Source organism: Ranitomeya variabilis, chromosome 2 (assembly GCF_051348905.1).
Source record: "Ranitomeya variabilis isolate aRanVar5 chromosome 2, aRanVar5.hap1, whole genome shotgun sequence".
Lineage (NCBI taxonomy): Eukaryota > Metazoa > Chordata > Amphibia > Anura > Dendrobatidae > Ranitomeya > Ranitomeya variabilis.
Genome location: NC_135233.1, coordinates 635,076,323 through 635,220,501, shown reverse-complemented (window position 1 = coordinate 635,220,501; position 144,179 = coordinate 635,076,323). Strand labels below are relative to the sequence as shown.

The window sequence follows — 144,179 nt, the reverse complement described above, 5'->3', positions numbered from 1 at the left end:
AGCTGTTTCCTGGTAGTGTCAACGTCACTCTGCCACTAATACGTTGTCCTGCCATGTTGCAGTCCGGTTAGCTGACTCTATGATGCCTGCAGTTTAGGTGCTTCCTATGTGGGCTGCGGGATCTGGAAATGAAGGCTGGTTCCGTAGTGCCAATAGGACAAGCTCCCCCTGTAGGACTGTGGGTTTTGGTAACTCCGGCCGGCTTGCGGCCTTGCAACTTTTTTTGTCATGTGTACCTTCTGCTGCCTATCTGAGTTCCAGTACAATTAGCTGGTTCTTTGGAAGTCAATCTTGAATATGTCCCCCTGGGTTCCAGTAACGTCAGCTGGTTCCAGGCAGAGCCTTTGGCTTAGGTGCCTCCTTCTCGGTATCCGAGTTCCACCAACATCTGCTTGTCCTTGGTAGTGCTTTCTGGCACAGGTACCTCCTGCTTAGTAACCGGGTTCCAGTACAATCAGCTGGTCCTCGGTAGTTCCATTGGCTCTTGTACCTTCTGCTACCCATCTGGGTTCCAGTACCGTCAGCTGGTTCTCGGCAGTGTCTTTGGTTCTTGTACCTTCTGCTACCCATCCGGGTTCCAGTACCGTCAGCTGGTTCTCGGCAGTGTCTTTGGCATGGGTACTCCCTCCTGCCTAGCCTGGTTCCAGCATGCCAGCTGTTTCCGGGTAGTGTCAACGTCACTTTGCCTCCAATACGTTGTCCTGTCATGTTGCGGTCGGGTTAGCCGACTCTATGGTGCCTGCAGTTTTGGTGCTTCCTATGTGGGCTGCGGGATCTGGCAATGAAGGCTGGTTCGGTAGTGCCAATAGGAAAAGCTCCCCCTGTAGGACTGTGGGTTTCGGTAACTCTGGCCGGCTCGCGGCCTTGCAACTTCTTTTGTAATGTGTACCTTCTGCTGCCTATCTGAGTTCCAGCACCATTAGCTGAAGTCAATCTTGACTATGTCCCCCTGGGGTCCAGTAACGTCAGCTGGTTCCAGGCAGAGCCTTTGGCTTAGGTGCCTCCTTCTCGGTTTCTAAGTTCCACCAATGTCTGCTGGTCCTTGGTAGTGCTTTCTGGCACAGGTACCTCCTGCTTAGTAACCGGGTTCCAGTACCATCAGCTGGTCCTCGGTAGTTCCATTGGCTCTTGTACGTTCTGCTACTCATCCGGGTTCCAGTACCGTCAGCTAGTTCTCAGCAGTTCCTCAGCCTTCTGGTGCCTTCTGCTACATTTCCAAGTTCAAGCTTTTTGAAATGGTTTTTGGTAATCACTCTGGATCTCCCTGACGACGACCCTGAAGACAACGACCCTGAAGACCACCCCGAAGAAGACGATGACCCCGAAGATGATGACCCTGTAGATGACGACCCTGAAGACCACCCCGAAGAAGACAATGACCACGAAGATGACGACCCTGTAGACAACGACCCTGAAGACCACCCCGAAGAAGACGACGACCTTGTAGACGACGACCCTGAAGACCACCCCGAAGAAGACGACGACCCCGAAGACGACGACCCTGAAGACCCCCCCGAAGAAGACCAAGAAGATGACCCTGAAGAAGATGACCAAGAGGACAAAGAACAAGAAGACAACCACCAAGATACAGAACAACAAGAGACAGAAGACCAAGAAGCAGAAGAACGAGAAGCTGCAGAACAAAAAGCAGAAGAACATTAAGCATAAGACTAAAAATCAGAGCAAAAGATATTATCTAAATTATAAGCAGAAGAAGACTAAGCAGTGTATGGGGCTGAGTCCGTTCCTCCTCGTGGTGCCCCTGGAAAATACCTGCTGCTGCAGGCAAAACTGAACGCGGACAAATCCTGTTGTAAATCTTTTGTGACAGGCAGAACGGAAGGTGTAATCTTCAAACTTTTATAGATAACAACTACAGGAATGACTTTCACAAATAAAAATATGATGAAGAAGAAGAATATGAAGAAGATGAAGAAGTAGAATATGAAGAAGAATAATAGTTGAATAAGAAGAATATGACGAATGTAAAAAAAAGAATAATTGGAAGAAGGTGAAGAAGAAGAACATGAATAAGGTGAAGAAGAAGTTGATGAAAAAGATGCTGCTGCTGAGGGTGATGAAGGAGAAAGTGTGGGAGAAGTAAAAAAGAAAGTGAAGAGCATGGAAGTAGTGAAACATAAATATCTGACAAAATATAAAAAAGCTTAACATAGTCAATATCTTTGTAACTCCGAACGTCTTAAAAAAAAATTAATTCCTGCTATTCCATTTGATTGGGCTAAACCTCTATGCCTTTAATGTCTCCTCCACCTCCCCCAATACATTCTACATTATTCTTAGTTGTTTTCCTTCATGTAGAATTAACCTACAAGGAAAGTAAGGGTTTATTTTCATTCCAATATTTGTGTCCCATTGACTTGCATTAGTTTCTTGTATCGGAATCGGCGATATCCGATATTTTTTGGGTATCGGTCCGATCCAATCCGATCCGATATTTCCCGATATCGGAAGGTATCACTCAATACTAGTTACTACTGACTATCCAGCCTATCTTGGTGAACGATGACATTTTGGATACGACGTTTCTTGGACATTACTATCAGCAATTCTGCATAAGAACAGGGATTTTTCAACTATTTTTTGGAGCATACTTTTCCGGGTAGTTGCTGTATTAGGTTAAATGATGCACATATTGTCTTTAATTATTTATATAGATTTTTTTTATTTTAAAAAATATTTTCACCTGGTCACTTTTCAGTGTAATAGTAAATTTTTTTTAATTATTATTATTAATTGTATTATCAATCTTATACATTGATTTTCATTCTTTTTCATTTGTATATAATTACTCAGTATATAATTTCACTTATTCACACACCTTGTTATATACCGTAACTAGTAAATTGTTTATTTGTTATATATACTTACCATACATGGTTTTGCACCCCGCATATTGATTTATATTGCCTGGATTTAGTGTCTCCGCATATTGATTCACATTGCCTTGATCTTGGTGTGCATGCGCGGCCTTTGTGACTTTGGAGCTTTGTGTGGGTGGTGCCGGGGACGCACCAGGCACGCAACATCTCTCTGACGGATGTGCGTGTGTGCGTTCCATTGCCGCTCATGTGAAGGTCCTGGGGGTTGTCATGGAGGCGGCGCATGCGCCGTCACCACAGGTTCAGTATGGTTTTTACTGCGACTGCGCTTTGCTCTCCTAATTATAGACATTTGTAATCTAACACAAGGGTGTTTAATAGCCTTTTCATTGGCCAGACTGTATATAAATAACCAGGACCCCCTCCTTAACACATGCCTCCTTAGGAAGTCTTAACGAAACGTGCGTTGGGGCGGCCGGGACAGTTTGCCACTGGCACATTGCCTTCTAACATTAGTAAGTATGCCTCATTTCCTCTTAGCATTTGGATTGTGTGTTTTAGCGATCTATTCTGGACCATATACTATACACTTTGCACTTTACATTCACGGTGTCTAAGTGCTAATTCATAGGTCTGTACTAACAGATATAGAATTACCTGTGTGATGAATATTGCACTGTTATTATAGTTTCCACTGACTAGTATTGCTGGAGGATGCATTGTAATAATTTTTAGAAAAAAGGCTGTTGATGATATGCTTTTTAGATCTAGATGGGAGGAGTCATGCAATATCTGTTCTCGGTCACTTATTGAATTATTAATTGGTTTGAATAAGAAAAGCCTTGAAACCATGGAGGGTGAAATTGATACTTTACAGAAGAAACTGACTGACTTCTTGAATCCCACCGACCTGGAGGCGCTTCACAAAGACGTGGACAAGCACTATGCAAGCTGGGAGAAAGAAATTCAAGAGGTCAAGGCAAAGAAGTTTGCTCGGGACGTACAAGATTTTAAAACAAACTCTGTGTATAGATGGTACAAATCACAGAGTAATACACGTTCGGCCTCTTTCTCCTCTATTTCATCTGTTGATGAAAGATCTGAATCTATGGACAATCAACGATCCTTCTCCACAATTCGAACGAAACGCAAAAGTGGATACCATACAAGGAAGACTAATGCTAAGAAACACACCACTGAGGCGAACCCCGGACCCTCATGACTAAAGGTACTGAATTTATCCCAGGTCAATTTAACCGAATCACAGATTGAGGTACTAGGCTTAGGCCTTTCTTTCTCTCCAATTTCATCATTTGACTTTTTCACTGCAGTGAAGGATTTACATCTGTTTGCGAGAAAATTAGTATTAAAGAAACTGCATGCAAAGAAATCGATTGATGACTTACAATGGACACCGAAGGAACAAGAAGCAATATCTATCCTTAATGAACTGTGTGATGACCTCCACTCCACTCCCGAACCTACTTTGATTATAGGTAAGTTTGAAACCTCTAAACCAAAAAGGTTTCCCCCTCTCAGCCTGTTTCCGGAGAATGAATTATTTGTTAGGATGGTCACAGAAGAATTCAGAAGGATACCTTGGCATATCCAAAATGACAACCTCGCCAGGGAACAGTGAACTGCTGTCAGGAATCTGAACATTTTTTACCTTTTGTGCATTACTGCCCTCTTCCAAGATGGCGTCTTTGGTCTCATGTGCACTGTGTCTTCCTGCTATAAAACTCCACCCCAGCCTTCAGTCTGTGCTAGAGTATTCTGCCTTGCATCCAGCTCCTGACCTCTGATTACTCCCTGGCTATACACCTGCTCCTGTGAACCTGTGTGGTGATCCTGCTACTCTGCTCTGAGTTCCTGCTGCATACACAAGTTTCCAGTAATCCTCCTTTATCTGCTGCTCGTGTTTACTTCATCTGCATTTGCTGGACATGTAAGCTGCTGTTGCTTTGCTATAACCTGAGACTATTAAACAGGCCTCCCTGGTTGAGCTAAGATATGATTTTAACTGCCTATAAGCATATATATCTGTGTCTGGACCAAGACAAGGATTTATTCGTGTCAAGTATCCTCAAGAATAACTGTGCTTCATAGACTTTCTGCGTGATTGCATTTTCTTCTGAAGTTTCCTATAGACTGCTAAGCTGCGTTTATTATTTGCACAAAGTGTTGTGGACTTGAGTTTCTCTCTGCACCTGTTTGAATCACCGTGTGATAATATAGACTTTACCACTTATAAAACTGTGTCCTGTAGTTGTCTTGTTCCATCCAAAGTCTCCTGAGTTATCCCCTATAATTATTACAACTGCATTAGCAGATTTGGGGAAACTGAAAGGGGTGGTAATAAAGCAGGCAGACAAGTGTGGTAATGTGGTGGTGTGGCCAACTAACCTCTATGAGAAGGAGGCTTTTGAACAGTTAAAAGATGTTGAAAATTACAAAAGGTTGACTTTTAATCCCACCTCTACTTTTCAGGCCGATTTGGGTGATATCCTGGAGGACGCTTTTTTGGATGGTGTTATCCCAAAAGACTGGAGGGATAATTTGATGCCTGCATTCCCAAGAACACCTTGCTTATATCTGCTACCCAAAGTTCATAAAAATCCCACATGTCCACCAGGTCGCCCTATCATCTCTGGGAATGCGGGTCTATCTGAGGAGATAGGTAAGCTATTGGATCATCATCTTAAACCTATTGTAGAGACCCTCCCCTCATTCTTGAAGGACACTGGGGATAACTTTCGAAAATCTCCAATGTCTGCCTGGAATCTGACATGTAGTTACTAACTTTGGATGTTGAATCACTTTACACCTCAATTCAGCACAATGACGGTCTTGAAGCCGTCAGGGTCTTCCTTAACACTACTGATATGGATGAGCAGCTGGTCAAATTCTTGCTGTCTCTCTTTGAGTTTGCGTTGTCCCACAACTATTTTATTTTCAAGGAGACCCTCTACCTACAGCTCCAGGGGACAGCCATGGGGGCGGCCTTTGCGCCGTCCTACGCATGTCTGTTCCTGTGGCTGTGGAGGAGGCAAATCTTTGTCACAGATCCCACATACTTTGTTTCCAAAGTTTTACTGTGGACAAGGTATATTGATGACATTTTTGCAGTATGGCAGGGCACTGAGGGTGAACTTCTCCAGTTTGTGGAACAACTGAATAGAAATGACAATAACATAAAACTTACCTCTCATTACAGCCTCAATAATGTCGACTTCCTGGACACAAGGATCTACAAAGGAAAGGATGGTTTTTTGCAAAGTGACCTCTTTCGCAAAGAAACAGCTGTGAACAGCCTATTGCACGCCTCATCGGCTCACCCTGCGCATCTCAAACGTAACATACCATATGGCCAGTTTCTTAGGGTAAAACGGATCTGCTCTGAGGAGAGTGCATATCAAAAGCAGGTTGTGGATCTGTACGGACGGTTCCAAGAACGTGGATATTCTAGACGTACCATCCGTAGGTGTCAGAGAAGAGCGTCGACTGTGAAAAGAGAGGACCTTTTGAAAACCAAGTTTATATCCCCTTCCCACCCTCAGGTGAGATTCATCTCCACTTTTTGCAACAATTAATCTGCTGTTAGAATGGCCTTGAAGAAATATTGGCCCTTGGTTAGGCAAGACCGTATTTCTCTGTCACCCTCCATTACACATCGGAGAAGTAAGAATCTAAGAGACATCCTCTGTCATAGTTACCACAAGGGTCATGAACCAGAGGGAATATTTGGTGCAAAGAACCAACTATGGGGATGTTTTCCCTGTATGAATTGCGCGGCATGTAAAAATCTGGAACGTTCCTTTTTTAAATCCAGTGATGGTTCAAAGGAATTCAAGATCACACATGACATCACTTGCTCTACTGAGAACGTGATCTACTACGCAACGTGCCCATGTAGGCTAATATATGTTGGCTTCACCTCCCGTCAACTACGGGTAAGGGTGAGGGAACATGTCCGCGACATTAATAATGCTGCTGAATGTCAGACTGATGAACAGTTAAAACCGATAGCGAGGCATTTTAAACTAATGCATGGATGCAATAGCGGGCTTTTGAAGGTTCGTGGCATCGATTGTATCTTACTTGACAAGAGAGGTGGTGACAGCAAGAAGAAGTTGGCGCAACTCGAAACCCGGTGGATCTTTAAAATCTATTGTATTTGACCTAAAGGGCTCAATGAGACTCTTAGTTTTGCTCCGTTTTTGTGATATGTGTGTTGTGTTTGTTCACTTTATTCATTTTTACATTTTTTTTCCTACTTTTAATGATTTTAACTCTCACTTTTTTTTCTTCTTACTGCAGGTCTTTTGAAATGTCTGGGTTGTTTGATGTTGGGCTTACTTTTTCGTCTATTTAATTTCATAGCTACTGAAGGGAGAGAAGAATTTGGAGCCGTTCACTTTGTGATTTTGTTATTTACCCATTCATGGCCATTGCCACTTTTCACTTATTATGTGTATTTATATAATACATATTATTTATGATATTTTTATGATTCATTTTAATATTTATATTAAGCTTTTTTTAAGTGGTTTCGCATCCCTAATGATAGCACTTTAATGTCGCTTATGGTTGTTCACTATGTAACACATATTTTATTATTTCATTATTCATTTCTTTTTAGCCCCATTCACATTTTCTTACTCTAGTATATACACTTTCTTTGCACCTGTCACCTGTGTATTTTTTATAACATAATATTCAATTTTTACTCATTCATTATTATTTTTTTTATTTTGGGTCCACATTGGCACATTGCCATCTACACACTAGTGCAGGCTCATTACCTAATGTGTCTCCTTATTTATATAATAATTTTTTGCTGTTTATGGCTAATGTACACTCTGCTGTTATTTAATACAATACATATATTTATTGTGCACAACACCTTTCCCCATGCACTATCTTATGTACATTTTATGTGCATATTTGTTCACATTTTTCTTTGCCCACACTATGGTTTTCTCTTTGTACTTATTCTATTTACTATTAGTGCGCTTTTTGTGCATTCATCAGGGCCTGCCCCAGTGCGCTTCTATTATGTTCATTGGGGTTTGCCATATGTGTTTTATTTTTTAGCATCTATACTTCTTTCTTTCTGGCACCGTTGCCAATTTGTATACACACATACTTCAAATATTGCTCACAGCAGTATATACATTCTTCTTTTTGTTCACATTCCGGCCTTTTTATGTATTTATTCTCGGTAACAGTGCGCTTTTACTATGTTCATTACGGCCTGCCTTATGTGTTCCACCTCCCAGCCTTCATACATCTAGACACGCCCCATATGGCACCGTGCGCTCCCTCTGGCTTGTGTCTGGCCGTTGCCATGGTCACTCGTCCTCATGACATCCCCAGCCCTTCGCCTGCTTGTCTGGTGCATCAGCGGCAGGCGCAGGCTGATGACGTTGGACGCTGCGGCCTTGACTTCCGGTCGGCGCTGTTGCTCTTGGAAGCGCCGCATAATGCCATACATACAAACAATTGGCTACCTGGTGCTATAAATACCTGCAGCCTTCACTTAAATACCACGCCCCCCGAGGAAGCAACATTGCGAAACGCGCGTTGGGGTCTGCTTTTTCACGTCCTGCATCCAGGTTGGTTCATTATGGGCATCTCTTCCCCTTCATTATGTCTGATGTAACTCACTGCGTGTCATTTATGGATTTATGTTTTAGTATAATCTTATTAGTATTGGCCTAATTCTATAATACGTGATCGTTGGATTTTGTTATTATTCTCCCTGCATTATTACTTTGACCTGCATGTTTACCTGTATTATACAGTTATTTTATACTCTGGGTCTCTGTATGAATTTTTTAATAGAAACTTCCAACGGTCACCACCACATGATTTAGTGGTATATATTCTATACTTGGCTATCTGCATTGGAATTATACAGTACTTGCATATTTGTATTATTTCTTTTTTTGACAACAAGCTTACCAATTGTTTTGCAGACGTGGCACCTTGATGTTATTACACCCTAATTTTCTCTGCATTTAGTTGCTTTTATGGAAATATTATTGTTTTGGTTGAATTTCATCAATAACATTTCTATATATGTTTTCAAGAATTGCTCTAAGGCCCACTCTTTCCGTTTGGTTTAATGCTTATATTTTTGTGGATGAGCTTATGATTTATGGCCCTTATTTTTGGATATAAGATGTGTCACAACCTGTCCCTGGAATAATGGTGTCCAGTAGTTCTGATTTTAATGTTTTTTGATTCTGTACTTTATTAATAAAGATTTGAATTTAAGGATTATACTCGATTTGTGGTCTCTATGCACCAATTTTTTTCTGGATGTGAATACAATGTTCTGATTTTTTTGTTCTTTATATTTTTGGGGATATTCTTTGTGTGTTAATATCGCTTTTTACAACCCCTGGCCAAAATTATGGAATCACCGGCCTTGGAGGATGTTCATTCAGTTGTTTAATTTTGTAGAAAAAAAGCAGATCACAGACATGGCACAAAACTAAAGTAATTTCAAATGGCAACTTTCTGGCTTTAAGAAACACTAAAAGAAATCAAGAACAAAAAATGTGGTATTAAGTAATGGTTACTTTTTTAACCAAGCATAGGGAAAAATTATGGAATCACTCAATTCTGATGAAAAAAATTATGGAATCATGAAAAATAAACAAACAAAAAACACTTCAACACATCACTAGTATTTTGTTGCACCACCTCTGGCTTTTATAACAGCTTGCAGTTTTGAGGCATGGACTTAATGAGTGCCAAACCGTACTCTTCATCAATCTGGCTCCAACTTTCTCTGATTGATGTTGCCAGATCAGCTTTGCAGGTTGGAGCCTTGTCATGGACCATTTTCTTCAACTTCCACCAATGATTTTCAATTGAATTGAGATCCAGACTATTTGCAGGCCACAACATTGACCTTATGTGTCTTTTTTCAAGGAATGTTTTCACAGTTTTTGCTCTATGGCAGGATGCATTATCATCTTGAAAAATGATTTCATCATCCCCAAACATCCTTTCAATTGATGGGATAAGAAAAGTGTCCAAAATATCAACCTAAACTTGTGCATTTATTTATACCCGGTGTAATAATTATAGGGGATAACTCAGGAGACTCTTTGCGTGGAACAAGACAACTACAGGACACAGTTTTATAAGTGGTAAAGTCTATATTATCACACGGTGATTCAAACAGGTGCAGAGAGATACTCAAGTCCACAACACTTGGTGTAAATATTAAACGCAGCTTAGCAGTCTATAGGGAACTTCAGAGGAAAATGCAATCACGCAGAAAGTCTATGAAGCACAATTATTCTTGAGGATACTTGACATGAATAAGTCCTTGTTTTAGTCCAAACACAGATAGATATGCTTATAAGGCAGTTCAAGCAATGTCTTATCTCAACCAGGAAGGCCTGGGTAATAGTCTCAGGTTTAAGCAGAGCAGCAACAGCTTACATGTCCAGCAAATGCAGATGGAAGTAAACACGAGCAGCAGATTAAGGAGGATTACTGGAAACTGGTGTATGCAGCAGGAACTCAGAGCAGAGTAGCAGGATCACCACACAGGTTCACAGGAGCAGGTATATAGCCAGGGAGTCCCCAGAGTCAGGAGCTGGATGCAAGGCAGAATACTCTAGCACAGACTGAAGGCTGGGGTGGAGTTTTATAGCAGGAAGACACAGTGCACATGAGACCAAAGATGCCATCTTGGAAAAGGGCAGTAATGCACAAAAGGTAATAAAAATGTTCAGAGTCCTGACACCCGGCCGCGATCGGCGGAGCTCCCACTGTGAGCGCAGCTGATCGCGTATGATGTACTATCCCGTCCATGGGACTTAAGTCCCAGGTCACATGGATGGGATAGTGCGTCCGATGGCAGAAAGGGGTTAACCTTACTTCATCTTATGGGTTGAAAGTTCAATGAAACTCTGTCATGTCAAAATTTTGGAAATTGTTCATGTGCTCAGTGAGGTAGTGACTAAAATCTTACTTATCAAAGTGGATGTACTTGCTTATGGTAAGCACTATGTACAGACATTTATATATGTACTGTATATACACTGATCAAAAAATAAAGGGACCACTAAAATACCACATGCTAGATATCACTGAAATATTGCAGTTGAAAATCTTTATTCATTAAATAGTGGAATGCGTTGACAACAATAATGGTAATTTCACACTAGGCGTTTTTTTCAGCTTTTTTTTGCAACAAAACCTGATCTGTTGGCAGGAACGGACCTGCAGAAAGAGCAGGTTTTGCTTGTTTTTTCTTGTTTTCATTGCTCCATTTTTCCTTATGTATTCATAAGGAGGAAGAATTGAAAAAAAAACCCAAAAAAAGTTCTTGTCCATAATTATTTTTCAGTCTTCGTTTTTTCTTTTCTTTTCAATTTTTCCTCCTTATGAATACACCTATAAATGAAAATATAGTGTTATAATTACCGTATATACTCGAGTATATGCCGACCCGAGTATAAGTCGAGGCACCTACTTTTGCCACGGAAAACTGCATTGTCCCCTCATTCCTGTCCTGCTATGCATAGCTCCCCCGTCCCTGTATGAATGCCTCCCCATCCCTGTACCTGTCTGCATGCCTCCCCTGTCCCTGTCATTGTATGCATGCCTCCCCCTTCCCTGTCCTGGTATGAATGCCTCCCTGTCTGCATGCCGCCCCCTTCCCTGTCCTGGTATGAATGCCTCCCCCTTCCCTGTCCTGGTATGAATGCCTGGCCCCTGTCCCTGTCTGCATGCCTCCCCCTTCCCTGCATGCGGGCCTCCCCCATTCCATCCCTATATGAATGCCTCCCCCTTCCCTGTCCAGGTATGAACGCCTCCCCTGTCCCTGTCTTTGTCTGCATGCCTCCCCTGTCCCTGTTCTCGTATGCATGTCCCCCTTCCCTGTCCTGGTATGAATGCCTCCTCGTCCCTGTCTGAATGACTGCCCCGTTCAGTCCCTGCATGCATGCCTCCCCCATTTCGTCCCTATATGAATGCCTCCTCGTCCCTGTCTGCATGCCTCCCCCGTTCAGTCCCTGCATGCATGCCTCCCCCATTCCTTCCCTATATGAATGCCTCCCCCCTCCCTATCCTGGTATGAATGCCTTCCCCATTCCATCCCTGTATGCATGCCTCCCCCATTCCGTCCCTGTATGCATGCCTTCTTATCCCCTATCCCTGTGTGCATGTTTCCTATTCAAAAACAAAACATCATACTCACCTACCTGTGCGCCCTTCGTGCTGGCACTGCATCTCGTTCCGGCCGCCGGTGCTCCACGCCTATAAGAATGGAGATGCGTCCATATTCATCATTTTAATGAGCGGTACCACGTGACCGCTGAGCACAGGAGAGGAGAGATGCTTGCGCCGGCGGCCGGAACGAGATGCAGTGCCAGCACCGAGGGCACGCAGGTAGGTGTCACGTCCTCAGGTCTGTCTTCAGATACTTACCTGTCTTTCTCCACCCGGCACGTCACCGACATGGTCCCTCGCGGCTGTCCGCTCGCCTTCTCGGGTTCACGGCGCTTCGCGCATGCGCAGTTGCGCAGTTGCGCTTCTTCCACCGCTAGGAGGTCGTGACCCAGTGGCTCCGCCTCATCATGGTGGCGCCCACCGGGTATTTCAGTCCGGCGTCCACTGCGGTAAGATGCCTGTGTATCGTTGTTGCGGTGCCTGCATTCTTGCTGGTGTCCTCTCTCGTCCCCAGGTCCCGTGTCTGTTTGTTCTTCTGGCTTTGCCCAGTCCTCCGCTCCCGTGTCTCTGCCTGTTTGGGTCTTTCTGTTCTCTGTTTGTCCTGTCCCCTACCATGCTTGTCGGTTCTGTCTGTGCCCTGTCAGCTTGTCAGCTCATTGTCTTCTGCAGTCCTTCGCTCTTGTATTTCTTGGATCTTTAGTTTTTCCTAGCCTAATCCCTTAATGGTTTCACCTTAACTATTTGATTTTTCCCTCTCTTGCAGCTCTCAGCCATTGTCTGTCCCAGACCTTCCTGGTTCCGTCTTCCTTCCTTTCCCTTTTTAGACCCGTGTTCTCTTTTCCTCGATTTACCCTGGTCGTCCCTTTGGCTCCGGCAGTTGTGGTTACATCCCCCTTGGACCTGCTCCTAACACTCCCTGTATAGGGGGTGGATCCATCTGGTCCGCTCGTCCGTGGGGGCTCTGGAGCCGTGACCCAGAGGGTCCACTTAAGGGTTTCTCCCTGAGAACCCTAATAGTATGATGTGTGCACCCGCTGTTCCGCCACCCCCCTCCCCGCCAGCTTTCTGGACTGTGACTCGTGTATAAGCCGAGGGGGGTGTTTTCAGCACAAAAAATGTGCTGAAAACCTCAGTTTATACACGAGTATATGCGGTATATTAGTTTTTCTCTATTTTAACAAAATCCTATGTGACAACCTGAACTGTCATTTGTTGTATTATGTGCCGGCTTTATGAACTTTGACACTGTTGGACATCTGATTCCCTTTGGTGCCAGATTTGAATGTGGAATTTATTTAATCAGTTTGTAGAGATATTGTACCCTTATAGCATCTCCTGAGGAAGAAGTCCTATTGAGTTCAAAGCGCATTGAAAATAAAACACCATTTCTTATCTTCTACATGCCTGATCATTATTTATACAGCAGCGTGGATGATACCCACAAATTTTCCATTGCAAAAACTATGATTGTCATCAGCTTGACCTGTGGATCTGCAGCAGTTGTCAAACTCCGAGGAGTTTCCATGCTTTAATATCAAGAAAGATCAGGTGAGTGCAAACTGATTATAAATTCTAAATAAGCGTCGGAGAAGACCCTATTGGCGCGTTTCTTTCCTGTAGTGTTTCTTTGGTTCCATCCGAGAGTGTGGCAATGCCCCATGAGCTTTATACGTCTGTCCTCAACCAATGTGGCCGGGCTACTGACTAGTAGTGATGTGTCGTTCGCGAATGATCCTACACAAAGAGCTGGCTCCCTGCTGTGAACGATGGGAGCGGGCACCCCAGTGAGATCCACTAAAATCCCTGAATGGCTCTCACTGGGTGTAAAATCCAGGACTTCGTCAGGCATAACTCCGCCCACCTGAGCAAAACTCCACCCTGTTAGGGTTAGCAGAACGCACCGAGTATATAAATATATATATGTATAAATAGGTGCGTTCGCAACCCGGGGTCCACCGTGCAGGAGAGGAACCTGCTGCTGGCAAATGGCGGCGCGATATGGTGGTATAAGCGAACTCTGTTAACTCCACAGAGTCGTTAGAAATAAGATGCTGTGCCCTGTAAGCGTCACAGGGGAACACAGCTAACTGCTGAGCTGATGGCACTCAGTGGTCACGCACCCAGAAAAGCACACAAACACTCCTGACCAGAGGTGCTGGTATTCTAGGGGCTTATTTCAGCCGGGTCCCTGAATACATACATGCAAATTCCTCACCAGAGGTGTCGGTATTCTAGGCCGTGCGGCCATGAAAACCTTTTATAGCTGCAGCAGCTTCCGGACCTTCCTAGGGAACCACTGGAAGTTGCTACAGTACCTGAAAAACTTCAGGACCTTCCTAGAGGGCCAATGATAGCTGCTGCAGTACCTGAGCATGTGACCCCTGACCTCCAATGAGAGGTCTTACCTTGGGCATGCTCAGTGTGTGCAAAGCAGGTCCCAGAAAAGCCTGCTCGCCGCTGACCAGTGCAGGCTACAACAGCAGAGCCTGGAAAGGCAGTAGTAACCCTTTGCACAGTATCAGACTGAGTGAGACACTGGGACCGACGTCTCCGCTGAGCAGGCTCCACTTCGGCTGATGTAGAATGAGAGACCGCAGCAGACATGGCTCAAGATTCCCCCTGTGCAGCGGCGGGAACGCGACTCCTAACATTACCCCCCTCCTAGGGCCCCCCTCCTTGGGCCTCGCTACGCTCAAAGGCTGCAATGAGCAGCGGACCCCGAATGTGCTCCACAGGTTCCTAGGTTCTGTCCTCTGGGCCGTGACCCTTCCAGTCCACCAGATATTTCTTGCCACGCACCACCTTGCACCCCACGATTGCATTCACCTCAAACTCATCCGTGGATGAACCCGATGTCCTGGCAGATGACTCGGAAAACCGGGACAAATAGACGGGCTTTAAGAGAGAAACGTAAAAGGTGTCGGTGATACCAAGGCACGGAGGAATAGCCAAACAGTAGACCACAGGGTTGACCTGTTCCTGAACCTTGAAAGGGCCTATGTAGCGAGGCGCAAACTTAGTGGACTCAACTCGCAGCCTGATGTTACGGGCGGAGAGCAACACTAAGTCGCCAGGGGCAAAGGTCGGAGCAGGGCACTGGTGTGCATCAGCAGAAACCCTCATTCTCTCCTTGGAGGCCCGGATGGCATCCTATGTGTGGTCCCAAATGTCATGTGCCTCCACTGCCCAGTCTGCCACCCTAGAATCGGTGGATGACACGGGCATGGGAACAGGAACATGCGGATGCTGGCCGTAATTAAGGAGAAAAGGAGTCTGCCCGGTAGAGTCGGCTACGGCGTTGTTCAAAGCAAATTCCGCCCAAGGTAGCAAAGATGCCTAGTCATCCTGCCAGGCGGAGACAAAATGTCTTAAGTATGTGACCAGCGTCTGGTTGGCCCTCTCTACCAACCAATTCATCTCGGGATGGTATGCAGAAGAGAGATTCAGCTCAATGCTGAGTAAACAACAGAGTTCTCTCCAGAACCGAGACGCAAACTAAGGACCACGGTCACTGACAATTTTGTTAGGCATGCCATGTAGACGGAAAACATGTTTGACGAACAACGCCGCTAAAGCCCGTGCAGAACGTAACCGTGGAAGCGGAACCCAGTGCACCATCTTAGAAAAATGGTCGGTGACTACCCAGATAAATGTACAGCTACGAGACTTGGGTAAGCCTACCACGAAGTCCATACCGACCATCTCCCAGGGCCTGTCTGCCACCGGCAGGGGGTAAAGTTGTCCAGCAGGCCATTGCCGAGGAGACCGATTCTTGGCGCAGGAGACATACGCCCGAATATAGTCCCCGACGTCACGGGCCATATGCGGCCACCAGTACGTCCTTGCCAAGAGCTCAGATGTCCTCTTGGTCCCAAAATGTCCACCCACCCTGGACGAGTGAGCCCAAGAGAGAACCTCCAGTCGCAAATTAGATGGAACCAAAGTCTTGCCTGGGGGCACAGACTCTAGCGAAACCGGAGCCACAGTTCTCAGGCTTTCAGAAGGGACAATAAGCCAAGGCTCCTCCTCCTCAGATGACACTATGGAGCGTGAGAGAGCATCAGCACGAGTGTTCTTCTCCCCGGAGAGAAAATGGAGACCAAAATGAAACTGGGAGAACAGGGACCATCTAGCCTGGCGAGAATTCAGCCGCTCGGCCGTCTGTAGATACACCAAGTTCTTGTGGTCAGTGAACACTTGGAAGGGAAAGCGAGCTCCCTCCAAGAGGTGTATCCACTCTGCGAAAGCCAACTTCATGGCTAGCAACTCCCTGTCCCTGATGGAATAATTCCTCTCCACCGGTGTGAAGGTCTTGGAGAAGAAGAAGCAAGGATGCTTCTGACTTTGAGCATCCTTTTGGAAAAGGACTGCTCCAGCACCAACGGATGAGGCATCCACCTCCATAATAAATGGCTTATCTATATCAGGGCGATGTAGGATGGGAGCGCTAGCAAAGTGTGACTTAATCGAGAGAAAGGCCTTGGAGACCTCCTCCGACCACAACTTGGGATTTGCTCCCTTCTTGGTGAGGGCAACCAAGGGAGCTACCAAAGTTGAGAAGTGGGGAATGAACTGGCGATATTAATTAATGAACCCCATAAAGCGCTGCACCGCTTTGAGAGAATGGGGTTCCTGCCAGTCCATCACAGCCTGTAGCTTGGCAGGATCCATAGCCAATCCCTGGGCAGAGATGATATAGCCAAGGAAAGGCAAGGACTCCTGCTCAAACACACACTTCTCCAACTTGGCATAGAGGGAGTTAGCCCGTAGGAGGTCGAAGACCTTACAAACATCTCTCCGGTGGGAGTCTATATCTGGAGAGTAGATGAGAATATCATCCAGATACACTGCGACCGAGGTGGAAAGCATATCCTGGAAGATGTCGTTTACAAAGTCTTGGAAAACGGCTGGGGCATTACAGAGCCCGAAGGGCATCACCAGATATTCATAGTGCCTATCCCTGGTGTTAAAAGCCGTCTTCCATTCATCCCCCTCACGGATGCGAATCAGGTTGTAAGCACCCCGCAGATCTAATTTAGTAAATACCCTTGCTCCCCGTAGCCTATTAAAAAGCTCAGATATCAGGGGTAGTGGGTACTTATTCTTAACGGTGATGGCGTTAAGACCCCTGTAGTCTATGCATGGACGCATTTCTCCACTCTTCTTCTGTACGAAGAAGAACCCAGCCCCTGCAGGTGACACTGACTTCCTAATGAATCGTCTTGCCAGATTCTCTGATATACTGTGACATTGCCTGCGTCTCCGGGAGAGACAACGGATAGACTCGACCCCGGGGAGGCTGAGCACCAGGCAAGAGGTCAATAGGACAGTCATAGGGGCAGTGAGGCGGAAGGGTCTCCGCAGCCCTTTTGGAGAACACGTCCGCATAGGGCCAATATTGCTTGGGGAGAGAGGATAAATCTGCGGGTACCTCAGTTGTAACAACCTGAACGCTTTCCCTCTGACATCTACCCCCACAAGATTCACCCCATCCTAAAATTCTGCCTGTGGACCACTCGATATGGGGAGAGTGATACCGTAGCCAAGGCATCCCCTACAGGATCTCATCAATTCCCTCAGGAGTGACGAGCAGACATATAATCTCCTGATGAGATGGCGACAAGGACAGAGTGAAAGGGATGGTCTGGTGTGTTATCTGTGAGGGCAGTGTCGACCCATTCACCACTCGTACAGTTACTGGTTAAGCTAACATTACCAGGGGAATTGCGTGACGTTGGGCGAAGGCAGAAGACATAAAATTTCCCTCCACCCTAGAATCCACGCAGAGCTCTACTGAGTGAGTGAATGAGCCTATTGTAATTGTCCCCTTAAAGGACAATTTGGAGGCAAACGTCACCGTGTCTAGTGTACCTCCACCTACTAGCACTAGACGCTGACGTTTCCTCAACCGCTGTGAAAATCTGATGGCAAGATGTCCAGACTGCTGGCAAACATGGCAGACCTTGAGTGCAGGAGCGGTCCGGGACTTAGATCCCGCTCGTGACACTTCCATGGCCTCATGTGACTCAGGGACCAGGACCGGAGATTCCAAAGGTTTGGCGAAGGTGGGTGTTATGATCCTACTGGCAAGGATCGCAAGTAGGACTAGCTAAGTAACTAAACCGACTACAAACTCTGGGGAAGTGGTAACTGAATTGACCGCAACCTGATCCTATCCGCGAACAACTATAGGCAGCCGTGGAACGTTACCTGAAAATCCTAGACGTCTCTTCACGGCCTGAGAAACTGACTATTCCTAGAGGGAACGAAAGTCCTCACTTGCCTCAGTGAAATGACCCCAAAGATATAGAATTGCCCCCCACAAATATTAACGGTGAGTTAAGGGGAAAGCACAAACGCAGAGATGAAATTAGAATTAGCAAATGAGGCCCGCTACCACTAGAAAGCAGAAAATAGAAAGGGAACTGTGCGGTCAATTAAAAACCCTATTCAAAATATCCACGCAGAGATCGCTCGAGCCCCCGCACCAACTAACGGTGCGGGGGAAGCAACTCTGTACCCCAGAGCAAACCAGCAGAAGAAATCACATATTAGCAAGCTGGACTAAACTCATCATACACAGAAATCATATTGCAGACTGATGAGCAAAAAATAATTAAACAGAACTTAGCTTCTCCTGAAGAGACTGAAACCGAAGATAATCAGGAGTAATCAGAATAGCACTGAGTACATTGACAGCCGGCAACAAGTGGAAGTGAAACAGAGCTAAATAGGAAACTCCCAAGTGAATAACGAGGCAGCTGATCAGCCACAGACCCGCAGGATAACAAACAAAGCCACCAGGGGGAGCCCAAAACAAAAGTCACACAATACCACCTGTGACCACAAGAGGGAGCCTGAAAACAGAGTTCACAACAGTACCCCCCCCTTGAGGAGGGGTCACCGAACCCTCATCAAAACCCCCAGGGCGATCAGGGTGAGCCACATGGAAGGCACGAACCAAATCGGCCGCATGAACATCAGAGAAGACAACCCAGGAATTATCCTCCTGACCATAGCCCTTCCATTTAACCAAATACTGAAGCCTCCGTCTAGAAATACGAGAATCCAAGATCTTCTCCACCACGTATTCCAATTCTCCCTCAACCAGCACAGGGGCAGGAGGCTCAACCGGAGGACCCACAGGCACCACATACCTCCGCAACAACGACCGATGAAACACATTATGAATAGCAAACGATGCTGGGAGGTCCAAACGAAATGACACAGGGTTAAGGACTTCCAAAATCTTATAAGGACCGATAAACCGAGGCTTGAACTTAGGAGAGGAGACCTTCATAGGAACAAAGCGAGAAGACAACCACACCAAGTCCCCAACGCGAAGTCGGGGACCCACACAGCGACGGCGGTTGGCAAAGCACTGAGCCTTCTCTTGTGACAGCTTCAAATTGTCCACAACATGATTCCAAATCTGATGCAACCTATCCACCACAACATCCACTCCAGGACAGTCAGAAGGCTCCACCTGACCCGAGGAAAAACGAGGATGAAACCCCGAATTACAAAAAAAAGGAGAAACCAAAGTAGCAGAACTAGCCCGATTATTAAGGCCAAACTCGGCCAACGGCAAAAAAGTCACCCAGTCGTCCTGATCAGCAGAAACAAAACATCTCAAATAGGTTTCCAAGGTCTGATTAGTTCGTTCGGTTTGGCCATTCATCTGAGGATGGAAGGCCGATGAAAAAGACAAATCAATGCCCATCTTAGAGCAAAAGGTCTGCCAAAATCTAGACACAAACTGGGATCCTCTGTCGGAAACAATATTTTCAGGGATCCCATGCAAACGAACCACATTTTGAAAAAACAGCGGAACCAACTCGGAGGAGGAAGGCAACTTAGGCAAGGGCACCAAATGGACCATCTTAGAAAAACGATCACACACCACCCAGATGACAGACATTCTCTGAGAGACAGGGAGATCTGAAATAAAATCAATGGAAATGTGCGTCCAAGGCCTCCTCGGGACAGGCAAAGGCAACAGCAAACCACTGGCACGAGAACAGCAAGGCTTAGCCCGAGCACAAATTCCACAAGACTGCACAAAGGAACGCACATCCCGCGACAAGGAAGGCCACCAAAAGGACCTGGCCACCAAATCTCTGGTACCAAATATTCCAGGATGGCCCGCCAACACCAAAGAATGAACCTCAGAAATAACTCTGCTGGTCCATCTATCCGGGACAAACAGTCTCTCCGGTGGACAACGGTCAGGTCTATCCGCCTGAAACTCCTGCAGCACTCGTCGCAAATCTGGGGAGATGGCAGACAAAATCACCCCTTCTCTGAGAATACCAGCCGGCTCTGAATCTCCAGGAGAGTCAGGCACAAAACTCCTAGAAAGAGCATCAGCCTTTACATTCTTCGAACCAGGCAGGTACGAGACCACGAAATCAAAACGAGAGAAAAACAACGACCAACGAGCCTGTCTAGGATTCAGCCGCTTGGCCGACTCGAGATAAATCAGATTCTTGTGATCAGTCAAGACCACCACACGATGCTTAGCTCCCTCGAGCCAATGTCGCCACTCCTCAAATGCCCACTTCATAGCCAACAACTCCCGATTACCGACATCATAATTCCGCTCGGCAGGCGAAAACTTTCTTGAAAAGAAAGCACATGGCTTCATCACAGAGCCATCGGCGCTTCTCTGCGACAAAACAGCCCCCGCTCCAATCTCGGAAGCATCAACCTCGACCTGGAAAGGTAGAGAGACATCTGGCTGACATAAGACCGGAGCCGAAGAAAACCGGCGCTTCAGCTCCCGAAAGGCCTCCACAGCCGCAGGAGACCAGTTAGTAACATCAGAACCTTTCTTGGTCAAATCCGTCAAAGGCTTAACAACACCAGAAAAATTAGCTATGAAGCGACTGTAAAAATTAGCAAAACCCAAGAACTTCTGAAGACTCTTAACAGATGTAGGCTGCGTCCAGTCATGAATAGCCTGAACCTTGACTGGGTCCATCTCAATAGTAGAAGGAGAAAAAATGAAACCCAAAAAAGAAACCTTCTGGACTCCAAAAAGACATTTTGAGCCCTTCACAAATAAAGCATTGGCACGCAGGACCTGAAACACCATCCTGACCTGCTTAACATGGGACTCCCAATCATCAGAAAAAAACAGAATATCATCCAGATACACAATCATAAATTTATCCAGATATTCGCGGAAGATGTCGTGCATAAAAGACTGAAAGACAGAAGGAGCGTTAGAAAGTCCAAAAGGCATCACCAAGTACTCAAAATGGCCTTCGGGCGTATTAAATGCAGTTTTCCATTCATCACCCTGCTTAATACGCACAAGGTTATACGCACCACGAAGATCTATCTTGGTGAACCAACTAGACCCCTTAATGCGAGCAAACAGATCAGATAACAATGGCAAAGGATACTGAAATTTGACCGTGATTTTATTTAGAAGGCGATAATCAATACAAGGTCTCAGAGAACCATCCTTCTTAGCCACAAAAAAGAACCCCGCACCAAGAGGGGAGGAGGAGGGGCGAATAAGTCCTTTCTCCAAAGACTCCTTTATATAACTCCGCATGGCAGCATGCTCCGGCACTGACAAATTGAAAAGTCGTCCCTTAGGAAACTTACTACCAGGAATCAAATTTATAGCACAATCACAATCCCTATGAGGAGGTAGAGAACTGAGTTTGGGCTCATCAAATACATCCTGGTAGTCTGACAAAAACGCAGGGACTTCAGAAGGAGTGGATGAAGCAATTGACACCACAGGAGCATCGCCATGAATTCCCTGACAACCCCAACTTGACACAGACATTGCTTTCCAATCCAGGACTGGATTATGAGTCTGCAACCATGGCAGACCCAACACGACAACATCATGCAAATTATGCAGCACAAGAAAGCGAATCACCTCCTGATGAACAGGAGTCATGCACATGGTCACTTGTGTCCAGTACTGAGGTTTATTCGTAGCCAATGGCGTAGCATCAATTCCCCTTAGTGGAATAGGGAATTTTAAAGGCTCCAAGACAAAACCACAGCGCCTGGCAAATGACAAGTCCATCAGACTCAGGGCAGCACCTGAATCTACAAAAGCCATAACCGGGTAAGATGACAAGGAACAAATCAGGGTAACAGACAAAATGAACTTAGGCTGTAAAGTACCAATGGTGACAGATTTATCAACCTTTTTTTTTGCGCTTAGAGCATGCTGAGATAACATGAGCTGAGTCACCACAGTAAAAGCACAACCCATTTTGCCGTCTATAATTTTGCCGTTCACTTCTGGTCAGAATTCTATCACATTGCATAGACTCAGGTGTCTGTTCAGAAGACACCGCCAAATAGTGCGCAGGTTTGTGCTCCCACAAACGCCGATCAATCTGAATGGCCAGAGTCATTGACTCATTCAGACCTGCAGGCGTAGGGAACCCCACCATGACATGCTTAATGGCCTCAGAAAGACCTTTTCTGAAATTTGCAGCCAGGGCACACTCATTCCACTGAGTAAGAACCGACCATTTCCGAAATTTCTGGCAGTACACCTCTGCTTCATCTTGCCCCTGAGAGAGGGCCAACAACGCTTTTTCAGCCTGGTTCTCAAGATTAGGTTCCTCATAGAGCAATCCAAGGGCCAGAAAAAATGCATCAACACTGAGCAATGCCGGATCCCCTGGCGCCAGTGCGAAGGCCCAATCTTGAGGGTCACCACGCAAGAAAGAAATTATAATTTTAACTTGCTGAACGGAATCACCAGAGGAACGAGGTTTCAAAGAAAGAAACAATTTACAATTGTTCTTAAAATTCAAGAACCTAGATCTATCTCCAGAAAACAACTCCGGAATAGGTATTCTAGGCTCTGACATAGGACTGTGAACAACAAAATCCTGAATACTTTGTACCCTTGCAGCAAGATGATCTACACTGGAGGCCAAACTCTGAATATCCATATCAGCAGCTGAGTTCAGAGCCACACCAAGATTAAGAGGAGGAGAGAAGCTAGACACACAGCAGCTAGACACATGGCAAAAAAAAAAAATTCTCAAGGCTTCTTTTCTCCTGCTTCTGCCATGCAATTAACACTTTACCGGCTGGCTGTACTGTTATGATCCTAGTGGCAAGGATCGCAAGTAGGACTAGCTAAGTAACTAAACCGACTACAAACTCTGGGGAAGTGGTAACTGAATTGACCGCAACCTGATCCTATCCGCGAACAACTATAGGCAGCCGTGGAACGTTACCTGAAAATCCTAGACGTCTCTTCACGGCCTGAGAAACTGACTATTCCTAGAGGGAACGAAAGTCCTCACTTGCCTCAGTGAAATGACCCCAAAGATATAGAATAGCCCCCCACAAATATTAACGGTGAGTTAAGGGGAAAGCACAAACGCAGTGATGAAATTAGATTTAGCAAATGAGGCCCGCTAACACTAGAAAGCAGAAATTAGAAAGGGAACTGTGCGGTCAATTAAAAACCCTATTCAAAATATCCACGCAGAGATCGCTCGAGCCCCCGCACCAACTAACGGTGCGGGGGAAGCAACTCTGTACCCCAGAGCAAACCAGCAGAAGAAATCACATATTAGCAAGCTGGACTAAACTCATCATACACAGAAATCATATTGCAGACTGATGAGCAAAAAATAATTAAACAGAACTTAGCTTCTCCTGAAGAGACTGAAACCGAAGATAATCAGGAGTAATCAGAATAGCACTGAGTACATTGACAGCCGGCAACAAGTGGAAGTGAAACAGAGCTAAATAGGAAACTCCCAAGTGAATAACGAGGCAGCTGATCAGCCACAGACCCGCAGGATAACAAACAAAGCCACCAGGGGGAGCCCAAAACAAAAGTCACACAATACCACCTGTGACCACAAGAGGGAGCCTGAAAACAGAGTTCACAACAGGTGGGAGCAAGCCAAAACCTCTGCCTACACTGGGCCCGCTCTAACCTCCGCTCGTGAAAACGGAGGTCAATACGGGTAGACACAGCTACGTAGCATATATTACAGCCACGTATTATATAACACAGCCCACGCAGTATATAACACAGCCCACGTAGTAAATAGCACAGTCCACGTAGTATATAGCACAATCCACGTAGTATATAGCACAGTCCACATAGTATATAGCACAGCCACGTAGTATATAGCAGCCACGTAGTAAATAGCACAGCCACAGAGTATATAACACAGCCCACGTAGTATATAGCGCAGCCCACGTAGTATATAGCAGTGTGGGCACCATATCCCTGTTAAAAAAATAATTAAAATAAAAAAATAGTTATATATACTCACCTTCTGACGGTGTTATGGTTCTCAATGGCAAGAGAACATGGCCCAGCAAACATAAGTACTAGCTCTTGGAAGGATGGAAACTAAACTGACCATGAACTAAACCTGCCGCACAACTAACAGTAGCCGGGTAGCGTTGCCTACGTTTTTTATCCCTAGACGCCCAGCGCCGGCCGGAGGACTAACTAATCCTGGCAGAGGAAAATATAGTCCTGGCTCACCTCTAGAGAAATTTCCCCGATAGGCAGACAGAGGCCCCCACATATATTGGCGGTGATTTTAGATGAAATGACAAACGTAGTATGAAAATAGGTTTAGCAAAATTGAGGTCCGCTTACTAGATAGCAGGAAGACAGAAAGGGCACTTTCATGGTCAGCTGAAAACCCTATCAAAACGCCATCCTGAAATTACTTTAAGACTCTAGTATTAACTCATAACATCAGAGTGGCAATTTCAGATCACAAGAGCTTTCCAGACACAGAAACGAAACTACAGCTGTGAACTGGAACAAAATGCAAAAACAAACGAGGACTAAAGTCCAACTTAGCTGGGAGTTGTCTAGCAGCAGGAACATGCACAGAAAGGCTTCTGATTACAATGTTGACCGGCATGGAAGTGACAGAGGAGCAAGGTTAAATAGCGACTCCCACATCCTGATGGAAACAGGTGAACAGAGGGGATGATGCACACCAGTTCAATTCCACCAGTGGCCACCGGGGGAGCCCAAAATCCAATTTCACAACAGTACCCCCCCCTCAAGGAGGGGGCACCGAACCCTCACCAGAACCACCAGGGCGATCAGGATGAGCCCTATGAAAGGCACGGACCAGATCGGAGGCATGAACATCAGAGGCAGTCACCCAAGAATTATCCTCCTGACCGTATCCCTTCCATTTGACCAGATACTGGAGTTTCCGTCTGGAAACCCGGGAGTCCAAGATTTTTTCCACAACGTACTCCAACTCGCCCTCAACCAACACCGGAGCAGGAGGCTCAACGGAAGGCACAACCAGTACCTCATACCTGCGCAACAATGACCGATGAAAAACATTATGAATAGAAAAAGATGCAGGGAGGTCCAAACGGAAGGACACAGGGTTAAGAATCTCCAATATCTTGTACGGGCCGATGAACCGAGGCTTAAACTTAGGAGAAGAAACCCTCATAGGGACAAAACGAGAAGACAACCACACCAAGTCCCCAACACAAAGCCGAGGACCAACCCGACGCCGGCGGTTGGCAAAAAGCTGAGTCTTCTCCTGGGACAACTTCAAATTGTCCACTACCTGCCCCCAAATCTGATGCAACCTCTCCACCACAGCATCCACTCCAGGACAATCCGAAGATTCCACCTGACCAGAAGAAAATCGAGGATGAAACCCCGAATTACAGAAAAAAGGAGACACCAAGGTGGCAGAGCTGGCCCGATTATTGAGGGCAAACTCCGCTAAAGGCAAAAAAGCAACCCAATCATCCTGATCTGCAGACACAAAACACCTCAAATATGTCTCCAAGGTCTGATTCATCCGCTCGGTCTGGCCATTAGTCTGAGGATGGAAAGCAGACGAGAAAGACAAATCTATGCCCATCCTAGCACAGAATGCTCGCCAAAATCTAGACACGAATTGGGTTCCTCTGTCAGAAACGATATTCTCCGGAATACCATGCAAACGGACCACATTTTGAAAAAACAGAGGAACCAACTCGGAAGAAGAAGGCAACTTAGGCAGGGGAACCAAATGGACCATCTTAGAGAAACGGTCACACACCACCCAGATGACAGACATCTTCTGAGAAACAGGAAGATCCGAAATAAAATCCATCGAGATGTGCGTCCAGGGCCTCTTCGGGATAGGCAAGGGCAACAACAATCCACTAGCCCGAGAACAACAAGGCTTGGCCCGAGCACAAACGTCACAAGACTGCACAAAGCCTCGCACATCTCGAGACAGGGAAGGCCACCAGAAGGACCTTGCCACCAAATCCCTGGTACCAAAGATTCCAGGATGACCTGTCAACGCAGAAGAATGAACCTCAGAAATGACTTTACTGGTCCAATCATCAGGAACAAACAGTCTACCAGGTGGGCAACGATCAGGTCTATCCGCCTGAAACTCCTGCAAGGCCCGCCGCAGGTCTGGAGAAACGGCAGACAATATCACTCCATCCTTAAGGATACCTGTAGGTTCAGAGTTACCAGGGGAGTCAGGCTCAAAACTCCTAGAAAGGGCATCCGCCTTAACATTCTTAGAACCCGGCAGGTAGGACACCACAAAATTAAACCGAGAGAAAAACAACGACCAGCGCGCCTGTCTAGGATTCAGGCGTCTGGCGGACTCAAGATAAATTAGATTTTTGTGGTCAGTCAATACCACCACCTGATGTCTAGCCCCCTCAAGCCAATGACGCCACTCCTCAAAAGCCCACTTCATGGCCAAAAGCTCCCGATTCCCAACATCATAATTCCGCTCGGCGGGCGAAAATTTACGCGAAAAAAAGGCACAAGGTCTCATCACGGAACAATCGGAACTTCTCTGCGACAAAACCGCCCCAGCTCCGATTTCAGAAGCGTCGACCTCAACCTGAAAAGGAAGAGCAACATCAGGCTGACGCAACACAGGGGCGGAAGAAAAGCGGCGCTTAAGCTCCCGAAAGGCCTCCACAGCAGCAGGGGACCAATCAGCAACATCAGCACCCTTCTTAGTCAAATCAGTCAATGGTTTAACAACATCAGAAAAACCAGCAATAAATCGACGATAAAAGTTAGCAAAGCCCAAAAATTTCTGAAGACTCTTAAGAGAAGAAGGTTGCGTCCAATCACAAATAGCCTGAACCTTGACAGGATCCATCTCGATGGAAGAGGGGGAAAAAATATATCCCAAAAAGGAAATCTTTTGAACCCCAAAAACGCACTTAGAACCCTTCACACACAAGGAATTAGACCGCAAAACCTGAAAAACCCTCCTGACCTGCTGGACATGAGAGTCCCAGTCATCCGAAAAAATCAAAATATCATCCAGATACACAATCATAAATTTATCCAAATAATCACGGAAAATATCATGCATAAAGGACTGAAAGACTGAAGGGGCATTTGAAAGACCAAAAGGCATCACCAAATACTCAAAGTGGCCCTCGGGCGTATTAAATGCGGTCTTCCACTCATCCCCCTGCTTAATTCGCACCAAATTATACGCCCCACGGAGATCTATCTTAGAGAACCACTTGGCCCCCTTTATGCGAGCAAACAAATCAGTCAGCAGTGGCAACGGATATTGATATTTAACCGTGATTTTATTCAAAAGCCGATAATCAATACACGGCCTCAAAGAGCCATCTTTCTTAGCCACAAAGAAAAAACCGGCTCCTAAGGGAGATGACGAAGGACGAATATGTCCCTTTTCCAAGGACTCCTTTATATATTCTCGCATAGCAGCATGTTCAGGCACAGACAGATTAAATAAACGACCCTTAGGGTATTTACTACCCGGAATCAAATCTATGGCACAATCGCACTCCCGGTGCGGAGGTAATGAACCAAGCTTAGGTTCTTCAAAAACGTCACGATATTCAGTCAAGAATTCAGGAATCTCAGAGGGAATAGATGATGAAATGGAAACCACAGGTACGTCCCCATGCGTCCCCTTACATCCCCAGCTTAACACAGACATAGCTTTCCAGTCAAGGACTGGGTTATGAGATTGCAGCCATGGCAATCCAAGCACCAACACATCATGTAGGTTATACAGCACAAGAAAGCGAATAATCTCCTGATGATCCGGATTAATCCGCATAGTTACTTGTGTCCAGTATTGTGGTTTATTACTAGCCAATGGGGTGGAGTCAATCCCCTTCAGGGGTATAGGAGTTTCAAGAGGCTCCAAATCATACCCACAGCGTTTGGCAAAGGACCAATCCATAAGACTCAAAGCGGCGCCAGAGTCGACATAGGCATCCGCGGTAATAGATGATAAAGAACAAATCAGGGTCACAGATAGAATAAACTTAGACTGTAAAGTGCCAATTGAAACAGACTTATCAAGCTTCTTAGTACGCTTAGAGCATGCTGATATAACATGAGTTGAATCACCGCAATAGAAGCACAACCCATTTTTTCGTCTTAAATTCTGCCGTTCACTTCTGGACAGAATTCTATCACATTGCATATTCTCTGGCGTCTTCTCAGTAGACACCGCCAAATGGTGCACAGGTTTGCGCTCCCGCAGACGCCTATCAATCTGGATAGCCATTGTCATGGACTCATTCAGACCCGCAGGCACAGGGAACCCCACCATAACATCCTTAATGGCATCAGAGAGACCCTCTCTGAAATTCGCCGCCAGGGCGCACTCATTCCACTGAGTAAGCACAGCCCATTTACGGAATTTCTGGCAGTATATTTCAGCTTCGTCTTGCCCCTGAGATAGGGACATCAAGGCCTTTTCCGCCTGAAGCTCTAACTGAGGTTCCTCATAAAGCAACCCCAAGGCCAGAAAAAACGCATCCACATTGAGCAACGCAGGATCCCCTGGAGCCAATGCAAAAGCCCAATCCTGAGGGTCGCCCCGGAGCAAGGAAATCACAATCCTGACCTGCTGAGCAGGATCTCCAGCAGAGCGAGATTTCAGGGACAAAAACAACTTGCAATTATTTTTGAAATTTTGAAAGCAAGATCTATTCCCCGAGAAAAATTCAGGCAAAGGAATTCTAGGTTCAGATATAGGAACATGAACAACAAAATCTTGTAAATTTTGAACTTTCGTGGTGAGATTATTCAAACCTGCAGCTAAACTCTGAATATCCATTTTAAACAGGTGAACACAGAGCCATTCCAGGATTAGAAGGAGAGAGAGAGAGAGAAAGGCTGCAGTATAGGCAGACTTGCAAGAGATTCAATTACAAGCACATTCAGAACTGAAGGGAAGGGAAAAAAAAAAAAAATCTTCAGCAGACTTCTCTTTTCTCTCCTTTCTCTGTCAATTAATTTAACCCTTTGGGGCCGGTCAAACTGTTATGGTTCTCAATGGCAAGAGAACATGGCCCAGCAAACATAAGTACTAGCTCTTGGAAGGATGGAAACTAAACTGACCATGAACTAAACCTGCCGCACAACTAACAGTAGCCGGGTAGCGTTGCCTACGTTTTTTATCCCTAGACGCCCAGCGCCGGCCGGAGGACTAACTAATCCTGGCAGAGGAAAATATAGTCCTGGCTCACCTCTAGAGAAATTTCCCCGATAGGCAGACAGAGGCCCCCACATATATTGGCGGTGATTTTAGATGAAATGACAAACGTAGTATGAAAATAGGTTTAGCAAAATTGAGGTCCGCTTACTAGATAGCAGGAAGACAGAAAGGGCACTTTCATGGTCAGCTGAAAACCCTATCAAAACGCCATCCTGAAATTACTTTAAGACTCTAGTATTAACTCATAACATCAGAGTGGCAATTTCAGATCACAAGAGCTTTCCAGACACAGAAACGAAACTACAGCTGTGAACTGGAACAAAATGCAAAAACAAACGAGGACTAAAGTCCAACTTAGCTGGGAGTTGTCTAGCAGCAGGAACATGCACAGAAAGGCTTCTGATTACAATGTTGACCGGCATGGAAGTGACAGAGGAGCAAGGTTAAATAGCGACTCCCACATCCTGATGGAAACAGGTGAACAGAGGGGATGATGCACACCAGTTCAATTCCACCAGTGGCCACCGGGGGAGCCAAAATCCAATTTCACAACAGACGGCCCCCGGATCCAGCCCAGGAGTTAGTGATGCTATCGCCAGGTCCGTTCCCAGTGATGCTTTGCGGCAATAACCTGTGATGACGTAGCGGTCTCTCGTGAGCCTACGTAATCTGGGGTCATTTCGCAAAGCATTACTGGGAACGGAGCTGCCGAGAGAATCGCGAAGATGGGGAAGGCTTCGGGGGCCGCCGGAAGGTGGGAATAGCACGATTTTTTATTATTTTTAACATATCTTTTTACTATTGATGCTGCATAGGCAGCATCAATAGTAAAGCTTGTCGCTGATTGGTCGCGGCCGGCCGCGCGCGACCAATCAGCGACACGGGATATCCGTTACAGACAAACAGATGGAAATGGACCTTAGACAATTATATTATATATAGTTCTCATCAGCCCCACATTTCCCATTTCCCCATTAAGAATAAAGAGATATTTAATAAAAAATATACATATTTGGTATCTCCACATCTGTAAAAGTCCTATGAAAATATAAAGTTAATTAACTTGATTGGTAAATGCCTTAAAGAGATGAAAATTGAAACACCAGAATTGCGTCTTTTCATCTGAAAATACTGAAAAAAATAACATAAGAGATCGAAATGTCATATCCATCCAAAAATGCTATAAATTAAAAACGTCTGCTTGGTCCTCAAAAACCAAGACCTGCTACAGCTTCTTCAACTGAAAATCTTATGGGCTCACAACCCAATGTGATTTTTTTTATTTCAGAATTTTATTTACCATTTAAATGAAAAAAAAAAAACTATGTAGTTTGGGATCGTCACAATTGCCCTGACCTAAAGAATCATAATGCTAGGTTACTTTTACCGCATTACAAATGTTGTTAAAACAAAACCCCCCAAAAATTGTGGAATTGATTTTTATTGCAATTCCACCATGTTTTCCATGCGTTATTTATTGATTTTTTAAACATCATTTTTATTGGAATTTTCAAAAAAAAATTAACAAACCAGACTGTATAAGATAATCAATTGTCAGTATGCAGACTGGACAAATAATGTCTTTCACGGATTTAGCTGGTAGTACATAAAGAACAAAAATTAACATTTAAACCTTTAGGAGGGCAGAGCAAAGTACTGCAGTGCGCAGGCACCGGGAAAGGTCAGAGAGGCCCAGCGCCTGCGCACTGCAGTACTTTGCTCTGCCCTCAACAGGGCAGACAAAGTAAGCCTGCGCCGGAGCCGCAGCATGAAGACAAGAAGAGGACATCATCTAATGAAGATAGGAGGCGCCGAACCGGACCACGACACCCATCGGACCGGGACCACAGCTAGGTGAGTATAATCTAACCTCTTTTTCTCATCTTTTAGGATACATCAGAGGCTTATCTACAGCATTCCAGAATGCTGTAGATAAGCCCCTGCTGCTGGTGGGCTTAGCTCACCTTCGATTTTGGGGGTGACAGGTTCCCTTTAAACTGGATACACTGAGGGAATGGGAGCCAGTAAAGGGATTTGCAAAGAGGGGAAGCAGGAGTGTAGCGAGGAGAGAGATTCAGGCTATGTGCACACGTTGCGGATTGGCTGCTGCGGATCTGCAGCAGTTTTCCATCAGGAAAACCAAATCTGCTGTGCCCATGCTGCGGAAAATACCGTGCGGAAACGCTGTTTTCCGCAGCATGTCAATTCTTTGCGCGGATTCCGCAGCGGTTTACACCTGCTCCTCAATAGGAATCCGCAGGTGTCAAACCGCAGGTGGAATCCGCACAAAAAACGCTGTAAGTCCGCGGTAAATCCGCAGGTAAAACAGTGCATTTTACCTGTGGATTTTGCAAAAACGGTGCGGAAAAATCAGCAAGGTGGGCACATAGCCTAATTAGTCAGGCAGCAGAATTAAGGACGGACTGGAGGTGTACGAGAGTGTTAGAAGGAAGGCCACAGAGGAGTATGCTGCAGTAGTCGAGGTGGGAGATTAGGGCATGCACAAGCATTTTGGTAGAGTGACGGTTGAGGAAAGGACGGATTCTAGAGATATTTTTGAGCTGGAGGCAACAGGAGGTGGCAAGAGCTTGGATGTGCGGTTTGAAGGACAGGGCAGAGTCAAGGGTTACTCCAAGGCAGCGGACTTCTGGGACAGTGGATAGTGTGAATTCATTTATTGTGATAGATAGATCAGGTAGGGAAGATATGCGAAATGGAGGAAAGATAATTAGTTCAGATTTGTCCACATTGAGCTTGAGGAAGCAAGAGAAGAAGGATATGGCTGATAGACTGTCACGGGGAGACTAGGTGAGCGAGAACTAATAACCCGGGCCCCTGCAATTTCCCTCAGACTAGGGAAATCCTGACTGACCCTCTACCTGGAGTTTACACTGATGGTGTGCATGTCCAGGCCTCGAACCTCACCCTGTCTCCTGTTTCAACCCTAGGCTGAAACCTCCGCCCACCACCCAGTGAAGAGGTAATACACCAATACCCACAGTTAGCACAGACAAGGATAAAGGAAAATATACACCACGCCGCAGTCACTCAGGAATACACTATAAATGCGCAGGGCAAAATAAATACAAATATAGGAAGGAGTAAATAAGACAAAGGAAAATACACCACCAGCAATGAATCTCCAACAACCAGCTCTCCACTCCAGACCGAGATAACAATGCACAAGACAGAAGCTATAATCGGTGACGCCCAATGATCAGAACTATTTAAAGGCAATGGGCATGGCCCAGCTTCCAATCCGAGGATCAGGTAAATTAACCCCGGAACAGCTAGATAAAATCTAACCGACGCCAATGAGCACATAGTGGTCAAAAGCGGAATTACCGCTGTCTGACGAATGACCTGGTCTGAACAGCGTCCGACATGACAGTACCCCGCCTTCTACGAGGGACCCCAGGGCCCTCACGGCTTATAGGACCCGGCTTGTCTGGATGGCGTCGATGAAAAAACCTGACCAGCCGATCCGCATGAATGTCCGAGGCTGGTACCCAGGACCTCTCCTCAGGCCCATAACCACGCCAGTGTACCAAGTACTGTAAAGTGCGGCGCACTACACGAGAGTCAACCACCTTGGAGACTTCAAATTCCAAATTACCATCCACCAAGACTGGAGGTAGCATAGGCGCCGCGTCCACAGAACCCACCACCTTCTTTAGAAGAGACCTGTGGAACACGTTGTGTATCTTATACACCGTAGGGAGCTCCAATCGGTACGCTACTGGGTTAATGACGGCGGTGACCTTAAATGGACCAATAAACCGTGGACCCAATTTAAGGGACGGTATTTTGAGTCTTATGTTTTTTGTGGATAACCACACCCAGTCATCCACACTCAGGTCCGGACCTGGCACACGCCTACTATCAGCCACACGTTTGTACCTAGCACCCACGCTCAACAGGCGCTGTTTAACTCTCCTCCAGACTGATGACAATTGTGCTCCTAACTGGTCCTCCTCCGGAACGCCGGAAGAGCCCCTCTGACTCAAAGTACAAAATTGAGGATGTAGCCCGTAAACACAAAAAAACGGAGACTCCCCAGACAACTCCTGGCGATGATTATTGATGGCAAACTCAGCCAAAGGAAGAATGGTAGACCACTCCTCCTGGTTATCAGAGACAAAGCAGCTTAAGTACTGTTCCAAATTTTGGTTCATACGCTCAGTCTGACCATTTGACTGAGGATGAAACGCCGAAGAATGAGACAACTTGATCCCCAGCCGTGAGCAAAATGCTTTCCAAAATTTTGCCACAAACTGAGACCCCCTATCAGATATGATGTCAGACGGAACCCCATGAAGTCTGACCACCTCCTGCACAAATACCTGAGCCAGAGTCTTAGCGTTAGGCAACGAAGGCAAAGACACAAAGTGCGACATTTTTGAAAACCGATCAACTATCACCAAGATGACCGTGTTCCCAGCTGATGAGGGCAAATCAGTGATGAAATCCATGGAGATTTCCGTCCATGGCTTACTAGGTACCTCAAGAGGAAGTAGTGTGCCAACAGGACGGGAGCGGGGCGTCTTAGCCCTAGCGCACATGGTACAAGCTGACACGTATGAGACCACGTCCTGTCGGATCTTGGGCCACCAAAACCGACGTGACACCAACTCCAAGGTACCTCTAACCCCTGGGTGGCCAGCCAGGACAGCATCATGATGCTCCGCCAAAACCTTTAGGCGGAGATGAAGTGGTACAAAAGATTTGTTGATGGGAAGCTCAGATGGTACCTCCTCCTGAGCCTCGGCAATCTCAGCCTCAACCTCGGTAGTGAGAGCCGAAACCACAACACCCTTTTGGAGGATGGGTACTGGATCCTCCCGAGGTTCTCCCCCCGGAAAACACCTGGACAGAGCATCCGCCTTAGTGTTTTTAGACCCCGGACTGTAAGTGACAACAAAATTGAACCGCGTGAAAAACAATGCCCAGCGAGCCTGCCTGGGGGACAGACACTTGGCTGACTCCAAATACAGCAGATTCTTATGATCGGTAATAACAGTAACCTGATGTACCGACCCCTCCAAGAAGTGTCGCCATTCCTCAAAGGCCAACTTAATAGCCAACAACTCCCTGTTGCCGATATCGTAGTTACGTTCGGCGGACGACAGTTTCTTGGAGAAATAGGCGCACGGACCCAAACCACTCAAAGATGAGCCTTGAGATAGTACCGCCCCCACACCAACCTCAGACGCATCGACTTCCACAACAAAGGGTTTTGATACGTCTGGCTGCACAAGAATGGGGGCTGAAACAAAACTGTTCTTAAGAAATTCAAATGCGTGCACCGCAGCCTCAGGCCAAACGGAGAAATTGGTCCCCTTTTTAGTCATGTCAGTTAGCGGTTTAGCAATGATGGAAAAATCCTTGATAAATTTCCTATAGTAGTTAGAAAACCCAAGGAACCGCTGAAGTGCTTTCAGGTTATCAGGACGTTCCCAATGCAGCACCGCTTGCACCTTAGCGACGTCCATTTTAAAACCAGAAGCAGACACAATATAACCCAAGAAAAGCAACTCTTGAGCAAAAAATACACATTTCTCAAGTTTAGCATACAGCTTATTCTCTCTGAGAAGCTGTAACACCTGCCTGACATGATCTAAATGAGCATCACGGTCGCAAGAATATATGAGGATGTCATCTAGGTACACGATAACGAATTTCCCCAAAACATGTGAGAACACATCATTGATGAAATGTGGGAACACTGCAGGTGCGTTAGTCAACCCAAATGGCATCACCAAATTTTCAAAATGACCCTCAGGGGTATTAAAAGCCGTCTTCCACTCATCACCTTGACGGACTCTTATGAGGTACGCCCCCCTGAGGTCAAGCATGGTAAACCACTTAGCACCTGCCACCTGGTTGAACAAATCTGGTATCAGTGGCATAGGGTATGGATCACGAACCGTAATCTAGTTCAACTCCCTGAAATCCAAACACGGGCGTAATCCGCCATCTTTCTTCTTCACGAAGAAGAACCCAGCTGCCACCGGCGAGGATGACGGCCTGATGTGCCCTTTGCTCAAGCTTTCAGCAATATAATCTTTTAACGCTTGTCTCTCCGGACCGGAGATGTTAAACATCCTTGCTTTAGGCAATTTGGCCCCTGGTTTAAACCTGATAGAACAGTCATAGGGACGATGTGGCGGCAACTCTGAACAACCCTTCTCAGAGAACACATCCACAAAATCCTGAAGTGACTCCGGAACGCTTGAAGTCACCGCAGCCACACATGTGGCCAGGCAATTCTCCTGGCAGAACTCGCTCCACTGAATTATGTCCTGAGTTTTCCAGTCAATTACCGGGTTGTGCATAGACAACCAAGGAAAACCCAAAACCACCTGAGTAGGAAGATTCCTGAGCACCTTACATGTAACCCGCTCGGAATGTAGAACCCCAATGTGGAGTTTCACCTCAGCCACAAATTCAGTAATCTCCCCCTGAGAGAGAGGAGCAGCATTGATGGTGACCACGCGGATAGGATGAGACAGTTTTTCAATCCTAAAACCTGCTGTGCGCGCAAACTCCTCATCAATGAGATTTGTGGCTGAACCACTATCCACAAAAACAGTAATTGGCAGCTCACTGCCAGCGATAAAAACCTTAGCAGGGAGCATGCATTGAGAAACCACCATGGAGGATATACAGGTCCTTCTCAAAAAATTAGCATATAGTGTTAAATTTCATTATTTACCATAATGTAATGATTACAATTAAACTTTCATATATTATAGATTCATTATCCACCAACTGAAATTTGTCAGGTCTTTTATTGTTTTAATACTGATGATTTTGGCATACAACTCCTGATAACCCAAAAAACCTGTCTCAATAAATTAGCATATTTCACCCGTCCAATCAAATAAAAGTGTTTTTTAATAACAAACAAAAAAACCATCAAATAATAATGTTCAGTTGTGCACTCAATACTTGGTCGGGAATCCTTTGGCAGAAATGACTGCTTCAATGCGGCGTGGCATGGAGGCAATCAGCCTGTGACACTGCTGAGATGTTATGGAGGCCCAGGATGCTTCAATAGCGGCCTTAAGCTCATCCAGAGTGTTGGGTCTTGCGTCTCTCAACTTTCTCTTCACAATACCCCACAGATTCTCTATGGGGTTCAGGTCAGGAGAGTTGGCAGGCCAATTGAGCACAGTAATACCATGGTCAGTAAACCATTTACCAGTGGTTTTGGCACTGTGAGCAGGTGCCAGGAAGCATGAAGTGCTCCAAAATCTCCTGATAGCTAGCTGCATTGACCCTGCCCTTGATGAAACACAGTGGACCAACACCAGCAGCTGACATGGCACCCCACACCACTGACTGTGGGTACTTGACACTGGACTTCAGGCATTTTGGCATTTCCTTCTCCCCAGTCTTCCTCCAGACTCTGGCACCTTGATTTCCGAATGACATGCAAAATTTGCTTTCATCAGAAAAAAGTACTTGGGACCACTTAGCAACAGTCCAGTGCTGCTTCTCTGTAGCCCAGGTCAGGCGCTTCTGCCGCTGTTTATGGTTCAAAAGTGGCTTTACCTGGGGAATGCGGCACCTGTAGCCCATTTCCTGCACACGCCTGTGCACGGTGGCTCTGGATGTTTCCACACCAGACTCAGTCCACTGCTTCCTCAGGTTCCCCAAGGTCTGGAATCGGTCCTTCTCCACAATCTTCCTCAGGGTCCGGTCACCTCTTCTCGTTGTACAGCGTTTTCTGCCACATTGTTTCCTTCCAACAGACTTACCATTGAGGTGCCTTGATACAGCACTCTGGGAACAGCCTATTTGTTGAGAAATTTCTTTCTGGGTCTTACCCTCTTGCTTGAGGGTGTCAATGATGGCCTTCTTGACATCTGTCAGGTCGCTAGTCTTACCCATGATGGGGGTTTTGAGTAATGAACCAGGCAGGGAGTTTTTAAAAGCCTCAGGTATCTTTTGCATGTGTTTAGAGTTAATTAGTTGATTCAGAAGATTAGGGTAATAGGTCGTTTAGAGAACCTTTTCTTGATATGCTAATTTATTGAGACAGGTTTTTTGGGTTATCAGGAGTTGTAGGCCAAAATCATCAGTATTAAAACAATAAAAGACCTGACAAATTTCAGTTGGTGGATAATTAATCTATAATATATGAAAGTTTAATTGTAATCATTACATTATGGTAAATAATGAAATTTAACACTATATGCTAATTTTTTGAGAAGGACCTGTACATAAGCTCAGATTGGTCTCCTCCACACCCTCTGAGATTAGAAGTTTTCCGCCGTTGCGTTTTTCTTAGACAGCAGAGGACAGATGTTAATAAAATGACCAGTTTTACCACAGTAAAAACTGCTTCCTGAGCTCAGGGGCTCGACGCTTCACATGTGACACCCCTGCGATTTGCATAGGCTCAGTGGGCTCACCTGCAGCAACCTTACGTGAACCTAAACCCTCTCCCATAGGCGGTGTCTCATGCTCCCCCTGATGCAAACGGCGATCAATGCGGACAACCAAACTCATAGCAGAATCTAGAGAAGCAGGAGTCTCGTACATCAGAAGGGCTTTTTTAACCCTTTCAGAAACCCCATGAATAAACTGACTCCGCAATGCTGGATCATTCCATTGTGTATCGATCGCCCAGCGACAAAATTCAGAACAGTAATCCTCTGCAACTCGCTCCCCTTGGCGAATAGTGCGTATCTTAGATTCTGCTAGAGCCATTCTGTCAGGTTCATCGTAGATTTTTCCAAGAGAGGAAAAAAAACACTCCACAGAGTCAAATGCAGCAGAATCAGATGGTAAAGAAAACGCCCATGCTTGGGGATCCCCACTTAACAATGACAACACCAGGCCCACACGTTGGGCCTCATTACCCGAGGAGATCGGGCGCATACGGAAATATAGTTTGCAAGCTTCCCGAAAAGAAACAAATTTACTGCGTTCCCCAGCAAATTTTTCAGGCAAAGGAAATTTAGGCTCAGCAACTCTTCCTGCCGCTCCAGCTTGCACATTAGATACTGCTAGTCTCTGTTGCTGTACTGCCCCCCTCAACTCAGTGACCTGTAGGGACAGCGCCTCCAACTGGCGGGTTATGGAAGTCATGGGATCCATGACAAAACACACACAAAAAAAGAAACCCCTTCTTTTTTGTTGTCGTTGTTGGGCCGATTATAATGTCACGGGGAGACTAGTTGAGCGAGAGCTAATAACCCGGGCCCCTGCAATTTCCCTCAGACTAGGGAAATCCTGACTGACCCTCTACCTGGAGTTTACACTGATGGTGTGCATGTCCAGGCCTCGAACCTCACCCTGTCTCCTGTTTCAACCCTAGGCTGAAACCTCTGCCCACCACCCAGTGAAGAGGTAATACACCAATACCCAGTTAGCACAGACAAGGATAAAGGAAAATATACACCACGCCACAGCCACTCAGGAATACACTATAAATGCGCAGGGCAAAATAAATACAAATATAGGAAGGAGTAAATAAGACAAAGGAAAATACACCACCAGCAACGAATCTCCAACAACCAGCTCTCCACTCCAGACCGAGATAACAACGCACAAGACAGAAGCTATAATCGGCGACGCCCAATGATCAGGAGAACTATTTAAAGGCAATGGGCATGGCCCAGCTTCCAATCCAAGGATCAGGTAAATTAACCCCGGGACAGCTAGATAAAATCTAGCCGACGCCAATGAGCACATAGTGGTCAAAAGCGGAATTACCGCTGTCTGTCGAACGACCTGGTCTGAACAGCATTCGACATGACATAGACACTCTGGGATTCTGGAGAACAGAGAGGTGACATATGGGCCAGAGAGGTAGATCTGAGTGTCATCAGCATATAGATGGTACTGGAAGCCATAGGACTTTGAGTTGTCCCAGGCCAAGGGTATAGATTGAGAAGAGTAAGGGTCCTACGACAGAGTCTTGGGGGACTCCAACAAAGGGGGCGAGATGAAGAGGTAGTATGGGAGTGGGAAACGCTAAATGTGCGGTTGGTAAGGTATTAGGGGATCCAGGCTAGGCCAAGGTCTTGGACACCCAAGGAAGACAGGATCTGTAGTAGGAGGTAGTGGTCAACTGTGTCGAAGGCAGAGGACAGGTCTAGAAGGAGGAGGATAGAGAATTGTCTGTTAGCTTTGGCTGTAAGTTTGGTCAGGGCAGGCTCAGTGGAATGGTGGGGACAGAAGCCAGATTCTAGGTTGTCGAAGAGCGAGTTAGGCTTCTTTCACACTTGCGTCGCTTGGCCTCCGTCGCAATCCGTCTTTTTGGGAAAAAAACGGATCCTGCAAATGTGCCCGCAGGATGCGTTTTTTTTCCCATAGACTTGTATTGCCGACAGATCGCGACGTATGTCGCGTCCGTCGTGCACTGGATCCGTCGTGTTTTGGTGGACCGTCGGCACGAAAAAACGTTCAATGTAACGTCTTTTCGTACGTCGCGTCCGCCATTTTCTACCGCGCATGCGCGGCTGGAGCTCCGCCCCCTCCTCCCTGGACTTTAGAATGGGCAGCGGATACTTCGAAAAACTGCATCCGCTGCCCACGTCGTGCATAATTTTCACAACATGCGTCAGTATGTCGCGCGGACACTTAGCGATGGCCCCGTAGCGACGCAAGTGTGAAAGTAGCCTTAGATGCAAGGTGAGAGGAAAGTTCAGCATGGACGTACTGCTCAAAGAGTGTGGAAGCAAATGGGAGCGAAGATATGGGGCGGTAGCTGCACATAGCGCTTTTTGAGGATAGGTGTGATTGTGGCATGTTCGAAAGCAGAGGGGAAGGTACCGGAAACTAGTGATAGGTCGAAGAGATGGGTTAGGGCTGGGATTAGTGTGGTGCTGAGGTTGGGGAGGAGGTGGGATGGGATGGGGTCAAGTGCCCAAGTGCTGAGGTGTGATTTGGAGAGATGAGCAAGCCGTCCTTCAGTGATTTCGGAGAGGGAGGTTAAATAAGCACTAAAAAGCCAGAAGAGGGGACGAGAATGGATCTGTCTGAGGAGCTGCAGGAACCAGCTCCGACCTATGCGCCCCAGTGCTGAGCTCGGTACAGCGGAGCGGTTATCTGGGGTCCTCGCTCCGGTGTAGACACGTCACTAGTGAGCGGAGGGGCTGGGGAGGAAGACCACAGACTCAGACGCCGGGAGCGCCTGTACTTCCGGCCCTGTACTTCCGGCCCTGTACCAGCCCCGCCCACTCAGAAATCCTACAATATTCTTCCGCTGTTTCTCAAGAGTTCGAAATTCCACGGTCACGTGGCTCTTGCGAGCATAATCACATGACTGTGACGTTAGCAAAGGTCCTTGTACTGGAGAGACAGGAAAAGAGGGAGTCCCATAGCGTTTAATGGTGCCGCAGGCCGGGCCCCGGGGCGGACAGGCAGCGCCTTCTGTCTGCTGATGTCAGGGGCGGCGCACTCTCTTGGCTCTCGGGCCGGGCAGTCATTGCAGGGCCGCTCGCTGACATAAAGAGCACGGCTCTGACAGGTAAACACGTGCGTGCTCTCCGCTGCCCGGGACGTCACAGCGGACTGGCTTATAGCGCGGAGAGTCCCACACGCGAGCCGGGCGGAGAGTGCTCGTCACTATGGCCGGCGGAGGCGGCCGGGGCTGCGAAGGTGGCGGCCACAGTGACCACCAGTACTGCGAGCTGTGCGGCAAGATGGAGAACTTACTGCGCTGCGGCCGCTGCCGGAGCTCGTTCTACTGCAGCAAGGAGCACCAGCGCCAGGACTGGAAGAAGCACAAGCAGGTGTGCAAGGGCACGGAGCCCCCTCCCGCACACAGCCGGCCAGCTGTGGAGCCCACTGCCACCATAAAGCCAGGGCCGTGCCTGTCATCCACGCCTCGGGACGTGGCCAGCGGAGTGTCCTTACCGTGCCCATCATCCACGCCGCGGGATGTGGCTGGCGGAGTGTCCTTACCGTGCCCATCATCCACGCTGCAGGACGTGGCCGGCGGAGCTTCCCTACAATGTGCACGATCCACGCCGCGGGAAGTGGCCGGCGGAGCTTCCCTACCGTGTGCACGATCCACGCCGCGGGAAGTGGCCGGCGGAGCTTCCCTACCGTGTGCACGATCCACGCCGCGGGAAGTGGCCGGCGGAGCTTCCCTACCGTGTGCACGATCCACGCCGCGGGAAGTGGCTGGCGGAGCTTCCCTACCGTGTGCACGATCCACACCGCGGGAAGTGGCTGGCGGAGCTTCCCTACCATGCGCACGATCCACACCGCGGGAAGTGGCTGGCGGAGCTTCCCTACCGTGTGCACGATCCACGCCGCGGGAAGTGGTCGTCGGAGGGGCCACCCTGAGTGCCATCAACGAGGAAGACTACACCCAGAAGTCGGGAGAGGCGCGAGCGGGAGGCCCGGAGCGACCCAATGGGCACAGCGCCCCCCTGCTGCAGAAGATGGCCCTGGAGTACATCGTGCCGTGCATGAACAAGCATGGCATTTGTGTGCTGGACGACTTCCTAGGTCAGGATGTTGGGGACAGCATTGTTGGCGAGGTGAAGGCGCTGCACAGCACGGGACGCTTCACTGATGGCCAGCTAGTGAGCCAAAAGAGCAGTGACTCCAAGGACATCCGTGGGGACCAGATCACCTGGGTGGAGGGCAAGGAGGCAGGATGCCGGGCGATTGGGCACCTGATGAACAGCATGGACGACCTGATCCGGCACTGCGGGAGCAAGCTGGGCAACTTCAGGATAAACGGCAGAACCAAGGTGGGAGACACAAACACATTTCGTCTCACTGCGCTCGTGGCCCTCGCCCGCGACCATTCTTGCCATGCTCGCCCGCAGGCCCCCTGCTCGCCCATGTAGTGTTAGGCAGGGTGCCACACACCGCTGTCCCGTACGAGTAGCAGGTGCGTCTTCTAGTGAAAAGCTACAACTTAAGGCACCTAGTCCAGCCTGTAGCCTAGTGAGTAATGCCTGCTGTATGGGATTAGATGGCTGCCTAAGGCCCTGTTCACACTGCGTCTATGACCTGAGGAAAATGACGTTCAGACAGAACCTTTGAGCCTTAGAGAGCAGTGACACGAGTGGACTCTGTTGTATAGTGTTTCCCCCCCCCCAACACACACACTTTTTTGCTGCCCTTAAATGATATGACCACTTCTCCCTCCATGTCATGTAAGGTCAGGCTATTCTACCTGCAGGCTGAACCGAATAGCCACAAAAGTACGGAGGACCGTGATCAACCACAAAATCTATAAACTAGCAACAAAAGTCCCCCAACACAGCGTAAAGAATCAATAATGTCTTTATCGAAAATACAAATTTTAAAATGTTTTAAGGAGATAAGAGCAAACTGAAAAACAGCATGGAAAGAAACAGACATTGGATGGCACATATGATGACAGTATCGTGGGTATAAATATACCACGTGTATTACATCCAAGATAAAGAATTTATCATCCGCTTGAGGCACAGTTCAATATTGCATATAGGTAAATACAGAGTAAAGTTCATGGTGCTCACAGCCAAAAGAGTCTCAAGACAGATATCAAATACTTAATACATCACACATGTATCTGGGAGTTCCTCTCTCCCTGATTGGCCTCAGGATGAAACATATAATAGAGTATATAGTGCATAATCCCCTAAGGGCAATCAGGGGCAGTGTCATGCATATCAAAGATCGAGGGACCTAATTAGAGCAGCAAAAGTAAAAACCGCAGATACATATAAATACCCAGAGTTCAGTTCCGTCCAACGTACCCCTTGACGCGCGTTTGATGGCGGTCTTCCTCTTTTGTGCATACCCATTCTGAGGAAGACTTTGTCATCAAACACACACATGTGGCATGGTGGGGGGTAGATGCTTGTGCCCCCCTGAATAGCCACCTCGTCTTATGTAAGAAGCAGGGCTGTGGAGTCGGTAAGCCAAACCACCGACTCCTCAATTCCCATGACACCGACTCCACGACTCCGACTCCCTCGTACATGGCTTATTTTGAAGTGATAAATTTACTGTAGTAAAATGGTAACATCAGGCTTTTAATCTTTATTATGATACAATAATCAAGCCACTTAGATAGAACATAAAATGTTTATTGGAATACAACTTTAGAACAAAAACTTTGCATATTTACAATTTATACACTCCGTACAAACGTACTGAATCACATTTGTTATAACGAAACCAGAAAACATGTTGCAAAACAAAAAGCACCAAAGGGCTAATTACCACCTAATAGTGTGAAACAGCCCGAAGCCTGCAAAGGAGGCCACCCACTCCATACTAATAATGAGAGCAAAGAGGATACAGGAGTATATTGGGTATTTAAATTTATTTAATTATACAAAAGGTAAATACACACATAAACCGCATAAATATGATGAATATATAAAATACATATAAAGTGCATAAGGAAGGGGACAAATTCTCCCCAGGTGAACGGAGCCCAACAGGATAAATCTGTCTGCAAGTCACAGCAGACTGATAAAATGTAAAGCGGCAAGATACAATTTTGGCATATAGGTGCGACCAAGTGATCAACTGTCACTACTAGTAGGCACTGCTAAGTATGCTTACCGCAGATCAAGTGGGCACACAGGACACCGGGCAGGAACCGGGATGAAGAGACCCCCGACGCGCGTTTCGCTTGAATGTGTAGCTGCTTTCTTAAGGGGATGAGTATCGAGGCCGAGAAGGACCTTAATATGGGCCGGACTCTGACCATGTGACGTCTCACATGCCGAGAGGCGGCCAATAGTAGGCGGCAACGACGGCGCATGCGCGGATCGGGCCGCAGGTCCTACAGCCAGAGACAGCGTCCAGCATCACAGCATGTGAGCGGGGAAAAGCCCCGGTCACACGTGGGAGGCAGTACAGACGCTACCCTGGCGCAGGAACCAGCGATCCGAACCCGCGCACGCGCACTGCCACCAATGTAAAAGATGAAACAGGTAATAAAATAGAATGGGAGGATACAGGAGTATAGCCACTAATATGGGACACAAAAGATCTATTGGTACATAGTACTCCCACATATAGAAAAGAGACAGTCAATTTCAGAACAGATAGTATTAGATCATATCATATAACATATGTTAAATAAAGCTGATCCCACATCTTCTTAATGATGTTCCGGAGTATATTCTGTCTCTCCTTATGGGCTAAAGTACCCGATCCGCCACCGAAAAGGCTGGGTAGAAAGGAGTTTGCAATAGAAGGAGAATCTCGGCACACCAAACATATGATAGAAACTATAGAGAAAAGTAAGAACACGTATCATGTTAATAACAAATTAGAAAACAAACAGGTTAAAAACAGAGATAAAAATAGGGTCCAGCAGGGGAGACGCGTCCGTATAGGATGGAGGTCAGGACCTGACAAGATAGTGTAACATAAACAGGGAGAGGAGCCAGGGGAAGCTATAGAATTTAGAAAAACCCTGAGCAAAATATATAACAATAGACTAATCTACGCGCATTTAAAGTTTTATAGAAACGAGGCAAAACTAAGTGATTCGTTCAAACCACAAGGAGCAACCGTATTCAGTCTAACAATCCAGCCTGCCTCACGCTGCGCCAATACCTTCTTGTAATTACCCCCACGGGAGCCCAAATGGACGCAGTCGATGCCCCTGACCCGAAGCGACCCCGCGTCACAATCATGAAATAATTTAAAGTGGCGCGGTATCGTCTTCAGGAGAGAGGCATCGACAGTAGTCCTAGCCGCCTGGATGTCACGTACGTGCTCCCTAGTGCGTATACGGAGTTCCCTTGACGTCAGGCCCACATAAATTAAAGGACAGCTGCACGTAGCATAATATACGACATTCTTCGTGCTGCAAGATATGTGGTGTCTGATGGAATAGGTCCTGGTACCGTCAGATGATGTAAAAGAGGCAGTCCGAACAATATTGGCACAAGCCATACAATGACCGCACTGGAAGCAACCAAGCGTTGGGCCCCTGGAGCCAAAAGGGTTATTGGCAGGGGGGACATAATGGCTCCGAACGAGCATATTATTGAGATTAGGTGACCTCTTTGCCGTCATGGAAGGGAAGTCCCCCAAAGCGGGGCCCAGGGATGGTTCAGTTCCCAGGATAGGCCAATGCTGGGTCAGGATCTCCCTTATATTACACCATTCATGGTTATATGTTGTAATAAATCTAATTTTTGAATCCCCCGGCCCGGCACTGGCTCTACGTCCTGTACTGTAAAGGAGATCCCTACAGGGTGTCCTCCTGGCTCTGTCATAGCCTCGCCTGACGCACCTGCGGCTATAGCCGCGTGCCTCAAAGCGGGCTTTAAGAGACACGGCTTGGGCCTGAAATTTGTCCTCTGTGGAACAAATCCGCCTCATCCTCAAGAACTGTCCGACCGGGACGGCCCTCACTGTTGCTGGATTATGTGCCGACTCCGCGTGTAGTAGAGCATTAACGGCGGTCGGCTTTCTAAAGACGTCAGTCTGGACGCGACGGGTGTTGTCGACCTCCAGACTGACATCAAGAAAGTCGACACGCCTGGCATCATATTGGTAAGTCAGCGTTATGTTGTAGGGATTCTCATTAAGATGACTCATAAAGTCCTCGAGCTGCTGCGCCGTGCCCCCCCACAAAAATAGAATATCATCTATATATCTGAGCCAGCACAGCACATGGTCGGCGGCCTGGGCCCCCCCGTTGCCAAACAAGGATCTCTCCCAGTTGCCCAGGAAGAGATTGGCATACGAAGGGGCACAGGCCGCACCCATGGCCGTGCCACGCTTCTGCAGATAATAGGAATCCTTGAATATGAAAAAATTATGTGTGAGGACAAAGCGCAGCAGCACGAGGATAAAATCGCAAAGAGGGCCGTCCAGATCGGAGGCTCCCAGGAAGAGGCGGACGGCATCCAGGCCGTGCTCATGGTCAATACAGGTGTACAATGTTTGCACATCCGCAGTAACCAGGAGCACACCAGGGTCCACAAGGACGCCGTCAACCCTGGTAAGGACGTCCGTCGTGTCCCTAACATATGACGGCAGGACCTCAACCAAAGGTTTAAGGTAAAAATCAATAAATTTACAAATCGGGTCACACAAACCGTCAATACCAGACACGATTGGACGCCCCGGGGGGTTGACGGCGTCCTTGTGGACTTTAGGTAAAAGATAAAAAGTAGGGATCTTACGGAACCTGACGAGTAATCCCTCCCACACCTTTCTATTTATGGTACCCTCCTCTAACGCATTATTAAGTATCACCTGTAACTGAGACGAGAAAGAGAGCATTGGGTTATGGGTAAGTTTAGTATATGTGACCGTATCCCTAAGTTGGCGAAACACCTCTTTTTCATACTTATCACATGGCCAGATCACGATGTTTCCCCCCTTGTCAGCTGATTTATAGACCACATTGGTATAAGATTGCAACTCTTTGATGGCAGAGCGCTGACTATGTGTCAAATTATCAAATCGACGTTTAAAGGAAAGCTTTTTTAGGTCAGCGCTTACCACCTTGGTAAATAGATCAACCGCAGGGCAAAGTGACAGGGGGGGAAACCTCGTTGATCTGGGCATGATGGCAGGTGGAAACCTACCTAGAGGTGTCGGAGATTGCTCATCTAACAGTTCCTCCAAAATCCGCAATGTTTCTCTTTCCGTCTCAGTCAAAGGATCAGTTGGATCTTGGCTCTTGTGGTGTAATTTCCGCAGGATCAATTTCCTTGCGAAAAGGTCGAGGTCCTTCAATGCTGTAAAAAAATCAAAGGGGTGGGTGGGAGAAAAGGTCAGGCCCCTACTTAACACCGCAATTTGTACAGAAGTAAATGTTCTCGTGGATAGATTTAATACCTGGAGGCCCCCCTGGGCACCCGTGCCCTGACGTCTGCCAGCTGAGGTTTTGTTCTTAACGGTCTGTCTGGTAATGACTCTATTCTGAGGAGTCATAGGTTCAAACTGGTCTTCTGGCGTCTGGGTCTGGGTCTGTTGTACATCCCGAGAAGTATTAGACGCCATAGATCGCGATCTAGACCTTGAGCTTGAATCACATTTGTGCAGTCTTTGAATTTGTTCTGAGCGATAGTATCGCCTCCATCAGATCCTCGTTTATAGGTGACCTCAAATCTGACCTAATTATTTTACGGCCAGAGAACAACCTCTCTACACTAACTTGGATGGTGGTAAAGCAGTAACCACATGGGCAACATCTCTAACAATTTCAGGGTACAAAGGAATTGCCTCGTACAGTCAGTTTTGATGAACGATTGAACTTTTACTTTTTTGAGAGCAAGTGAAAAATTTTGCTGAAATATGGACAATCTGTTTTCTATGGGAGTGGAATCTTTTTCCCTGCAGCAACGCTTTGCCTGCTCCATGTCATTCAAATACTTGTTGAAATCAAACTCCTCATCTGATGGGGATGAAGGAACGGCAGCAGGACCCGAGTCCTCTTGCTCTTGGCCGTCCTGTAGCCCACTCATCCTAACTTCTACCTCAATCAAAGCTTCTTTTCCTTTAGTGAGCTGTTGATCATCCAGCAATATACGATGACTCAGGTCCACATAAACAGCTTCCAGAAGAATTTTATTTTCTAATAGCAGTGTCTCTCTCTGTTTTCATTGACGCAGCAATGCCATCTGCGAATAAACCTCCTCTTTGCAACGGGCAAAACAACAAGTTCTTCCACTCCTTTATAAAAATGCCAGGAGTTAAATCCTCAGCTTGTAACTTTTTAGCCACTGTAAATGGGTGATGAAGCAATTCCTTCAATTCAGCCACCTGTGTCCATTAACCTTCATGTAGTGTTACCTGAGGGTTGACCATATCTACAAAGAAGGGTTTCAGCTCAAGCAGTCGCTCAATCATTAAATAGTTGCTGCCCCACCGAGTGGCTTGATCCACAATTGCCCCTTTTCCAGCACATCTCTTCAAGATGGAATCAATTTTAGGGGTTCTTCCAGCAATAGCCAATTTCCTCACTTTGCTAATCAGAGTTCCAGCATGTCCCTCTTGCAGACTATCTTATTGCCAGCTGCAGCGTGTGCACAACACAGTACATGTGATGAATAGGAAAGAGGTGTGAAGCGGCTTCAACAAGATCATCTACCGTATATACTCGAGTATAAGCCGAGAATTTCAGCCCATTTTTTTTTTTTTTTTTTTTTTTTAGGCTGAAATTGCCCCTCTCGGCTTATACTCGAGTCATTCCCAGGAGTCGGCAGGAGAGGGGGAGCGACGGTTGTCTAATCATCCTCACCTGTTCCTGGCGCGGTCCCTGCAGGTCCCTGGTTCTCCGGGCGGTGACAGCTTCTTCCTGTATTGAGCGGCCACATGGTACCGCTCACTACTGTAATGAATATGGACCCGACTCCACTCCCATAGGGGTGGAGCCGCATATTCATTACTGTAATGAGCGATACCATGTGACCTCTCAATGCAGGAAGAAGCTGTCAGCTCCCGGAGAACCAGGGACCTGCAGGGACCGCGCGAGGAGCAGGTGAGTATAACTGGGGCATATTCACCTGTCCCACGTTCCACCGTCGGCGCCGCTCAGTCTTCCGTGTCCTCTGCAGTGAGGCTCAGGTCAGAGGGCGCGATGACGCGATTAGTGTGCGTGCCGCCCTCTGCCTGAACAGTCAGTGCAGAGGACGCGGAAGACAGCGGTGCAAGGTGAGTATAGCAAGTGCAGGGGGCCTGAGCTACGAGAGGCGAGTATGTGTATTTTTTTTTTTTTTTTTTTTTTTTTTATCGCAGCAACAGCATATGGGACAAATATCTCTATAGAGCATCTTTTGGGGCCATGTGCAGCATTATATGGGGGCAAGTATCTCTATGGAGCATCTTATGGGGCCATAATCAGCATTTGTGTAGCATTATATGGGGCAAATGTGTCTATGGAGCATCTTATGGGGTCACAATCAACATTAGTGCAGCATTATATGGGGCATATTTTAATATGGAGCATCTTATGGGGCCAATCATAAACTGTATGGGGCGTATATTGTATGGAGCATTATATGGGGCTCCTGATTCAATATGGATATTCAAAAACACTTAACCTACTGATGTTTCAATTAATTTTACTTTTATTGGTACCTATTTTTATTTTTGACATTTACCGGTAGCTGCTGCATTTTGCACCCTAGGCTTATACTCGAGTCATTAAGTTTTCCCAGTTTTTTTTGTGGCAAAATTAGGGGTCTTGGCTTATACTCGGTCGGCTTATACTCGAGTGTATATACGGTAATTGTAAAGAATCATTTTGCTGTTCTTCTGTAGTAATATCTGTTTGTTCCTTCATTATGGGAACATGACTATGGCCTTCCATCTCCAACATACTGAATGTGAAATGTTCTTCTAGCTGCTGTTCACCTTCATTATTCTCATTCATCAGTTTGATTGTACTTATCAGGTTTGAAGCATTATCAGTTACAGTAGCAAGAACCTGTTCTTTTTTTGAGTTCATAATCTTGCAGAACTTTTTCCACTAAGGTCTGGAGAAACTGCCTGCTGTGATGAGCTTTAGTATCTTTTACTGCCAGTGTCTTAGTAACAATTTTTTTTGTTGTCACAAACATATCGATCGTTGATAGCAAAATAGTTCACTCTGTGATGTGTGCAGGCATCCATTTTAAGAAATACAAAGCGTATCTTGAGTCTTTTTAAGATCTTCCTTTTGGTTAAGGGCTTCTTCAATCAATAATTTTCTAATAAATCTCTTTCCAGAGAAACGCCAAGTTTGCGAGCCATTTCTCCATTAAGAGCTGTAAAAGCTGGTCATGCAAATAATAATGGTACACAGTCCTTCACAACAAGCTCGATGAGCTGTCTTTTAAACACATCTGCTGTCATTGTTACAGTAACTTTGTCACTTACAAAATATCTTGTAACACGTTTGAGATGCTATTTCCTCCTCCTTTGCCTGGTGGGAAGTGCTGGTCTCTGGTTTCTTGGTGTTGCTGTAATCTTTTTCAGTCACAGCTTCGTAAACTTCTGGGTGGCAGTGTTGTAAATGTCTTTTTAGATTGGAAGCTCTTGAAGGAGCATTTTTACCACTGCCTGAGTATGCACTGATTTTGGCATGATAGCATTTGTTTTCATCTCAGTCACTTTATACACTGACCCACAAAATGTTTATTATCTTGAGTCATTGTGAAATGCTCAAATACAGCTGTTTTCATAAGATGCTACTTAGACATTTTGTAATTATGTTAATTTAGCTTTCAAAATAATTTTGTACTGTAAAAAAAATAAAGTATATTGTAATTCTTGCAAGAATAGGGTATCATGCACTGTATAATAATTACATTTTTGCCACAAAAATTCTTAGCCCCAGATTTTACACTTTCACAATGGGAAATGTTTAAAAAGAACACCAAAATTTGCCGCACAATTTCTTCTGAATGTAGAGAACACTATATATGACTACTGCTTAGCCACATGGCGAGACTTGGAAGGGCGTGTTATTTGCCTCCTGGAGCGCAGATTTTCCTAGCATAGTTTGCGGACTCCATATACAGAGTTCCAAAGTGCTAGAAGAGCAGAATCCCCCCCTTCAAGTGACCTCATTTTGGAAATTATACCCTGCCAAACGTGAACGCTAAAGGTGGTTTATTCACACTGGGGCTCAGAAGAGAAGGGGGCATTTGGATTTGGGAGCGCAGAATTTGCTGATTTTTCTCCTGGGGGTAAAGGAGCCATTTGCTTTTCTAGAGACTTTGTTCTACCAGTAACGTGAAAGCCCCCGATATTTCTGTTAACAGATGACGAACCTCAGTGGAAACTGGCTTTTTTTTTTGTGGATTGAGTTGAAGATTTTAGTGAGAACACTTTACATAACATTATGGATCACATTTATCCTACGCTGAGCACTTACATTGGAGTTTCCATCTAAATCTGAGTCACTATAATGAGGCAGCAGCTTTACTCTGGACTGCGTCTGGCCTCTGTTCACCATTGTCCTTGGATCACATTTATCCAGTGCTCTATACTGAGCGCTTACATCGGGGTTTCCTTCTAAATCTGAGTGACTTGATTCGGATGAAGCCCCGAGGAATCCAATCGCTATTTAAAAAAAAAAAAAAAAGCAGAGTTACTTTGGACTCTATTTGGCCTCTGTCCAATGTTGTCGTTCTTTTTTAAAAGTGCACAAGACTGTAGCGGACTGTCCTTTTTTATGCACGCCTAAAAAGATGGACACCCCCGGATTACAGGTCAGACGGCGTACTCAGTGCCTCCATCTGCCTCATTATAGGGAATGTTGCGCAGGGGATTCAGTCTGAATCACGTGTTTTCCATATTTACACGGAATCCTTGGTGTATGATCTCAGTACAGAGCGCAGGATAAATGTGTGATGAGCCTTAGGCTGTAGTCACACTATCAGTATTTGGCCAGTATTTTACATCAGTATTTGTAAGCTAAAACCAGGAGTGGAACAATCAGAGGAAAAGTATAACAGAAACATATGCACCACTTCTGCATTTATCACCCACTCCTGATTTTGGCTTACAAATACTAATGTAAAATACTGACCAAATACTGCTAGTGTGACGGCAGCCTTAGGCTACTTTCACACTAGCGTCGTGTGACGGACGTCACAATGCGTCGTTTTGGAGAAAAAAATACATCCTGCAAAGTTGCCCGCAGGATGCGTTTTTTTTCTCCATAGACTTGCATTAGCGACGGATGCGTCGTGTGTTTTGGCGTCCACGACGCACAAAAAAAACGTTCAATGTAACGTTTTTTTTTGTGTCGGGTCCGCCATTTTTGACCATGCATGCGCGACCGAAACTCCGCCCCCTCCTCCCCGGAACTCACAATGGGCAGCGGATGCGTTGTAAAACTGCATCCGCTGCCCACGTTGTGCTACATGAACACACTGTCCGTCTGTTGTGAATTTGCTTTTTGCTCCCTCTAGTGGTTACTAGTTTTTTGACTCTGGTTTTTCTGTCATTCCTTTTATCCGCACCTGGGTCGTTAGTTAGGGGTGTTGCTATATAAGCTCCCTGGACCTTCAGTTCAATGCCTGGCAACGTAGTTATCAGAGCTAGTCTGCTGTGCTCTTGTCTACTGATCCTGGTTCCAGTTATATCAGCTAAGTCTGCCTTTTGCTTTTTGCTATTTGTTTTGGTTTTGTATTTTTGTCCAGCTTGTTCCAAATCTATATCCTGACCTTTGCTGAAGCTCTAGGGGGCTGGTGTTCTCCCCCCGGACCGTTAGACGGTTCGGGGGTTCTTGAATTTCCAGTGTGGATTTTGATAGGGTTTTTGTTGACCATATAAGTTACCTTTCTTTATTCTGCTATCAGTAAGCGGGCCTCTCTGTGCTAAACCTGGTTCATTTCTGTGTTTGTCATTTCCTCTTACCTCACCGTCATTATTTGTGGGGGGCTTCTATCCAGCTTTGGGGTCCCCTTCTCTGGAGGCAAGAAAGGTCTTTGTTTTCCTCTACTAGGGGTAGCTAGATTCTCCGGCTGGCGCGTGTCATCTAGAATCAACGTAGGAATGATCCCCGGCTACTTCTAGTGTTGGCGTTAGGAGTAGATATATGGTCAACCCAGTTACCACTGCCCTATGAGCTGGATTTTTGTATTCTGCAGACTTCCACGTTCCTCTGAGACCCTCGCCATTGGGGTCATAACACCGTCGGGCCGACTGCGACGGCCCGTACCGACGGACTAGTGTGAAAGTAGCCTACTGTGATCTTCGTGAGGCAGAATGAACAAAACAGCAGGTACAGAATTTGTTATTTTTTAGCTTTGTTCCTCATGCAGTATAAGTGATTAGATGACTGTATTCATCTGGTCAGTGTGATTACAGCGATAACAGATTTATATATTTTTTTTGTTTGGCTGCTGTCACATACTATAAGATGCTTTTTATTGCAAAAACTTTTGCAGCGCCATATTTTGAGAGCTACAGAGGCATCTCACAAAAATAAAATATCATCCAAAAGTTATTTCAGTTCTTCAATACAAAATGTGAAACTCAAATATTATATAGTCATTACAAACAGAGTGATCTATTTCAAGTGTTTATTTCTGTTACTGTTGATGATTATGACTTACAGCCAATAAAAACCCAAAAGTCATTATCTCAGTAAACTAGAATACTTTAAAACACCAGCAAATCTGAAATGTTGACCTACTGAAATGTATGTTCAGTAAATGCAGTCAATACTTGTTCGGGGCTGCTTTTGCAACAATGTGCATCAATGTGGCGTGGCATGGAGGCGATCAGCCTGTGGCACTGCTGAGGTGTTATGGAAGCCCAGGTTGCTTTGATAGCAGCCTTCAGCTCGTCTGCATTGTTGGGTCTGGTGTCTCATCTTCCTCTTGACAATACCCCATAGATTCTCTATGGGGTTAAGGTCAGTTGAGTTTGCTGCCAATCAAGCACAGTGATCCTGTTGTTTTTAAACCAGGTATTGGTACTTTTGGCAGTGTGGACAGGTGCCAAGTCCTGCTGGAGAATGACATTTCCATTTCCAAAAAGCTTGTCGGCAGAGGGAAGCATGAAGTGCTCTAAAATTTCCTGGTAGACGACTGTGCTGACTTTGATCTTGATAAAACACAATGGACCTACACCAGCATAAGATATGGCTCCCCAAACAATCACTGATTGTGGAAACTTCACACTAGACATCAAGCATCTTGGATTTTGTCTCTCCACTCTTCCTACAGATTCTAGGACCTTGAATTTCCAAATGAAATGCAAAATTTACTTTCCTTGTGGAGTGTGTCTGACTGTCTCCTGTCAAGTCAGCAGACTTTCCCATGATTGTGGAGCCTACTGAAACAGACTAAGGGTACCGTCACACAGTGGCATTTTCATCGCTACGACGGCACGATTCGTGACGTTCTAGCGATATAGTTACGATCTCGCAGTGTCTGACACGCAGCAGCGATCAGGGACCCTGCTGAGAATCGTACGTCGTAGCAGATCGTTTGAAACTTTCTTTCGTCGCTGGATCTCCCGCTGTCACACACAACGATCCAGCGATGACAGCGGGAGATCCAGCGACGAAAGAAAGTTTCAAACGATCTGCTACGACGTACGATTCTCGGCAGGGTCCCTGATCGCTGCTGCGTGTCAGACACTGCGAGATCGTAACTATATCGCTAGAACGTCACGAATCGTGCCGTCGTAGCGATGAAAATGCCACTGTGTGACGGTACCCTTAAGGTACCTTCACACGAAACGACATTATAACGATATCGCTAGCAATCCGTGACGTTGCAGCGTCCTCGCTAGCGATATCGTTTCGTTTGACACGCAGCAGCGATCAGGATCCTGCTGTGATGTCGCTGGTCGCTGAATAAAGTCCAGAACTTTATTTGGTCGTCCGATCGCTGTGTATCGTTGTGTTTGAAAGCAAAAGCAACGATACCAGCGATATTTTACACTGGTAACCAGGGTAAACATCGGGTTACTAAGCGCAGGGCCGCGCTTAGTTACCCGATGTTTACCCTGGTTACTAGCGTAAAATGTAAAAAAAACAAACAGCACATACTCACATTGCGTCCCCTGCAGTCTGCTTCCTCCTCTGACTCAGCGCCGCAAAGTGAAAGTGAAAGCAGCACAGCGGTGACGTCACCGCTCTGCTCTCACTGTACGGCGCTCAGTCAGTCAGGAAGTGGACGCAGGGGGACGTGAATGTAAGTATGTGCTGTTTGTTTTTTTTAGATTTTACGCTGGTAACCAGGGTAAACATCGGGTTACTAAGCGCGGCCCTGCGCTTAGTTACCCGATGTTTACCCTGGTTACCAGGGGACCTCGGCATAGTTGATCGCTGGAGAGCGGTCTGTGTGACAGCTCTCCAGCGACCAAACAGCGACGCTGCAGCGATCGACATCGTTGTCGCTATCGCTGCAGCGTCGCTTCGTGTGAAGGTACCTTTAGTCTGTTTCAGTAGGCTCCACAATCATGGGAAAGTCTGCTGACTTGACAGGAGACAGTCAGACACACTCCACAAGGAAAGTAAATTTTGCATTTCATTTGGAAATTCAAGGTCCTAGAATCTGTAGGAAGAGTGGAGAGACAAAATCCAAGATGCTTGATGTCTAGTGTGAAGTTTCCACAATCAGTGATTGTTTGGGGAGCCATATCTTATGCTGGTGTAGGTCCATTGTGTTTTATCAAGATCAAAGTCAGCACAGTCGTCTACCAGGAAATTTTAGAGCACTTCATGCTTCCCTCTGCCGACAAGCTTTTTTTTAAACCCGATGTTTACCCTGGTTACCAGCGAACCTCGGCATCGTTGGTCGCTGGAGAGCGGTCTGTGTGACAGCTCCCCAGCGACCACACAACGACTTACCAACGATCACGGCCAGGTCGTATCGCAGGTCGTGATCGTTGGTAAATCGTATAGTGAGACGGTACCCTTAGGGACCTTTCTAAACGCTTAGGAAGCCATTGCAGGTGTTTTTTTGTTAAAGGGAACCTGTCACCCCCCCCAGTCGTTTCAAACTAAAAGAGCCACCTTGTGCAGCAGTAATGCTGCATTCTGACAAGGTGGCTCTTTTAGTTCTGGGTGCTGTAACTAGAGAAATAGTCAGTTTTATAATTTGTCAGAAATACCAGGTCTTCAGTCAAGGAGGCCGGCGTTTCCCCCCTGCTTCAGACGCCACACAGCTGTCACTCACATCTTCTTGGAGCCTCCTCCTCACCGCTGTTTTGAAAATAGCCGCGCCTGCGCTCTTATCCCCTGCCTGGTGCAGGCGCAGTGAGCGCTGGCCGTCTTTCTTCATATGCAGTCCAGCTGACTGTGCCTGTGCGGCCGTCCTGCCTGTGAATCCCAGCCCCGCAATGTGAATAAATCATAAGTCACTGCGGGGCTGGGATTCACAGGCAGGACGGCCGCACAGGCACAGTCAGCTGGACTGCATATGAGGAAAGACGGCCAGCGCTCACTGCGCCTGCACCAGGCAGGGGATAAGAGCGCAGGCGCCGGCTATTTTCAAAACAGCGGTGAGGAGGAGGCGGCGCCCGGCGCCAAGAAGATGTGAGTGACAGCTGAGTGGCGTCTGAAGCAGGGGGGAAACGCCGGCATCCTTGACTGAAGACCTGGTATTTCTGACAAATTATAAAACAGATTATTTCTCTAGTTACAGCACCCAGAACTAAAAGAGCCACCTTGTCAGAATGCAGCATTACTGCTGCACAAGGTGGCTCTTTTAGTTTGAAACGACTGGGGGTGGGGTGGGGGGTTGACAGGTTCCCTTTAATTATTGTAACTTACTGAGAAAATGACTTCAGGATTTTCATTGGCTGTAAGCCATAGTCATCAACATTAACAGAAATAAACACTTGAAATCACTCTGTTTTGTAATGACTCTATATAATGAGTTTCACTTTTTGTATTGAACTGAAATAAATTAACTTTTTTGATATTCTAATTGTGAGAAGCACCTGTATAATTGTTCTATATTTTGGCCGACAGTCATGTGAGGGTTTTTTTGCAGGACTAGTTGACTTTATTTTTTTAGGTACTGTTTAGTGATGAGCGAATATACTCGTTACACGAGATTTCCCGAGTGTGCTCAGGTGTCCTCCGAGTATTTGTAAGTACTCTTAGATTTAGTTTTCTGCGCCGCAGGTGAATGATTTAGATCTGTTAGCCAGCATAAGTACATGTGGGGGTTGCCTGGTTGCTAGGGAACCCCCACATGTAGTTATGCTGGCTAACAGATGTAAATCATTCAGCTGCAGCGCAGAAAACTAAATCTCCGAGTACTTACAAATGCTCGGAGGTCACCCGAGCGTGCTCGGGAAATCTCGAGTACCGAGTATATTCGCTCATCACTAGTACTGTGTTTTGTTTTTGTTTTTTCTTTTAAATCGCTTACTATTCCGATTCTTGTAGAGGCAGAATGAACAAAAACCAGCAATTTAGGATTTTTTTTTTTTTTTTTTTTTTTAATACCGTATATACTCGAGTATAAGCCGAGATTTTCAGCCCAAATTTTTAGGCTGAAAGTGCCCCTCTCGGCTTATACTCGAATCACGGTCGGCGGGTGAGGGGGAGAGGGCGCTGAGGCATACTCACCTAGTCCCGGCGATCCTGACGCTCCCCCTGCCTGTCACACTGTCTTCGGGTGCCGCAGCTCTTCCCCTGTTCAGCGGTCACGTGGGACCGCTCATTAGATAAAATGAATATGGACTCCACTCCCATAGGGGTGGAGCCGCAAATTAATTTCTCTAATCAGCGGTGCCAGTGACCGCTGACAGAGGAAGAGCTGCGGCACCCGAAGACAGTGTGACAGGCAGGGGGAGCGTCAGGAGCGCCGGGACTAGGTGAGTATTTTATATTCACCTGTCCACGTTCCACACGCCGGGCGCCGCTCTGTCTTCCCGTCCTCTTGTTCTGACTGTTCAGGTCAGAGGGCGCGATGACGCATATAGTGTGCGCGCCGCCCTCTGCCTGATCAGTCAGTGCAGAGAGACGCCGAGACGGGATGCTGAGGAGCTGCAAGCAAGAAAGGTGAGTATGTGTTTTTTTTTTTTTTATTGCAGCAGCAGCGTTATATATGGCACAGATTTATATGGCATATCTATGGGGCAACGGTGCAGAGCATTATATATGGCACAGATTTATATGGCACATCTATGGGGCAACGGTGCAGAGCATTATATATGGCACAGATTTATATGGCACATCTATGGGACAATAATGAACAGTGCAGAGCATATATGGCACAGCTTAATAAGGAGCATCTATGGGGCAACAATGAACAGTGCAGAGCATATATGGCACAGCTTAATAAGGAGCATCTATGGGGCAACAATGAACAGTGCAGAGCATATATGGCACAGCTTAATAAGGAGCATCTATGGGGCAATAATGAACAGTGCAGAGCATATATGGCACTGCTTTATAAGGAGCATCTATGGGGCCATAATGAACAGTGCAGAGCATATAAGGCACAGCTTAATAAGGAGCATCTATGGGGCAATAATGAACAGTGTAGAGCATATATAGCACTGCTTTATATGGAGCATCTATGGGGCCATAATGAACGGTGCAGAGCATTGTATATGGGGCATCTATGGGGCCATAATGAACGGTGCAGAGCATATATGGCACAGCTTAATAAGGAGCATCTATGGGGCCATAATGAACAGTGCAGAGCATATATGGCACTGCTTTATAAGGAGCATCTATGGGGCCATAATGAACAGTGCAGAGCATATAAGGCACAGCTTAATAAGGAGCATCTATGGGGCCATAATGAACAGTGCAGAGCATATAAGGCATAGCTTAATAAGGAGCATCTATGGGGCAATAATGAACAGTGCAGAGCATATAAGGCACAGCTTAATAAGGAGCATCTATGGGGCAATAATGAACAGTGCAGAGCATATAAGGCACAGCTTAATAAGGAGCATCTATGGGGCCATAATGAACAGTGTAGAGCATATATAGCACTGCTTTATATGGAGCATCTATGGGGCCATAATGAACGGTGCAGAGCATTGTATATGGGGCATCTATGGGGCCATAATGAACGGTGCAGAGCATTGTATATGGGACATCTATGGGGCCATAATGAATGCTGCAGAGCATTATATATGGCATAGCTTTATAAGGAGCATCTATGGGGCCATAATGAACAGTGCAGAGCATATATAGCACTGCTTTATATGGAGCATCTATGGGGCCATAATGAACAGTGTAGAGCATATATAGCACTGCTTTATATGGAGCATCTATGGGGCCATAATGAACGGTGCAGAGCATTGTGTATGGGGCATCTATGGGGCCATAATGAATGGTGCAGAGCATTATATATGGCACAGCTTTATAAGGAGCATCTATGGGGCCATAATGAACAGTGCAGAGCATACACTCACCGGCCACTTTATTAGGTACACCTGTCCAACTTCTTGTTAACACTTAATTTCTAATCAGCCAATCACATGGCGGCAACTCAGTGCATTTAGGCATGTAGACATGGTCAAGACAATCTCCTGCAGTTCAAACCGAGCATCAGTATGGGGAAGAAAGGTGATTTGAGTGCCTTTGAACGTGGCATGGTTGTCGGTGCCAGAAGGGCTGGTCTGAGTATTTCAGAAACTGCTGATCTACTGGGATTTTCACGCACAACCATCTCTAGGGTTTAAATCGCCACCCGTTACAACCAAGGTAGGCCTAAGAGCATCTCTGAACGCACAGTGCGTCGAACTTTGAGGCAGATGGGCTACAGCAGCAGAAGACCACACCGGGTACCACTCCTTTCAGCTAAGAACAGGAAACTGAGGCTACAATTTGTACAAGCTCATCGAAATTGGACAGTAGAAGATTGGATAAACGTTGCTTGGTCTGATGAGTCTCGATTTCTGCTGCGACATTCGGATGGTAGGGTCAGAATTTGGCGTAAACAACATGAAAGCATGGATCCATCCTGCCTTGTATGGAGCATCTTTGGGATGTGCAGCCGACAAATCTGCGGCAACTGTGTGATGCCATCATGTCAATATGGACCAAAATCTCTGAGGAATGCTTCCAGCACCTTGTTGAATCTATGCCACGAAGAATTGAGGCAGTTCTGAAGGCAAAAGGGGGTCCAACCCGTTACTAGCATGGTGTACCTAATAAAGTGGCCGGTGAGTGTATATAGCACTGCTTTATGTGGAGCATCTATGGGGCCATAATGAACAGTGCAGAGCATATATAGCACTGCTTTATATGGAGCATCTATGGGGCCATAATGAACGGTGCAGAGCAATGTATATGGAGCATCTATGGGGCCATAATGAACGGTGCAGAGCATATATGGCACAGCTATATATGGAGCATCTATGGGGCAATAATCAACGGTATGGAGCATTATATATGGCACAGCTTTATATGGAACCTCCTTTGGGGCAATAATGAACGGTATGGAGCATCTATTTTTATTTTTGAAATTCACCGGTAGCTGCTGTATTTTCCACCCTAGGCTTATACTCGAGTCAATAAGTTTTCCCAGTTTTTTGTGGCAAAATTAGGGGGTCGGCTTATACTCGAGTATATACGGTAAGTCTTTATTGAACAATAAACAAAGGGTACATAGATTATTTAGCAGCATTAGAAAATATTTGACAAATAGTTTTACAGTACCTTGAACATTACATAGTGTTCCTGCCCAGGGCACACATCCACACCTTCATAGCACAATATCAATCTAGCCCAACAGGAATTCTGCCATCAGTTTTCTCTCTCCTGTACCAGTCTGTAAATTGGAAGCAACCATGAATCACCTGGCGTGTAGATAATGTCTGGGCATTAATAAAAGAAGACCTTGTAAAGAAAAACCGTTCAGTGTATTTTTCTTTATGCAATATGGACTCTGTCCGGTCCATCTTTAAGAGATGTGCTACCTTTGTAGTAATTAAGCTCAAAGAAGGAGTATTATCTTGTGCCCATAAATGAAGAATACTTCTGTGGGTGGCTGCTGCCCAGATGAATAGAATGCGGCGCTGCTGAACAGAAAGCCTCACCAACTGATCTTGTGGGAGAATGTTGAATATGGCCCACTCCGGAGAAATAGATACACCAAAGGTATCTGTGAGATGTTGCAAGAGTATATCTCAAACCTCCCATATTTTTGGACCGTCCCAGAAACAATGAAAAATATCAGCTGGAGAATGTAAACATTTGGGACAGGGAAAATCACCTAAGTGGGACATTATAGATTTAATCACTGGGGAGATATATGCTCTATGGAATATGAGTCATGGTTGTGTAGCTATCATACGGTAACATAGAGTTAATACGTATTGTGGTTTTCAAGACGTCTTTTACCTGACAGTCGGTTAGTTGAGATACCCACCTCCCCAGGCCAGGTGAAGGGGCTGACCACTGTATGGAAGGTTTCAGTGACTTGTATATAATACTCAGAGTAATTCCGCTCGTGGGCGTTAATGGAGATTAAGTTTTAGTGTGAGATTAGGCCACCTAAGGATTTAGTTTGTTGCAGCTTAAAAATACTAATTCTAGAGCCCCAATTTGAGCCCCAAATAAATTGACGGAAGACTTTTGTCAGAAACCTGTCATCAGATTTAGATAAAATAACCGGTAGCGTCTGTAAGGGAAAAAGTATTTTAGGGAAAGATCATTTTAATCAGATGAGCCTTGCCCGCAAGGACAGTTTAAGGGATTTCCAGGATTGTATTTCCTGTGGAATTTTTGTCCCCGTTTCCTTTGCTAATGAGGGCTTTGACTAGAATATAGAAGGAAAAAACAGCTTACCACACCGTGCAATGTGAAGTCCTGGTTTAATATGTTGCTGGAAGGTGTTAGTCCAGCCGGTGATTGCGGCAACGTAGAACAGGAGGGGAGAATGAAGCTCAGCACGAACTTCCAGTAAATAAAATTCAACGTGAAAAACATGATTGAAAACAAAACCTGTCGCGTTTCTGGCACGTCATGCCTTAGTCATAGGATACATAGTAATGCGTATATATATATATATATATATATATATATATATATATATATATATATATATATATATATATATATATATATAATATATATATCTAATATATAATTGCCTAGAATACTACTTCCTGCAATTTGTGCCAACTTCCGTGGCTTTGTCCTGAGATAATGTCCTGAGATAATGTCCTGAGATAATGTCCTGAGATAAGTGACGTCACCAGTGTCCTACACCCAGGCAGAGCACAGGGGCCCCAGGCAGCATATGGGGCCCCAGGCAGAGCACAGTGGCCCCAGGCAGAGCACAGGGGCCCCAGGCAGCATATGGGGCCCCAGGCAGAGCACAGTGGTCCCAGGCAGAGCACAGGGGCCCCAGGCAGCCTATGGGGCCCCAGGCTGAGCACAGTGGCCCCAGGCAGAGCACAGGGGCCCCAGGCAGCATATGGGGCCCCAGGCAGAGCACAGTGGCCCCAGGCAGAGCACAGGGGCCCCAGGCAGAACATGGGGCCCCAGGCAGAGCACAGGGGCCCCAGGCAGAGCACAGGGGCCCCAGGCAGAGCACAGGGGCCCCAGGCAGCATATGGGGCCCCAGGCAGAGCACAGTGGCCCCAGGCAGCATATGGGGCCCCAGGCAGAGCACAGGGGCCCCAGGCAGCATATGGGGCCCCAGGCAGAGCACAGTGGTCCCAGGCAGAGCACAGTGGTCCCAGGCAGAGCACAGGGGCCCCAGGCAGCTTATGGGGCCCCAGGCAGAGCACAGTGGCCCCAGGCAGAACATGGGGCCCCAGGCAGAGCACAGTGGCCCCAGGCAGAGCACAGGGGCCCCAGGCAGAACATGGGGCCCCAGGCAGAGCACAGGGGCCCCAGGCAGAGCACAGGGGCCCCAGGCAGCATATGGGGCCCCAGGCAGAGCACAGTGGCCCCAGGCAGAGCACACACCAAATCGGAGGCCGAGGGGCCCCGCCCACCAAATCGGAGGCCGAGGGTCCCCGCCCACCAAATCTGAGGCCGAGGGGCCCACCCAACCAAATCTGAGGCCGAGAGGCCCCGCCCACCAAATCGGAGGCCGAGGGTCCCCGCCCACCAAATCGGAGGCCGAGAGTCCCCGCCCACCAAATCGGAGGATAAGGGGCCCCGCCAACCAAATCGGAGGCCGAGGAGCCCCGCCCAACAAATCGAAGGCCGAGCGGCCCCGCCCACCAAAGCGGAGGCCGAGGGGCCCGGCCCCGCCCACCAAAGCGGAGGCCGAGGGGGCCCGACCACCACATCGGAGGCCGAGGGGCCCCGCCCACCAAATCGGAGGCCGAGGGGCCCCGCCCACCAAATCGGAGGCCGAGGGGCCCCGCCCACCAAATCGAAGGCCGAGGGGCCCCGCCCACCAAATCGGAGGCCGACGGGCCCCGCCCACCAAATCGGAGGATAAGGGGCCCCGCCCACCAAATCGGAGGCCGAGGGGCCCCACCAACCAAATCGGAGGCCGAGGAGCCCCGCCCACCAAATCGAAGGACGAGCGGCCCCGCCCACCAAAGCGGAGGCAGAGGGACCCCGCCCACCAAATCGGAGGCCGTGGGGCCCCGCCAACCAAATCGGAGGCCGAGGGTCCCCGCCCACCAAATCGGAGGCCGAGGGGCCCCGCCCACCAAATCGGAGGCCGAGGGGCCCCGCCCACCAAATCGGAGGCCGAGGGGCCCCGCCCACCAAATCGGAGGCCGAGGGTCCCCGCCCACCAAATCGGAGGCCGGTCCCCGCCCACCAAATCGGAGGCCGAGGGTCCCCACCCACCAAATCGGAGGACGAGGGGCCCCACCAACCAAATCGGAGGCTGAGGAGCCCCGCCCACCAAAAGTAAGTGCGGCCCCAAAAGTAAGTGCGCCCCCGGGTGCAAAAGTAAGTGCGCCCCCGGGTGCAAAAGTAAGTGCGCCCCCGGGTGCAAAAGTAAGTGCGCCCCCGGGTGCAAAAATAAGTGCGCCCCCGGGTGCAAAAGTAAGCGCGCCCCCGGCCCCGGGTGCAAAAGTAAGCGCGCCCCCCAGTCCCGTGTGTGAAAAGTGCTGCTGTAAAGCTGGTAGCGCTGTTCAAGCACCATGTATTTCCTTCAGGAAATGCCCATCTAATATATAATTGCCTAGAATACTACTTCCTGCAATTTGTGCCAAGAAAGAACATACCAATATACATAGTTATTGATACATATTATTTATTATTTACATTATTGTTCTTAAGCAAAGAACCGTTGTTGTGGCATTTGCCACAACACGCAAAGTTGTTGTCTGATGTCTTTCATCACTCCCCTCATAAGCATGTTCATGGATCCTGTGTAACTGTACCTTAAATAACAAGAATTGTCAAGAGCTGGTGAGTGCAGCCATTTTTTGTTCTTTCTTACTATTATTTATTAATTGTATTATTCTTACATTTGAATAAATAAAGTATATATGGATTCTAGACTCCCGATTCTTTAGAATCGGGCTGCCATCTAGTATATATATATATATATATATATATATATATATATATATATATATATATATATATATACACATACATACATATACATACATACATACATACATACATACATACATACATACATACATACATACAGTACAGACCAAAAGTTTGGACACACCTTCTCATTTAAAGATTTTTCTGTATTTTCATGACTATGAAAATTGTACATTCACACTGAAGGAATCAAAACTATGAATTAACACATGTGGAATTATATACTTCACAAAAAAGTGTGAAACAACTGCAAATATGTCTTATATTCTAGGTTCTTCAAAGTAGCCACCTTTTGCTTAGATGACTGCTTTGCAGACTCTTAGCATTCTCTTGATGAGCTTCAAGAGGTAGTCACTGGGAATGGTTTTCGCTTCACAGATGTGCCCTGTCAGGTTTAATAAGTGGGATTTCTTGCATTACAAATGGGGTTGGGACCATCAGTTGTGTTGTGCAGAAGTCTGGTGGATACACGGCTGATAGTCCTACTGAATAGACTGTTAGATGCTTTTTTCTTGCCATAATACAAATTCTAAGTGAAGAAAAATGAATGGCTATCATTACTTTAAGAAATTAAGGTCAGTCAGTCCGAAAAATTGGGCAAACTTTGAAAGTGTCCCCAAGTGCAGTGGCAAAAACCATCAAGCGCTACAAAGATACTGGCTCACATGAGGACCGTCCCAGGAAAGGAAGACCAAGAGTAACCTCTGCTTCTGAGGATAAGTTTATCCGAGTCACCAGCCTCAGAGATCGCAGGTTAACAGCAGCTCAGATTAGAGACCAGGTCAATGCCACACAGAGTTCTAGCAGCAGACACATCTCTACAACAACTGTTAAGAGGAGACTTTGTGCAGCAGGCCTTCATGGTAAAATAGCTGCTAGGAAACCACTGCTAAGGACAGGCAACAAGCAGAAGAGACTTGTTTGGGCTAAAGAACACAAGGAATGGACATTAGACCAGTGGAAATCTGTGCTTTGGTCTGATGAGTCCAAATTTGAGATCTTTGGTTCCAACCACCGTGTCTTTGTGCGACGCGGAAAAGGTGAACGGATGGACTCTACATGCCTGGTTCCCACTGTGAAGAATGGAGGAGGAGGTGTGATGGTGTGGGGGTGCTTTGCTGGTGACACTGTTGTTCAAAATTAAAGGCATATTGAACCAGCATGGCTACCACAGCATCTTGCAGCGGCATGCTATTCCATCCGGTTTGCGTTTAGTTGGACCATCATTTATTTTTCAACAGGACAATGACCCTAAACACACCTTCAGGCTGTGTAAGGGCTATTTGACCAAGAAGGAGATTGATGGGGTGCTACGCCAGATGACCTGGCCTCTCCAGTCACCAGACCTGTACCCAATCGAGATGGTTTGGGGTGAGCTGGACCGCAGAGTGAAGGCAAAAGGTAGACCATTCCCGGTGACTACCTCTTGAAGCTCATCAAGAGAATGCCAAGAGTGTGCAAAGCAGTCATCAAAGCAAAAGGTGGCTACTTTGAAGAACCTAGAATATAAGACATATTTTCAGTTGTTTCACACTTTTTTGTGAAGTACATAATTACACATGTGTTAATTCATAGTTTTGATGCCTTCAGTGTGAATGTACAATTTTCATAGTCATGAAAACACAGAAAAATCTTTAAATGAGGTGTGTCCAAACTTTTGGTCTGTACAGTGTGTGTATATGTATGTGTGTGTATATATATATATATATATATATATATATATATATATATATATATATATATATATATATATATATATATATATATATATATATATATATATATATATACAGTTAGGTCCATATATATTTGGACAGAGACAACATTTTTCTAATTTTGGTTATAGACATTACCACAATGAATTTTAAACAAAACAATTCAGATGCAGTTGAAGTTCAGACTTTCAGCTTTCATTTGAGGGTATCCACATTAAAATTGGATGAAGGGTTTAGGAGTTTCAGCTCCTTAACATGTGCCACCCTGTTTTTAAAGGGACCAAAAGTAATTGGACAGATTCAATAATTTTAAATAAAATGTTCATTTTTAGTACTTGGTTGAAACCCCTTTGTTGGCAATGACGGCCTGAAGTCTTGAACTCATGGACATCACCAGACGCTGTGTTTCCTCCTTTTTGATGCTCTGCCAGGCCTTCACTGCGGTGGTCTTCAGTTGCTGTTTGTGGGCCTTTCTGTCTGAAGTTTAGTCTTTAACAAGTGAAATGCATGCTCAATTGGGTTGAGATCAGGTGACTGACTTGGCCATTCAAGAATATTCCACTTCTTTGCTTTAATAAACTCCTGGGCTGCTTTGGCTTTATGTTTTGGGTCATTGTCCATCTGTAGTATGAAACGACGACCAATCAGTTTGGCTGCATTTGGCTGGATCTGAGCACACAGTATGTCTCTGAATACCTCAGAATTCATTTGGCTGCTTCTGTCCTGTGTCACATCATCAATAAACACTAGTGACCCAGTGCCACTGGCAGCCATGCATGCCCAAGCCATCACACTGCCTCCACCGTGTTTTACAGATGATGTGGTATGCTTTGGATTATGAGCTGTACCACGCTTTGCCATACTTTTCTCTTTCCATCATTCTGGTAGAGGTTGATCTTGGTTTCATCTGTCCAAAGAATGTTCTTCCAGACCTGTGCTGGCTTTTTTAGATGTTTTTTCGCAAAGTCCAGTGTAGCCTTTTGATTCTTGATGCTTATGAGTGGCTTGCACCGTGCAGTGAACCCTCTGTAGTTACTTTCATGCAGTCTTCTCTTTATGGTAGATTTGGATATTGATAAGCCGACCTCCTGGAGAGTGTTGGTCACTTGGTTGGCTGTTGTGAAGGGGTTTCTCTTCACCATGGAGATTATTCTGCGATCATCCACCACTGTTGTCTTCCGTGGGCGCCCAGATCTTTTTGCATTGATGAGTTCACCAGTGCTTTCTTTCTTTCTCAGGATGTACCAAACTGTAAATTTTGCCACTCCTAATATTGTAGCAATTTCTCGGAGGTGTTTTTTCTGTTTTCGCAGCTTAAGGATGGCTTGTTTCACCTGCATGGAGCGCTCCGTTGACCGCATGTTTACTTCACAGCAAAACCTTCCAAATGCAAGCACCACACCTCAAATCAACTCCAGGCCTTTTATCTGCTTAATTGAGAATGACATAACGAAAGGATTACCCACACCGGTCCATGAAATAGCCTTGGAGTCAATTGTCCAATTACTTTTGGTCCCTTTAAAAACAGGGTGGCACATGTTAAGGAGCTGAAACTCCTAAACCCTTCATCCAATTTTAATGTGGATACCCTCAAATGAAAGCTGAAAGTCTGAACTTCAACTGCATCTGAATTGTTTTGTTTAAAATTCATTGTGGTAATGTCTATAACCAAAATTAGAAAAAGGTTGTCTCTGTCCAAATATATATGGACCTAACTGTGTGTGTATGTATGTATATGTATATATATATATATATATATACACTCACCGGCCACTTTATTAGGTACACCATACTAGTAACGGGTTGGACCCCTTTTGCCTTCAGAACTGCCTCAATTCTTCGTGGCATAGATTCAACAAGGTGCTGGAAGCATTCCTCAGAGATTTTGGTCCATATTGACATGATGGCATCACACAGTTGCCGCAGATTTGTCGGCTGCACATCCCAAAGATGCTCCATACAAGGCAGGATGGATCCATGCTTTCATGTTGTTTACGCCAAATTCTGACCCTACCATCCGAATGTCGCAGCAGAAATCGAGACTCATCAGACCAAGCAACGTTTTTTCAATCTTCTACTGTCCAATTTCGATGAGCTTGTACAAATTGTAGCCTCAGTTTCCTGTTCTTAGCTGAAAGGAGTGGTACCCGGTGTGGGCTTCTGCTGCTGTAGCCCATCTGCCTCAAAGTTCGACGCACTGTGCGTTCAGAGATGCTCTTAGGCCTACCTTGGTTGTAACGGGTGGCGATTTGAGTCACTGTTGCCTTTCTATCAGCTCGAACCAGTCTGCCCATTCTCCTCTGACCTCTGGCATCAACAAGGCATTTCCGCCCACAGAACTGCCGCTCACTGGATTTTTTTTCTTTTTCGGACCATTCTCTGTAAACCCTAGAGATGGTTGTGCGTGAAAATCCCAGTAGATCAGCAGTTTCTGAAATACTCAGACCAGCCCTTCTGGCACCAACAACCATGCCACGTTCAAAGGCACTCAAATCACCTTTCTTCCCCATACTGATGCTCGGTTTGAACTGCAGGAGATTGTCTTGACCATGTCTACATGCCTAAATGCACTGAGTTGCCGCCATGTGATTGGCTGATTAGAAATTAAGTGTTAACAAGAAGTTGGACAGGTGTACCTAATAAAGTGGCCAGTGAGTGTGTATATATATATATATATATAATTTGAATTGAGAGTGTGGTGTATGGACTGATTCACTTAATACATTTTTTTTTTTTTTTTTTTTTTTTTTTTTTTTTAATTTTATGTACTGGAAGTTTGTGCTAAGCTTCATCCTCGCCTCCTGTTCTTCGAGGGCTTTGACTAGTTGATGAGGCGTTGGTTGCCCCAGACTAGTCATCTCTTTTTCCATGTTATTACGCCCCTATGGGCTTGATAACATAATTTGTAGGAGCTTTTGTCATTGCCAGCCTTTGGAAGTCTCGGGCACGCATGCCGCACATTTTGACAGCATCACTGCAACTCTGCTGCCAGGTGTACACTTCCCCGTCTTCAGAGGCGCACTGTTCATGACCGGAAACCAACTTCTGAACTTCCAGTAATGTTTAGTGTGCCTCTGAAGCCGGGAAGTGTACACCTGGCTTCAGAGACCGTGACGCTGCCAAAATGTGCGGCGCATGTGCGAGAGATTTGCAGGGGCTGGCAATGACAACAGCTCCTACAAATTATGCTATCACGCCCACAGGGGTGTTATGAGATGGAAAGAGGGCTGATTAGTAAAGGGCAGCTAACACCCTATCAAATAGGCAAAGCCCTCATTAGCATGGGAACTGGGCATAATATGCTTTTTTTTTTTTTCCAACTTAGTTTTTATCAAAAAAATTGGACAGGTCTGGTTAGGCAGCGAACTTACTGATACATAGGTGAATGGTGCTGAGTTGGAATGCATGGGGGACCTGGCAGGTTCCCTTTAACCCCTTTCTGACATGGGGTGTAATAGTACGCCGATGTCGGAATCACCGTTTGGTGCTGGCTCCGGCACTGAGCCCGCACCTTTCTGGGCACATGTCAGCTGATATATACAGCTGACATTTTCCTGCAACAGCCGCAGGTGGAATCGTGATCCACCTGTGGCTGTTAACTAGTTAAATGCCGCTGTCAATTTCTGACAGTGGCATTTAACTCGTGCTTATCTGAAGTCCGTCGTAAATCCCGCCCATCGGTGACCCCGTCACATGATCAAGTCACTGATGGGTCAGCATGACAACCAGAGGTCTGCAGCACATCTCTGTGGTTGTCATTGCTGGATTGCTATGAGTGCCGACCACCACAAGTGAGCATTTCAGCTATGCAGAGGCAATCAGAAGATTGCAGCTTCTAGTCTCCCATAAAGACGATTAAAGCATGCAAAAGTAAAAAAAAATAAAAATAAATAAATTAAAAGTTCAAATCGCCCCCCTCTTTCGCCCTGTTAAAAATTAAAAAAAATAAAACGCAACAAGAAAAATGTAAAAACATCAGAACTACGGTCACTGCTACATTGCAATACCTTGCGATCAAAAGATCGTATCTACACCAAAATGGTATCAATAAAAATGTCATCTCGGCACGCAAAAAATTCATTCAGCCCTTGATCACGAAAAATGGAGATGCTACAGGTCTTGGAAATGGCTCCTTCCCCCCCCCCCCCACAACTTAACTAAAAAAGAACCTAGACCTGTTTGGTGTCTATGAACTCGTAATGACCTGGGGAGTCATATGGCAGGTCCGTTTTAGCATTTAGTGAACATGGTAAAAAAAACAAGTGTGGGATTGAACTTTTTTTGCAGTTTCACCGTACTTGGAATTTTTTTTTCCCGTTTTTCAGTACATAACATGGTAAAACCAATGGTGTCGTTCAGAAGCACAACTTGTCCCACAAAAACAAGCCCTCACATGGCCATATTGATGGAAAAACCAAAAAGTTATGGCTCTGGGAAGAAGGGGAGCAAAAAAAACGAAAATACCTCTGTTCGTAAAGGGGTTGAGTGACTGCTTATTGGCTACATGTGAGGGTATGTGCACACGTTGCGGATTTTGCTGCGGATCTGCAGCTGCGGGTCCGCAGCAGTTTTCCATGAGTTTACAGTACCATGTAAACCTATGGAAAACAGAAACCGCTGTGCCCATGTTGCGGAAAAACCGTGCGGAAACGCTGCGGTTTACATTCTGCAGCATGTCAATTCTTTGTGCGGATTCCACAGCGATTTACACCTGCTCCATAATAGAAAACCGCATAAAATCTGCGGTAATTCCGCAGTAAATCCGCAGTGCCTTTTACCTGCGGATTTCTCAAATCCGCTGTTGAAAAATCCGCAGACCTCAAAAATACGTGTGCACATAGCCTGAGACTATTGACTTTTGTTTAGTGGCCTGTGTGAACAGGTTGACTACACTTCCATGCGCACTGAATGGTCCTTACTAACTGTTTTTGTTGAATAGACTATCATTTTCTCACCATCGCTTCACCATATTTATGGAGGGCTGTGTGCTGCCGAGAACGATTATTTTAGAAGCCTGCCGTTAAGAAGGACGGATGATAGCGTACGAGTGTTTCTGTGATTATCTGCCAGTGTAAATGAGACCTAAAATGCTGTTTGCTCTGTTCATTAGAATGGGCCCCGCTGTGAGCTAGAAAGAGGAAAGGGACATCCTCTTTTTTTTTTTTTTTTCTCTTGTGCTACATTGTTTTCCAAAATGGAAATGCATGCAGAGCTATTCTATAGTTTACTAGATGGTGGTCCGATTCTAACGCATCGGGTATTCTAGAATATGTATGTATATAGCAGCCACATAGTATATAGCACAGGCCACGTAGTATATAGGAGCCATGTAGTATATAGCAGACAAATAGTACGTGGCCTGCACGCACACACACCCCCGATGTGTTAATACAGGCTACGCAATATATAACACAGGCTACGTACGTAGTATGTAACACTGTCCATGTAGTATATAACGCAGCCCACGCAGTATTTAGCAGTGTGAACACCATATCCTTGTTAAAAAAAAAAAAAAGTTACATACGGTGAGTATGTAACTATTTTTTATTTTATTTGGGATCCAACGGCGCTCTGGCGATATGCGCGCGGCTGCCGCCATCTTCCGTTCCCAGGTTCGCGAGACAGCTAAGTCTTCTGGGTAATTTCGCAATGTATCTCTGGGACCGGAAGCTGGCTGAAGGTGCGAGCGCATCGTCGGACTACGGAGGGCGAGTATAGCAGGTTGTTTTTTTTTTTTGTTTTTTTTTATTATTTTTAACATTAGATTTTATTTACTATTGATGCTGCATAGGCAGCATCGATAGAAAAACTTTGGGGACACACAGGGTTAATAGCAGCGGTAACGTTACCCGTGGCATAGCGCGGTACGTTACCGCTGGCATTAACCCTGTGTGAGCGGTGACCGGAGGGGAGTATGCGGGCGCCGGGCACTGACTGCAGGGGAGTAGGGAGGGACTAATCGGACTGTGCCCTTTGCTGATTAGTCGCGGCAGCCATGACAGGCAGCTGGCGAGCCCAATCAGCGACGTGGGATTTCCGTGACGGAAGTTGCCGACAGACAGACAGACGGAAGTATCCCTTAGGGCAGTCTCACACGTCCAGATAATTCCGGTACCGGAAAAAATCGGTACCGGAGTTATCCGTGTCCGTGTGCCCGTGAGCTCATGTAGGCCATACGTGCGGCACACGTGTGCGTGTGGTACCCACGCGTGTGGTACACTGCATCGTGCTGAAGCCGCGAATCATATCTTCTGTGCAGCAGCGTTTGCTGCATAGAAGATATGAATAATAGTGTTTAAAATAAAGATCTATCTGTCCGCCGCCCTCCCACCCCCTGTGCTCCTCCCCCCCCCGCTGTTCTGAAAATACTCACCCGCTTCCTCGTTGGCTGTCGCTGCTTCCTGGTCTGGCCCCATCTTCTCCTGTATGCGGTCACGTGGGGCCGCTCATTTACAGTCATGAATAGGCGGCTCCACCCCTATGGGAGGTGGAGCCACATATTCATGACTCTAATCTGCGGCCCCACGTGACCACATACAGTAGAAGGGGCGGCCAGACCAGGAAGCACGACAGCCAACGAGGGAAGCGGGTGAGTATTTTCAGAACAGCGGGGGGGGGCTGTTGTGGATTCTGTTTGCGGGCTCCCTCTGGTGGTTACTGCTGGTACTGGGTGACTTTGGTGGGTTGCGGCCTTTGGTTTCCATCTGTCCATTAGAGGCTGGGTGTTTCCTATTTTACCTGGCCTTTCTGTCATTTCCCTTGCCGGCTAACAATGTGTTCAGATGTGCTCTGTTTGGTTCCTGCCTACCTGCTCCCAGATCTTTCAGGATAAGCTAAGTGCTGATTTTCAGTTGTTTGGTTTTTGTCCAGCTTGCTTAGAATGTCTCTTTGTTAGCTGGTTGCTCTAGTGGACTGAGGTTCTCCCCATGTGCCATGAGTTGGCACATGGGTTCTTGTAATCTCAGGATGGTTTTTTTGATTAGGGTTTTTTGCTGACCGCTCAGTCCCCTTTTGTGTCATTCTGCTTTCTAGTTTTCAGCGGGCCTCTATTTGCTAAAGCTATATACATCATCTCTATGTGTGTGCCTTCCTCTCATTTCACCGTCAATACTTGTGGGGGGCAACTATATCTTTGGGGTTAATTCCTCTGGAGGCAAGTGAGGTCTTTGTTTCCTCTGCAGTACTAGTTAGCTCTTAGGCTGGTGCGTGGCGTCTAGAACCAACGTAGGCACGCTCCCTGGCTATCTCTAGTTGCGTTTGTCAGGCGTAGGGCAGCGGTCAGCCCAGGTTCCATCACCCTAGAGCTCGTCCGATATTTATTATACTTTGCTAATCCTGTGCTATCCCTAGCCATTGGGGATTCATGACAGTATAGCCGGCCCACAAAGTGTTAATTGTTTGGGCTGAAGCAGGAGATATAGAAGTGTTCAAGGGAAATTTTTTTTTTTTCCTTCAGAGTTTTGCTGCCTAGCCCTTAATTGCTGTCTAGCTGCTTCTTACCTCCTCTTAACCCTTGAATGGCTCTGATTTTAGCTGTTTATCATGGATGTCCAGAGTTTGGCTTCCAGCCTGAGTAATCTCGCGGCAAAGGTTCAAAACATACAGGATTTCGTTGTTCACACTCCCATGTCTGAACCTAGAATTCCTATTCCAGAGTGTTTTTCTGGAGATAGATCTACCTTCCTGAATTTCAGGAACAATTGTAAATTGTTTCTCTCTTTGAAATCTCGCTCCTCTGGAGACCCTGCTCAACAGGTCAAGATTGTTATATCGTTCCTACGGGGCGACCCTCAGAATTGGGCATTTGCATTGGCACCAGGGGATCCTGCATTGCTCAGTGTGGATGCGTTTTTTCTGGCATTGGGATTGCTCTATGAGGAACCTAACCTAGAGATTCAGGCTGAAAAGGCTTTATTAGCCCTCTCTCAGGGGCATGATGAAGCGGAAATATATTGTCAGAAATTTCGGAAATGGTCGGTGCTTACTCAGTGGAATGAGTGCGCCCTGGCTGCAAACTTCAGAAATGGTCTTTCTGAGGCCATTAAGGATATTATGGTGGGGTTCCCTGCGCCTACAGGTCTGAATGAGTCTATGGCTATGGCCATTCAGATTGATCGGCGTTTACGGGAGCGCAAACCCGTGCACCAGTTGGCGGTGTCTTCTGAACAGGCACCTGAGACTATGCAATGTGATAGAATTCAGTCCAGAAGTGAACAGCAAAATTATAGGCGGAAAAATGGTTTGTGTTTTTATTGTGGTGATTCAGCTCATGTTATATCAGCATGCTCTAAACGCACAAAAAGGGTTGATAAATCTTTTGCCATTGATACTCTGCAGTCTAAGTTCATTTTGTCTGTGACTCTGATTTTTTCACTGTCTTCCATTTCCGTCGATGCCTATGTGGATTCAGGCGCTGCCCTGAGTCTTATGGATTGGTCATTTGCTAAACGCTGCGGTTTTAGTCTGGAGCCTCTGGAAGTTCCTATTCCTCTGAAGGGAATTGACTCTACACCATTGGCTATGAATAAACCGCAGTATTGGACACAAGTGACCATGCGCATGACTCCCGTTCATCAGGAGGTGATTCGCTTCCTTGTACTGTATAATTTACATGATGTACTAGTGCTTGGTCTGCCATGGTTACAAACTCATAATCCTGTCCTGGACTGGAAAACAATGTCTGTGCTAAGCTGGGGATGTCAGGGGGTTCATGATGATGCACCTCCGATTTCTATCGCTTCATCTACTCCTTCGGAGATCCCTGCGTTTTTGTCGGATTATAGGGATGTTTTTGAGGAGCCTAAGCTCAATTCGCTCCCTCCCCATAGAGAGTGTGACTGTGCTATAGAATTGATTCCTGGCAGTAAGTTCCCTAAGGGTCGTTTATTTAATCTGTCACTGCCAGAGCATACTGCTATGCGGAATTATATTAAGGAGTCCTTGGAAAAGGGACATATTCGTCCATCTTCGTCCCCTCTGGGAGCAGGTTTTTTTTTCGTGGCAAAAAAAGATGGTTCCCTGAGGCCTTGTATAGATTATCGCCTTCTGAATAAGATTACAGTCAAATACCAGTATCCATTGCCATTATTTACTGATTTGTTTGCTCGCATTAAGGGGGCTAGGTGGTTCACTAAAATAGATCTTCGTGGTGCGTATAATCTGGTGCGGATAAAACAGGGTGATGAGTGGAAAACCGCATTTAATACGCCTGAGGGCCATTTTGAGTATTTGGTAATGCCTTTTGGACTCTCCAATGCTCCGTCAGTCTTTCAGTCCTTTATGCACAATATTTTCCGTGAATATCTGGATAAGTTTATGATTGTGTATTTGGATGATATTTTGGTGTTTTCTGATGACTGGGAGTCTCATGTTCTACAGGTCAGGAAGGTGTTTCAGGTTTTGCGGGCCAATTCTCTGTTTGTGAAGGGCTCAAAGTGTCTCTTCGGAGTCCAGAAGATTTCTTTTTTGGGGTACATTTTTTCTCCTTCTACTATTGAGATGGATCCCGTTAAGGTTCAGGCTATTTGTGACTGGACACAACCTACATCTGTTCAGAGCCTTCAGAAGTTCTAGGGGTTTGCTAATTTTTATCGTCGGTTCATTGCTAATTTTTCCAGTATTGTTAAACCTTTGACTGATTTGACTAAAAAGGGTGCTGATGTTGCTGATTGGTCTCCTACGGCCGTGGAGGCCTTTCGGGAACTTAAGCGCCGGTTTTCTTCTGCTCCTGTGTTGTGTCAACCAGATGTTTCACTTCCTTTCCAGGTGGAGGTTGATGCTTCCGAGATTGGAGCGGGGGCGGTTTTGTCACAGAGAAGTTCTAATGGCTCGGTGATGAAGCCATGTGCTTTCTTCTCTAGAAAATTCTCGCCCGCCGAGCGCTATTATGATGTGGGTAATCGGGAGCTTTTGGCCATGAAGTGGGCATTTGAGGAGTGGCGTCATTGGCTTGAGGGTGCTAAACATCGCGTGGTGGTCTTGACTGATCACAAGAATCTCATTTACCTTGAGTCTGCCAGGCGTTTGAATCCTAGACAGGCTCGTTGGTCGTTATTTTTTTCTCGTTTCAATTTCGTGGTTTCATACCTGCCAGGTTCAAAGAATGTGAAGGCAGATGCTCTTTCCAGGAGTTTTGTGCCTGACTCTCCTGGAGACACTGGGCCTGCTGGTATCCTTAGGGATGGGGTAATATTGTCCGCCGTATCCCCAGACTTGCGACGCGCATTGCAGGAGTTTCAGGTGGATAAACCGGATCGATGTCCACCAGAAAGACTGTTTGTTCCGGATGATTGGACCAGTAGAGTCATCTCCGAGGTCCATTCTTCTGTGTTGGCTGGTCATCCTGGAATATTTGGTACAAGAGACTTGGTGGCCAGGTCTTTTTGGTGGCCTTCCTTGTCTAGGGATGTGCGTACCTTTGTGCAGTCTTGTGAAGTGTGTGCTCGAGCTAAGCCTTGCTGTTCACGGGCTAGTGGGTTGTTGTTATCCTTGCCCATCCCGAAGAGGCCTTGGACGCACATTTCCATGGATTTTATTTCTGATCTCCCGGTTTCACAGAAAATGTCCGTTATCTGGGTTGTGTGTGACCGCTTTTCTAAGATGGTTCATTTGGTGCCCTTGCCTAAGTTGCCCTCCTCCTCTGAGTTGGTTCCTTTGTTTTTTCAGAACGTGGTTCGTTTGCATGGGATTCCGGAGAATATCGTTTCTGACAGGGGATCCCAGTTTGTGTCTAGATTTTGGCGGACGTTTTGTGCCAAGATGGGCATTGATTTGTCTTTCTCGTCTGCATTCCATCCTCAGACGAATGGCCAGACGGAGCGAACTAATCAGACCTTGGAAACTTATTTGAGGTGTTTTGTTTCTGCTGATCAGGATGACTGGGTTGCTTTTTTGCCACTGGCCGAATTTGCTCTTAATAATCGGGCTAGTTTGGCCACGTTGGTCTCTCCTTTTTTTTGTAATTCGGGGTTTCATCCTCGTTTTTCCTCTGGTCAGGTGGAGTCTTCGGATTGTCCTGGAGTGGACGTGGTGGTGGACAGGCTACATCACATTTGGAATCAGGTGGTGGACAATTTGAAGTTATCTCAGGAGAAGACTCAGCAGTTTGCTAATCGCCGTCGCCGCGTGGGCCCCCGACTTTTTGTTGGGGACTTGGTGTGGTTGTCTTCTCGTTTTGTCCCTATGAAGGTCTCTTCTCCTAAGTTCAAGCCTCGGTTCATCGGTCCTTATAGGATCTCGGAGATTCTTAACCCTGTATCTTTCCGTTTGGATCTCCCAGCATCGTTCGCTATTCATAATGTGTTCCATCGGTCGTTGTTGCGGAGGTATGAGGTGCCTGTTGTTCCTTCGGTCGAGCCTCCTGCTCCGGTGCTGGTGGAGGGAGAATTGGAGTATGTTGTTGAAAAGATCTTGGATTCTCGTGTTTCCAGACGCAAACTCCAGTATTTGGTTAAGTGGAAGGGTTATGGTCAGGAGGACAATTCCTGGGTGGTCGCCTCCGATGTTCATGCGACTGATTTGGTCCGCGCCTTCCATAGAGCTCACCCTGATCGCCCTGGGGGTTCTCGTGAGGGTTCGGTGACCCCTCCTCAAGGGGGGGGTACTGTTGTGGATTCTGTTTGCGGGCTCCCTCTGGTGGTTACTGCTGGTACTGGGTGACTTTGGTGGGTTGCGGCCTTTGGTTTCCATCTGTCCATCAGAGGCTGGGTGTTTCCTATTTTACCTGGCCTTTCTGTCATTTCCCTTGCTGGCTAACAATGTGTTCAGATGTGCTCTGTTTGGTTCCTGCCTACCTGCTCCCAGATCTTTCAGGATAAGCTAAGTGCTGATTTTCAGTTGTTTGGTTTTTGTCCAGCTTGCTTAGAATGTCTCTTTGTTAGCTGGTTGCTCTAGTGGACTGAGGTTCTCCCCATGTGCCATGAGTTGGCACATGGGTTCTTGTAATCTCAGGATGGTTTTTTTGATTAGGGTTTTTTGCTTTTTTGCTGACCGCTCAGTCCCCTTTTGTGTCATTCTGCTTTCTAGTTTTCAGCGGGCCTCTATTTGCTAAAGCTATATACATCATCTCTATGTGTGTGCCTTCCTCTCATTTCACCGTCAATACTTGTGGGGGGCACCTATATCTTTGGGGTTAATTCCTCTGGAGGCAAATGAGGTCTTTGTTTCCTCTGCAGTACTAGTTAGCTCTTAGGCTGGTGCGTGGCGTCTAGAACCAACGTAGGCACGCTCCCTGGCTATCTCTAGTTGCGTTTGTCAGGCGTAGGGCAGCGGTCAGCCCAGGTTCCATCACCCTAGAGCTCGTCCGATATTTATTATACTTTGCTAATCCTGTGCTATCCCTAGCCATTGGGGATTCATGACAGGGGGCGCACAGGGGGTGGGAGGGCGGCGGACAGATAGATCTTTCTTTTAAACACTATTATTCATATCTTCTATGCAGCAAACGCTGCTGCAGGGAAGATATGAATCGCGGCTTCAGCACCATGTGGGGGGGACAGCGCTTACTGTAGTGCTGTCTCCTGCACGCCACACGGACTGCACACGGAGAAGGTCAGTGTGTGGTCCGTGTTTTACACGGACCCATTGACTTTAATGGGTCCGTGCAATACGTGCGCTCCCACGAACACTGACATGTCTCCGTGTTTGGCACACGGAGACACGGTCCGCAAAAAATCAATGACATCTGCACAGATGCATTGATTTTTATGGGTCTACATGTGTCAGTGTCTCCGGTACGTGAGGAAACTGTCACCTCACGTACCGGAGCCACTGACGTGTGAAACCTGCCTTAGACAAATATATATATATATATATATATACATACTGTTTATCCAAATTGTCCTGTTTTTAAAGTGAAAGTAAGGTCGCATAAAACCTAAAGGACTATTCTAATGAACAGGACATTGAGATTTTTTTTTTTCTTTTTTGCTTAGGTTTAAGTAAACTATTTTTCAGTTAACGTTTCAGAATATGCAGTCTTTTGTGTACACGAAGAATAATATGGTTACTGGCTACATGTGGCTACATATCTTGTCTTCTGCATTTGAACCAATTTGCCTCTCTTCTGGCTCTCACATTTTGTAGTTGACTCTGAGCTGGTGAGAGGAGTGTAGCTATAAGATCTACAGAACACCCAGAGGGATTCCTGCTCTTTAGAGCTTGATTATAACACCGGCAGTAGTAAGGGAAGCATAGAGGAAATTATACAGCAGTACTGAATTGTGTAGATGTGAATCCAGCTCTGTGGCTCAAAAGTGAAGGAATTGACATGTTGCAAATTTCAGTTACCCCAGGTCAAAATACGCAGTGTCAAAAACTCATTGTGGGAACTTTAAGTAATAATATTAGCGAATACCTCCAGTAGCTTAGGTACTGTATCTATGGTTACAACCACTCATAGGCTGGAGTCACACTAGAGTATTGCATCCAGTGCGAGAGCTAATGGCCCTCGGCTCCTGCTCTGCTGAGAGCCGGAGCTGAGTGTCATGAGTCTGTGCTCCGAGCCTCTTGCACAGAGAAGATCGGAGCACAGCTGCGGAGGAGGTGGAGAAATGAATTTCTCCATCTCCTCCATTGCCGGGGTCAGCGTATATATCGCACCTCACTCGGATGATATCTGAGTGATGTGCGTTGTCTCATTCGCACCCATAGGCTTATATAGGTGCGAGTGAGCCGAGACTCGGCCAAGTGTCGGTGACCATCGCAGCACGCTGAGATTTCACTCGCATGTTGAAAATGGCCGAGGAAAAAAACGGTGATGGGAGCTGTCCCATAGAGGAATACTGGTCCGAGTGCTATGCAATGTTTTATCACATAGCACTCGTCCGTATTCAATGGTAGTGTGACTCCAGCCATATACCGACAGTTGGCTGTTAGTGGTCGTAACCATGGATATGTAAGCTACTGCTCGGGAACTGCACATGGGGTAAGCAACATAGCAAATCAGAAGAACTACACTACATTTCTAATTGGAGCGATTTGGTATTATTATTATTATTATTATATATACTTTTAAGTTCCCAGGATAAGGTTTTGGTTAGGTTTTGATGCTGCATGTTTTGACCTGGTGTCAATGTTTGAAATTTGCAACGTGTCAACTTCTGTTTGGGGTACGCTGAGTTTTATGTGCTGATTTTCCCCATAGAGTTGCACTAAATGCGGAAAATCGGCAGAAGAAAATGCATGTAATCCTCTCATGATGGTATCAAAAACAAAGCTGCTTTATTACATAAACTAAAAGCTAAAAATGCAATGACCTAAAAGCAGAAAATGCAGAAAATCTCCAACACCAAAGTCTCCACCTACTCCAATCTAGCAGTCCATGAAAAGCGCATGGCATCAGAGCTGTGCGATTGTCTGCACAGGCCCATAGACTTTCATTTTTGATTTTGATCCTATTTGATCAATATTGGACATGTCTGTGATTTTGTGCTGACCGCTTATACTGGGGGAAAGAAAAAAGCCCATACATGTGAGCAGCCCCCTAGACTATACTAAGAATGAGTGCTAACTGTGAAAGACAGATGTCTGAAGGAGCCCGAATAGCCAGCGCCGTGTGCACACATCCTAACACTGGAATTGCAAATGCACTTTTGGATTGAGCGCTTCATCCTTTTTGGCTTTTGTCTCAAGTCTGCATCAAACAGGAAGGAAAAGTATGTAATTGCTTTACATTTCCCATTCTTTTTGAGTTTAGTCATGACATTGGCCGGAATAACATGCAGGGTTATTATGCAATTTTTTTGAGCCAAGTTAAGTCTGTGAACTGCCCTTAAAGGGAATGTCTGCAATATTATTATTTTTTTTTTATTATTCTATTTTTTTTTTTAAGCAATGGAAATTATTATTTTTTAATAAATTTTTTTTTATTGGTATAAAATATGATCTTTCTTTCTTTGTTAGATTTTCCACTGTTAAATACTAAAGGGAGCAGCTTCTGAATTTTGCCATGAAAACCTAGTGTTCTGCTAGCTCTCATGACGTCTGCTGTAAATGTGGGCAGGTAGTGGTGCTCGCTGTGTCACATGCTGGGCTTGGATACGCAGTTCTTTGGGTGCTACGTGCTGGGCTTGGATACGTGGCTCTACGGGCACCATCACACCTGGTGGGGATAAGATAGGCAGCTCTTGTATGTCAGTATGAGCCTCTTTCAGATGTCTGTAATGCAGGGACGTGTGAATAAAGCTTACACTGACAAAGCAGAACTCTGTGTTCAGAGCACCACATGGCTGTGCTCTGAACACTGCAGCGCTAGCAGTGGGGGTGAGTGCAGGTCAGTAGCCTGGTATTGTGCTATTCATCCCGGGCTACCAAGCTCTTCTCACCACTGGAAGAAGTCCTGGTCTCGCCATTCAGAGCAGCGCTGCAGCTGAGACTTCTTCCAGCGTTGAAAACTGCTTGGTAACCTGACAATAGTGCTGTGTAAGGTCGGGGTCACACTTGCATGTGCAATGCGAGAAACTCTGGACCGGAGCGTGCGGCTGCATGTATTTCTCGAGTGCCGGCGGCAGTACCGGGTATTGATGTGAGTTTCTCGCATTGCACACGCAAGTGTGACACCGGCCTAAGGCTATCAACCCTGGTTCTCTGCTCACCGCATCCTCCACCTCTTGTCATTGCTCGCACTTAACACTGTGAGCAATGACTGGAAACTGGAGTTCAGAGCACTGGAAAAATTAATAAAAAGCTGTTAAAACATGACAATTCATTTTACATTAAAAATTTATTATATACAGTTATAATTTATTTAAAAATCACGAGCCATTCTCTTACAGCTGCAATGTAGCTTATGAAGAATTTCTGCCCTCACCATCATGTATAGAAAATAGAACATAAAAACTGACAAAAAAACAAACAAAACGTTTGCACTGTATATAAAAAAAAGGTGTTTCCTTTTTAGGCTATGTGCCCACGTTTTTGCTAAAATTTTTGTGCAGATTTCACCTGCGGTTTTACAACTGCAAATTCCTATTGAGGAGCAGGTGTAAAACGCTGCAGAATCCGCACAAAGAATTGACATGCTGTGGAAAATACAACGCAGCATTTCCGCACGGTATTTTCCGCACCATGTGCACTGCGGATTTGGTTTTCCATAGGTTTACACGGTACTGTAAACTCCTCAGCCAAATCCGCACCTTGTGCACATAGCTTTAAAGGGCTGTTTTACTGCTATGTTATTGACCTACCAGTAGGTTAGGTCATCAGTATTAAATCGGGAGGGGTCTGTCATTCAGCTGCGTCTACTGCACATCAGCTCCTATTCATCTGAATAGTAGTACTGCATATCATACAACCCCTGGCAAAAATTATACAATCACCGACCTTGGAGGATGCTCATTCAGTTGTTTAATTTTGTAGAAAAAAAGCAGATCACAGACATGGTCATTTCAATTGGCAACTTTCTGGCTTTAAGAAACAATAAAAGAAATCAAGAACAAAAAATGTGGTAGTCAGTAATGGTTACTTTTTTTTAACCAAGCATAGGGGAAAAATTATGGAGTCACTCAATTCTGAGGAAAAAATTATGGAATCCTGGAAAAAAAAAAAAAACACATCAAAACATCGCTAGTATTTTGTTGCACCAAACAAAATACTGCTTACAGCTTACAGTCTCTGAGGCTTGGACTTAATGAGTGCTAAACAGTACTCTTCATCAATCTGGCTCCAACTTTCTCTGATTGCTGTTGCCAGATCAGCTTTGCAGATTGGAGCCTTGTCATGGACCATTTTCTTCAACTCCCGCCAAATATTTTCAATTGGATTGAGATCCGGACTATTTGCAGGCCATGACATTGACATTGACATGACATTGACCGTATGTGTCTTTTTTTTTTTTTTTTCCAAGGAATATTTTCAGTTTTTGCTCTATGGCAGGATGCATTATCATCTTGAAAAATGATTTCATCATCCCCCAAACATCCTTTCAATTGATAGGATAATAAGTGTCCAAAATATCAACATAAACTTGTGCATTTATTGAAGATGTAATGACGGCCATCTCCCCAGTGCCTTTACCTGACATGCAGCCCCAGATCATCAATGACTCTGGAAATTTGCAGTCATCTTTATAAATCTCATTGGAACGGCACCAAACAAAAGTTCCAGCATCATCACCTTGTTCAATGCAGATTCGCGATTCATCACTGAATATGACTTTCATCCAGTCATCCACAGTTCACGATTGCTTTTCCTTAGCCCATTGTAACCTTGTTTTTTTCTGTTTAGGATGGCTTTCATTTAGCTTTTCTGTATGTATATCCCATTTCCTTTAGGCGGTTTCTTACAGTTCGGTCACAGACGTTGACTCCAGTTTCCACCCATTCGTTCATCATTTGTTTTGTTGTGCATTTCTTGTTTTGGAGACATATTGCTTTAAGTTTCCGGTCTTGACGCTTTGATGTCTTCCTTCGTCTACCAGTATGTTTGCCTTTAACAACCTTCCCATGTTGTTTGTATTTGGTCCAGATTTTAGACACAGCTGACTGAACAACCAACATCTTTTGCAATATTGCGTGATGATTTACCCTCTGTTAAGAGATTTGATAATCCTCTCCTTTGTTTCAATTGACATCTCTCGTGTTGGAGCCATGATTCATGTCAGTCCACTTGGTGCAACAGCTCCAAGGTGTGATCTCTTCTTTTTAGATGCAGACTAAGGCCAGGTTCTCATTGCGTTAAAGGAGCCCGTTCAACACATAGCGTTGACGGGCTGCGTTAAAGCTATAGCATACATGCCACCGCGTTATGCTATACCGCTAGCGCAGATGATTCATCTGTGCTAGTGGTGACAGAGCCTCAGACGCTGCAGCTTGCGTCCGAGGCTCCGTCACTGAATGATTGCACATCGCTAGCGCATGCCGATTATGGCATGCATTGGCGATGCGCCCAATAATAGAGGTTAATGGCAGCGTTAACGGACTGTTACACCGCGTTATGCCGCGGTGTAACGCAGTCCGTCTAACTGCATTAACGCAATGTGAACCCAGCCTAGCTAGCAGATCTAATTTGATGCAGGTGTTAGTTTTGGGTATGAAAATTTACAGGGTGATTCCATAATTTTTCCCCCTATGCTTGGTTAAAAAAAGAAACCTTTACTGACTGCCACATTTTTTGTTCTTGATTTCTTTTAGTGTTTCTTAACTCCTTTACCCCAATGGTGGTTGGCGCGTTAATGACCAGGCCAATTTTTACATTTCTGACCACTGTCCCTTTATGAGGTTATAACTCTGGAACGCTTCAACGGATCCTGGTGATAATGAAATTGTTTTCTCGTGACATATTGTACTTCATGATAGTGGTAAAATTTCTTTGATATTACCTGTGTTTATTTGTGGAAAAAACCAACGGAAATTTGGCAAAAATTTCGCAATTTTCCAACTTTGAATTTTTATGCCCTTAAATCACAGAGATATGTCACACAAAATACTTAATTAATAAGTAACAGTTCCCACATGTCTACTTTACATCAGCACAATTTTGGAAACAATTTTTTTTTTTTTTGTTAGGGAGTTATAAGGGTTAAAAGTTGACCAGCAATTTCTCATTTTTACAACACCATTATTTTTTAGGGACCATGTCACATTTGAAGTCATTTTGAGGGGTCTATAGGATAGAAAATAACCAAGTGTGACACCATTCTAAATACTGCACCCCTCAAGGTGCTCAAAACCACATTCAAGAAGTTTATTAACCCTTCAGGTGTCTCACAGGAATTTTTGGAAGGTTTAAAAAAATTAACATTTAATTATTTTTTTTTTCACCAAAAATTTACTTCAGCTCCAGTTTGATTTATTTTACCAAGGGTAACAGGAGAAAACAGTACAACAGCTTTTGGGGTCCATTTGTCCTGAGTACCCGAATACCCCATATGTGGGGGTAAACCACTGTTTGGGCGCATGGCAGAGCTCGGAAGGGAAGGAGCGCCATTTGACTTTTCAATGCAAAATTGGCTGGAATTGAGATGGGACGCCATGTTGCGTTTGGAGAGCCACTGATGTGCCTAAACATTGAACCCCCCAAAAAAGTGACATCATTTTGTAAAGTAGACCCCCTAAGGAACTTATCTAGATGTGTGGTGAGCATTTTGACCCAACAAGTGCTTCACAGAAGTTTATAATGTAGAGCCGTAAAAATAAAAAATATTTTTTCACAAAAATGAACATTTGCCTCACAATTTTTTATTTTCCCAAGGATACCAGAAGAAATTGTACCCCAAAAGTTGTTGTGCAATTTGTCCTGAGTACGCTAATACCCCATATATGGGGGTAAACCACTGTTTGGGTGCATGGCAGAGCTCGGAAGGGAAGGAGCGCGGTTTGACTTTTCAATGCAAAATTGGCTGAAATTGAGATGGGATGCCATGTTGCGTTTGGAGAGCCCCTGATGTGCCTAAACATTAAAACCCCCCCACAAGTGACACCATTTTGGAAAGTAGACTCCCTAAGGATCTTATCTAGATGTGTTGAGAGCTTTGAACCCCCAAGTGTTTCACTACAGTTTATAATGCAGAGCCGTGAAAATTAAAAAAAAAAAAACAATTTCCACAAAAATTATTTTTTAGCCCCCAGTTCTGTATTTTCCCAAGGGTAACAGGAGAAATTGGACCCCAAAAGTTGTTGTCCAATTTGTCCTGAGTGCGCAGATACCCATATGTGGAGGGTAACCACCGTTTGGGCGCATGGCAGAGCTCGGAAGTGAAGGAGCGCCATTTGGAATGCAGACTTAGATGAAATGGTCTGCAGGCGTCACATTGCGTTTGCAGATCCCCTAATGTACCTAAACAGTAGAAGCCCCCCACAAGTGACCCCATATTGGAACCTAGACCCCCTAAGGAACTTATCTAGATGTGTTGTGAGAACTTTGAACCCCTAAGTATTTCACTGCAGTTTATAACGCAGAGCCATGAAAATAAAAAAACATTTTTGTCCCACAAAAATTTTTTTTAGCCCCCCAAATCTTTCTTTTTCCCATGGGTAACAAGAGAAATTGGACCTCAGAAGTTGTTGTCCAATTTGTCCTGAGTACGCTGATACCCCATATGTTTGGGTACACCCACTGTTTTTTACTTTTTCAACTCCGAATCAGCTGGAATTGAGATCGGACGCCATGTCGCGTTTGGAGAGCCCTGATATGCCTAAACAGTGGAAATCCCCAATTCTAACTGAAACCCTAACCCAAACACACCCCCTATAAATACATTTTTTTGCAATATTTTTTTTGCGCATTGCAACATGTCACTACTTTTAGCTTTTTTTTTTTTTTTTTTTTTGAGCATTTTTCACTCTTAGAAACCAATGGGTAGTGCAAAAATGCAGGAAAAAACGCAGGTGTCGGGTCTTTCTGTCTATTTTAGGGGGGGGGGGGAAGCAGGTGCAGCAGTATGTGAGAGCCACTTATTTTTTGTGATTTCACCTACCCCCCCCCCAAGTTTAAACCATAATGTCTTTCATGTTCATGGCCGTTTAGGATTAGTACAGTTTAATAGGATTAGCTCGGTTTAGCCCCTTCACAACCAGTGACTGACATGACATGTCATGGCCGGGTGTCAGTTCCCACACCAGGACGTGCTACATCAGTCCTCACTTTGAGCTGTCACTGCGCGTTTCCACAGACAGCTGAGACGCATGGGAAGAGGTGCAGGGACCCATACCGTTGGCCCCTGCACCCAGATTGCTGTGATGGGTGCGGGGACTAGTTGTTTGTTCATAAGGGTGGTGGAGCATATATGAACGTTTGTTACGTGGGTTACTAAAAATGTTATGTTGTGACTTTCTAAACCTAACGTAAGCAAGAAAGTGAGACGAACATTACAAATTACTAACAATATTTTTTAAGTAACTTTCCCGGTGAATTTCTATATTATGCCTGTTATGTTAAATGGATCAATCTAAAATGTTTTTTTTCTCCAACAGGCAATGGTTGCTTGCTACCCTGGAAAAGGAACAGGCTACGTGCGGCATGTTGACAATCCGAATGCAGATGGAAGATGTGTTACCTGCATATACTATTTGAATAAGAACTGGGATGCCAAGGTACTCCAAATATCTTGTGGGCGGTTTTATGTTTATAGCTTATTTCGGCATATTTCCCATTCCCAAGATGTGTAATAAGACTTTGATTGCTGGGAGTCCGCACTGTGATTAGTGGGTCTGTGTTGTAGTCCCCTTGCAGGGATGGATCTGCGGCAGTGTGCTAGTGGTGATGCTCCTTCATGCCGACAGTTGTCGAAGATCCACGTAGTCAGTAAGCGATGGTGCATCCTAGGTTTACGCTGTCATTTCCCACCACTACAATGTCCTTTTCAAATGGAGAGTTTTTTTTTAGTCTTTAATTGTCCACCACTTTTACAAATGACAGCTGATTTATAAAGAGATAGTGCTGATACACAAATAGCCGTTCAGCCGCAGGGGGACTTGTAATATCTGGCGCTAAAGCACTGTTCAGAAGTCTGGCAGGTGGCGTACAAACTGAATGAGAGTATAAAATGCATATTATACACCTCTACCCCTATGTATCTGCTGTGTTGCACACGTAATGTACTAGTAGTAACGGCACTGGATTTGTCTTTTTGTGCTTTTTTTTACGAGCACACTTGTCTAAAGTTCTCTGCCTTCGTCAAGTTTGCTATTTAATGTTGTGGCGCAAAATATCGTAATTGGACTAGTGCAAGAAGTGAGGAGCAGTCTAGCCCTACATGCCAATACCATACCAATAGAGGCTGTGCCCCGAAGCTGTTTGTCAGCTCCAGGCCATATGGCACACTGTCGTTATTCCGCATGCGAGTGGGTCTATGCCATCTGCATATTGTGGTCCTGTGCTGACTAGACTTCTCTGCCTTCTCTTAATAGAAGAGAATTGGGAGAAGCCAGGCGGTGAGTCTAGTCGCACGTGCCTGCAAGTATGCAAATCGCAGATGTGGACGATTTCTTATGTGCACTGGGAATACACCGCACACGGTCAGTCTACAGTCATAGTATTGGGAAACTTTTCATTCCAGTCTGGACGTTTTTTGCTCCCCTTTTTCCCAGAGCCATAACTCTTATTTATCTGTCCACATTGACATTTGAGGGCTTCTTTTTTTACGTGACGAGTTGTACTTTTGAATGACATCATTCATTTTACCACATAGTGCACTGGAAAATAAGCAGGAAATTCCAAGTGGGGAGAAATTGTGAGGGGGGGGAACAACCCCGCAATTCTGATATTGTTTTATAGAAATTTTTTACAGTGTACATTTTGCGCTAAGAATGACTAGGAATATTAAATTCTACTTATCAGTAGGATTACAGCCATACCAAACATTTCCACTTTTTTTTTATTTTAGTGGTGAAAAAAAAACCTCCAGAAGTTTGCAAAAAAGTAAAAAAAAAGTTTGGGGCTGTGTTTCCACATTCTGGGACTCATAATGTTTTAATTTTTCAGTTGATGGGGCTGTGTGATAGCTTATTTTTTTTTTTGTGTGTGGCAAGACAACATTTTTATTGATGCCATTTTTGGGATAGATATGTTCACTTGTTGTTACTTCATTTTTTGCGGTATTGCGGCGACCACAAAAAAACCCATAATTTTGGCATTCTTGCATTTTTGGTTTGCAGTGTTTACTGATCAGGTTAATATTTTTTAGATTTTGATCTGACTTTTCTGGACGTGGCAATACCATAAATATCTATAGATATTAATGTTTTGGTTTTCTTTTAATAATAATGGGAGGTGGTGAAAGGGAAGTGATGTGCACTCTTGTGTGTTTAATTTTTTTTCTCCCTATATTATTATTATTATTTTTTTTTTTAAAACCTTTTAAAAACTTTTCTTAATAGTCCCCATAACAGATTTGAAGATGTTATGGTCTGCCCGCATGTGCTTTTATACAGCAATTCCACAACTGCGATTGTTAGAGGCAAGTCCTGGCTGTAACACACAGCCATTACCTGCCGAGTATGAGGAGGGTGAGTCCACTACATACACACGCTTTTATTTTGCGCCATAATTTTTTATCTAACTCTTGGATCTAATTTGGAAATGTCTCTGCAATTTACTGTTGACTGCGGAGTTTGTGAAAAATCACGGCCATGTGAATTGCCCCACAGATTATCACAGGTATGATTAAGTGCTGTCCAAGAATGAAAACTATAGCTAGCACTCGTACACTATAAAATCGAACGGCAGTTAACAGAAACAGTGGAGATCAAGATAAGGTCTGGAAAACCAAGCAAAATTTCAAGTGAGAGCTTTTTGTTATATTGCTAGAGAGGCAAATCGGAACCTCCACTTGACTGCAAAAGAACTTCGTAAAGATTTAGCGGACTCTAGAGTTGTGCTACATTGTTCTACTGTTCAGAGACACCTGCTCAAATATGGTCTTCATGGAGTAGTCATCAGAAGGAAATCTCTTCTGTGTTCTCACCACAAAATTCAGCTTCAAAAGTATGCAAAAGAACATCTAAACAACCCTGATGCATTTTGGAAACAAGTCCTGTGGACTGATGAGGTTAAAATAGAACTCTTTGGCCACAATAATCAAATGTACACTGGGGAAAATTTAAGTATGATACACTGCCGATTTTGCAAGTTTTCCCACCTACAAAGAATGGAGAGGTCTGTAATTTTTATTGTATGTACACTTCAATTGTGAGACAGAATCTAAAAAGAAACAAAAAAACAGAAAATCACATTGTATCATTTTTACATGATAATTTTGCGTTTTATTGCATGAAATAAGTATTTGATCTAGCTTATGCTGCATGGTAGGAGTTTGTGGTTGTTGTTTGAGAAGGCATTTGGTGGATTTATCAGAGACTGTTGTGAGGTTTTTCTGTGTGTTCTTCTCATGCTTGGATTTTTTTTCCTCCATCCTCCACTTCCCGGTATTTACCTCTGTTTGTCTGAATATATTTTTGTTATTGGTATTTTCCTTTATCAGTGTTTGCATTACCTTGTTAGTCTGGTTGGTGTATTATAGTACACTACTACTTCCCTCTTCCCTGAGTGGGTGAGGGGTACAGACTGAGGGTGGATTCAGGATCTAAAGCAAGGTTCGTGGCTCCGGCGTCTTCACCATCAGAAGTAATACGGGGATCAGGGCAAGCTAAGGCACCCCTGGCTTTAGGGACAGGGAAGGAGCCCATGGGCCCAGGATACCCAACAACAGTCCTGACAAGTCGTTTCATGTAGTTCTTGACCAAATTTGCATACACTGGATGAGTGGCTCAAAATCCCTGCTGCATACACATCTTCTCCAGATCGTTTAGGTTTCGGGGCTGTCGCTGGGCAACACTGAGTTTCAGCTCCCTCCAAAGATTTTCTACTGGGTTCAGGTCTGGAGACTGGCTCCCACTCCTGGACCTAGAAATGCTTCTTACAGAGCCACTGCTTAGTTGCCCTATCTGTTTGTTTTGAGTCTTTGTCATGCTAGAAGACCCAGCTCAACTCCTCTTCAATGTTCTTGCTAAGGGAAGGAGGTTGTTGGCCAAAATCTTGTGATACATGACCCAATCCATCTTCCCTTCAATACAGTGCAGTAGTCTTGTCTCCTTTGCAGAAAAGCAGTCCAGAAGTTTGATTCCCCACCATGCTTCAAGGTTGGGATGGTGTTCTTTGGGGTTGTACTCACCCTTAGTCTTCCTCCAAACACGGTGAGTGGAGTTGGTACCAGAAAGCTCTATTTTGGTCTTATCTGACCTTATCACCTGAATCTCGATCCACCCACAGCTATTAACCCATTAAATGCCGCTGTCAAATGCTGACAGCAGCATTTAATTCGCTCTTCCTGCCATTGGGCTGGAAATCCGCCCACTGGTGACCCCTGTCACGAGATCGCGGGTCACCGGTTCATTGGCATGACAACCAGAGGTCTCCTGGAGACCTCTGTGGTTGTCACTGCCGACTTGTTGTGGGCGCCCGATGGTTGGCGCTCATGGCAAGTGAGTAATTCTACTACATAGGCAATCTGATCATCGCCTTTATGTAGCAGAGCCAATTAGGTTATGGCAGCTTCTAGTCTCCCATAGAGATTATTGAAGCATGCCAAAAGTAAAAAATATATCAAAGTTGAAATCACCCCCATTCAAAAAAAAATTAACTTAAACATATTTGGTATTGCCACGTTCAGAATCGCCCGATCTATAAAAAAAAAAAAGAGTAACCTGATCAATAAACGGTGTAGCAAGAGAGTCAAAACGCCAGAATTACGGTTTTTTAGTAGCCGGGACATTGCATTAAAATGTAGTAAGGGGTGATCAAAATAGTATAATTAAAAATGTCAGCTCGGCTCCCAAAAAAATAAGCCCTCGCCCAACCTAAGAACATGAAAAATGGAGACTCTAAGGTTTTTCAAAAATGGCACAATTTTTTATTTTTGAACAAAGTTTGGAATTTTTTTTCACCACTAAAAAAGAACCTAGACATGTTTGGTGTCTATGAACTCATAATGACCTGGAAAATCATAGTGGCAGGTCAGTTTTAGCATTTAGTGAACATGGTAAAAAAGCCAAACACAAAACAAGTGTGGGACTGCACTTTTTTTGCAATTTCCCCACACTTGGATTTTTTTTCCCCATTTTCTAGTTCACGACATGGTAAAATCAATTGTGTTGTTCAAAAGTACAACTCGTCCCGCAAAACACAAGCCCTCACATGGAAATTTTGACCAAAAAATAAAAAGGTTATGGCTCTGGGAAGAAAGGGAGAAAAAAATGAAAATGCAAAACCAAAAATACCTCTGGTCATTAAGGAGTTAAGCATGGGGGTGGATTAAACATGCTTTGGGGTTGTTGCCCAAAGGGCCGTGTTTACGTTTTACTTATTCATGGTTTATGCCGGCCTCATGCCCATAATAAACCAGTGGAGGACTTACAGACAGTGTTCCCTTCCCGTGTCTACCTCCATGTACAGCTGAGCGAGCTGTTCGCCCACTAAAGTGTGTGTATGTGTGATATGTTATTTTTATTGTAGTGCAGCAGGGTTGCTGCAGTGCGTCAGATAGGCAAGGACCACAGAAAAGTTGAAAGCAAATGTCTTTTACTGTCCAAAAACTCACACATAGGAGTGCTGTCCTTCGGATCGCAGCCGGGTTTCCGTAAACACAGTACAGAACTCAAAACCCCCTTGCCGTGGACAATGGCACCGCCGTGTCTTTTCTAGGCGTCAGCCGCCTGGAAGTCCCTGGCTCTGTATTGGCTTCACACAGTCCTGGAGTTGCACAGACACACCTGCTCTGCAGCCTGCAAACTCCAAACTGACCCACCCAAGGCAAAACTGACAGATTTAGGGTTTGTTTACACTGGGTGTTTTTTCTGCGTGTTTTTTTTATGATAATTTTCAGCTGCTTTTTACAGTACCAGCAAAGCCTATGAGATTTCAGAAATCTCATGCACACACATTGTTTTTTGTCATCAGGATTTTGTGCTTTGCAGCGTTTTTTTGTTATATAAAGTCACTTCTTTCAGCGTTTTTGCGTTTTTCACCCATTGACTTGGATGGTGAAAAAACGCTGCAAATACGCAGGTTGACTTTTTTTTTTCAGCGTATTTGCTGCAGAAAATGTCAAGGACAGCCGGATGTGACTTCACACTTGGCTCCCCTACATCTAGATGGCAGGCTGCATGGTGCGTCCATACAGCCTGTAATCCAGCAGAGCGGCCCCGAACCCCATTCACTTGAATGGGGGGTCCAACATTAGTATTTAACACGCTGTCATATGCATGACAGCACGGCAAACACTGTTTCTGATCGGCAGGGAAATCATCCCCGCCGGTCAGAGAGCCGTGGTTCCCACGCTGCCAGAAGACAGCGGGAGCGCTCCGCTGTGATCGATGGTATAAAGTTTACCTCCTGTCACTGGTGTTAGCTGATGGGACAATTGATCACATCATCTGACACCTGCTACTTACAGTGAGAGCAGGAGCAGTGGATGGGAGTATTCATCTGCCGCTCCTGCGCTATAAATAAATAATTAAAAAAAAAAAAAAAAAAAAAAAAGGCATGGGTTCCCCCCTATTCTTGATAACCAGCCAGACAAAACTCACAGCTGGAGGCTGCAACGCTCAGCTGTCGGCTTCAGCAAAGTTGGTTATCAAGAATAGAGGGGTCCCCACTTTTTTTTTTTTTTTATTATTATTTAAATAAAAAAAATTTTTTAAAAAAAGCATGCCCCCCCCCCCCCCCATTTTTTTTTTTGTACAACCAGCCTTGCTAAAGCTCACAGCTGGGGGCTGGTATTCTCGGGCTGGTAAGGGACCATGGATATTGCCCCCCCCCAGCCTAAAAATAGCAGCCCGCAGCTGCCTAGAAAAGGCACATCTATTAGATGCGCCATATCTGGCACTTTGCCCGGCTCTTCCCACTTGCCCTGTAGCTGTGGCAAGTGGGGTAATATTTGTGGGGTTGATGTCACCTGAAAGGTGACATCAAGCCCACGGATTAGTAATGGAGAGGCATCTATAAGACACCTATCCATTACTAATCTTATAGTTGTAATGTTTGTAAATAGACACAGCAAGAATAAAGTTCTTTAAATAAAAAATGGAAAACTGTTTAGTCTTATTTCAAATAAACGCCTAAAGCCCTCGATCTCCTGTAAGAAAAGTAAAATAACAAACCAACAATATACCCATACCTGTCCGTCATTATGCCCCACCCAGTAATCCATATCTGGGGAATACACTGTGTTCCAAATTATTATGCAAATAATATTTCTCAGTCGCCCATGACAGCACTACCAGAGAGAGGGAATCTGCCCTTCAGGGACAGGAAACCTACAGGATAAAAAGGGCGGTACCTCTCTCCTGCCTCAGTTTTGTTTCCTGTCCCTGACAGGGGAACCCTCAGGATCGGTACCTGTGATCCGGAGCCGACCAGTGGAGGTATGACGGCGGGGAGGCCCCTGTCACTGCTGGTACGGTGTCCGACGCCGCCGCTTCTGGGTCCGATGGGGCTGCAGAGCATGCGGAGGGGAGCGCGGCTGCCTCCCCGGATTGGGGTAGGGGCTTCAGGGACCCGCCGTGCCTTTGCAGCAGAGGCCTGGTCCGGAGCGGCGGCTCGGTGTGTGAGAGCACCAAGATGGCCGCCGCAACGGATATAGACGCTGTCTACTTCTGGGTCCCGGGGAGCGCGCGTGCGCACTGGGGACCAGCGCTTCCCTACAACGCAGCCCTGGAGGAGGGGTGATCGGAGCACTATTTAAAAGACAGCTGTGAGAGCGCCCTTTGCTGCATGCAGTCCCAATATGGCGGACAGCGATCAGCAGCTCCAGCAGCGACACCACCAGCGCAAGTCAGGCGAGACAAAGAGAAGGACCTCTGCAGGCACCCGAAGTACCCGCTCCAGGAGCCATTCCACGCCGCAGAGTAAAGCCTCCAATATGTCCAGCCAGCCGACACCTTCTACTTCGGGTCTCATACAAGATCCCGTACCTCCTCCAGAATTGGTATCTGTAGCTGCGCAAGATGGGTGAGTGATCTTCGTGAAAGTTCACCAAATAATTAGGGTCCCCTTTTCCGTTTATTTTTTAGGCAAGAAAAAAAACGGAGAAAACTAAACATAGAGACTGTCCCTTATGTGGAGAACCCCTGTTACAGAACTGGGATAAGAAATTATGCGGTTCCTGTATAGGACAAGTCCTTTGTGAAGAAACCCCTAGTTTTGCCTCTGAATTACGTTCAGTAATAAGATCAGAGGTAGAAACAGTGTTCAAATCCCTTAAAGGGGAGGGGGTTAAGGAGAGAACACCTGTCCCCCTTTCTCACTCCGATCCTTCTAGTTCTGATGAAGATATATCAGACAGAAGAGGTTCCTCTTCCTCCTCGGACTCTGAGAGTGGAGGCCGTCACTGCTTCCCCTTAGACGAAGTAGATGCCCTTGTAAAGACTGTAAGATCTACAATGGGTGTCCTAGATCCACGTCCTGACAAAACGGTACAGGACATTGTTTGGAGGTCTGGGCCAGAAAAAACGTAGAGTTTTTCCACTTAACGAAAACGTGCAGGCCTTAATTAAAAAGGAGTGGGAGAAACCAGAAAGAAAAAATTCATCTGTACCCTCTCTTAAAAGGAAATATCCTTTTGCGGAAGATGATTCTACAGCATGGGACAAAGCCCCTAAACTTGACGTGGCAGTAGCTAAAGCGTCAAAGAAGTTTGCACTGCCCTTTGAGGACATGGGAACACTGAAAGACCCCCTCGATAAAAGAGCCGACACCTTCCTAAAAGGGGCCTGGGAGTCAGCAGGGGGATGTTTAAGGCCCACAATAGCAGCCGCTTGTACTTCTAGATCTCTAATGATTTGGATAGACAATTTAGAGAAACAGTTAAGAGATGGAGTATCCAGACAAAAAGTAATGGAATCAATTCCCATGATTAGGGGGGCAGCAGCTTTCTTGGCCGACTCTTCGGCGGATTCTATCAAACTCACTTCAAAATCGGCAGCCCTGTCTAATGCAGCTCGTAGAACGCTATGGCTGAAAAAACTGGCCAGGCGACCTACAGACAAAACAAAAACTCTGTTCAATCCCATGTGAGGGAAAATTTCTATTTGGAGAAACTCTAGATGACATTCTACAAAAAGCAGGGGATAAAAAGAAGGGATTCCCTAACCTGGCCACGCCATACGTTAGGCGGCCCTTTCGGAACAGGAAGTTTTTCCGCAGACGCCCCCCTAGAGAACAGAACAGGTGGGAGGATGGGAGAAATAGGGATAGGGGCTTCCTCTTTGGCAATTCCCCAAGAATTAAAAAAAACCCTAAGTGACACCTCCCCCAGGGTGGGAGGGAGACTGTCTCAATACCTTCCGGCCTGGGAAAAAATCTCTTCCAGTACTTGGATTTTAAACCTGATAAAGATGGGACTTCAGATAAACTTTACCACCCTTCCTACCCAACACTATGTGGTCACTCCATTGAAACCCTCATGGCGGCAACAACAGGCCTTGGAACTAGAGATCTCAAAACTCATAGCGAAAGATGTGATCCGAGAAGTTCCCTTATTGGAAAGGGGGAAAGGATTCTTTTCCCCACTTTTTCTGATTCCAAAGCCGGACGGTTCCTTCCGCACAATAATAAATCTACGGAAGTTAAACAGTTATGTAAAGAATCAAACCTTCAAAATGGAATCGATAAAATCAACAATAAAAAACCTGTTTCCAAATTGTTTCATGGTAGTGTTGGATCTCAGCGACGCGTACTATCACGTCCCCATCCACAAAAACTCACAGAAATACCTCAGACTAGCAGTAGTCATAGAGGGAGTAGTAAAAGAATACCAGTACAAGGCCCTCCCATTTGGCATTTCAGTAGCGCCCCGTGTTTTTACCAAGGTGGTAGCAGAAATGATGGCCCACATAAGGGAAAAAGACGTTATTATAATACCATATCTAGACGACTTCCTAATTGTCAGCAACTCAGCCCAACACTGCCAACAACAATGCAGCAGAGTAATAAAAACTCTAACGGAATTAGGTTGGCTTCTAAATCTCCAAAAGTCAAAACTGGAACCGACCATGGTGCAAGAGTTTCTGGGCCTAACTCTGGACTCGGTTTTACAGGAATGTCGCCTTCCAAACCAGAAGAAACAAAAAATATTAAGTATTGTGTCTGGAGCTCGCTCAAACCCTCATATGACCTTGAAAGGAGCGATGTCACTGCTGGGGTCCCTTTCTGCTTGTCTCCCTGCAGTACAGTGGGCTCAAATCCACACGAGAGACCTCCAGTGGGATGTCCTGAAAAATCAGGTTACACTGAGGGGACACCTAGAAGGTCGCATGACTCTAAGTTCAGACACTATTCGTTCCCTAGACTGGTGGCTAGATCCCAACAATCTATCAAAGGGAGTTCCGTGGGTGATAGATGCACATCGAGTAGTTACCACGGACGCCAGTCCCATGGGGTGGGGAGCTCACCTGGGAAACAGTGTTACTCAGGGGGTATGGACAGATCAAGAATACCAGGTATCCTCAAATCAAAAGGAACTTTGCGCAGTGAGCCATGCCCTGTCAATTTTTCTTCCCAAACTACGGGGTCATCATGTCTGGGTTTTTTCGGACAATCAGGTAGTAGTAGCCTACCTGAACCACCAGGGCGGGACCAGATCCCAAGCCCTGATGAAAACTACTTCCCAAATCTTCGCCTTAGCCGAACATCACTTCCTATCCCTCTCGGCGTTACATATAAGGGCGTAGTGAACAAAAAAGCAGACTTCCTAAGCCGTACCCAGCTAAAACAGGGGGAATGGGCTCTGAACCAAAGAGTCTTCGATCAGATCACCAAAGTCTGGGGGGTCCCAGTAATAGACCTATTTGCCAGTATAGAGAACAGAAAAGTAAAGGAATTTTGCTCTCTAAACCACAGGGGAAACCCCCGTGCACTGGATGCATTCTCGATTCCCTGGACTCACGGTCTGGCATATGCCTTTCCCCCTCATATACTTATTCCGGCATTTCTACGGAAGATAAGACAGGACAGGGCGAGAATCATCCTAATAGCCCCCTTCTGGCCCAAAAGGGCCTGGTTTTCCTGGCTGAGAATTCTATCGGTCACCGATCCCTGGGTCCTTCCGGATCTTCCGGACCTCTTATCACAGGGACCGGTGCTCCACCCTCAGTCGGCAAATCTACACTTGACAGCGTGGAACTTGAGAGGTCACTGCTAAGGGCAAGGGGCTTCTCAGATAATTTAGTGTCCACACTATTAAAAAGTAGGAAGACAATAACAACTAAAATCTATGGTAAAACCTGGAAAAAGTTTCTGTCCACCTCCAGGGTAAAACTACAAGATGGGGTTCCAGTAGTCAAAATATTAGAGTTCCTACAGAAAGGCTTGGATATGGGCCTATCGGTGAGCACCTTAAAGGTGCAAGTAGCGGCCTTAGGGGCATTATACAATGATAGTATTGCCACTAAGCCATGGGTAACAAGATTCATTAAAGCCGCCGTACGTTCTAGACCGATAAAAATCAAAAGTCCTCCATCTTGGGACTTAAATTTAGTACTTTCAGCTCTGACAGAACCCCCGTTTGAACCCATAGATTCGATACCACTTAAAATCTTATCTCTCAAAACGGCCCTTCTTACAGCCCTAACATCGGCCCGTAGAATTAGTGACCTCCAGGCTCTATCTGCGAACCCTCCCTTCACACAAATCATGGAGGATAGGGTAGTTTTGATAACAGACCCTGCTTATCTACCCAAAGTTGCTTCCAATTTCCATAGATCCCAGGAAATAATCCTTCCTTCCTTCTGTCCAAACCCGAAAAATCAAAAAGAGGAAAAATTCCACACCTTAGATGTGAGAAGGTGTCTAATACACTACCTAGAATCCTCCCGACAGTGTAGGAAGGAAGGCTCTCTTTTTGTCTGTTTTCAGGGACCTAGGAAAGGACTCAAAGCCTCCAAAAGCACTATAGCTCGCTGAGTTACTGATGCGATAGCCCTGGCATACTTGTCCACGGGAAACGCAGTGCCTGAAGGACTCAAGGCACACTCTACAAGGGCTATGGCGACCTCCTGGGCCGAAAGGTCGGAGGTACCAATAGATAAAATCTGTAAAGCGGCCACCTGGTCAACACCTTCAACCTTCTTTAGGCACTATCGCTTAGACTTAGCCTCTTCGTCGGACTTAACCTTCGGAAGAAGGCTGTGGTCTCTCCCTAAAGCAATAATCTCTGCAATTCTCTCTGGTAGTGCTGTCATGGGCGACTGAGAATAGTGTAGTTACTTACCGATAACGGTATTTCTCAGAGCCCATGACCGCACCTGCTTATTCCCCCCCTTATCACGTGTGCGGTGAGCACCTTATTATACGAAGTGTGTGTTTGATTTAGACACTGTGTAATCTTCATAAGTATTTTGCTAAAAATATGTATATTCTTGTTGTCACTAACCTGGAGGACCTCTGATGCTCTGTAAACCAAACTGACGCAGGAGAGAGGTACCGCCCTTTTTATCCTGTAGGTTTCCTGTCCCTGAAGGGCGGATTCCCTCTCTCTGGTAGTGCTGTCATGGGCTCTGAGAAATACCGTTATCGCTAAGTAACTACACTATTCCTCATATTTTCTCTAAATTACCTATCTGAATTGCAGTCATTGTTATTTTCCAGTCATCTACTATTCTAGTATAATTGCAATGTTTTGGAACAAACTGCCTATGAAAACAGTATATTTAAAAAAAAAATAAACACTCAAAATGCATGTTCCAAATTATTATGCACAGCAGAGTTTTCAACCTTTTTTTTATTTTGAACAAAAAAATGGTCAATTGTGAAGTTATAAGCATTATCAGCTTATTACAAAATGAAATCAAACAGTTTTCAAGTGAAAACTTTATTCTAGGCGATGTTACATTTGCACGTAGGACCCCTTGTTCAAAAGAAGCTTCTGAACTCTCTCGTCCATTGAATTTGTCAGTTTTTGGATGGTTTCTGCTTCAATTGTTTTGCATGTGGACAGAATACCTTCCCAGAGCTGTTGCTTAGATGTGAACTGCCTCCTGCCATCATAGACACTCCTTTTGATGATGCTCCAGAGGTTCTCAATGGGGTTGAGGTCAGGGGAAGATGGTGGCCACACCATAAGTTTGTCCTCTTTTATGCCCATAGCAGCCAGAGATGCAGATGTGTTTTTTGCAGCATGAGACGGTGCATTATCATGCATGAAAATGATCTTGCTGCAGAAAGCACGGTTCTTCCTCTTGAACCATGGCAGGAAGTGTTGTTTTAGAAACTCCACATAGATTATGGAGTTCATCTTTACCCCTTCAGGGATCATAAATGGGCCGACAATCTCTCTCCCCATGATTCCAGCCCAAAACATTACTCCACTTCCTCCTTGTTGGTGCCTTAGCCGTGTTTTCATGGGGTGTCCATCCTCCACTCCATCCATCTGGACCATCGAGCGTTGCACGGCACTCATCGGTGAACAAAACAGTTTGGAAGTCAGTCTTCATGTATCGTTTGGCCCACTGGAGCCATTTCTGCTTGTTGCAGTGGATAGAGTTGGTCGACAGGATGGCTTACGCACAGCTGCAAACCTCTGAAGGACCCTGCATCTTGTTGTTCTGGGGATGTTGGAGGCACCAGCAGCTTCAAAAACTTGTCTGCTGCTCTGACAAGGCATTTTTGCAGCTGCTCTTTTAACCTTACGCAATAATGCGAATCAGCTACATACTTCTTGATTGTGCGATGATCACGATGAAGTGTCTTGGCAATGTTGATTGTAGTCATGCCTTGACCAAAATACTCCACAATTTGTTGCTTCTCAGCAGCCGACACATCCTTTTTCTTTCCCATTTTGGCAAAAAATGTAGGCTGCTTAATAATGTGGAACAGCCTTCTTAAGTAGTCTTGCCTTTATTTGGACACACCTGCCAAACTAATTTGCACAGGTATCTGCAGTTGCTTTCAGTGATATAAAGAGCCCTGACACACATCACCATCAATGAGTTTAAATGACAAACAAAAAAATTCTAACCTTAGCACTCCTAAACTCTTTGTGCATAATAATTTGGAACACAGTGTATACAGTTTTCAACCCGGTCGGTGCCAAGATGCGACCGTCCCAGCTAAAAACCACTGGTGAATGAGATGCTTGCAGTGGAGCTTCAGTGACTAGCGGTGACGTCACTGAAGCTGCGCTCCCTCACTTCCTGAACTGCGGTGAACTGTGGACCGTGGGAAAATGCACTGTCATTGTAATTGTAGGGTTCAGTTTCTCCAATTATTCCTATTGAAAACTTTAGGCCAAAGCAACATTTTAGTGGAAAAATGGTAATTTTCCAGTGATTCAGCCCAATGATTAACAATTCTATGAATTGTATAAAAATGCTCTCTACACCCCTAGATGAATTTTTAAAGTTAGTTTTCCAAAATGAGGTCACTTGTGGGGGTTTCTGCTTTTTTGGCATGTCAGGGGCTCTTCAAATGTGGCATGGAATCCACAATCTATTCCTGCCAAAATTGTTCTCCAGAATTCAATTGGTGCTCCTTTGCTTCCTAGCCTTGCTGTATGCCTAAACAGTAGTTTTCAACCACATATGGGGAATCAACGTACTCGGGGGAAAAATCACACAACAGATTTGGGGTTCATTAGGCCAAAAACAACTAATTCTGGGGTTTAGATTTTTTTTTTTCTCCTTATATATTTTTTTTTATAACTTTTGTCACACTTTTTAAAACAAACTTCGATAGTCACCTTAGGAGACTTGAAGCTGTGATGGTTTGATTGCTTGTTCTGTATATAGCAGAAATCAGGATCTCTTTATAAACGCCAGCCACGAGCTGGCGTTCACAACAGATTCACAGTGACAGACACAGGGGTCTTCTGCAGACCCCCAGCTGTTATTACAATCGATCAGCACTCCGTGATCACGTGCCGATTGGTGGGGTTTGTGACTCTCTTCTGGCTGTTTTTTTGGTAAATCCTACTGTCAGTGATTGACAGCAGGATTTAACAGGTTGTGTTCCACCCATAGTTGTTATAGGCACCAGTGATGAGCGAATATGCTCATTACTCGAGATTTCCCGAGCACACTCGGGTGTCCTCCGCGTATTTGTAAGTGCTCGGAGATTTAGTTTTCATCACCGGAGATGAATGATTTACATCTCTTAGCCAGCATAAGTATATGTGGGGGTTGCCTGGTTGCTAGGGAATCCCCACATGTAATCAAGCTGGCTAACAGATGTAAATCATTCAGCTGCGGTCTTCATATGATGACATCCCCTTCTTGTGCAACAGCAGTGTCACCAGCCCCAGCACTGATTGGTGCGATCAGATGATGACACCAGTCACATTAATCTGTGTGCAAAAACTTTATGGAATGGTCACTTTCTTTTCAGAGCCCTGCTGTGTGCCAAAGTAGTAGTTTTCCCCCACATCTGGGATATTGACATATTGAGGAAAAATTGCACAACAAATTTTGGGATCCATTTTCTCCTATTACCTTGTGAAAATAAACATTTTGGGGCTGAATCAAATTTTTGTGAAAAAAAGGACAAAATGTTAATTTTCTCCTTCCACATTGCTTTAATTCCTGTGAAGCATCCAAAGGGTTAATAAACTTATTCATTGGGGTTTTGGGGAGTGCAGTTTTTAGAATGTTGTCACCTTTGGGTATTTTCTGTCTCATAGGCCCATCGAAGTCACCTCAAGAGGGATGTGGTCCTTAAAATAAAAAAATAAAAAAAAATAAAAAATTGTTGGAAAAAATAGAAATTGGTGATCAACTTTTAACCCCTCTAACTTCCTAACAAAAAAATGTTTAAAAAACTGCTGATGTAAATTAGACATGTGGGAACTGTTGTTGAACTATTTTGAGTGATCTATCTCTCTGATTTAAGGGCATACAAATTAAGTTAGTCATATCGAACAAAGTCTACCACTATCATGAAGTACAATATGTCAGAAACCTAAGCTGTCTGATTCACTTTAATGCATATCATAAAACACTTGAAATTTGTATTATTGCTTTATGTTCTGGAGTAGAAGGGGTATAGGTTTCTTCAGTTCCTTGCAAAAATTGGCAGCTGGTTGCCAAAATGCATGTGTGAACAGAACCTCAAATGAAACACGATGGCATTGGTTTAATGTTATTGAAGTGGTCACCTGTTCTATAATGTATATTTACTTTTTACAGGCAAATGGAGGCGTACTTAGAATATTTCCTGAAGGCAAATCTCAGTTTGCAGACATTGAACCAAAATTTGATAGGTTGCTGTTTTTTTGGTCAGATCGACGCAATCCTCATGAAGTTCAACCTGCATTTGGTACAAGGTAACTTTATCATTCAACTTTCTTCTATGTTTTTTCGGTTACAAAAAGACAAACCGGTTTACTTTGTGTTTTTTAACCTCTTCCTGATGTTGCAGGTAGTTCACACAAATTGATGTTAAAGGGAATCTGTCACCCCAAAAATCGTATAAGAGCTAAGCCCACCGGCATCAGGGGCTTATCTACAGCATTCTGTAATGCTGTAGATAAGCCCCCAATGTAACCTGAAAGAGGAGAAAAACAGGTTACATTATACTCACCCAGGGGCGATCCGGGTCCGATTGGGGTCCGGCGCCTCCTATCTTCATACGATGACATCCTCTTCCGTCTCTGACCTTTCCCGGCGCCTGCGCACTGCAGTACTGTGCTCTGCCCTCAACAGGACAGACAAAGTACACCTGCGCCGGAGCCGCAGCATGAAGACAAGAAAAGGACGTCATCATATGAAGATAGGAGGCCCCGGACCCCAATCGGACCCGGATCGCCCCTGGGTGAGTATAATGTAACCTGTTTTTCTTACCTTTCAGGTTACATCGGGGGCTTATCTACAGCATTACAGAATGCTGTAAATAAGCCCCTGATGCCGGTGCATATACGATTTTTGGGGTGACAGATTCCCTCTAAGGGTAGGTTGCGGAATTTTCCGCGAAAATTCTGCAGAATCGGCAGGTAAAACTCTCTGCGTTTTACCTGCATATTCACTGTGGATTATCTGCGGATTTAGTGCAGATTTTTGTGCGGATTTCACCTGCGGTTTTACACCTGCGGATTCCTATTATGGAATAGGTGTAAACCGCTGCGGAATCCGCACAAAGAATTGCTGTATAAAATAAACCGCTGCGTTTCCCCGCAGAATTTTCCGCAGAATGTGCACTGCGGATTTGGATTTCCATAGGTTTCCATGGTACTGTACACCGCATGCAAAACTGCTGCAGGGCCAAATCCGCTGCGGATCCGCAGTCAAATCCGCAACGTGTGCACATAACGTGTGCCCTTAGGCTACTCATTATGATTCAGGTGCGGTACCCATTGTCACCTGTGCAACTTGGCTTACGTGACTATATAGCTGCAACTGCCTGTGTCTGTTTATCCCTGCCCCCTCATTACATCCTAGATGCTGCCATCAATGGCCACCTTGGCAGGGTGCCCAAAAAGCAGTCAACATTCACATGCATAGTACTGCTATAGTGGGGAGAACCTGCTTCATGGGTTGTACATATCAATGTCACAATCAATCTCTGAAAGCAGTATTTAGATGTAAAACTCGCCAGCGCTTGCTCGCATCATCTCCTATCTTCCCCGTGTAATGTGACCAATGTGTTACTATTGCAGCTGGGGGCCTATTGAATGCCCCCATCGTTTCCAACTTGGTACTTCTATAGTGCATAGCAAACAGACATTTACACTATATATACTTCAATGCTATAGATTTCTAGTACACAGTATAAGCAATCATATGATCGCAGTTTCAAGTCCCCGAAAAGAAACTAAAAAAAATATTGCATTTTTCCCATGATTTTTAATGTATTATAAAATGACTAGATGGTGGCCCGATTCTAACACATCGGGTATTATAGCGTATGTATGTATGTATGTATATAGCAGCCACATAGTATATAGCACAGGCCACGTAGTGTATATAGGAGCCATGTAGTATATAGCAGACACGCAGTCTGTAACACAGCCCACGTAATATATAGCACAGCCCACGCAGTATATAACACTGGCCACGTAGTATATAGGAGCCATTTAGTATATAGCAGACATGCAGTATGTGACACAGCCCACAAAGTATTTAGCAGTGTGGGCACCATATCCCTGTTAAAAAGAAATAAATAAAATAAAAAATAGCTATATACTCACCCGCCGGCATCCAGCAAAGCTGTCCCGATGCGCGCGCTGCTGCCGCCAGCTTCCGTTCCCAGCGATGCATTGCGAAATTACCCAGATGACTTCTGGGTAATTTCACAATGCATCTCTGGGAACGGAAGCTGGCGGCAGCCGCGCGCGCATCGGCGGACGACGGAAGGTGAGAATAGCAGGTTTTTTGTTTTATTATTATTATTATTATTATCATTAGATCTTTTTACTATTGATGTGTCCCCATCCAGGTCCTCATATTGTAGATGTGTCCCTTATTATGCCGTTTTTCATATATACAAGAGAACAAAAAAGAGAGATTCTTCCCACCTGTACACTCTGTTCCCTCCACATCCTTACTGTACATGTGGCACTGTAGGCCTCTTGATGATCGCGGCCTGATACTGGAGGCGCTGCCAGCAGCACTTTATTTCAGTAGAATGCATGCCCTTGGACTCGTATTCAATTGAGATGTGTTGCCGCGCAGAGACTCTCTGCACAGCAATACCAATGCAAGCCACTGGCCAATCGGAGACCAGCATACTGGAGCATAACAGTGGGGCGGTGCAATCATGGTCCAGGCAGCTCTTCTGCATCCGCCGCGCCGCTCTGCCTTCTGACCGCCGCTCCATAGTAAGCCTGGCTTCTGGGAATGGGCTTGCCCTCGTGATGTTGGTGAGGGAGGGGCATCGATTTGGCAAGGGAGGAGGCGGGAAGCGCAGTGATCCCTCTTATAAGGAGGGATGACCACAGAAGAAGCGCTAGTGTTCAAAGCTCCCCATGGAGGATCCTAGTGGACAGCAGCATCAGCAGCCCTTACAGCAGCAGGAGCAATCACCAGTGTCTATACCTGGTCACCAGCTTGGGCGCACTCAGAGGAGCAGCTGCTCGAGTGGCAAGAGCGGCAGCCTTCCTGACCAGACATCATGGACTCCTCGGTATACAGGAGGGATGTTGTATGTACCCCTGATTAGCCTCAAAATCCGGTACCCTTGATTTGACAGAGGGTGGTGAGTGATCTACGAGAATGTCACCTTTATTGTTAATAGGGGTCATTTTCTGCTTAAATTACTAGGGGCCTAGGAAGGCTAGCGCCAAGCGAAAGAATAAAGAGTGTGCCCTTTGTAAAACCCCGCTGGCAGTTCAGTGGCAGAAAGATCTCTGCTCTTACTGCATACAGAAAATAATATGGGAAGAGACCCCCCCCAATTTCGCCACGATGCTTAGGGCCATAATCAGGGCAGAGATGAAAGGTTCCCTAAAGACCGCATTAAAAAAGGACGCAAGAGCGCTCGGGGGCTTGTAACGGATTCAGAGGCCTTGCAATCTGGTGGGGAATATCATGTGGAATCCCCCTCCTCCTCCTCACAGTGATGTAGGCGGCTGACCCTGCTTTCTGGCCAAGGACAGGGATAGACTGGTTAGGGCAGTCAGGTCAACAATGGGCCTAAAGGAGGAAAGGGCACCTAAATCCCTAAAGGACCTTATGTTTGGGGGGCATGGAGGGGAAAAAAGGAAGCGCACCATTCTTGTTAACTCTACGATAAAGGCGCTCATGGAAGAAGCTGGGGAGGTCTGGTAGCCTGCCCTCATCTTCTAAAAGGCGGTACCCCTTTGAGGAGAGACTCTGAGGGTTTGGATAAAATCCCTAAGATCGATGGGGCAGTAGCAAAGTCCTCTAAAAAGTCATTCCCCTTGGATATGACTCTGTTGCAGGGAGCAGCGGCCTTTCTACCAGACTCTGTGAGGTTAGCGGTGAGGTCGGCAAGCCTATCCAACGTGGCTAGACTGGCCTTATAGCTGAAGGGGTGTCCGGGAGACGTGCCTTCGAAAAATAGACTCTGTTCCATCCTGTGTGACGTCCAGTTTCTCTTTGGGCAGACGTAGAGGACATCTTAGAGAAGACGGGACAAGAAAAAGGGGTTACCCCGTTTCTCGGTGGAAACTAGGAGGCTTTCTTTTTGGAGGAGGAAATTTTAATAGGGGTAGTCCTCCGGGAGAAAGAAAGCTGGGACTTCAAGGATAGGAAGGGGTCTGGATATATGTTCAGAAGACCCTAGGGCTACATCTTCAAAAAAAAGCCCCTCTTTCATGACGTCAGGTCAGAGGTAGGGGAGAGGCTCTTTCTCCCTGCCTGGGTGAACATCTTCCCCCATTCGCTGGATTTTGAGTGTCATCAAGGAAGGCCTGAAGATAGACTTCGTCTATCCACCCCGCCAGATATTTATATTAACACCCCGCAGGATATCACCAGGAGAACAACTTGCCCTGCAGGCGGAGATTTTGGGACTGATACAAAAGCAAGTTCTGCGCAAAGTACCGGTGGAAGGGATAGGAAGGGGATTTTAGTACCCCCCTCTTTTTGAAGCCAGACAGTTCTCTAAGGACTATCGTCAACCTGAGGAATCTCAACCGATGGATTGTGAATTATTCCTTCAATATGGAGTGAACACAACTAGAAAGCTATTGTTCCAGGATTGCTTCATGGCGGTCATAGAATTAAGATGCCTACTACCACATCCCAATCCATCGGGACCATCAATTCCTGAGAGTGGCTCTGTATGTCCAGGGACAGGTCAGACATTACCAGTATGCAGCCCTTCCATTCGGTCTGTCAGTGGCTCCGAGAGTATTTACCAAGGTAATATTGGGGGTGATGGCCTACCTTCGTTCTCGTGACATCATTATCATCCCAAACCTGGACGACTTCCTTATAGTTGTGAGGTCAGAAAATCACTGTGTAGAGCAAATAAGGGAAGTGATGGTGGCCCTAAAGGAGCTAGATTGGATTGTAAATGCCCTCAAATTAAGGCTAAGACCGGAAGAGATACAATCCTCCTTGGGGTTGGTTCTTCAAGTGCCAGGTCTGTCTGGTTGGTGTCAGGGATCCAATGGTTGAGGCCTGTGGAGGACGTTATCACTACGGACGTGAGCAGTACCGGATGGGGGCACATCTGAGATCCTACTCAGTGCAGGGAACCTGGTCTCTGGAAAGAGATCAGGGTTCAAACTTAAAAGCGCTATGGGCTGTAGAAAGAGCCTTTAGACATTTCCTCCCCTTCCTTCGGGGTCGCCATGCCCGGGTTATGTCGGACAATTGTGCGGTCGTGGCTTATATCAACCACCGGGGGAAACTAGGTCTCATACCCTTATGCAGGCAGCAATACATCCTGCTCCAGCTAGGAGAGCATCACCTACTGTCTCTTACAGCACTTCACATAAGGGGAATAGAAAACGCGAAAGCAGACTTCCTGAGTTGCAAAAAAATTAGACAGGGAGACTGGTCTCTAAATCCTAAAATTTTCCAGAAAATTGTGCAGGCATGGGGCAGGCTGGAGATAGATCTGTTTGCCAGTTTACACAACAGGAAAGTGAGGAACTTCTGCTCATTAAACCCACATGAGAATCCATTCGCGGTAAATGCCCTTCAGATACCTTGGAAGTTCAGTATGGCCTACTCCCCTTCCCCCCCCCCCCCCCCCGATAGCGATGATTCCAGCGGTTGGAGGATCGGGCAAGAGTGATTTTCATAGCTCCATTTTGGCCGAGGTGACTGTGGTTCTCCCTTCTAAGGTTGATGTCCGTTATCGATCCATGCATTCTGTCAGAGGGCCCGGACTTTCTTACCCAGGGACCAGTGTGCCACTCAGGTGAAGGGCTTCCATCTGGCAGCATGGACTTTTGAGAGGGCGGTACTGAGTCGGCAGGGATTCTAACCAGGGCTAGTCTCCACACTGTTGAAAAGTAGGAAGCCTTTACATCAAGGATCTATGGTAGAACATGGAAGAAATTCCTGGAATTTTTCGGACAGCCCTTGGGGGATGAAGCTCCGGTAGGGGCTGTTCTAGAATTTCTGCAGTCGGGATTGCAACTAGGGTTATCAACTAATACTCTCAAAGTACAGGTGTCGGCCTTGAGTGCATTGTATAATTGCAACCTAGCATCCAACAGATAGTTGTCCCGATTTTTTTTTTTTCATTATTATTTTTTTTTTATTTTTATTTTTTTAAATCCTATAGTAGATCTAGACCGGTTATAGTTCCAAAAATTCCTACATGGGACCTGAACATAGTTTGAGGCGCTAACTAGGGAACCATTTGAGCTCTTACAGGAGTTGTCTGTGAAATTCCTCATGCTTAAAACGGTGTTGCTAGTGGCCTTAACATCAGCCCTGTCTATATGTCACCCCTACACACAAATGTATGAAGACAGGATTGTTCTAAGACCAGATCCAGCATATCTCCCCAAGGCAGTTCTTAAATTCCATAGGAACCTGGAGATCACATAGGGTGATAACCCTAAAAATCCAGGGGAGGAAAAATTCCTTACTTTAGATGTGAGGAGATCCATGTTAGAATATATGTCCATGACTAGTCAGTGGAGAAAAGATCAATCCCTATTCATAACCTTCCAGGATAGCAGAAAGGGTTCTGGGGTATCTAAAATACCATTGCCAGATGGATCAGAGAGTCCTTTAGTTCATCTTACTCTGCGAATGGCGCTCCAGTTCATGAAGTCATCAAGGCTCACTCCACCAGAGCTTAACCTTTAATAGAAGGGTGCTGCAAGCGGTGGTCCCTCCCTAGGGCTTTTAATTTCCCCCCAAATCTCTCAGGTGTGCTGTCATGGGTAAAGGGGAAAACACCAAGGTTACTTACCAGTAGTCGTTTTTTCTGGAACCCATCACAGCACCTGTATATCCCCCCCATCCCCATTCCCCCTTCCCCTTCTCATCTTTTGGGCGACTTTTGTGATATAATGTGGTGTTTGGTTATCCGTGTAAATTAGCCGGAGGTACTCTCATGCTCTGTAACCCAACTGAAGCGGGGGAGAGGTGTCACACTTTTGGCGACACAAATTTAAAATAAAATGGTTGTCCACTTCTGGACCTCCCACTTCTTAACTGGTAAATTGGCCTATGTGAAGTGAAAACGCTCGCCTCCAGATCTGCATCATTCCAGTTATGTCCACACTGTCTCCTGACAGCCTCATTCTGTAGTCTGTCCATGATATAGAGCAAAAAGCCATAAAGGGAAAAGTAATTTATAATGTATTGTAATCATTAACATGATACAGAATAACAAGGGCCGTAAAAATTGGTTACACCTGATTAACATAAATCATGTAGAAAAGAAGGGTACTTGGTACTACACTCTAGTTCTGGTAATGTAATCATTTATTGTTTTGTACCTTTTGGTTGTTTGTTCTGAGTATGATGCCTTATATGGGGATACATATAAGATATAGACCTATTTTCACTATATTGGTCTTGCATAACTTTCCATGTGACTGTTTCAATTCCGCTATCTCTTCAGACCAAATGTGTTATACTATGTAGTTACTTGACCTCTTGTGGTATGTGTACCAACTTTTGGCTAGGTCTTATGTACTTTTAATAAAGTTTAATTTTTTTACTCTAAAGATGTGGTCATCTACACCTTATTTTCTGTATGATCTATGTTGGACATATAGAGGCTGTAGAAGCTGAGCAGTGTAACTTCAAATATAAAAACTTGTGTCGAAAACAGAGACAAAAAAACCCAAGTCTGAGATACTCGTTGGCAAATACAGTAAAACTAACCTGTTCTTTATAAAAATTGTAAAACTATTGACCTGGATTTTATGCTTTCCTAACATGTCTGCCATACATTGGCTGCCCAGTCCCGGAAATAGGCCTGTATCAGGGAGAATGGGAGCTTTGTTACACAACCTGTACCTTCCATGAGAGTCCATTGTATATGCTGAATCAATTGCTGACACAATTGTTGTTTGGCTGGCTGCGCAGGTGACATCCACTGCTGCTAATACCCAGTGGTCCTAGCACCAATGTGCAGATGCAAAGTGTAGCCCAAATTGTAAACCCTTCCTTCCTCTTCCTCCTATATCCTATGTTCCACAGACCCCGAATGGTCGGCAGGTTGTCACATTAGAATCTGCCTCTGATTAGCGACACAGACTGAGGTGATGTATCCTGAATGTTATGCAATGTGATAACTGAAGAAAACTTACTTCTAGAAGGCCATTCAGAGGCAGCAATACTGCCACTACCATGTAGCTTTTTGTACGAACTTGTATCTTCCTATGGCTTTCCGTATTTTTACACAGAAGCAAGAAACTGAAAGCCAAAGCTGAGCTTTGATTTTTCGATTGATGCCTTGGCCAGCAGCGTAGTTTCTATATCCAGAAGAGACAATCGGCCCAATGTTTGTATGTTTAATAGATGGCTTGATACCATAGAATATCTTAATACCAGTTAACTATAATGCCTTCATGGCAGGCTGTTATTATACCGTGTCTTTCTTTCACATAGGTACGCAATAACTGTGTGGTACTTTGATGGAGATGAAAGAGCGCGCGCCAAACAAAAGTATCAAACAGGTAATTTTATTTTTATCTACAATGCTGTACAAATACAATGGTTTATGCTTCTCCTTAAAGAATGCAATTCTTCCGAATCTGAGAGTACTTGGCTTTTTTGCTGAGCGGTCCTGCCATCTATTGTAAAGCCAGATAAGTCTATTTTTAATTTATTGGAATTATTGAATTGTATGGTATGTTATCAGACTAGGAGATCATAATGATCTCCTAATCTTAGGGACCGTGTATTTAAATGCTTGAGCCGGCCATACACATTAGATCTTCATGTGACAGCCATCTTGGCTAAATGTCCCATACACAGAAGCGCTTGTTTGGCCAAGCACTCCTGTGTTCTGAGAAAGTTGCCAACTGACACTTTGGCCATTGGCTTATCTCTATTATTATTATTATTATTATTATTATTATTAATTATTATAGCTCCATTTATTCCATGACGCTTTACATGTGAGGAGGGGTATGCATAATAAAAACAAGTACAATAATCTACAATAACAATACAAGTCACAACTGGGTACAGGAGGAGAGAGGACCCTGCCCGCAAGGGCTCAGTCTACAAGGGATGTGTGAGGATACAATAGGTGAGGATAGAGCTCTGGTCATGCAGTGGTTTGGTCGATCGGTGGTTACTGCAGGTTGTAGGCTTGTCGGAAGAGGTGGGTCTTCAGGTTCTTTTTGAATGTTTTGATGGTAGGCGAGAGTCTGTTATGTTGTGGTAGAGCGTTCCAGAGTAGGGGTGATGCGCGAGAGAAATCTTGTATACGATTGTGGGCAGAGGAGACAAGAGGGGAGTAGAGAAGGAGGTCTTGTGAGGATCGGAGGTTGGGTGCTGGAAAGTACCGGGAGACTAAGTCACAGATGTATGGAGGAGACAGGTTGTGGATGGCTTTGTATGTCATGGTTAGGCTATTGTACTGGATTCTCTGGGTAATGGGGAGCCAGTGAAGGGACTGACAGAGGGGAGAGACCGGGGAATAGCGGGGGGACAGGTGGATTAGTCGGGCAGCTGAGTTTAGAATAGATTGGAGGGGTGCGAGAGTGTTAGAGGGGAGGCCAAAGAGCAGGAGGTTACAGTAGTCGAGGCGGGAGATGATGAGGGCATGGACTAGAGTTTTTGCAGATTCTTGGTTTAGGAATGTACGGATCCGTGAAATATTTTTGAGATGAAAGCGGCAGGAAGTGGAAAGGGCTTGGATATGCGGTTTGAAGGAGAGATCAGTGTCAAGGATTACCCCGAGAGATCAGTGTCAAGGATTACCCCGAGACAGCGAGGTTGTGGGACTGGGGAGAGTGGGCAGCCGTTTACTGTAATGGATAGGTTCGTTGTGGGGGTCGCGTGAGATGGGGGAAAGACGATGAATTCTGTTTTGTCCATGTTAAGTTTTAGAAATCTAGTGGGGAAGAAGGATGAAATAGCGGATAGACATTGAGGGATTCTGGTTAGTAGGGTGGTGATATCTGGTCCAGAGATGTAGATCTGTGTATCGTCAGCATAGAGATGATACTGAAAACCATGAGATTCTATGAGCTGTCCCAGGCCAAAAGTGTAAATGGAGAAGAGCAGGGGCCCTAGAACTGAGCCTTGCGGGACTCCAACAGATAGGTTACGAGGTGAGGAGGTGGTGTGTGAGTGGGAGACGCTGAATGTCCGGTCAGTTGGGTATGACGAGATCCAGGATAGGGCCAAGTCTGTGATGCCAAGGGATGAGAGGGTCCGCAGCAACAGGGAATGGTCCACTGTGTCAAAGGCAGAGGACAGGTCCAGAAGGAGGAGGATAGAGTAGTGTCGCTTGCTCTTGGCGGTTAATAGGTCATTGGTGACCTTAGTTAGGGCAGTTTTAGTGGAGTGGTGTGACTGGAAGCCTGATTCTAAGCGGTCGGAGAGGGAGCAGGAAAATAGATGGGAGGACAGTTCAAGATGGACGTGGTGTTCCAGTAGTTTTGAGGCATAGGAGAGAAGTGATATAGGGCGATAGCTCGATACAGAGGATGGATCAAGAGAGGCCTTTCCGTCTCCATGAGAGCAATGTGGTCAGCAGTCCAACAGCAGATGTGCGGTTGACATCTCTCCCGACCCTCAGTCGGCCGGTGCTTTACATTCACATTTTACTGGCACCCAAACCCTTCAATATTGTCGGGAGGGCTGAATGTTTAACCCACAGGTGGATCTCCATTGTGTCATTTATAACTGTGAGCTCAGCTAACTGAACTGCATTATAATAGAGGAAAAAATATGGACACCTATAATCCGCCCAGTCTTTCGTGGTAGAGCATACACTACAGTTCCAAAGTTTAGGGTCACCCAGACAATTTTGTGTTTTCCATGAAAACTCATACTTTTATTAATCAAATGAGTTGCCAAATGAATTGAAAATCTAGTCCAGACATTGACAAGGTTCGAAAAAAAAGATTTTTATTTGAAATAATAATTTTCTACTTCAAACTTTGCTTTTGTCAAAGAATGCTCTCTTTGCAGAAATTACAGCATTGCAGATCTTTGGCATTCTAGCAGTTTATTTGCTGAGGTAATCTGAAGAAATTTCACCCCATGCTTCCAGAAGCCCCTCCCACAAGTTGGTTTGGTTTGAAGGGCACTTTTTGCATACCATACGGTCAAGCTGCTCCCACAACAGCCCAATGGGGTTGAGATCTGGTGACTGTGCTGGCCATCCCATTACAGATAGAATACCAGCTGCCTACTTCTTCCCTAAATAGTTCTTGCATAATTTGGAGGTGTGCATTGGGTCATTATCCTGTTGTAGGATATTGGCTCCGATCAAGCACTGTCCACAGGGTATGGAATGGCATTGCAAAATGGAGTGATAGCCTTCCTTATTCAAAATTCCTTTTACCTCGTACAAATCTCCCACTTTACCAGCACCAAAGCAACCCCAGATCATCACATTACCTCCACCATGCTTGACAGATGGCGTCAGGCACTCTTCCAACATCTTTACAGTTGTTCTGTATCTCACAAATGTTCTTCTGTGTGATCCAAACACCTCAAGCTTGGATTCGTCTTGCCATAACGCTTTTTTTCCCAATCTTCCTCTGTCCAATGTCTGTTTTTCTTTTGCTCATATTAATCTTTTCCTTTTATTAGCCAGTCTCAGATATGGCTTTTTCTTTGCCACTCTGCCCTGAAGGCCAGCATCCCGGAGTCGCGTATTCACTGTAGACGTTGACACTGGTGTTTTTTGCGTGTACTATTTAATGAAGCTGCCAGTTGAGGACCTGTGAGGCGTCAATTTCTCAAATTACAGACTCTAATGTACTTGTCTTGTTGCTCAGTTGTGCAGCGCGGCCTCCCACTTCTCTTTCTACTCTGGTTAGATAATGTTTGTGCTCTCCTCTGAAGGAAGTAATACACACCGTAGTAGGAAATTTTCACTTTCTTGGCAATATCTTGCATGGAATAGCCTTCATTTCTAAGAACAAGAATAGACTGTCGAGTTTCACATGAAAGTTCTTTTTTTTTTTTTTTTCTGCCAATTTTGAGTTTATTGGAACCAACAAATGTAATGCTCCAGATTCTCAACTAGCTCAAAGGAAGGTTAGGTTTATAGGTTCTCTAATTAGCCAAACTGTTTTCAGCTGTGATGACATACTTGCACAATAGTTTTCAAGGGTATTCTAACCATCCATTAGCCTTCTTACACAGTTAGCAAACACAAAGTACCATAAGAACACTGGAGTGATGGTTGTTGGAAATGGGCCTATATACACCTATGATGATATTGCATTACAGACCGGACATTTGCAGCTAGAATAGTTATTTACCAGAATAACAATGTATAGAGTGTATTTCTGAATCATTTAATGTTAGCTTCATTGGAAAAATCTGTGCTTTTCTTTCAAAAATAAGGAAATTTCTAAGTGACCCTAAACTTTGAAACGGTAGTGCAAGTCTATCTTTGATGCAAGCTCTTTTATTGGGCCACATTTAATGATAGCAGCTAGGTCAGTCATTATTACCTGGATTAGAGGTGGATAGTTACACGTGTATCAGGAGTCCAGGGACTGGGTAAGTTTATATTTAGTTAGGTGATATACTTTGGGTGTGCCTTTAAACTAATTTTAAGCCTATGTTCACACGTTCAGTATTTGGTCAGAATTTTCCTTACAAATATTGAATAGAGAGGAATTTTTTTCCCCTATTTAAACTTCAAAAGAGCCATCAACTTCCTGGATAGGCTAGCAAACATCTTCTCTGTATGTCGAGTGCAAATACTACCATGGGGATATTGGAGTGATGAATAAGGTTCACCACACTTTGGACATTATCTGGGGCCTTATAGAAGGAAATAAATCTAACCTGATTCCTGTGTATTAAGAATGGTAGGTAGTTGATGAGCCTGTGGGTCATAATTACTGTTAATAGTTTGAAATATGTTTTGAGACTGGAAAATGGACTATATTTTTTTTATTAGATGTGTGAGCTTTATTTGGTGTATGAAACACCATTGTCTGGGCAGCAACAAATTTATCAGGAGGGGCTTTACTTTGAAGTTTATCATTATATGCCAAGGAGAGTGGGTGAAATAGAGACAGGTAGACCAGTTTGTAGTAAAACGCTTTATGCCCATCATGGCCTGGGACTTTCTCAAATTTAAAGCGTTTCACAAATTGAATCTACTTCTGAGATATTTATTTGCATAGATCAGAGTGTTTGGAAGAGGAGAATGTGGGCATGGAATCTAGGAAGGAAATAATCCCTGCCTTGGATGGAGAACCATTAGGATACAAATAGAATGGGGACACAACAGGGTGTTACCAGCTTCTTATGATATTGCAGATGGGCATTCAGACCCCTTCAGTAATTTAAAGGGCCTCCATTCTAAGACCTTTTACTTCAAATAAATCAACCAATCTCTCACCCTGCTTGGGAGGTATGTACGTATCCATGTGTGTGTAAACATATGCATATACAATGCTCAAAAAAAGAAACATAACACTAAAATACTACATCCTAGTTGTCACTGAATTTAAATATTCCAGTGGCAATTATTTCATAATAGTATTCATTATAGTGTAATGCATTGAGAACAATAAAACCTAAAATTATCAATGTAAATCAGTTAATATCCCATGGAGACCTGGATTTGGAATGATACTCAAAATCAAAGTGAAAATCAAATTACAGGCTGATCCAACTTCAGTGGAAATGCCTCAAGACAAGGAAATGATGCTCCGTAGTGTGAATAGCCTCCACACTCTGTATGACCTCCCTACAATGCCTAGGCATGCTCCTGATGAGGCGGCAGATGTTCTCCTGAGGGATCCCAGACCTGTATTAAAGAATCGGTCAACTCTCGGACAGTCTGTGGTGCAACGTGGCGTTAGTGGATGGAATGAGACATGATGTGCCAGATGTGCTCAATTGGATTCAGGTCTGGGGAACGGGCAGGCCAGTCCATAGCATCAATGCCTTCATCATGCAGGAACTGCTGAAATACTTAAGCCACATGAGGTCTGGCATTGTCATGCATGGGAAGGAACCCAAAGCCCAGGGCACCAGCATATGGTCTCACAATGGGTCTGAGGATCTTATCCTAGTACCTAATGGCAGTCATGTTGCCTTTGACTAGCACATTGAGGGCTGTGTGGCCCTGCCAAAGAAATGCCTCCAAACACCATTACTGATCCCGCTGCCAAACCCTTCAGTGAGCTCTTCAAGGATGAGAAAAGGATCACAGAGTACCATTGTCGATTATGTCAATCTTGATGCTCTCTGGCAAATGACCATCTCCCTGCACGGTGTTGGCTGTAAGCACAACACCCACTTGTGTTGGGTCTTCATTAGTGATGAGCGAGTGTACTCATTGCTCGGGTGGTCTCCGAGTATTTGACTGCTCGGAGATTATGTTTTCATCACCTCAGCAGCATGATTTACAGCTATTAGCCAGCTTGATTACATGTGGGGATTACCTAGCAACCAGGCAACCCCCACATGTAAGCCTGGCTAATAGCTGTAAATCATTCAGCTGCCGTGATGAAAACAATATCTCCGAACACTAACAAATACTCGTAGGTCACCCGAGCAACGAGTACACTCTCTCATCACTAGTCTTCATACCACCCTCATGTAGTGTGTTTGAGCAGACACATGGACGTTAGTGACCTGCTGGAGGTCATTTTGCAGGGCTTTGGCACTATTCCTCCTTGAACAAAGGAAGAGGTAGCGGTCCTGCTGCTTTGTTGTTGCCCTCCTGCGGCTCCCTCCACTTCTCCTGGTGTACTGGCCTTTCTCCTGGTAGCGCCTCCAGCCTCCGGACACTACGCTGACACATAGCTACCCTTCTTGCCACAGCTCGAATTGATGTGTCATCCTGGATGAGCTGCGCTACATGAGCAACTTCTGTGGCTTGAAGACACCGCTTCATGCTACTGTACAGTACCTCTAGTAGGTGAGAGAAACAACAAAATGCAAAAGTGACCAAAAGAGCCAAAAACGGATGAGAATAAAGAAATGGTCTGTAGTCACCCCCTGTAGAATTTCGCCTTTATAGGAGTTATCCTGCTAATTGCCCATAATTTCTGCCAGTTTGTCGGTTCCATCTGCACAATTTCAGGAGAAATTGATTCACAATCAGTTCCTTCATTCCCTTTATTTATTTTTTTGGAGGTGTGTGTGTGTGTGTGTGTGTGTGTGTGTGTGTGTGTGTGTGTGTGTGTGTGTGTGTGTGTGTGTGTGTGTGTGTGTGTGTTTATATAAATATATATGGAGGCAATTTGTTTTTTTTCTGTAGCAAGATGGCGCCTGTCTGCAGGGTTTTTTTTTTTTTTTTCAATATACTGTATATAATATTCATTACGTAAAATAGGGGGCAGGTCAGTGGGGGATCAGTGACCTGTCAGAAGTCATTCTGATGAATACACCACAGCAGATCACCACATACAAACTCCCCAAAGGCGCCCCCCCAAAAAAAAGGCCGCCCTGGGGCGCGAGCATATCATTAACTCAAAACCGAAAATAAAGATTACACAAGAACCACAAGACAGATTTAATTAACCAAGGTATCATTGTAATCAGTATAACGGCGCCAACCTGAAACTGTCTGTATTTTCCTGTGCACAATCCTGCTGACAGGTTCCCTTTAAGAGGGTAAAGGGGTTGTCAAGGTTTTTGATGAAACGCTGCAGTTACTGACTTAAGACTTATTAATTTTTACAGCACACACACCGCACACTGTTAGGATTCTCCTGGTATTGCGGGAGAATGTTACATGACCGTAGATATACTATATGCATTCTTCCAGGTACATTTTGACAACAGGTGTGGGGCCACGCTTAATTCACTTGCATTGAAAGAAGCTCTTGTGGCATCGGAGAATCCTGCCATTATATGACTGCAGACTTCTGACTCCTCATTCAGAGTGACTGCAGACTTCATCCCAAGCCTGGAAAACCCCCTTTAAGTGCCTTTCCGCACAAGTCAACTTTAATTAAAGAATAAAATGTAATTAGATATTTACTTGTTTTTAGACAGATATTGATTTTTAAAGCATTAAGTTATATAAATAAAATGTTTTTTAGATACTATTGTCTAATGGAAGTGTGAAGCATTTGGCCTTTTTGGATGGCATGGCTTCTCAGTGATCCCTCTGTAGCACACGTCTAACGTGCAGACAGAAGGAATCTAAAACGGGACGTGCCCTGCTGCTGAGGGCATAGTTTGACTTCACTCTACATGTGATATGCATGTAATCTTTCATGCCACAGCATTAAACATTACCTCTCTGCTCTAAGCAGTGAGATCTCGCCATATTTTGCAAGATCACTTTGTTTAGGCGATGATGATCATCTGCGGGGTAGAGAGACGTAGCACCATATGTGCATGCTGGAGAACTTTGGGTTCGGCCGTTGGCAATGTGACAACCATGCTTGCACCCGCCACATGGAATGCAGATGCTTTTAACCAATGTTTTTTTTTTAACTACATTTAGAATTGTTTTTTTATTTTTTTTCATGTACAATGTATTAAAATTAGTGTGAATTCCCCCTTACTCCCCTATAGTTACTTTTTAAGCTCCTAGTTTAATAACAGAATTTTTGTCTTGGTTATATAATTACCATGTGGCAGAGTTCAGATGTTTTTACTGTCAGCTTCTGATATGAGATTTTCATCTTGCACCTTACAGCAAGTCAGTGGTATCTACCTTGTTGACATTTATAAAAATAAATCATATAAGGCTGTGTTCACAAGATGGCACAAATACCGTATTTTCCGGCGTATAAGACGACTTTTTAACCCCCAAAAATCTTCTTAAAAGTCGGGGGTCGTCTTATACGCCGGGAATCGACTTGTACGCCGGTGTATATGGTGGGTGGGGAGGGGGAGTGATCCTGATGACGAGGGGGCATCTCACAGGAAAGTGAGTAATCCCCATTACCTTATCCTAGCGGTGCAGCGTGGGGGTGTCAGTGCTGGGAGCGGCGGCAGCTGCTGTGTTCTGGTGCGGCGGCTCCTCTTCTGTGTGGGGCCTCTGTGCTGTGAGGTGGCGGCGGCAGCGGCGTATCTTTATCCAGTTGGGGCTCCTCCGGCATCTCCTTAGCCCTGGAGGCCCCGCCGCAACTCCATCGGTGCAATGTGGTGGCCTCCGGGAAAATGGCCGCTGCTCAGATTCAGATCTCGTGTCCCGAGATTTCGGGACGAGATCTGAATCTGAGCAGCGGCCATTTTCCCGGAGGCCACCGCATCGCACCTATTGAGCTGCCTCCGGGAAAATGGCCGCTGCATTGCACTCATGGAGTTGCGGCGGGGCCTCCAGGGCTAAGGAGATGCCGGAGGAGCCCCAACTGGATAAAGATATGCCACCGCCACCGCACAGCACAGAGGCCCCACACAGAAGAGGAGCCGCCGCACCAGAGCACAGCAGCCGCCGCCGCCACTCCCAGCACTGAGACCCCCACGCTGCACCGCTACGATAAGGTAATGGGGGATACTCACTTTCCTGTGAGACGCCCCCTCGTCATCAGGATCACTCCCCCCCCCCCCCCCCCAAAAGGCACATATTCACCGGCCCTATAAGACGACATAGGGTGTATAAGAAGACCCCCGACTTTTAAGAAGATTTTATATTTTAACTGGTAAAGTTGGGGGGTCGTCTTATACGCCCAGTCGTCTTATACGCCGGAAAATACGGTAGTTTAGACTGATCAGTGTATATATGTCTATGCTACGAAATGTTTCCATACATTGCTTTATTATATATGCTACTAAATGAATTTGCGCTACTGGAAGAGAGAACTGTGCTGTTCTCTGCCCAAAGAGATTTTCATGGTTAATTAATTGAAACATTTCTTGAAACTTAATTTTTTCTAATTCCTAAAATAAGTAAAATCTGCCTCCGTGTTTTTTGTTTTTTTTTGTCTCTCAATCGGCTCAAAAAAAAAAAAAAAAATGTGAACTAATTTTTTTTTCTAAGCCTTACAAGTTATGTTAATTTAATTGTCGCTTTGTTTAATACTTGTTGTTTTTTTTTTTGTTTTTCTTCTGAATAATTTCTCTTTTTAGGCGACAAATCTGAGGATTGAAGTGGAGAGGTCACATCGGATGTGGTGATGAAAGCAGTCTCTTGAAAACTATGAACTAGCAGCATTTTTGCTCTTTCTGTATACAGTATATAAAAAGTGACTTGATAACAATGTATTTTCTCAGTTATGCAGTGGAATCTTTTATTGCATTGTTACATGTGAATGTAAATAATAAAGCTTATATATAATAACTATATGATGCACCAATAAATTTAAAGTAACTGAATGATTTGTGCTAGAATTGCTAATGTCGTCATAAAAAAAAAAAAAAAAATTGCACACTACACTGTTCTGCGTTAGGGATGAGCGAGCACTAAAATGCTCAGGTGCTTGTTGCTCAAACCGAGCAATTCCTAATGTATGCTCATTTCAATTAACGAGTATAATGGGGGAGTCAATGGGAAATCCAATCTTTTTTTCCGGCAGACCCTACAAGGAGATCTGGGGGGCAGTGAGAATATTTAAATGGATGGGAACAGTGCTGAATGGGAGAACAGCATAGTGAAGACCCCTGGAAGCATCTCTGACTCCCAGATCGCTTCTGAGAACAATGGTGTCACACTTTTACTCCACTGTAAGGAGTGACAATAAAACATTCCAAGAAATTTAATTTTACAGGGAAAAAAAATATTAACCCCTTCCTGACATGTGCCTTACTAGTACTGCTCTGCAGGAGGTGTGTTCCCGCAAACCGCTGTACTAGTATGGACTAGTATGGCCTCATGCTGAGCGCCGCAGCGATTGCGTGCGGATGTCAGCTGTATGTGACAGCTGACACCCCCGCAGCAACACCTATGATTGTGCTAGCACCGATCATGGCTGTTTAACCCCTCTGTGGCCGCTGTCAGTAGTGACATCGACATAGAAGGGGCATCACGTAGGGAGGGGGCTCCCTGCGCTCTTCTAGCAGGACAACGCGATCTGACAGGCATGCCCCCTTCCCTGCCTGTCAGATCGCTGATATGATACTCTGCAGTGCAGAGTGTCAGATCAGCGATCTGATGTAATATAGTAATGTTCCATCCTGGGACAAAGTGTAAAAAAAAATGTTTAACTTTTAAGTGTAAAAATATTTTTTTTAAATCTCTAAATAAAGAAAAATAATATTTTTCCAATAAATACATTTATGTATAAAAAAAAGGGCGCACATTTGGTATCGCCGCATCCTTAACGACCTGCTCTATAAAACTGTGCCACTAATTAACCCCCTCAGTGAACACCGTAAAAAAAACGAAGCCAAAAACAATGAGTTATCATGCCACCGAACAGAAAGTGCAATAAAACTTGATTAAAAAGACAGATGTAAATTAAAAATGGAACCACTGGAAACTGCATCTTGTCCCGCAAACAAGCCGCAATACAGCTCCATCAGCAGAAAAATAAGTTATAGGTCTCCTAATAAAACAATGCAAAAATTATGATTTTTTTTTTAATTGTTTTTGTGTAAAAGCCCAAAACATAAAAAAATTATAAATGAGGTATATCGCTGTAATCGTACAGACCGAAAGAATACAGCGGTCTTGCCAAATTTACCACATGTGGAACGGTGATTTAAAAAAAAAAAAAAAAGCAATTCCTGAATTTGCTGGTTTTTGTTAATTCTGTCTCTGATTTGTCAAATCAGAGTAGAAAACGATCAAAAAATGTCATGACCAGAAATGGTCCCAATTAAAATGTCAGCTCATCCCGCAAAAAACAAACCACCACATGACTCTGTCGGCCAAAATATGAAAAAGTTATAGCCCTCAAAATATGGTGATGCTAAAACTGTTTTTCGTAATTAAGAGCGTCTTTTAGTGTGTGACAGCAGCCAAACATAAAAACACGATATAAATCTAGTATAGCTGTTATCGCACCGACCCGAAGAATAGTCGCCTAATCACTAATACCGCACGAGGAATGGTGTAAAAAAAATAAATCCAATTCTTCACATGCTGTTTAATTTTTTTTTTTTTTTTTCTTTTCATTCTGCCTCCCAAAGATCGCAGTAAGGCTCCGCGCACATTCAGGCTGTGTGCACACGTTCAGGAAAGTTTGCAGAATTTTGCTGAGCAAATTCGGACTACTTACGCAGGAAATCTGCACGCTTTTTTTCGCGTCTTTATTGCCTTTTTTGCGCTCTTCTTTTTTTTTTTTTGCTGATTTTTCCGGAAATTCCCAATGCAATAACATAGCGGCAAATCCGCAAAAAATCTGCAAAATTAGTAAACATCCTGCGTTTTTTTCCGCAATGCGTTTTTTTCGCGGAAGAAACTCTGCATGGGCACAAAAATTGCGAAATGCATGAAATTAATGGGATGCTTAAAATGCGAAAAATCCGGAACGTGTGCACATAGCCTAAGGCTATGTGCACACGTTGCGGAATGGGGTGCAGAATTTTCTGTACAAAATCTGCATCTCCTGGCAGAATCCGCAGCGTGGAAGAATCCGCAGCAAATCTGCATCGTGTGCACACAGCCTTAACCTGCGCTGAGCGCTTACACCAGGGTTTCCCTATTACTCTCTGAAATACACGACTCAGACAGAACCGAACCCCTGGCGGAAAATTCCCTATAATTAGGCAGATGGAGGCACTGTGGACGCCATAGGACCTGTGATCCGGCGGTGTCCATCTTTTTAGGATTGCATAAAAGTGCCGTCCGTCCACGGTTTTGCGCACCTTTGAAAAGGATACCGCTGAACAGAGGCCAGATGGAGTCCAGAGTAATTCTGCTGCCTCATAGTGAATGGATCCCTTGGAGGTTTCATCTGTCACGTCACTCAGAGATTTAGATGGAAACCCCAAAGTAAGTGCTCAACATTTGGGATAACATTTATCTGGCGCTCAATGCTATGTAAAACGTTCCCACTAAAAGCTTCAACTTAATCCACAAAAAAGCAAGTCCTCACTCAGGTCCATTATCTGTTAAGGGAAACATAGGGGGCATTCATGTTACTTGTAGCACAAAGGCTCTGGAAAAGCAAAATGGCTCCTCGCTCCCCAAAATAAATTCAGCAAATTCTCCGCTCCCAAATCCAAATGCCCCCCCCCCCCCTTCTGAGCCCCAGTGTGCCTAAACAACATTTAGCGCCCACATTTTGGCATTTCTGTAATGAGAGCCCACCTAATTTACAGGTGTACTGGTGACTGCAGTGTACTGGTCACTACAACCGCAGTTTGCAATTTTCACTCAGCAACATTTTCACTCGGCCCACTGCTGCCCGTTTCTTGAAAACACCCATGGAGTCAAAATTGTCACTACATCTGTAGATACAACCTTTTGGGAATTGAATTTCCAAAATGGGGTCCCTTATGGGGGTTTCTGCTGTTCTGGCACCTCAGGGGCTCTGCCAATGTGACATGGCACCCTCAAACAAGTGCAGCAAAATCTGCACTGTAATATGGCGCTACTTCCCTTCTGATCTTTGGTCGAAAACTACTTTTGAGGCACAGTACACATATGGGGTATCGGTGAACTTGGGAGAAATTGCACAGCAAAAATTGGGGTCCATTGTCTCCTTTTGCCCTTGTGAAAATACAAAATTTGTAGCTAAAAAAAAGATTTTTGTGGGATAAATGTTTTTTTTTTAAATATCTTTATAGCTCAACGTTACAAACTTCTGGGAAGCACCTGGGGGGTACAGGGTGCTCAATACACATCTAGATAAGGTCCCAAAGGGGTCTAGTTTCCAAAATGGTGTCATTTGTTGGGGGCTTCCACTGTTTAGGCACATCAAGGGCTCTTCAAACTTTTTATTCAAAAAGTCAAATGGCGCTACTTCCCTTCCAAGCCCTACCGTGCGCCCAAACAGTAGTATTCCCCCACATATGTGGTATTGGTGCACTCAGGAGAAATTGCATAACAAATTGTATGGGGCAATTTCTCTTGTTACCCTTATGAAAATGCAAAATTTGGAGCTAAAGATTTATCTGGGGAAAATGTAACTTTTTTTTTTTCTTTTTTCTTCTCCTATGGCTTAACGATATCTATCTAGATAAGTTTCTTAAGGGGTCTAGTTCCCAAAATGGTGTCACTTGTGGTGGATTTTTACTGTTTAGGCATATCTCGGGCTCTCTAAACATGACATGGCATCCGCTAATTATGCCAGCAAATTTTACATTCAAAATGTGAAATGGCGCTCCTTCCATTCTGAGCCCTGCCATGCGCCCAAACAGTAGATTTGCACAACAAAATTTATGGTCCAATTTCTCCTGTTCCCCTTGCAAAAGTAAAAAAAAAAATTAGGTCTAAAGGAAAATTTTTGTGAAAATTTTTTTTCTTCTGTATTCCAAAAAATCCTGTGAATCACCTGAAGGGTTAATAAAATTCTTGAATCTGGTTTTGAGTACCTTGAGGGGTGCAGTTTTTAGAATGGTGTCATTTTGGGGTATTTTCTGTCATAGGCCCCTCCAAAGTTACTTCAAATGTGAGGTGGTCCCTTAACCCCTTTACCCCCAAGGGTGGTTTGCACGTTAATGATAGGCCAATTTTTACCATTCTGACCACTGTCCCTTTATGAGGTTACAACTCTGGAACGCTTCAACAGATCCCGGTGATTCTGACATTGTCTTCTCGTGACATATTGCACTTAGTGGTAGTTAGTGGTAAAATTTCCTCGATATTACTTGCATTTATTTGTGAAAAAATGGAAATTTGGCGCAAATTTCACAATTTTCCAACTTTCATGCCCATAAATCATAGATATGCCACTAGCTATGTTTTCTTTAGATCAGCACAATTTTGGAACCAACTTTTTTTTTTTTTTTGTTAGGAAGTTATAAGGGTTAAAAGTTGACCATCAATTTCTCATTTTTACAACACCATTTTTTTTTTTTCTTCTTTAGGCTAGTTTCACACTAGCGTTAACTGCAATACGTCGCAAATGCGTCGTTTTGCCGAAAATACGCATCCAGCAAAAGTTCTTGCTGGATACGTTTTTTCGTCATAGACTAACATTAGCGACGCATTTGCGACGCATTGCCAAACGTCGCGTCCGTTTTGCGACGCTTGGGCGTTTGGTAGCGGACCGTCGGGAGAAAAAAACGTTTTTTGCTCCCGACGGTCCACTTTTTCCGACCGCGCATGCGCGGCCGGAACTCCGCCCCCACCTCCCCGCACTTCCCCGCACCTCACAATGGGGCAGCGGATGCGTGGGAAAAATGCATCCGCTGCCCCCGTTGTGCGGCGGAGACCACCCTAGCGTCGGGAACGTCGGCCCGACGCACAGCGACGGGTTGTTCCCGACGCTAGTGTGAAACTAGCCTTAGGGACCACATATTTTAAGTCACTTTGAGGGGTCTATATAGAAAATGCCCAAAAGTGACACCATCCTAAAAACTGCACCCCTCAAGGTGCTCAAAACCACATTCAAGAAGTTTATTAACCCTTCAGGTGCTTCACAGGAATTTTTGTAATGTTTAAAAAAAAAAAAAAAAAAAAACTTTTTTTTTTTTTCATAAAAAATTTATTCTGATCCAATTTGTTTTATTTTACCGAGAGTAACCGGAGAAATCGGACCCCAAAAGTTGTACAATTTGTCCAGAGTATGTAGATACCCCTTATGTGGGGGTGAACCACTGTTTGGGCGCATGGCAGAGCTCGGAAGGGAAGGAACGCCATTTGACCTTTCAATGCAAAATTAGCTGGAATTGAGATCGGACGCCATGTCGTGTTTGGAGAGCCCCTAATGTGCCTAAACAGTGGAAACCCCCCACAAGTGACACCATTTTGGAAAGTAGACCCCCTAAGGAATTTATCCAGATGTGTGGTGAGGACTTTGAACCCCCAAAGTGCATCACTGAAGTTTATAATGTAGAGCCGTAAAACTAAAAATCATTTTTTTTTTTTCACAAATTCTTTTGCCCCCAATTTTCTATTTTCCCAAGGGTAACAGGAGAAATTGGACAATAAATGTTGTTGTGCAATTTGTCCTGAGTACGCCGATACTTCATATGTGGGGGTAAACCACTGTTTGGGCGCATGGCAGAGCTCAGAAAGGAAGGAGCGACGTTTGACTTTTCAATGCAAAATTGACTGGAATTGAGAGAGGACGCCATGCCGCGTTTGGTGAGCCCCTGATGTGCCTAAACAGTGTTAACCCCCCCATAAGTGACCCCATACTGGAAACTAGACCCCCCCCAAGGAACCTATCTAGATGTGTTGTAAGTACGTTGAACCCCCAAGTGTTTCACTACAGTTTATAACGCAGAGCCGTGAAAACAATCTTTTTATTTCCACAAAAATGAATTTTAGCCCCAAGTTTTGTATTTTCCCAAGGGTAAAAGGAGAAATTGGACCGCAAAAGTTGTCCAATTTGTCCTGAGTACGCTGATACCCCATATGGGGGGGTAAACCACTGTTTGGGCGCATGGCAGAGCTCGGAAGGGAAGGAGCACTGTTTTACTTTTTCAACGCAGAATTGGCTGGAATTGAGATCGGACGCCATGTCGCGTTTGGAGAGCCCCTGATGTGCCTAAACAGTGGAAATCTTTTATTCTAACTCCAAACCGAACGATAACCCTAACCACACCCCTAATGCGAACACACCCCTAAACCTAATCCCAACCATAACCCTAACCACACCTCTAACCCCAACACAACCCTAATCCCAACCATAATCCAAACCCTAACCCCATCTCTAGCCCCAACCCTAACTTTAACCCTAACCCTAATGGGAAACTAGAAGTAAATACATTTTTTTTTTTTTTATTATTTTTCTCTAACTAAGGGGGTGATGAAGGGGGTTTGATTTACTATTTATAGCGGGTTTTTGTTTGGCAGCTGTCACGCTAAAATAAAAAAATAGTTTTTGCATCAACACATTTAAAGAGTTATAATTTTTCCATATATTGGTCCACAGTCATGTGAGGTCTTGTTTTTTGCGGGACAAGTTGACATTTTTATTGGTACCATTTTCGGGCACATGACATTTTTTGATCGCTTTTTATTCTGATTTTTGGGAGGCAAAATGAACAAAAACCAACAATTCATGAATTTCTTTTGGGTGGGGCGTTTATACCATTCCACGTGGGGTAAAATTGATAAAGCAGTTTTATTCTTTGGGTTAGTACGATTACAGAGATACCTCATTTATATCATTTTTTTTTTTTTTTATGTTTTGGCGTTTTTTTACAATAAAAACTATTTTATATAAATATTAGTTTCCAGGACGTCCCACTGACAGCACTCTAGAGGACGTCCTCCTCCTTGTAGGGACAGGAAAAACAACATGAGAGGTTAAAAGGTCCCACTCTGCCCCCTTTCCTTCAGTGTTTTTCCTGTCCCTGCATGGAGGGACACACGAGAGTCAGCAGAAGCTTACCGGACCGGAGGGCTCAGGGGGATCGTGTGGCTGGTCCAATATCTTTCCCCCTCATCAGTAGCCCAGGGCAGAAACTTCCCGGGAGGGAGTCCCTCTGCCCCAGAGACCAGTCAAGCGGACGGGCTCCTGGGTGAGCCGCTTCCTTCCAGGGGGGGCTCTCGGCTCAGGTGCCATGCTGGAGAAGAGGTGCGGGAACCCACATGTTCACAGAGCATGGAGGTGTCAGCACTTCTGGAGGCAGCTGACCAGCACTGCGTGGAACGCGGACGTAAGTGGTCATAGTAACCGAAGCGTCACTTCCGGTTACGTCGGTGGCCTAGCAGGCGTCCCACAGTGTGAAACGCGGAAATAGGCATAATAATCGAGCGCTGATCCTTGTGATAGCGCATATTCATCCAGCGTTCCACTAGCGGGAGGAGCGGCGGGCGCCAGATTTGAATTAAGTCGCGCAGACTTCAGACCACAGGGATTCGCGGTAACCCAGTCCAGAGTCACGAGATGGCGCAGGGATGGGAGCAGAGGTTCTGCAATGCCGGAGACAAGGGGTGAGTGCAGCGGTGCTGCTATATCCTTCTGTCAGTGGACATCACATTTACCCAGGCCTGATTGTTTTTTTTAACAGAGGATATGGAACTCAGGAGTGAGGAGGCGGGGGATAAGGAGGTCCTGCAGACACCCCTCCCAACGACAAAAAAGTCAGGCAAGGCCTTGGCACATGGGCATGGGCACAAAAATTGCGAAATGCATGAAATTAATGGGATGCTTAAAATGCGAAAAATCCGGAACGTGTGCACATAGCCTAAGGCTATGTGCACACGTTGCGGAATGGGGTGCAGAATTTTCTGTACAAAATCTGCATCTCCTGGCAGAATCCGCAGCGTGGAAGAATCCGCAGCAAATCTGCATCGTGTGCACACAGCCTTAACCTGCGCTGAGCGCTTACACCAGGGTTTCCCTATTACTCTCTGAAATACACGACTCAGACAGAACCGAACCCCTGGCGGAAAATTCCCTATAATTAGGCAGATGGAGGCACTGTGGACGCCATAGGACCTGTGATCCGGTGGTGTCCATCTTTTTAGGATTGCATAAAAGTGCCGTCCGTCCACGGTTTTGCGCACCTTTGAAAAGGATACCGCTGAACAGAGGCCAGATGGAGTCCAGAGTAATTCTGCTGCCTCATAGTGAATGGATCCCTTGGAGGTTTCATCTGTCACGTCACTCAGAGATTTAGATGGAAACCCCAAAGTAAGTGCTCAACATTTGGGATAACATTTATCTGGCGCTCAATGCTATGTAAAACGTTCCCACTAAAAGCTTCAACTTAATCCACAAAAAAGCAAGTCCTCACTCAGGTCCATTATCTGTTAAGGGAAACATAGGGGGCATTCATGTTACTTGTAGCACAAAGGCTCTGGAAAAGCAAAATGGCTCCTCGCTCCCCAAAATAAATTCAGCAAATTCTCCGCTCCCAAATCCAAATGCCCCCCCCCCCCCCTTCTGAGCCCCAGTGTGCCTAAACAACATTTAGCGCCCACATTTTGGCATTTCTGTAATGAGAGCCCACCTAATTTACAGGTGTACTGGTGACTGCAGTGTACTGGTCACTACAACCGCAGTTTGCAATTTTCACTCAGCAACATTTTCACTCGGCCCACTGCTGCCCGTTTCTTGAAAACACCCATGGAGTCAAAATTGTCACTACATCTGTAGATACAACCTTTTGGGAATTGAATTTCCAAAATGGGGTCCCTTATGGGGGTTTCTGCTGTTCTGGCACCTCAGGGGCTCTGCCAATGTGACATGGCACCCTCAAACAAGTGCAGCAAAATCTGCACTGTAATATGGCGCTACTTCCCTTCTGATCTTTGGTCGAAAACTACTTTTGAGGCACAGTACACATATGGGGTATCGGTGAACTTGGGAGAAATTGCACAGCAAAAATTGGGGTCCATTGTCTCCTTTTGCCCTTGTGAAAATACAAAATTTGTAGCTAAAAAAAAGATTTTTGTGGGATAAATGTTTTTTTTTAAAATATCTTTATAGCTCAACGTTACAAACTTCTGGGAAGCACCTGGGGGGTACAGGGTGCTCAATACACATCTAGATAAGGTCCCAAAGGGGTCTAGTTTCCAAAATGGTGTCATTTGTTGGGGGCTTCCACTGTTTAGGCACATCAAGGGCTCTTCAAACTTTTTATTCAAAAAGTCAAATGGCGCTACTTCCCTTCCAAGCCCTACCGTGCGCCCAAACAGTAGTATTCCCCCACATATGTGGTATTGGTGCACTCAGGAGAAATTGCATAACAAATTGTATGGGGCAATTTCTCTTGTTACCCTTATGAAAATGCAAAATTTGGAGCTAAAGATTTATCTGGGGAAAATGTAACTTTTTTTTTTCTTTTTTCTTCTCCTATGGCTTAACGATATCTATCTAGATAAGTTTCTTAAGGGGTCTAGTTCCCAAAATGGTGTCACTTGTGGTGGATTTTTACTGTTTAGGCATATCTCGGGCTCTCTAAACATGACATGGCATCCGCTAATTATGCCAGCAAATTTTACATTCAAAATGTGAAATGGCGCTCCTTCCATTCTGAGCCCTGCCATGCGCCCAAACAGTAGATTTGCACAACAAAATTTATGGTCCAATTTCTCCTGTTCCCCTTGCAAAAGTAAAAAAAAAAATTAGGTCTAAAGGAAAATTTTTGTGAAAATTTTTTTTCTTCTGTATTCCAAAAAATCCTGTGAATCACCTGAAGGGTTAATAAAATTCTTGAATCTGGTTTTGAGTACCTTGAGGGGTGCAGTTTTTAGAATGGTGTCATTTTGGGGTATTTTCTGTCATAGGCCCCTCCAAAGTTACTTCAAATGTGAGGTGGTCCCTTAACCCCTTTACCCCCAAGGGTGGTTTGCACGTTAATGATAGGCCAATTTTTACCATTCTGACCACTGTCCCTTTATGAGGTTACAACTCTGGAACGCTTCAACAGATCCCGGTGATTCTGACATTGTCTTCTCGTGACATATTGCACTTAGTGGTAGTTAGTGGTAAAATTTCCTCGATATTACTTGCATTTATTTGTGAAAAAATGGAAATTTGGCGCAAATTTCACAATTTTCCAACTTTCATGCCCATAAATCATAGATATGCCACTAGCTATGTTTTCTTTAGATCAGCACAATTTTGGAACCAACTTTTTTTTTTTTTTTGTTAGGAAGTTATAAGGGTTAAAAGTTGACCATCAATTTCTCATTTTTACACCATTTTTTTTTTTTCTTCTTTAGGCTAGTTTCACACTAGCGTTAACTGCAATACGTCGCAAATGCGTCGTTTTGCCGAAAATACGCATCCAGCAAAAGTTCTTGCTGGATACGTTTTTTTCGTCATAGACTAACATTAGCGACGCATTTGCGACGCATTGCCAAACGTCGCGTCCGTTTTGCGACGCTTGGGCGTTTGGTAGCGGACCGTCGGGAGAAAAAAACGTTTTTTGCTCCCGACGGTCCACTTTTTCCGACCGCGCATGCGCGGCCGGAACTCCGCCCCCACCTCCCCGCACTTCCCCGCACCTCACAATGGGGCAGCGGATGCGTGGGAAAAATGCATCCGCTGCCCCCGTTGTGCGGCGGAGACCACCCTAGCGTCAGGAACGTCGGCCCGACGCACAGCGACGGGTTGTTCCCAACGCTAGTGTGAAACTAGCCTTAGGGACCACATATTTGAAGTCACTTTGAGGGGTCTATATAGAAAATGCCCAAAAGTGACACCATCCTAAAAACTGCACTCCTCAAGGTGCTCAAAACCACATTCAAGAAGTTTATTAACCCTTCAGGTGCTTCACAGGAATTTTTGTAATGTTTAAAAAAAAAAAAAAAAACTTTTTTTTTTTTTCATAAAAAATTTATTCTGATCCAATTTGTTTTATTTTACCGAGGGTAACCGGAGAAATCGGACCCCAAAAGTTGTACAATTTGTCCAGAGTATGTAGATACCCCTTATGTGGGGGTGAACCACTGTTTGGGCGCATGGCAGAGCTCGGAAGGGAAGGAACGCCATTTGACCTTTCAATGCAAAATTAGCTGGAATTGAGATCGGACGCCATGTCGTGTTTGGAGAGCCCCTAATGTGCCTAAACAGTGGAAACCCCCCACAAGTGACACCATTTTGGAAAGTAGACCCCCTAAGGAATTTATCCAGATGTGTGGTGAGGACTTTGAACCCCCAAAGTGCATCACTGAAGTTTATAATGTAGAGCCGTAAAACTAAAAATCATTTTTTTTTTTTCACAAATTCTTTTGCCCCCAATTTTCTATTTTCCCAAGGGTAACAGGAGAAATTGGACAATAAATGTTGTTGTGCAATTTGTCCTGAGTACGCCGATACTTCATATGTGGGGGTAAACCACTGTTTGGGCGCATGGCAGAGCTCAGAAAGGAAGGAGCGACGTTTGACTTTTCAATGCAAAATTGACTGGAATTGAGAGAGGACGCCATGCCGCGTTTGGTGAGCCCCTGATGTGCCTAAACAGTGTTAACCCCCCCATAAGTGACCCCATACTGGAAACTAGACCCCCCCAAGGAACCTATCTAGATGTGTTGTAAGTACGTTGAACCCCCAAGTGTTTCACTACAGTTTATAACGCAGAGCCGTGAAAACAATCTTTTTATTTCCACAAAAATGAATTTTAGCCCCAAGTTTTGTATTTTCCCAAGGGTAAAAGGAGAAATTGGACCGCAAAAGTTGTCCAATTTGTCCTGAGTACGCTGATACCCCATATGGGGGGGGTAAACCACTGTTTGGGCGCATGGCAGAGCTCGGAAGGGAAGGAGCACTGTTTTACTTTTTCAACGCAGAATTGGCTGGAATTGAGATCGGACGCCATGTCGCGTTTGGAGAGCCCCTGATGTGCCTAAACAGTGGAAATCTTTTATTCTAACTCCAAACCGAACGATAACCCTAACCACACCCCTAATGCGAACACACCCCTAAACCTAATCCCAACCATAACCCTAACCACACCTCTAACCCCAACACAACCCTAATCCCAACCATAATCCAAACCCTAACCCCATCTCTAGCCCCAACCCTAACTTTAACCCTAACCCTAATGGGAAACTAGAAGTAAATACATTTTTTTTATTATTATTATTTTTCTCTAACTAAGGGGGTGATGAAGGGGGTTTGATTTACTATTTATAGCGGGTTTTTGTTTGGCAGCTGTCACGCTAAAATAAAAAAATAGTTTTTGCATCACCACATTTAAAGAGTTATAATTTTTCCATATATTGGTCCACAGTCATGTGAGGTCTTGTTTTTTGCGGGACAAGTTGACATTTTTATTGGTACCATTTTCGGGCACATGACATTTTTTGATCGCTTTTTATTCTGATTTTTGGGAGGCAAAATGAACAAAAACCAACAATTCATGAATTTCTTTTGGGTGGGGCGTTTATACCATTCCACGTGGGGTAAAATTGATAAAGCAGTTTTATTCTTTGGGTTAGTACGATTACAGAGATACCTCATTTATATCATTTTTTTTTTTTTTATGTTTTGGCGTTTTTTTACAATAAAAACTATTTTATATAAATATTAGTTTCCAGGACGTCCCACTGACAGCACTCTAGAGGACGTCCTCCTCCTTGTAGGGACAGGAAAAACAACATGAGAGGTTAAAAGGTCCCACTCTGCCCCCTTTCCTTCAGTGTTTTTCCTGTCCCTGCATGGAGGGACACACGAGAGTCAGCAGAAGCTTACCGGACCGGAGGGCTCAGGGGGATCGTGTGGCTGGTCCAATATCTTTCCCCCTCATCAGTAGCCCAGGGCAGAAACTTCCCGGGAGGGAGTCCCTCTGCCCCAGAGACCAGTCAAGCGGACGGGCTCCTGGGTGAGCCGCTTCCTTCCAGGGAGGGCTCTCGGCTCAGGTGCCATGCTGGAGAAGAGGTGCGGGAACCCACATGTTCACAGAGCATGGAGGTGTCAGCACTTCCGGAGGCAGCTGACCAGCACTGCGTGGAACGCGGACGTAAGTGGTCATAGTAACCGAAGCGTCACTTCCGGTTACGTCGGTGGCCTAGCAGGCATCCCACAGTGTGAAACGCGGAAATAGGCATAATAATCGAGCGCTGATCCTTGTGATAGCGCATATTCGTCCAGCGTTCCACTAGCGGGAGGAGCGGCGGGCGCCAGATTTGAATTAAGTCGCGCAGACTTCAGACCACAGGGATTCGCGGTAACCCAGTCCAGAGTCACGAGATGGCGCAGGGATGGGAGCAGAGGTGCTGCAATGCCGGAGACAAGGGGTGAGTGCAGCGGTGCTGCTATATCCTTCTGTCAGTGGACATCACATTTACCCAGGCCTGATTGTTTTTTTTAACAGAGGATATGGAACTCAGGAGTGAGGAGGCGGGGGATAAGGAGGTCCTGCAGACACCCCTCCCAACGACAAAAAAGTCAGGCAAGGCCTTGGCAAAGTCTAGACGGTGCTCCATATGTCATGTAAAAGAAGCATATAAGAAAGAACTTTGCAAATCCTGTATCTTTAAAGTTGTAAGAGGGGAACAACCAACATTCCTATCAGATGAGTCTAATTCGGGAGGAGGTGCAAAGCTCGTTAGCTACCATGGCACAGCAGTATCCTTCCAGCCCAAGTCCGAGTCGCAAGAGACCGCGAATGGACCCAGAACAAGGGGATATGGATATTTCTTCTAAGGAAGAATCAGACTTTAGGAGTTCGGATCAGGAAGAAGGAGAGCTGCCTCTAGAAGAACAGGATCAGGGAAGGAAGTTTCTCTTTCCTTTGGAAGACACAGAAGAATTAGTTCAAGCGGTGAGGAATACGATGCAGATGAAGGAAGAGCCACGTCCAAAGTCCAGACAGGATTTGATGTTTGGAGGTCTTACATCTCAGAGACAGTGTTCCCAGTGAGCGAACACATCAGACTTATGATACTGCAAGAATGGAAGGATGCAGAACGTAGACTGGTGATGTCCCGAGAATTTAAAGGCCGTCTACTGTTTGACCCAGAGGATATCAAAGCATGGGAAGAGATCCCGAAAGTCGACTTACCTGTGGCCAAGGTTACAAGGAAAACAGCCATTCCCTTTGAGGATTCGTCAAGCCTCAGAGATGCCATGGACTTCAAGGCAGATATTCTCTTGCATCGAGCTTGGGAACATCGGCAGCCCTGATAAAGGCTAACATACAGTCATGGCCAAAAGTATTCACACCCCTGCAATTCTGTCAGATAATACTCAGTTTCTTCCTGAAAATGATTGCAAACACAAATTCTTTGGTATTATTATCTTTATTTAATTTGTCTTAAATGAAAAACCACAAAAGAGAATGAAGCAAAAAGCAAAACATTGATCATTTCACACAAAACTCCAAAAATGGGCCAGACAAAAGTATTGGCACCCTCAGCCTAATACTTGGTTGCACAACCTTTAGCCAAAATAACTGCGACCAACCGCTTCCGGTAACCATCAATGAGTTTCCTACAATGCTCTGCTGGAATTTTAGACCATTCTTCTTTGGCAAACTGCTCCAGGTCCCTGATATTTGAAGGGTGCCTTCTCCAAACTGCCATTTTTAGATCTCTCCGCAGGTGGCCTATGGGATTCAGGTCTGGACTCATTGCTGGCCACCTTAGGAGTCTCCAGTGCTTTCTCTCAAACCATTTTCTAGTGCTTTTTGAAGTGTGTTTTGGGTCATTGTCCTGCTGGAAGACCCATGACCTCTGAGGGAGACCCAGCTTTCTCACACTGGGCCCTACATTATGCTGCAAAATTTGTTGGTAGTCTTCAGACTTCATAATGCCATGCATACGGTCAAGCAGTCCAGTGCCAGAGGTAGCAAAGCAACCCCAAAACATCAGGGAACCTCCACCATGTTTGACTGTAGGGACCGTGTTCTTTTCTTTGAATGCCTCTTTTTTTCTCCTGTAAACTCTATATTGATGCCTTTGCCCAAAAAGCTCTACTTTTGTCTCATCTGACCAGAGAACATTCTTCCAAAACGTTTTAGACTTTTTCAGGTAAGTTTTGTCAAACTCCAGCCTGGATTTTTTATGTCTCGGGGTAAGAAGTGGGGTCTTCTTGGGTTTCCTACCATACAGTCCCTTTTCATTCAGACGCCGACAGATAGTAAGGGTTGACACTGTTGTACCCTCGGACTGCAGGGCAGCTTGAACTTGTTTGGATGTTAGTCGAGGTTCTTTATCCAACATCCGCACAATCTTGCGTTGAAATCTCTTGTCAATTTTTCTTTTCCGTCCACATCTAGGGAGGTTAGCCACAGTGCCATGGGCTTTAAACTTCTTGATGACACTGAACACGGTAGACACAGGAACATTCAGGTCTTTGGAGATGGACTTGTAGCCTTGAGATTGCTCATGCTTCCTCACAATTTGGTTTCTCAAGTCCTCAGACAGTTCTTTGGTCTTCTTTCTTTTCTCCATGCTCAATGTGGTACACACAAGGACACAGGACAGAGGTTGAGTCAACTTTAATCCATGTTAACTGGCTGCAAGTGTGATTTAGTTATTGCCAACACCTGTTAGGAGCCACAGGTAAGTTACACGTGCTGTTAATTACACAAATTAGAGAAGCATCACATGATTTTTCGAACAGTGCCAATACTTTTGTCCCCCCCTTTTTTTATGTTTGATGTGGAATTATATCCAATTTGGCTTTAGAACAATTCTTTTTGTGTTTTTTTTCATTTAAGACAAATTAAATGAAGATAATAATACCAAAGAATTTGTGTTTGAAATCATGTTCAGGAAGAAACTGAGTATTATCTGACAGAATTGCAGGGGTGTCAATACTTTTGGCCATGACTGTAGCTGCCACGTCGGTGGCCAGGTCCATGTATTTGTGGATGGGACAGTTAGATGAACATTTGGTTAAAAAGACCCCGCGGGCTGATATAATTTCTTCCCTACCCATCATAAAATCTGCCACGGCCTTCATGGCTGATACGTCAGCGGAATCAGTGAGATTTGCGGCCAGAAATAGTTCCTTATCTAATGCAACCCGTAGGGCTATATGGCTTAATTAAATCTTGGTCAGGAGATAATGCCTCTAAAAATAAGCTATGTGCCATCCCCTTTTCAGGATCCAGGGTATTTGGACAGGCATTAGATGACATTTTAGAATTCGCATCGGATAATAAAAAAGGTTTTCCTAGGATAAACCTAAGAAATGTCAGCCCTTTTGGAAAAGACCCCCACCTCGCAAACAACCTGACTATAGAGATCAGTGGAGATCCAGCAGAGGTGCCTATAGAGGATCCTATGCTCAGAGCAGAAGTGGAAGAAAGCTCTAGCTCTGGACCCAGGAGACAATGACGCCATAGGTATAGGGGCAGGCTCAGTCTTTTTCTGAACAACTGGAGGCGGATCACAAACAACGCATATGTCCTCAATATAGTATCCGAGGGCTACAAGTTAGAGCTTATATCCCCCGCACCACAGAGGTGTATCTCACCAACAATTGTGGCAAACAATTCCCCAATGTTCTCAGACCTTCAGAAACTGTTCAGCTCTCAGGTCATAGTACGGGTTCCCACATCAGAAATAGGCAGAGGTCACTACTCTTCCCTATTCTCAATCCCAAAACCGTCAGGAGCAACACGCATGATAATAAACCTAAAACCGTTAAACGTGTGCGTCAAATACAAGAGGTTCAGAATGGAATCAATAAGGTCAACCATTCCACCTTATAGACAAAGATTCTGTAATGTGTACTCTCGACCTGAAGAGTGCGTATTATCAGGTTCCAATCCATTCAACTTCTCAGGAGCTTCTGAGGTTTTCGGTAAGATTTCCGGACCAAACCGGCCACCTCCAGTTTCAGTGCCTCCCGTTCGGCCTTGCCTCAGCGCCAAGAATATTTACAACGCTGGTGGCAGAGGTAGTGGCATACTTAAGAAACAAAGGAATTACAATAATTCCTTATTTGGACGATTTTCTCCTGGTAGCCACAGCAAAAGACGCTTTACTCCTGCACAGAGATCGAGTTATAACAGTGTTGGAACACTTGGGTTGGGTCGTAAATCGAAAGAAGTCACACCTAAAGCCCGAGTCTCGGAAGGTATTCCTGGGAGTTCTACTGGATGCTACCTCAAGACAATCCTTTCTGCCAAGAGAAAAGTAGGAATCAATGAGGAAGTTGATCTTAGAATTCCTGAGGCATCGGGTTACTATAAGATCAGCCATGAAGATCTTAGGGAAAATGACGGCTTGTATCACTTGTGTAAGATGGGCCCAAGCTCACTCAACATTATTACAAGATCAGGTTCTCTCGGTATGGGATCGTCTCCAGTCATCTCTGGACAGAATAATTCAGCTATCAACGGCAGTAAAGAGATCATTGCGGTGGTGGACACAATGCAGCAATCTAAGAATAGGTGTTCCATGGACCTTGACCCCTTGTGTGGTGATCACTACAGACGCCAGTCAGTGGGGATGGGGAGCACATCTAGAAGGAACTTTCATCCAGGGCAGGTGGCCCGAAGACATCAGCCACAAATCATCAAACTACAGAGAGCTTTACGCGGTTTGGGAGGCGCTAAGAAGAAATCGTTCTCGCCTAAAAAACAAGCATGTGAAGATCCTAACAGACAACATGACAGCAGTATCCTTCCTAAAACACCAGGGAGGTCCCAGACACCGCTTCAAGAGTTAGCACAAAGGATATTTGTTTGGGCAGTAAAAGTCAAACATGGGACGAACCACTCTCTTATGCGTTTCCTCTATTGGCTCTAATTCCGATAGTACTCAGGAAAATTCAGGAAGACCAGGCAACAGTTCTGATGATTGTACCATTCTGGCCAAAAAGAAGCTGGTTTCCGTTGCTGGGATCCATGACAACAGAGAACCCAATCAAACTTCCTCTATGGAAGGACATCATTTATCAAGGTCCTGTCTTACACCAAAACCCGGAACGATTACACCTTTCAGCATGGATCCTGAGAGGGACATTTTGAAAGCCCGAGGTTTATCCGATGAAGTCATTTCAACCATTCAGGCTAGTCGGAAACCGGTAACTTCCGCCATTTACTACAAAATCTGGAAAAGATTCTGTATGGAGGGTGGCAGGTCGGCCGTGATGCCGGAGACCCCGGATGTTCCCAGAGTTCTTGATTTTCTCCAATCGGGTTTCAATATGGGGCTTAGACCTAGTACACTTAAGGTGCAGATCTCAGCCCTCAGCACTTTCTTAGATTATCCTTTGGCCTCGCACCCGTGGATAATTAGGTTTGTAAAAGCCATCCAGAGATTGCGTCCTACTTTTAGACAAGTGACTCCCACTTGGGACTTAAATCTAGTCCTCAGGGCTCTATGTAAAAACCCTTATACCCTTGAGGAAGACATGCCTATTGCGGTTCGTACGTGGAAAACAGCCTTTTTGGTAGCGATTACAACGGCCAAAAGTGGGAGAAATTCAAGCCCTGTCTATTAGGGATCCATACCTTCAGATTCGTGACGACCATATAATCTTAAAATTAGATCCATCATTTATTCCTAAAATGGCTTCAATTTAAAACCGAAACCAGGAAATAATTTTACCCTCCTTTTGCGAAAACCCCTCTAATGCAAAAGAGCAATCTTTACATTCTCTTGATGTCAGACAGGCAGTGCTAGACTATCTAGAGGCTACTAGTACCTGGAGAAAAGATCCCAATCTATTTATCCTTTTTTGGGGAAAAAATAGGGGTAAAAAAGCTTCCAAAACCTCTATAGCTAGATGAATGACAACAGTAATTGCAAAAGCCTACTCATCAGAAGGGGTAGATTGTCCAGTAGGAATTAAAGCTCATTCTACTAGGGCCATTTCAGCATCATGGGCAGAACGAGCGGGGGCGTCACTAGAACAAATTTGAAAAGCCGCAACTTGGGCCAGGGTGAACACATTTTGCAAACATTATAAACTTGACGTGTTAGCATCCCAGCAAATGTCATTTGGGAGAAAGGTTCTCCAGGCAGTTGTCCCACCCTAAAGGAGGTTTCTTTGGTATTCTCCAGAGTGCTGTGTGGGGGGGGGACGTCCTGGAAAATGGCTATTAGACCTACCGGTAATTCGGTTTCCAGGAGTCCAACCTGACAGCACCTTTACTTCCCCCCTATGTATACTATTTCATATGCTGTAATATGATTTGTTTAATAAAGAATTCAAATGGTATCTATCCATGGTGTGGTACTTGTCAAAACACTGAAGGAAAGGGGGCGGAGTGGGACCTTTTAACCTCTCGTGTTGTTTTTCCTGTCCCTGCAAGGAGGAGGAGGACGTCCTCCATAGTGCTGTCAGGATGGACTCCTGGAAACCGAATTACCGGTAGGTCTAATACCGATTTTTTGCATCGCTTTATTCTGAGGGCTATAACTCTTAATTTTTTGCTGATGACGCTGTATGATGGCTTGTTTTTTGCTAAACAAGATGACGTTTTCAGCGGTACCATGTTTATTTATATTCGTCTTTTTGATCGCGTGTTATTCCACTTTTTGTTTGGCAGTATGATGATAAAGCATTGTTTTTTGCCTCGGTTTTTTTTTTTTTTTTTTTACGGTGTTCACTAAAGGGGTTAACTAGTGGGACAGTTTTATGTTATGGGTCTTTTTTTTGTTTTTTTTACTCAAAGAAATTTATTTATTGGAACAATATCTTTTTTATTTAATTTTTTTTATTTAGGAATTTAAAAAAAATATTTTTACACATTTTTTTTTCTTTTTACATTTTCACTTAGTCCCAGGGTGGGACATCACCAGGGGTGGATTAAGGGTAGCCAGGGCCCCGGGCTGTTCAGACACTGTGGGCCCCCCCCCGGTCATGTGACGGGGGTCATGTGATACCTGACCTGTGGTCGGGCCCTACTCTACTGTAACCTATTACATATTTGTTAAAATATGCAATACAATTTAGGTATATTTTGACCAATATCACATACAAGGAACAAATACCACCGCACCATGACCAGACCACAAATTACAACCACAGTGATTGAATAATATCACATACAAGGAACAAATACCACCGCACCATTTCCAGACCACATATTACCACCACTTGGTGACCAAATAGCACATACGAGGGACAAATACCACAACACCATTTCCAGACCACATATTACCACCACATAGTGACTGAATACTACAATACTGATCAGTAATAAAAAAAAACAAAAAAAAAACCGCAATACTATCACCATAAGTGCCAGTATTCACAGGAGATCTGTACTTAGTATGCAGTGTCTGTGTAGAGGTAATACAGCGATCACTGGTGACATTGTACACAGGACCTCTGTATATAGTGTATAGGTAATACAGTGATCACTGGTGACATTATATACAGGAGCTCTGTATATAGTATACAGTGTATAGTGTCAGTGTATAGGTAACACTGACTCACCAGTGACGTCTCTAGGTGAAGTCCTTCATCTTTCATCCAGCACAGACCGCCATCATTTCTTCCAGCCAGGACTCGTTTCTGCAGGAAATAACAGTTATCTCGAGCTCCGCTTGCAGAACACATTACTTAATTTTTCACAACTTCTACATTACACCACATGAAGAAAAAAAGGCGATATAGTGTCACTCTACACAGTCACAGGACCGCCCCCCCCATTTAAAACAATGTCCTCAAAAAATAAAATAAATAAATAATAAATAAATACATCACTGCAGTAATAATATAGCTTAATTAGCCCCTATGTCCAGCATTGCCCCCAGACAGTGTGTTCAACAATCTGCCCCAGTATGTCCAGCATATTGCCCCAGAGTGTCCAGCATTGCCCCCAGACAGTGTGTCCAGCAATCTGCCCCAGTGTGTCCAGCATATTACCCCCAGTGTGTCCAGCATATTATCCCCAGTGTGTCCAGCAATCTGCCCCAGTATGTCCAGCATTGCCCCAGTGTGTCCAGCAATCATCTGCCCCAGTGTGTCCTCCAGCATTGCCCCCAGTGTGTCCAGCAATCTGCCCCAGTGTCTCCAGCAATCATCTGCCCCAGTGTGTCCTCCAGCATTGCCCCCAGTGTCTCCAGCAATCTGCCCCAGTGTCTCCAGCATTGCCCCCAGTGTCTCCAGCAATCTGCCCCAGTGTCTCCAGCATTGCCCCCAGTGTCTCCAGCAATCTGCCCCAGTGTCTCCAGCAATCTGCCCCAGTGTCTCCAGCATTGCCCCCAGTGTCTCCAGCATTGCCCCCAGTGTCTCCAGGCTCCAGCATTGCCCCCAGTGTCTCCAGTATTGCCCCCAGTGTCTCAAGCATTGCCTCCAGTGTATCCAGCATTGCCCCAGTGTGTCCAGCAATCATCTGCCCCAGTGTCCTCCAGCATTGCCCCCAGTGTGTCCAGCATTGCCCCCAGTGTCTCCAGCATTGCCCCCAGTGTCTCCAGGCTCCAGCATTGCCCCCAGTGTCTCCAGCATTGTCCCAGCCCCAGTGTGTCCAGCATTGCCCCCAGTGTGTCCAGCATTGCCCCCAGTGTCTCCAGCATTGCCCCCAGTGTCTCCAGCATTGCCCCCAGTGTCTCCAGCATTGCCCCAGTGTCTCCAGCATTGCCCCAGTGTCTCCAGCATTGCCCCCAGTGTCACCAGCATTGCCCCCAGTGTGTCCAGCATTGCCCCCAGTGTGTCCAGCATTGCCCCCAGTGTGTCCAGCATTGCCCCCAGTGTCTCCAGGCTCCAGCATTGCCCCCAGTGTCTCCAGCATTGTCCCAGCCCCAGTGTGTCCAGCATTGCCCCCAGTGTGTCCAGCATTGCCCCCAGTGTGTCCAGCATTGCCCCCAGTGTCTCCAGCATTGCCCCCAGTGTCTCCAGCATTGCCCCAGTGTCTCCAGCATTGCCCCAGTGTCTCCAGCATTGCACCCAGTGTCTCCAGCATTGCCCCCAGTGTCTCCAGGCTCCAGCATTGCCCCCAGTGTCACCAGCATTGCCCCCAGTGTGTCCAGAATTGCCCCCAGTGTCTCCAGCATTGCCCCCAGTGTCTCCAGCATTGCCCCCAGTCTCTCCAGCATTGCCCCCAGTGTGTCCAGCAATCTGCCCCAGTGTCTCCAGCATTGCCCCCAGTGTCTCAAGCATTGCCCCCAGTGTGTCCAGCAATCATCTGCCCCAGTGTCCTCCAGCATTGCCCCCAGTGTGTCCAGCATTGCCCCCAGTGTCTCCAGGCTCCAGCATTGCCCCCAGTGTCTCCAGGCTCCAGCATTGCCCCCAGTGTCTCCAGCATTGCCCCCAGTGTGTCCAGCATTGCCCCCAGTGTCTCCAGCATTGCCCCCAGTGTCTCCTGCAGTGCCCCCAGTGTCTCCAGGCTCCAGCATTGCCCCCAGTGTCTCCAGCATTGCCCCCGTGTCTCCAGCATTGCCCCAGCCCCAGTGTCTCCAGCATTGCCCCCAGTGTGTCCAGCATTGCCTCCAGTGTGTCCAGCATTGCCCCAGTGTCTCCAGCATTGCCCCAGTGTGTCACTGACTGGCCAGCATTATTGCCGTAATGCCATTACTTAGGTTAGCAAAATACACACCAAAAAAAAAAAAAACCGAGTTCTCCTCACCTGACCAGCGCTCCAGGCGGCAAGCTCCTTTCAGCAGCGCACACTCGCCGGCGTCTGTCAGATGCCGGCGACGTGTGCACTGCGCCTGCGGCCGACTTCAGCTGCCAGCCTCCAATTGGCTGGCGGCTGTTGTTAACTATTGACGTGCGGGCCCGCACGTCAATAGGAAACCGCCGCAGCGCCGGTAGGGGCCCGGTGAGCAGATGAGACGAGGCCCGATGCGGGCCCCCTCTCTCTGCCCACCGGCCGGGTCTGGGCACATGATATGGTATACATATGCCAGTACAGTAGTCAGGGGGCCTGATGGCGGCGGCCGGTGGGCAATCTGTGCGGTAGTAGCCCAGGGCCCCCCCACACCACTGGGCCCTGGGCTACCGCCCAGATTGACCCTCTGATAATCCGCCCCTGGACATCACTATATATAGTCAGATCGCTGATCTGACACTGTGCACAGCACTGTGTCAGATCAGCGATCTGACAGGCAGTGCTGCTCTCAGCAGGTGCTGGCAAGCCACCTCCCTGCATGACCCGGAAGGAGCCCCGTGGCCATCTTTGTTAAATATTAATTGAATTATTCATATTCTCAATTCTGTACTAAACACATTGACTCTCGCTGACATTACAAATGCTACTTATGTATATATAGCTCAGAGTATAAGTTAACACCATATAGAGAGGACACGTGGTCTGTGGGACATATAAATAACATCTCTTAGGAGGGAGGGGGTTGTCAC

The 144,179-nt window shown here is 45.4% G+C and overlaps 1 protein-coding gene across 1 annotated transcript; it reads left to right on the top strand.

Moving 5' to 3' along the window:
- Positions 1-40,800: 40,800 nt before the first annotated feature.
- EGLN1 (egl-9 family hypoxia inducible factor 1) lies at positions 40,801-120,828 on the top strand. The gene is made up of 5 exons (XM_077289087.1): positions 40,801-42,237; positions 86,998-87,117; positions 102,697-102,833; positions 111,001-111,068; positions 120,583-120,828. Exons 1-5 carry the CDS (start codon positions 41,101-41,103, stop codon positions 120,600-120,602), a joined length of 1,482 nt encoding a protein of 493 aa, XP_077145202.1. The 5' UTR covers positions 40,801-41,100; the 3' UTR covers positions 120,603-120,828.
- The last annotated feature ends 23,351 nt before the right edge of the window (positions 120,829-144,179 follow it).

Coding starts and splice junctions, on each gene's coding strand:
- EGLN1 (XM_077289087.1), top strand. CDS start 41,101: ATGGCCGGCGGAGGCGGCCGGGGCTGCGAAGGTGGCGGCCACAGTGAC. Junction 102,834..111,000: donor CAACCTGCATTTGGTACAAG/GTAACTTTATCA, acceptor TCTTTCACATAG/GTACGCAATAACTGTGTGGT. Junction 111,069..120,582: donor CAAACAAAAGTATCAAACAG/GTAATTTTATTT, acceptor TTCTCTTTTTAG/GCGACAAATCTGAGGATTGA.